The 144,179-nt window shown below is 37.6% G+C and overlaps 6 protein-coding genes across 7 annotated transcripts; 5 read left to right on the top strand and 1 right to left on the bottom strand.

The window, feature by feature from the left end:
• The first annotated feature begins 66,140 nt into the window (after positions 1–66,140).
• On the top strand, positions 66,141–79,540 carry LOC149014961 (polyadenylate-binding protein RBP47-like). Its single transcript, XM_089154941.1, has 6 exons — positions 66,141–66,613; positions 72,149–72,629; positions 78,407–78,462; positions 78,543–78,673; positions 78,777–78,873; positions 79,050–79,540. Exons 1-6 carry the CDS (start codon positions 66,308–66,310, stop codon positions 79,218–79,220), a joined length of 1,242 nt encoding a protein of 413 aa, XP_089011067.1. The 5' UTR covers positions 66,141–66,307; the 3' UTR covers positions 79,221–79,540.
• A 1,807-nt stretch (positions 79,541–81,347) lies between these two features.
• On the top strand, positions 81,348–95,379 carry HEMD (uroporphyrinogen-III synthase family protein). The gene is made up of 10 exons (XM_089155044.1): positions 81,348–81,602; positions 84,100–84,187; positions 84,354–84,420; positions 85,639–85,757; positions 87,913–88,008; positions 89,331–89,386; positions 90,785–90,870; positions 91,324–91,458; positions 95,174–95,231; positions 95,343–95,379. Exons 1-10 carry the CDS (start codon positions 81,378–81,380, stop codon positions 95,355–95,357), a joined length of 945 nt encoding a protein of 314 aa, XP_089011170.1. The 5' UTR covers positions 81,348–81,377; the 3' UTR covers positions 95,358–95,379.
• An 822-nt stretch (positions 95,380–96,201) lies between these two features.
• LOC149014959 (exopolygalacturonase-like) lies at positions 96,202–102,686 on the top strand. The gene is made up of 8 exons (XM_089155387.1): positions 96,202–96,225; positions 98,437–98,528; positions 101,037–101,163; positions 101,262–101,402; positions 101,491–101,667; positions 101,760–102,049; positions 102,130–102,358; positions 102,465–102,686. The coding sequence occupies exons 1-8, from the start codon at positions 96,202–96,204 to the stop codon at positions 102,684–102,686; spliced, it is 1,302 nt and encodes a 433-aa protein (XP_089011513.1).
• A 5,626-nt stretch (positions 102,687–108,312) lies between these two features.
• Positions 108,313–121,377, top strand: LOC149014958 (uncharacterized). Its single transcript, XM_089155167.1, has 3 exons — positions 108,313–108,528; positions 109,484–111,353; positions 117,209–121,377. The coding sequence occupies exons 1-3, from the start codon at positions 108,473–108,475 to the stop codon at positions 119,282–119,284; spliced, it is 4,002 nt and encodes a 1,333-aa protein (XP_089011293.1). The 5' UTR covers positions 108,313–108,472; the 3' UTR covers positions 119,285–121,377.
• A 9,538-nt stretch (positions 121,378–130,915) lies between these two features.
• Positions 130,916–136,791, top strand: LOC149014957 (uncharacterized). 2 transcript variants are annotated; one of them, XM_089156097.1, is made up of 11 exons: positions 130,916–131,294; positions 131,437–131,523; positions 131,950–132,054; positions 132,144–132,260; positions 132,508–133,041; positions 133,143–133,510; positions 133,611–133,710; positions 133,955–134,014; positions 134,659–134,742; positions 134,893–135,018; positions 135,160–136,791. In XM_089156097.1, the coding sequence occupies exons 2-11, from the start codon at positions 131,464–131,466 to the stop codon at positions 135,460–135,462; spliced, it is 1,857 nt and encodes a 618-aa protein (XP_089012223.1). In that variant the 5' UTR covers positions 130,916–131,294; positions 131,437–131,463; the 3' UTR covers positions 135,463–136,791. The 2 variants fall into 2 exon arrangements, with proteins under 2 accessions (XP_089012223.1, XP_089012224.1); XM_089156098.1 differs by having other exon boundaries at positions 130,916–131,523.
• A 1,359-nt stretch (positions 136,792–138,150) lies between these two features.
• Positions 138,151–142,789, bottom strand: PEPR1 (PEP1 receptor 1). The gene is made up of 2 exons (XM_089156935.1): positions 139,062–142,789; positions 138,151–138,909 (listed from the first exon to the last, which is right to left on the bottom strand). Exons 1-2 carry the CDS (start codon positions 142,033–142,035, stop codon positions 138,524–138,526), a joined length of 3,360 nt encoding a protein of 1,119 aa, XP_089013061.1. The 5' UTR covers positions 142,036–142,789; the 3' UTR covers positions 138,151–138,523.
• Positions 142,790–144,179: the final 1,390 nt, after the last annotated feature.

Here is a 144,179-nt window from a genome sequence, read left to right as displayed (position 1 = left end):
CCATTACCTATAGAGGAGATGATGCCCATTTGAAGAACTTCTCTACCTTTGAGAATGCTCTGCCAGGCCCAGGAAGCTGTAGAACCTTTACGGGCCTCTAAGAAGGTGCAGTTGGGGTAATAAATGGATTTTATAAATCTAGCCCAATTGGAATCCGGCTGTGACCATAACCTCCACGCCACTTTAGCAAGAAGAGCCCAATTCCGCAAAATCGGGTCACGAAAACCCAGCCCCCTTTTTCCTTAGATTTGCACAATCTTGACCAAGACATCCAGTGCAATTTATGTTCCTCCCCTTTTTGCCCCCAATAGAAATTGGAAATAATGCTTCTTGTATCATTATGAACTGATGTTGGAAGAAGGAAGTGGGAGCCCGAATATGATGATATGGTAGAAGCAACTGACTTTATAAGAACTTCGCGTCCCGCTTGAGAAAGTAGCTTTTCCTTCCAACCTTGAGTTCTTTTGCCAACTTTTTCTCCTAACTCCTTGAAGATTTCAGATTTCTTGATTCCAAAATCAGAAGGTAATCCGAGATACTTCGAAGGCCCTTCACCATATTTAATTTTTAGAACTCTAGAAAACCATCTTCGAAAACGAATAGGCGTGTTAGGACTAAAAGTGAATGAAGATTTACCTTCATTAATAGTTTGTCCACTCGTTTGACAATATAACTCCATACATGCTTTGAGTTGGCAAATCTGATGAAGGTTGACTTCTGAGAACATTAGGCAGTCATCCGCAAATAAAAGATGTGATATCCGAGGAGCTCTGTTTTTCACACTGATTCCTTTAATTAATTCTTGGCCTTCTGCATCATTCACAATGGCACTTAGAACCTGAGAACCCAGAATAAATATAAAAGGAGAAAGAGGGTCGCCTTGGCGAATGCCTCGAGTTGGACAAAAGGAGCCTTTTTCTACCCCATTAACCAACAAGGAGTAAGAAACTGATGTAGTGCACTCCATGACCATATCCACCCATTTATTTGAAAACCCCAATTTGAGAAGTGTGGCTTTGATAAAAGGCCATTCCAATCGATCATATGCTTTTTGCATATCTAATTTCATCACAAGAAATTTTTTTTTCCCTTTCTTCCTATGCTTCACATAATGAAATATTTCATGGGCCATAAAGACATTATCTCAAATAAGTCTATCAGAATGAAAGCCGATTGTGAGGGAGAAATAATACCGCTAAAGAATCCTTTAGTCTATCAAAGCAAAGATTTTTGATATGAGCTTGACCACCACCCCACGAGAGACTAATCGGCTCGAATCTGTCCCGGGAGACTCCGGATTAGCACATTTTGGAATTAGGCAGATATAGGTTCTATTCAGCTCCCTTGGCATAATACCCGAAGTGAAGAAATCTTTAACAAAGCTACAAATTTCTTCTTTCGTGATATCCCAAAATTTCTGGTAAAAGAGAGGGGGGAACCCATCAGGACCCGGGGATTTAAGAGGGCCCATTGCTTTCAGTGCCGAAAGGATTTCCTCATCACTTGGAATGCTACATAGAAGCCCATTTAGCTCACTATTTACCAATGGTTGTACTTTCTCTAATGCAAGGTCCATTGCAGTTTGGGAGATGCCCTCTGATGTGACAGCACCACTAAAGTGATTCAATAATAGCTCCTCCAATTGGTTTTCATTTGCTGTCCAACTACCATCAGATTTCTTCAACTTTAAAATTCTGTTATTTCTTCTTCTTTGAACAGTAGAAGCATGAAAAAAGGCCGAGTTTTGATCACCATGTTTGATCCATTCTACTCTTGATTTTTGATGCCATAAGATCTCCTCCCTCTTAAGCTCTTCATCAAGTAGTTCCTTCAAATGCTCCTCTTCATCAATCAACTCTTTGTAATTCGGCTTACTTTGAATGATCTCAATCTGATTTTTTAGATCTTTGATTTTGTCTTGCACAATACCAAAATCCAGCTTGTTCCATTTCTTAAGAGCTCTTTTACAATTTTCAGATTTCTGAAAGAGTGGGTGTTTTTCACTTCTGCTGCTAGGTACTCTCCAGCCCTGAATAACCACTTCTTTACATCTTGGGTGTCTCAACCACATAGCTTCGAAACGGAACGGACGAAAACCATTCACTTTGCCTCCAGCCGAATCCAACAGAATTGGATTATGGTCCGAATAGAATGCAGGTTTAATGAAGACAGCCGAATCTTCAAAGAGGTAGTTCCAATTCGCATTTGCTAGCACACGGTCCAATTTTATGCGGATATTGGCCCCACCTCTACGCCTATTATTCCACGTAAAGCACGGCCCATTTGAACCTAGGTCCATTAAGGCACATTGTGAAATCATATTTTGGAATTGGCTAATGTCTTTGCTCCCTTTTTTGTTGCCCCCTGCTTTTTCCTGCCAACTAAGAAAGCTGTTAAAATCACCCATACATATCCAGGCACCCACCCTTTGCCTACTGATATTAATGAGCTGGTCCCATACTTTTTGACGCTGATTTCTAATGGGATCGCCATAAACACAAGATAGATAGAATTTTTTTCCTTCAACAGTAATTTCAAAATCCATCAATCTGTTATTTGCAAAGAAAGTGGTTACCTGGATTCCATGCTTCCAAAATAGAGCAAGCCCGCCAGCTGATCCCACTGCATCTACTGTAAAGCAGCCCTCAAATTTGATTTTTTTCTTTATCTCTAACATTCTTTTGGTCTCAGCCAAAAATAACAAGTCTAGAAGTTCCGATTTAGAGAGATTCTTTAATGCACGAATTGCCCTGGTACTCCCTAACCCCTGGCAATTCCAACTTAGGATTTTCATAATTCCCCGTGGGACTGATACCCAGTCTCCACGGGTCCACCTCCTAAAAAATGACCGACATCATCATTGAGAAGAATATTAGCTTGAATGGTACCAACTGATTTTTTTTTCGGCCGACCTCTTCTGCCTTTAGAGAGAATCCTAGATGGTTCAACAATGTTCAAGGAGTTCCTTTTTCTAGAAGTGGGCTGGGCTTTTGGAACATCAGCTATCAGTAAAGGTGGAGGCCTAGGAATTTCAATAGTATCCTGATTGGGCTTTGAAGTTAAAGCATCAGCAGGCCCTTTGTTCATCAAAGTCTCCAATGGTAACATGATTGAGTTTAGATGGGCTTGGGTAGAAGGAGGCCCATTATATAATGGATTGTGATTTTTCAAGAGAGCTTCATTCTGGGTAGAGGTGGATGTTAGCTGGCCACTACTTGTGAAATTCTGATTTGGCAGAAGTGGGATAAGCATTGACTTAGTAGTCTCCAGACTACCTTTATCTTTAGAAGTCAGATTAAAACTAGCCATATGGTTTAGGAGAGAGACAATGGCAGGGGAGTGGTCAGGGCACATACGCAGGTATTCCTGAATGGGAGAGGGCAGCTGTTCATGGCAGCTGAAATTTGAAGCCTCTGGAAGGATTTCTTCAGGTGGATTGATTGATGGATGAACAGAGCTGGTTTGGGTTTTATTGAAATTGCAATCAACAAAAGTGTTTTCATACCTTTCACCAGAAAGGAAGTTCTGCAGGTGTGTATTGACAACGTCTGCATCTTCTGCCATTCTCTTTCCAGGGTTGCTCACAGCCGTAGACAGGCTGACCATCTGCTCTTTCCCTGCTTTTCTTTTTGACTTAGCATCCTCAAAGCTTGAGCCCTGATTTTCCGAGCTAACTCCGGTGGCCTAAGCTCCTCTTTCCGGTGTAGTTTCAGAGGTGACACTTTCATTCTCTACCGAGTAAAGCTTAGTAAAAATCACCTTCGCATTCTTGATCAGCCTTGATTCAGTTACAGCCCCTCTAATTTCTGAAACACATTTAGGTTTGGGTCTCTCCCCGCAAATGTTCTCGTTCACTGCACCCATGGCTGTCACGGTGTAGTTTCATCTCTTCAAATCTTCTTATACATCTTCCTTCTTCATGGCCTATTCTTCCGCAGAAACAACAATAAGTTGGTAATCTTTCATACTTAACTGGAGCTTCAATACCTGATCCTTGGGGACTGTTAATCTTGATACACGTTCGAAGAGGTTTTGCAAACATTGATACACACCCTGGCTCTCACATATGAAACTTTTGTACCAAACTGCATACCTTCAATCACCATAACAGAGTTTGTTTCCCCTAATTTCCGTATTATCTTCATTACAATAACAGGATCCAAAAACTCAATCGGAAGTGAGTGTACCTGAATCCAAAAATCGCAGTACTTGAACTCCCAGTTCTTCTTTTCATTCCAAGGTTCTAGAATGAGTAGGTTTCCAGCCACTGTCCAGGGACCTTCTTTCATCACGTTCTCTTTATCTAGCTGATGTTGGAATTGAAATAGGAACTTCCTGTCCTCCAAGTTTATGACTTCAACTTTGTGACAAGTATTCCATGCACTAAGTAAGCCTTCTGTAACAGCTTGTCTTCTGAATACCTTACCTTCCATCACAAACCCAGCTAAGGTATTTTCCCATGACTTAATCACCCGCAGTTCATCAGCAGCATCTAAGGATACCTCATTATCAGAGTCATCCGAGTTCCATTCTGTTCTTGGAGATTCATTGTGGGATGAGGGTGGGTAAGAAGAGGATGAAGATCCATGTTCAGGAATTTTGATGGGGATCAGAGTTCCTGAGTTTAACAAGGTATGATCCAGATGAGACATTTGGGCTTCGAAGGAGATAATCACAGTGAGAGATATTTAAGAAGAGGAAATAAAGTAACAAGAGACAGAGCAAACAATTCTAAGAAACTGAAACTGAGACTAAGTGGATTCAGAGAGTTTCACGCCGGAGGACGGAGAGAGGACACGCCGGAGGGCGGAGACATGAAATCGATATCTTCATTCTCTCTTTTGGCAAATTAAAATTTTCAAAAAGACAAAATAATCTTGATTACTACTTTTCTTTTCAGAACATGCTATCTTAGGTTTGTTCTTTAATATTTGCACCATCTTCCCATTGGCTAGCCGTCCCACTAACTGATTACTTTTCTCTTTCCATAAAATAATAAAAAATGTTTTCATTTTTATAGAAAATAATAAATAAATATATCTCTCTTTTCTAGGTAGAACAGCGACCCTAGTAACCTCCATATATACCCCATGGAGTACTGTTGAGGTATCTCTCACCATCTAACCTTGAGTAGTTTTTTTGGTATCTCTATTCTCTCTCTCTCTCTCTGGTCTTGTTTGCTACGTGTTTTCTTGGTTCGTGGTAACAAGTTCCTGATTCATTAAACTTCAACATAACTCGAGTTAATGGCGAACATCAATCACTTCATCTTTGCTTCTGTGCTTCTTCTTATCTTAGCTGTCTCTCAGGAAATGAACTCTGTTGAGGGAAGGCATATAAAGATTGCAAAGACAAAGGAGTCTAACAAGAAACCTGTAACTTTCAGAGACAAGAGTGAGACTGCATCAAGAAAAGTTGGTGAAAACACTGGTACCCTGCATGCTGGCCATGCAAGTAAAACCACTGCATACGTAGCAAACAGGTTTCATCAACAAGCAGCCATTGTTCGTACCCAAGGCATTGAAGCTACAAATCCTGCAGGTCCAATAATTAATTCAGCTTCACCTCCAGCAGGTCATGTAGAAGACTTCCGACCAACGGCCCCTGGCCACAGTCCGGGCATCGGACATACCGTTCACAACTAGTGCACGTTGTATTAATTCTTGTCTCTCAGTTGGTTCATGGTTTCTTTTGTGGCTCCCTTGCATTGTTGTATAGTCTTTTTTTTCCCATTGTATTTAATGTTGAAACTGTTGATATTCACCATTTCCATCCAAATTTTTTTTTTCTCAATATGAAGTTTTTTTTTTTTTTTTCCTTCCCCTCTTCTTCCCCTTGTTTTGTTGCTACACTACTGTGATCTTAGAGAAGCAGGTCACTCTATGCAGCTCTGCACTGTAAGGTAATGCAAGAGAACTAGCTATGTCCACTGGAGCATGAGATCTGTGGGAGCCAATCCCAGTAAGGAATAAGTAACTTAATTGCCCAATCCTATAAAAACTCTGCCATAAGAGAGGTGGAACCAACTTGCTGACCCTGTTAAACATACTAAAGCCATAACAGAGAACTGTGATCAAGTTGGTGAACTAAAAATTAAAAAAATGTATTACATAGATGTGAAAATTTCTTAAACGTAGCACCTAACATATAAAACCAAAATAGGTTCCCATCAAGGTAGTATCACTCATTATGTTGTCGAAGCACAAAGTGGTGTCTAGCACCTGAAATTTGGAAGATCCACACCCCCACCTCTCTCCTTAAAATCTTTCTTTCTCTGTTTGTTGATTAAGATATTGACCAATGAGTTTGGACCCTGGACTTTTTGCTCATGGAAGTTAACCTTTTAATACCATTCAGTGCATGATGGACCATTACTATATTCTTGGCTTGCTCCACTTTAGATAAAATACTGGAAAGTGATTGTATAAGATAATACTGAATTTTGTTTCATTCTTATTGCCTTAGTGCACAACAACAAAAAGGTTTGACTAATTAAGCTCTTAATTATTCTTTATGATTCTAGGTAATAGGTACTCTTTTCTATTAGAAAATATTTCTTTAACTAATTTCACCTATCCTGTATTAGAAACCTAACCCTATACTAGGTTTGAACTTCCTCTGATGAGCACTTAAAGAGGGTGATTTTCCTAATCATTATCACAATCTTAGGGGCTAGTGTTAAGTAGAAAGTATTTTCAGATATTTGCCCAAGTGGCTCTCCTGCATGTCATATGTTCACATAAATTATTCAGAGTTAGTGACTAATAGCATGATGACATGATGAAGACATGAATTTGGTAGTAACATATTAAGAAAAAAGAAAAAAGAAACCCAGGAAGGATTATAGAGTACTAGATCACAATGGCAAGGATTATTGAGTATTGGGTTACAGATACTGCAATAGGATTAGAGGTTATTTAGTTATATAAATAGCAGGTCCGGTTGATGGTGTCTTTTTCTTTTTCTAGGGTTCATGGTTCTTAATCTCGGTAAGAATTGGGCTACAAGTCGTGTTACAGTCATGTTCTTGCTGCGCCCTATCATATGCTTTGATTAGGAACATAATTTCACTTTCCAGAGCAGTGCGGTCACTTTGGGGGCGGGGGTTACCTACTGTAGAGTGTGAGCTACCTAAAGTGAGAGTCGTCAAGGACAACAACTGCAGAAGCGTGGTTGTATGTTATGTGTTTAATATGACCCATTTAGTGTATGCATACTAGATCAGGCCAGTCTAGTACATGATATGTTTAAAGGTTTGACTTAGTTTGTTCTATCAATTTCAAAACTTTTGGCACATTGGTCAAATACCTAACATTTGGTATCAGGACTAGCACCATGTTAAGGGTGTAAATTCCTGAAAAGGTTAAACTAGGTCTGAACTGTTGCCTCTTCCTTAGAATGGCCTAAGTAAGATATAAACCATGTCTTCTCCGTTTGCCTCTTTTCTTTATGGTGGCCCTCCCTACCTATCAGTTCATTTGAAAACCAATGGGCTTGAAAACATTTAATTACTGTTTCCATTGTGGTCAGTGGGATGCACACGGTGAGGGTTCCCGACTCCCGAGAACTTTGGCATGCAAAATGGAAAGATTAGAAAATGAAACAGAGAAAACCATAGCAAACATGGAGGGGGGTGAAGGTGGGGAAGAAGAGAGGGGGTGGGGGGGGGGGTGGGCAACAGAGGATATCATATAAAATTCTATGTCAGCCACACAACTATTTTGGTTAAATTATCCCATTGCCTTTTTTTAGCAGCAACTTGAACAAAATAAGTCTCAGAAAACAGAAACTTTCAGCTTTCTGAAGCTGTAAATTTATAAGCAAATGCAGAAGGGCCGGTGGTTTAGATTCAGAGTTAGCTTAGTGGTTTCCTTGTGCTGTTGGAAAGCACTGCTCGTGGACAGGAAATAAACTCCATATATTAGAAGCTCAGTGGCAGGGGTGAGACAAAGAGAGGGTGGAGGAAAATGGGGGTAGGAGGGGGACCATTGGAATCTGATATGTCCTCGTAACATGTGATCAGTGGGGCCCGCCAACTGCAATAATACAAACAAGCCCATTAGTATAAATAGTTGGATGCAACTATGACCCAACACCCGAGGCATGGAATAAAGCTCTCAACCAACGGCTGGAAAGTATTGAAACATAATTAAAGCAGTCCCCAGAATGTTGGAGGCGGCACAAAGCAAGAAAAGTGAAAAAGGTAAAAGCACTTCCAAATTTCCAATGCATGGGCCATGCAATGTTAAATTTTCTTCTAGTTTGTATGGCACATTCAAGGTAAGTTTTTTTTTTTTTTTTTTTTTTTTTTTTTTTTCAGTCTGAATCTTCTATTTGTCCAGTTAAAAGTTTGTACTTTTCTCACACTTTTTTATCACATGTTAAAGCTAAATATTTTTTAAATATTTATTTTAATTAGAGATGAAACTCAAATGAACCTCTTGACCGAGGACTGGACTCCCTTCACTTCTATTCAAATTTTTTCATGTCCATCAACCAATATATAGTACTCAACTTTCTCTATATTATTCTTTTTCCTTTATAAAAAGTGATAATAAACAACTCTCTCTCTCCGGACTCTAGGTTCCACTATATATAGAGGAAATGTTGAGGTATCTCTCGCCTCTAATCTTGAGTAGTTTCAAAGTCTCCCCTTTTAACTCTCTTTTCCCTGAACTTGTTTGCAGTTGTTGGTGGTAAGGTTCTGATTCAGGAATTTAAATATTAGAGTTATGGCAAATGCCAACTTCATCTTTGGTTATGTGCTTCTTCTTATCTTATTTTTCTCTCATTCAATTCACTCTGTTGAGGGAAGGCACTTAAAGATCGGGAAGACAAAGGAGTCCAGCAGGAAACTTGGTGAAATGACCACTGGTACCTTGCAAGGTGACCATGCAAGTAAAACCAACGCTGATGTAGAAAACCAGAGTCATCAACAAGCAGACATTCAAGGCAGAGAAGATTCAAGTCCTACAGTTCCATTAAACGATTCATCATCACCTCCACCAGCAGGTCATGCAGAAGTAGAAAACGAGACTCATCAACAACCAGCCACTCAAGGCAGTGAAGATTCAAGTCCTGAAGTTCCATTAAACGATCCATCATCACCTCCAGGAGCAGGTCATGCAGAAGACTTCCGACCAACAGCCCCTGGCCACAGTCCAGGCATCGGGCACAATATTCACACCTAGTCGACTTTGTATCAGTTATTAGGGTTTCTAACCTTGTGGTTCCTGTTGCTTCCATCTCTAAACAGTGGCATAAATGTATATAGGGATCCACATCCTCTGTAATTTCTTTCCCTACAATTCCCTCATAGGATTGTGCCATGTGGCATTTAAGTAATCCAATGGTCACCCAACAAACTAGAGTTTAAATAAAATTCAAATTTAGTTTGAATTGGGTAACCGTTGGTTACTTAAATGCCACATGGCACAATCTAGGAGGGAATTGTAAGAAATTGTATAAAAAAGAATTACAGTTAAGGATGTGAATCCAACAATAGTCTTTTGTTTTTTCATTCTACTTTATTCAGAATGTTGATATTTGATCTCATCAATCCAAAGAAACAGTTTCTGAAGCTGTAATCAACTTGCCGAACCCTATTAAGAAAAGAAAAGAAAAAAGAAAAAAAAAAACCCCTCAGCCTTAAAGCTAGAGCTGCTGGAACCAGATGTATTAACCAAGTTGGTTAAGTCTCAGCTGACCTTTTTGGTCAAGTAAACTTAAGATTGGGTCAATTAGAAAGTCAATTCTAACTCTTACAATCCTTAGCTGTGATAACCATTCAGGGAGGGGAAAGAAAAAAAATCCATTCAGGAAGCAGTTTCAAAACAACATTCGTTTGTGCTTCTCTTGAATTCTGAAATGCCTTCAACATGATTTTACCGTACTTCAAAACACTCATCCAACCACAAGAACACCGAGAATGAAGGAAAACATGGTCATTTACTTGCAACTACTGAAATAAAAATTATGCATACAGTCATTTCATAGTAGTCTTAAAAGTTTGAGAGAAATTTTTAAGTGATTTGAAAGTTGATTTATCATACATTTGCACGCAAGTATTTGTATGAATGAAAAATCCTCCTTCCCCCACTTCCCCCCCCCCCCCCCAAAAAAAAACCTTAGAACTCACAAAGTTTAAAAAGGTCTGGTATATTCTTTAATATACTCCTCGATATTTTCTCATACGTATCTCTGAACTCCCTTTATATTCTCATCATTGTATCAAACAAAATTAATATGTTTTTTATTACATAGTAAGATGTGTAGAGTCTAGTTCTACTACCCTTGAAGGTAGTGTATAATACCATTCTCTATTTCCACCACCTTATCAGCTTCTAGAGATAGGTTGATTAGTTCACCTAATTATGTGGTGGAGAAGATTGGATAGTAAGAAGATGATCCCAACTCAAATCTACAAAATTTCTTTATGATAAAGAAAGTGCAAATTCCTCTAATATATAATCTAAAATATAAAATCTGAGAATAGGTTTCTATCAGCTTTAGTATCACTCAATTTGTTGGTGAAGCACCTGGACCTTGGAAGACTTATTCTCCCCTTAAGATCTCTCTGTCTTTGTGTGTTGATTAAGATATTTTACCAATGCGGTTGAACCAAGACCTTGTTGCTCATGGATAGTAACTATCTAATACCTTTAGTGCTTAATAGGGAAAAAATATTTCTTCGCATATTTACTTCACTGTAGGCTTAGATGCTGGAAACTGATTCTTCTTGCCTTAGTGCACTATAATAAAATGGTTTGACAAAGAAAGACATAGACCCAAAATGAGACTAAAGTGTGTTGGGTCCTTCTTCTATGTGATTCTTGGTAATAAGTACTCTCTTTGATTATAAAATATTACTAGAACTAATTTCACCTGTCCTCTATTCTATTAGAAACCTAATCGATCTACTAGTAGTTTCAACTTTCCCAATTATAATTATCACAACCTTAGGTGCCAGGGTTAAAGTACTCTCAGATATTCGCAAAGTGGCTCTCCTGCATGTTACCTTCATAGTCAGTGATTAATGGCATGATAACATGATGAAGACATAATTAATAATATACTAATGGGGATGGTAATAGACCAAAAACTAGTATACTTGGTTGATGGTGTATCTTCCTGGTCTTGAGGGTTCATGGTTCGTGTTATGACAACATTGTTCAACCACCAGTCTAGTCGACAAATCAGTATTGAGTTGTAGGATTAGATGCTTCAACCCAACTTTGGACAGACTAGACCATGGCTGCCTAATGCATGCTATGACACTTGACAGTAGATCTGGCTGAGATCATGTGTTTGGTGCATGCCTGAATCCTTTTTGCTACCAATGTTACTTTATCCAACTGGACGAGTGAATGATAATTAACAAGTCTGACTAGGCCACATTTCATGAAGGTTAACTTAGCAATCTCACTAAAAACCCTAAACCCTAAATCTTCACAGTGAGTATAAATATCTAGGTCAAACAATGGTATGCACTTCAACCCTCAAAACATATTATTATTCACTGTGATTCCACGGTTTCTGGTGTTGCTCATTGCCTGACTTTGCCGACAGAGGTGGCCCGTCGATCATCTCAGTAAGCTTGCTCTGACTTTTGTTTGTGGGTAGATTACAATCAATTACAAGGTTAATCCAATCGTATGGAATGAAATCCAATCAGCCGCAGGGTTTGGCCGAAGATCCAACCATTCTGTTAGTTTCAGCAGCAACAGGTCGTAATGTCAGTATCACTCCCTTGGCTGTACAAGTAAGATCACAAACAGTAGGAATCCATTGGAGAAGAGTTCCCAAGAACACTGGCATGCAAAATAAAGAAGAAAAAAATTTAAATCAAATGGTTTTTTTTCTTTTGGAGGAGGGCGGGGAGGTTGAGGAGGAGAAAAGATGCTCACCTGCACTATAGAATATCCTTCATAAAACCCGCAAAGCTACTTTGATTAACTAATTGCCTAGCTTTTGATCAAAGGCTTCAACTTGAATTAATCTCATTCATTCACCGATTACCATTCCCAGAAAGTCTTTTGATCGACAACTAGAATCTCTCTGAAACTCTAAATTTATAATCACATGCAGACAAGGGCGGCTGTTTGGTTTGAGAGTGTTTTTTTTTTTTTGGGTGGTTTTCTTTGTTTTCACGGGTATATCTAGATTCGCATCTTCTGGTTCTGAAACACTTAGCTTGTGTACTGCAAATAGACTTGAAATTTTATGAATAAAGTGATGCCTTTCTCGTACCAACTTGTCTTCACAATACTTGTTTTAATACTACCACGCTCACAGTATTAAATTTTGAGAATCGAACCCTAAAAATATATAAAGGAAGTCGACCAAACACTGAAAACAACTTGGAACCAACGGCCTCGAATAGTGGAACTAGACTGAGCTTTTACCTTTTGGGTAAAAGAAATCCCCAAAACATAGGAGGCAACACATGCATGCGACATGCAAACAAGCACTGCTGTAATATAAATTTCTTCTTTGTAGTTTGTAGTTTGTAGTTTGTATTTGTATACATTTGCACTTCTGTATCCCACTCAAAGTAACCTTCTCACAATTAAAATAAAACAATCTTACTTGTAAGATCCTCGTACCACTATAAATAGCCTATGGAGTATTCCAGTTGAAGCATCCCTCTCCTAGCTCTAACCTTGAGTTATTCTTCAGTCTAGATCTCTCCCTGTTAGTTTCTGCTTTTCGATCTAATTCAGAGTTATGGGGAAGGTGAAGTTCATCCTTGCTTTTGTGCTTCTTCTTGCCATTGTTTTCTCTAATGTGATCAACTCTGTTGAGGGAAGGCATTTAAAGATTGGAAAGACAAAAGAGTTGAACAAGAAAACTGTACTTCCCTCAGAGAAGGGTGAAACTGCATCGAGAAATGTTGGAGTAAACACCAGCACCTTGATTGGTTCTTATGCAAGTAGTGCAATGGGTCACATATCAAAGGTCTCTGTTCGTGTCAAAGACATTGAAGTAGAAAACCATGCAGCTCCAACGAAAGATTCACCACCTCCACCAGGTCACACAGAGGGTTTCCGACCAACAGCCCCTGGTCACAGTCCTGGAATCGGGCATTCCTTTCACAACTAACGCACCATGCATGCTTTAGGAATTGGTAACAGATTGTATCGGTAGAGACTAAAGAGCAATTTATGACTGATATGGTACCAATTCAAGGTAAAAAGGTCATTATAAATCTGGGGTAAACCGAAACCCCAGCCGATACTATTTCCAAAAACCCTCTAGTTTACGTGTATTATTATTTATATATTTCCATTCAATGATGCAACGTTGTATAATGCAATGTAGTTGACTAGTCTCAGCGAAACTTTGGTCTAGTTAACTTAAGATTGGGTCAAAATGTGGTCAAATTCTAACCCTTAAACTCATTTTTTTCTAAAAATATATTTCAATCAGGTAGCAATTTTGAAACAACACGTTTGTGTTTTTCTTGAACTGCGAAATGCCTTCTACATGTAGATTTCAAAACTCTCATCCAATTACACGAACACATGGAATTAAGAAAACTCAATTACTTCCAACTACTGAAAACAAATATTATGCATGAAATCATTTTATAATAAGTCTTAAAAGTTTTTAAGTCAATAATAAAAGAGAAATTTCTAATTGATTTGAAATTCGAGTTATCATACATTTTTAAGAGTAATCATTATAATGCACTCCAAGTATATGTATGAAATGAGAAATTCTCCACTCTCAAAAAGGGGGAAATTTTCTTTTCATCCACTTGGCAAATAGGGTTTGCCAAACAACCTAAGGATTCAGGGTAAAAGTTTGAATTCTTTGAGGGCCAAGAGTAAAGTCCCACCTTTATTAATTATATAAAAGTTTTCTAGATAAGTCGAGGATGCAGTGAAGGCGCGCATAAAGCTGGCTTGGATGAGCCTCATATCCAACAAAAAGTATAAAAGGGTTGAGGTATGTTCTTTAAAGCATAAAAGGGTTGAGGTATGTTCTTAGGGTTGGAGGAACACTTGAATCAAGGCGAAGTAATATGTTAGTCTAAGGTGTAAACACTTTTTTCTTTCATTTTTTCTTTTTATTTTTAATAAGAAAAGAAAATGAATTGAATAAAAAGAAGAATCAGGTGGAAGAAGTTCCACCTGAAATGCTCAGAGCACAATGACTATTTGACAACATGTTACATAAGTTCATTGGAATGCTACCAAACTTAATACGAACTAAATTCTTAGCTATTAAAAGCAAAATTGGGACTAACTCAATAGGCCAAGTTAGTCTAGAGTGCTTAAGAATGAGAGTTAATAAGTCATCATAGAATGTGCAGAGTATGGTGTAAACACATTTTTATTTAGTACGATGTGTAGAGCCTGATTATGCTCCCCCTTGAAAGCAGTGTATAAGAGCACCTCTCACTTTCACCACCATACAATTAAGGTCTTTCCTTGTCAGCTTCTAAAGGTAAGAGCCTCATTTGATTATGTGGTGGAGAAGGTTAAAAGTAGTGTATAAGGATAGTAAGAAGAGATGACCCCAACTCAAATCTACAAGTTCTTTTTATACATGATGCAAAAAGTGCAAATTCCTTTAAGCTTAGAATGGGTTTCTCTCAACTGTAGTAACACTCAATTTTTTGGTGAATCATGAGATTGCATGAAGAAGCACTTGGACTGTTGAAGAGCGCCCCCCCCCCCCCCCCCATAAAAAGAAAAAAGAAAAGAAAAGAAAAGATCACTCTGTCACCGTATGTTGATTAAGATACTTGACCAATATGGTTGAAGCCTAGATCTTGTTCCTCATAAATAGTAACCTTTTAATACCTTCAATGCATAATAGGGAAAAAAATATATCTTCCTTGGCATATTTGCTCCACTCTAGGCTTAAATGCTAAGAAAGTGATTCTTCTTCCCTTAATGCACTATGTCAAATTTTTTTGACATTGAGAAATAATAGACTCAAAATGGGATTAAAGTGTGTTGAGTTCTTATTCTTTGGTTCTCAATACTCACCGTAATTATAAAATATTTCTTAAACTAATTACACATCCTCTGTTCCATTAGAAACCTAACCGATCTACTGGTAGTGTGAACTTTCCCTTAATTGTTATCAAAATCATAGGGGCTACAGATAACTGGAAAGTATTCTCAGATAGTTGCTAAAGTGGCTCTCCTACATGTCATTTTAATTGTCCATGGTTAATGGCATTGTTAAATGTTAATGCACAGATGAGTTCAACATCATGTACCTTAATGAATTCAAACACAATGGATTTAGACACGGAAGGTGTCTCTTTGCATTATTGTTTCCTTTATTTACCCTCTTGTGTTCTTTCAATCCACGTTCTAAATTGGCAAACCACAATAATAGAGGTTAAGGATCAACTTCTTTCCCAAAGAAAAGTTACGGAGAGAGAATTTGAAGCTTCAAGGTTTTCTTTTTCCGTATTTCTTCCTCTATTTATTATAATTTTTTCCTCAATCCTAACTGTTTAATTTTAATCCATGCTAAACTCAACATAGCTAGTGAGCGAAAACAACGTAGGAGTCTCATTTGGACTCAGCCAAATAGAGGGGTAGTTATTTAGGAATACCTAACTGTTTGCCGCTGCCTTGAAACGTAAAGTACAGTGGGTCCCACACCCACTACCATTAACATGCATGATAACATGATGAAGACATAATGAATACCATATTGATGCAGATGGTAATAGATTTAAAGCCAGCAAAGCTGGTGTATGGTATATCTTCCCTGTTCTGGAGGGTTCATGGTTCATAAAATCTCACTGTCAGTCCCTGTGCTGGAATACATAATGTTGTGGCTTTTCAAGTCTTAATAGGTCTATTAGGAATCTGTTAGTTGATTGAGTCCAAGCTGTTTACTGTTTTTTTTAGGAATAGTTGGAGTAATGAGTTGATTCTATTTACTGATTTTTAGGGAGTGACTGGGGTAACAAATCTGAGAAATTTCTGGGTAAATTTGTTACTGTTTCTTGCATATTTAAGGGGATAAACGTATTGAATAAAAGTGCAGCATTTTGAGGTTCTTTACAATACTGTGTTTTCTGTTATTCTGCTGGTATTTCCTGCTTAACATCTTTGGCTGTACAAGTAAGATCACAAACAGTGGGAATCCACACGGAGAAGCTCGAGTTCCCAAGAAATCTGGCATGCCAAATAAAGAATAGAAAATTAATCAAATGGGGAAGAGGGAAGGAAAGATGCTGCATAGGCACTGTAGAATATCCTTCATAAAAGCCGCAAGGCTACTTTGATTAACTTATTGCCTAGCTGTTGTTCAGAGGCTTCAACTTTGAACTAAACTAATCTCATTCAGTAGCTAGAGACTTCACTGATTAGCATTCCCAGAAAGTCTTCGATCGACAACCAGAATATCTCGAAACCTCTAAATTTATAATCACATGCAGACAAGGGTCGGCAGTTTAGTTTCAGAGTTAGTTTTTTTGTGGTGTTCTTTGCTTTTTATGGTATGAAGATTCGCATCTTTCTGGTCCTGGAGAACTTAGCTTAGGTACAGCAAATAAACTTAGGTTTTTATGAATCATCAAAGTGATGTGTTTCTTGCACAATGTAATCAGTGGACTAGTCCGCCAACTTGCCTCCGAAATTGTTTTAATACTAACACGCTCAAAGTATTAAATTGTGGGAATAAAAAACCCTAGAAACATATAAGGAAGTCGACCCAACAATCGAAACAGCTTTGAACCAACGGTTGTGAATAGTGGAAATTAAGCTTTTGAAGTACCGCTAGTGGAACTAGACTGAGCTTTTTCTTTTCTGGGGTAAAAGAAATCCCCAAAACATAGGAAGTGACACATTCATGGGACATGCAAACCAGCACTATAATATACATTTCCTTTTAATTAGTTTGTATTTGTATAGTGAATTCAAGCTAAGCGGGTTTTCTGTTTCAAATTTTGTCTTGTCCCAGGGTTTTTAAATTTGAAACCAGTAACGTAAAGAGAACTAGTAACTACTGACGTAAATTTTTTGGTTCGGAATCAATTCAAGAAAACCCTAGAATCTGTAGGTTCCAATATTCTAGGATTCTTTTTCTCCGATGGCCTTATTGGGTTGCCAAAATGGGGATTGATATCAGCCAATGTGAGATTATATGAATTGATTATTGAGCGGTTGGTTTTGTTTGGTGTAGATGAGTGGCTTGGTACCCTTAAAAAAAACCCTACATTTTTTTCTCTATACCTTAGCACTTCTGCATCCAACTGAAAGTGACCTTCTCATAATTAAAATAAAACAATCTCACTTGTAAGATCCTCGCACCACTATAAATAGCCCATGGAGTATTCCAGTAGAAGCATCCTCTCCTAGCTCTAACCTTGAGTTATTCTTAAGTCTTGATCTCTCCTTGCTTGTTTCTGCTTTTCGATCTAATTCAGAGTTATGGCAAAGGTGAAATTCATCTTTGTTTCTGTGCTTCTTCTTCTTATTTTCTCTAATGTGATCAACTCTGTTGAGGGAAGGCATTTAAAGATTGGAAAGACAAAAGAGTTGAACAAGAAAACTATACCTCCCACAGAGAAGGGTGAAACTGCATCGAGAAATGTTGGTGAACACACCGGCACCTTGACTGGTTTGTATGCAAGTAAAGCAATGGCTCATGTATCAGAGGTTGAAGCAGAAAATCCTGCAGTTCCAATAGAAGATTCACCACCTCCACCAGGTCACACAGAGGGCTTCCGACCAACAACCCCCGGTCACAGTCCAGGGATCGGGCATTCCATTCACAACTAATGCACCATGCTTTAGGAATTGGTAACGGATTGTATCAGTAGAGACTAGAAAGTGATTAATGGCCGATATGGTACCAATTCAGGGTAAAAGGTCACTTTTTATAAACTGATTTTTATTTGAAAATCTGGGGTAAACCGAAACCCTAGCAGATATCAATTCCAAAAACCCTAACAGTGTACCTGTATTATTATTTCTGTACTTTAATAGAGTAACCTTTTTAAATGTAGTTTATTCCATTCAGTTATGCAATGTTGTAAAATGCATTGTGCCTCAGAGACCCACATTTTCCCCTTCCTTTGGAAAGCTTTGATTACTGAAGGTAGAAGTCGAAGCTTCAGAAAAACAACAATGTGAAGCCAGGTGGTGGAAATAGGCTAATATGTCCTTCCTTCAATGGACAAGGCCTTCCTAACTAGAGCATTTACCACTATGAATGTTGGCAGCTCTAGATAGTAGATACTAAGAAAACTTACACTTCTGAGAAGGGCTAGCCTCAGAGCCTTTGTCTAGATAAGAAAGAAATTATGCATGCGGATTTCTGTATCAATAATATCCCCAGATACGGCTGATTAGAAATGGAAGGCATTTTACATCAAAAGAGAGGAAGTAGTTGGTTTCAGAGTTAGCTTTTTGCAGTCTACTATGCTTTTCATGGCATGATGATTTGCATATTCTGGTTCTGGAAAACTTAGCTTGCGTACAACAATTAAACTTAAAGAGTCTTTTTTTGTTTTCAATTCTCATCTCATTTTTCGAATGTGTTTGGTATCCATTTAATTTAAATCATACTTATGTTTAAAATAATAGAAAAACACTTATAAGAAAACATGCATTCTTTTTATAAAAACCTTGTTTCTTCATTTTTTTAAAAATGTGTTTGGTATTCATTTATATTAAATCATATTTTTGTTTTAAAGAATAGAAAAACATCTATAGTAAACATGCATTCTTTTATGAAATCTCTATAGTTTATGTATTTTCTGAAATTCCAAACAAAACAATTTGTATCATTATCATTTTTTTAATATAAATTCTGTATTTAGACAAATTATCAAACCATTTTTCATTTTTGAACAAAAACACAATACGGATTCTTATATTCATTTATTTGATAGACAAAATAGATAATGAGAATTGATACCAAAGGCCCTTAGATTTTATAAACCTCAAGGGGTTGGCTCAGTTGGCGAAAGACCAATATCTCTTAGTATGAGGTCAATGCTTCGATTCTCTTTGGCGATGCTCTATCGTAAATTTGAATTATATTTAGAAGTACGCTACCCAGAGGATGCAATCGAAGCGGTGAAAATTCACTTAGAAGGTGCCATTTCAAATCATGCATGGCATACCTGATTTCTGATGCTGCTATATATTATTAAACCTCCAATTGGATTGGATCATCTCTTCTAGTACTCCATACTATTATTGGTAATTTTTAAGGAAGACATCCTTTCCGATTTCAGTGTATGTGGTTTAGGCACCGTCAATGCAAGTCACTAAGATCCAACAAATTACCCTTGTGCAGAGGATCTTATAAGCATTGGAATCGTGAAACCTTTGTACATGTTCCTTCTATGATCCTCCAACAAATTTCAGATTTGGAACCCTAAACCAAAATAGATTCTGTAGGTGGTTCCATCCACTCTCTTTGTACCACTTCGGTAGAACTTCTTGATCATGAAGAGGTCATTGGTTGCAAAAAGTAGGCGGAGGGAGATTGCTTTTGAAGCAATGACAAATTTGATTGACTCTTGTTGGAGAGAGAAAACATTGGGATGAATAACCAAACTTAGATCATTGGCTCTTTCATCTCCAACTGTTGTAACTAACCAAGGCAATCCTAATCTCAAGAATTCTATCTCACGTATGACACCTCAGCAATGGGACTTCTACACAAAACCAATCTCACACCCTAGGCGTGTGAACCTAAAAGAGTTGTAAACTGATTAACACTCTTAAGCTTCTCTATTTATACACATCTTGTACATATCATTCATCATCAATAATAAATCGCAGCTGCAGCCCTTTCATCATGGACGTAGGTTGATCTCAACAACTGAACCACATCAAATCTCTTCTTCTTTACATAAAATATCAGTTCTTAATATGATGAACCTCAGGACGAACTAACCTTTGCTCTGCAATCACAAGCATAAATCCATAGGCAATGAGTAGATCGGAGTGATCGGCGATCCTTCTCCGACGATCAAGTTAAAGTTAGATCAAGAAGATGCCTCAAGTTGCAGAGCTCCCAAGCTCACAATCGCAGAGGAGGTGGGACAATCAATTCAAGCTCAGTAGTGACTGATGAGTCTTACCTCCTCTCCTGCATTTGCACTATTTTTGCTCTCTAGTGCTTGAACTGGATCTCTCTCAGTTGTTGGGTTTCTTGTTATGATGTAGGTCGAGATTAGCTCCCTGGTTTGATTGTCAAGTTATGTCTAACCAATACTTGTCAATGGTGGGTTAGTAAACTGGTTAAAGGCCCAACTTCCCATGGGGAGGTCTTGGGTTCACACTTATTCGGAGGCATTAATATTCTCATTCCCATCCCGGTATATAGGAAGTTCCTATTCAAAATAAAAATAAAAAGAGCCTGACCAATACTTGGTTCAATGGTTAAGCCGGCCTGGACCAGCAGTTGGGTCAACAGTATTGAATAATAGTGCAGCAATAGTGCAGCATTTTGAGGTTCATTACGATACTCTATTTTCTGTTATTCTGCCGTTTTTTCCCCTTCCCGCTGCACAAGTAAGATCACCCACAGTGGGAATCCACACCGAGAAGCTCGAGTTCCAAGAACACTGGCATGCAAAATAAAGAATAGAAAATTAATCAAATGTTGAAGAGGGAAGGTAAGATGCTGCACCATCACTAGAGAATATTCTTCATAAAAGCCGCAAAGTTACCTTGATTAACTTATTGCCTAGCTTTTGTTCAGAGGCTTCAACTTGAACTAAACTAATCTCATTCAGTGGACTTCACTGATTAGCATTCCCAGAAAGTTTTCGATCGACAACCTGAATCTCTCTGAACCTCTAAATTTATAATCACATGCAGACAAGGGTCGGCAATTTGGTTTCAGAGTTGGTTTTTTGTGTGGTGTTCTTTGCTTTTTATGGTATGAAGATTCGCATCTTTCTGGTCCTGGAAAACTTAGCTTAGGTACAGCAAATAAACGTAGGTTTTTATGAATCAAAGTAATATGTTTCCTGAACAATGTAATCAGTGGACTAGTCCGCCAACTTATCTTCGAAATTGTTTTAATACTAACACGCTCAAAGTATTAAATTGTGAGAATCAAAAACCCTAGAAACATATAAAGGAAGTCGACCAAACAATCGAAACAGCTTTGAACCAACGGTTGTGAATAGTGGAAATTAAGCTTTTGAAGTACCGCTAGTGGAACTAGACTGAGCTTTTTCTTTTCTAGGGTAAAAGAAATCCCCAAAACACAGGAAGCAACACATGCATGGGACATGCAAACCAGCACCGTAATATACATTTGTTATTAGTTTGTGTTTGTATTTGTATAGTTAATTCTATCTAAGCGGGCTTGCAGTCTCAAAATTTGTCTTGCCCAGGCTTTTAAAACCGGTAGATAGTGACGTAACAGAAGTGGTAATCAAGACGTAAAGGGTCAATTTTGGTTCAGAATCAATTCAAGAAAACCCTAGAATCTGTAGGTTCCAAGGTTCGAGGATTTCTTTTCTCGATGGCCTTATTGTATTGTCAACATGGGGATTGATATTAGCCAATGTGAGATTACATTATCGAATTTAGGTCAAAGCAAATCGGCCCAAATCTTTCTCCACTGAATGTCCACTGACGAAAGGCACTCACCTTGAAGATCTTCCACCACTGAGTCGCCGACTGTGCGTTGGAGGGTCTGGTTCTAATTGATTATTGATGATATGAATTGTAAAGGTGCTGAACGGTTGGTTTTGTTTGGTGTAGAGAGGTAAATTGGTGCCCTTTTGAAAAATAAACTTAACATTTTGTCTCTGTACATTAGCACTTCTGCATCCCACTCAAAGTACCCTTCTCACAATTAAAGTAAAACAATCTCACTTGTAAGATCCTCGTACCACTATAAATCGCCCATTGAGTATTCCACTTGAAGCATCCCTCTCCTAGCTCTAACTTTGAGTTATTCTTAAGTCTAGGCTCTTCCAGTTTATTTCTGCTTTTTGATCTAATTCAGAGTCATGGCGAAGGTCAAGTTCATCTTTGCTTCTGTGCTTCTTCTTGTCATTGTTTTCTCTAATGTGATCAACTCTGTTGAGGGAAGGCATTTAAAGATTGGAAAGACAAAATAGTCCAACAAGAAAACTGTAATTTCCTCAAAGAAGGATGAAACTGCATCGAGAAATGTTGGTGAAAACACCAGCACCTTGACTGGTTCGTATGCAAGTAAAGCAATGACTCACGTTCATGTCAAAGATACTGAAGCAGAAAACCCTGCAATTCCAATGAATGATTCACCACCTCCACCAGGTCACACAGAGGGCTTCCGACCAACAGCCCCCGGTCACAGTCCTGGGATCGGGCATTCCTTTCACAACTAATGCACCATGCATGCTTTTGGAATTGGTAGCAGATTGTATCACTTTTTATAAACTGATTTTTATTTGAAAATCAGATCTAAACCGAAACCAATTCCATAAACCCTGTAGTTTACTTGTATCATTATTTGCATATTTCAATAGAGTATCATTTTTAAAAGTAGTTTATTCCATTCAATTAAATCATATTTTCCTTTTAAAAAATAGAAAAACACATATAGTAACTTGCATTCTTTTGATGAAAACTTGTTTCTCAATTCTTTTATACATTGAACTGAAAATGAGTACAAAAACACACCAAAGAAAAAGGCACAAAAAAAAAAAATTACAGAAAAATAGATGCATGAAAACACAAGGATCAAATAGAAACGTCCGAACAACACAAGGATCAAATAGAAACGTCCGAACCAAGGAGAAGATTTTGACCGAACTTTTAGACATGCAATTGACAGGGTTGTTCAGGCTAAGGTATGGGCAAAACCTAATAAAACCTTAGAGGCAATAGCAGCAAATAAGCTCCAACGACTCGAAAATCGCATCTTCCATCACAAACACCCAAAGAGGCGAAAACACGCCATAAAGGCGGAGACTAACATGCCACAAGGGCGGAGAGATACGACTCCACTAGAGCGGAGAAGCTACAACATGAACATCTACTAGAACAAGTTGGAAGGAAGAGGGGCATTTGTAATTGATTTTTTTTCCAAAGGTAGTTTGATGTAATTAATTCAAAATTCAGGGGGTTTATATGTGATTTATCCTTTAAAGAGCACTAGAAGAAAGAAGGGTTAATTAATATGTTGGATAACCAATGAATTATCATTTAACCCCAACACTTAATAGTAGGGAGCATTTGTAATTGATTTTTTTTTCCAGTGGTAATAGATATATTTGATTTGAAATCCAGGGGGTTTATATGTATTTGGCCTATTTTTTTCCTTTAATTTTAACTACTTAATTATAATCCCTGCTACAATATTCAACCTAATGATCAGGGAAAACAACATGAAAATCTCATTTAAACTCAACCAAATAGAGGGGTAGTTATTTAAGAATACTAAACAGTTTTGCTGCCACATTAGATCGTGGCAGAAGTCCAATACACCCACTACCATTGGAAGGGGGGGGGGGGAAAAAAAGGGGGGGGGGGGGGGGGGGGGGGGGGGGGGGGGGGGGGGTTTTACCCGTCAATAGGTATGATAACATGATGAAGACATAATGAATAATATATTGGTGAAGATGGCAGCAGATTAAAAACTAGTAAAGCAGGTTGATGGTATATCTTCCATATTCTCAAGGGTTTATGGTTCATAATCTCAGTAAACCATAATGTTGTGGCTTGCCTTTCAAGTTTCAATGTCTTTTAAGAATCTGTTAGATGACTGAGTCCAAGCTGTTTATATTTTTTAAGAATAGTTGGAGTAATTATGAGTAAATTCTATTTGATGATTTTTAAGGAGTTATTGGGTAACAAATCTGAAACTTTTTGGGTAAATTTATTATTATTTTTTACATATTTAGGTGGCTAAGCGTATCGAATAGAAGTGCAGCATTTTGAGGTTCTTTACTTTTCCTTTTTTTTGGTAAACATTTTGAGGTTCTTTACATGACTCTGTTTTCTGTTATTCCGCTGTTTTTTTTTCCTGCTTAACACCCTTAGCTGAGGAAATCCACACGGAGAAGCTCGAGTTCCCATGAACACTGGCATGCAGAATAAAGAATAGAAAAATAATCAAATGGAGAAGGGGGAAGGAAAGATGCTGCACCAGCACTATAGAATATCCTTCATAAAAACCGCAAAGCTACTTTGATTAACTTATTGCCTAGCTTTTCTTTCAGAGGCTTCAACTTGAATTAAACTAATCTCATTCAGTAGACTTCACTGATTACCATTCGCAGGAAGTTCTTCGATCGACAACCAGAATCTCTCTGAACCTCTAAATTTATAATCACATGCAGACAAGGATATGCAATTTAGTTGTTTGTGGTCTTCTTTGGTTTTATGGTATTGAATATTCGCATCTTTCTGGTTCTGAAAAACTTGGCTTGGGCACAGCAAATGAACTTAGAGTGATGCCATTCTCGTACTTGTTTTAATACTACCACGCTCACAGTATTAAATTTTGAGAATCAAACCCTAAAGATATGTAAAGGAAGTCGACCAAACACTGAAAACAACTTTGAACCAACGGTCGTCAATGGTGGAACTAGACTGAGCTTTTTCCTTTTGGGCAAAAGAAATCCCCGAAACATAGGAGGCGACACATGCATGCGACATGCAAACCAGCACTGCTGTAATATTCATTTCTTTGTAGTTTTTATTTGTATAGTGAATTCAAGCTAAGCTGGCTTCCTGTTTCAAATTTTGTCTTATCTCAGGGTTTTAAAACTGGTAGCTAGTGACGTAAAGAGAACGAGTAATCAATGACGTATAAATCGATTTTGATTTCAGAATCAATTCAAGAAAACCCTAGAATCTGTAGGTTCCAAGGTTCTAGGATTCTTTTACTCTGACGGCCTTATTGGATTGCCAAAGTGGGGATTGATATCAGCCAATGTGAGATTATATATAGCTCAAGCAAATCGACCCAAATCTTCTCTGTTAAACGTCCACCGACGAAAGGCACTTACCTTGAAGATCTTCCACCACTGAGTCACTGACTCTGCGTTGGAGGGTCTGGTTTGTTAGAAAGGATCTGTTTTTGAGAAAAAAATTTATTGATTGTTGATATGAATTGTTAGGTGTAGATAAGTGAATTGGTACCCTTTTAAAAAATTTTAAAAAAATTAAAAAAAAAAAAGTTTACATTTTCTCTCCATACATTACCGATCCACATCCCCTCAAAGTAATCATCTCACAAAATAAAACAATTATCTCTTGTAAGATCCTAGTACCACTATAATTAAATAGCCCATGGAGTATTCCACTTGAAGCATCCCTCCCCTAGCTATAACCTTGAGTTAAGTCTAGATCCCTCCCTACTTGTTTCTGCTTTTCGATAAAATTTAGAGTAATGGCAAAGGTGAAGTTCATCTTTGTTGCTGTGCTTCTTGTAATTGTTTTCTCTAATGTAATCAACTTTGTTGAGGGGAGGCATTTAAAGATTGGAAAGACAAAAGGGTTGAATTAGAAAACTGCACGTCCCTCAGAGAAGGGTGAAACTGCATTGAGAAACGTTAGTGAGAACACTAGCACCTTGAGTGGTTCCTATGCAAGTAGATCAATAGGTTACGTATCAGAGGTCTCTGCTCATGTCAAAGACACTGAAGCAGCAAACTCCGCAGTTCCAATGGAAGATTCACCACCTCCACCAAGTCATGAAGAGGCCTTCCGACCAACAGCCCCTAGACATAGTCCAGGGATCGGCCATTCCTTTCACAAAGGAATTGGTAACGGATTGAATGGGTAGAGACTAGAGAGTGATTAATGACCGATATGGAACCAAATCTGGGGTAAACCGAAACCCTAGCTGATACCAATTTCAGAAACCCAGTTGTTTGCTTGTATTAGTATTTTCTATTTAGTCTCTTTTTACCTTGTTTTGTTGCTTCACCAATGTTGTTCTAAACGTAGTTTATTCCATGCAGTTTTGTAGTGTTGTATAATACAATGTGCATGCTTTTCAGTCCCTGTACATCAAGTTAAGAAATAAACAATGCATGTGGATTTCTGTATCCATATTGTCTCTAGCTAGGGCTGATAAGAAATGGAATGCATTTTACATTAAAAGAGAGGGAAGGAGTTGGGATATTCCATGGTTCAAACGGCATATGTAATAGGTAGATTCTTCCATATATATTCCAGCCAAAAACTAACAATCATTCAACCCGTACCTCCTTCCCCTCAATATTATACATAATGTGTGCACCCAAAGCCTAGTACTATCCCAAACCCAATCCCACCCTTCCCACCCCTGGCAATTCCAGTTAGCACTGGGACCATAACTTGCTGACTAGCACCCTTTTTAGGCAGTTTCACGCTACTCCAAATAGCCCTTCTCTTAAATAGCATTTTCTCAAGTGCAAATAGTCTTTCTCCTAAGTAGTAGTTTAATTTATTTATTAGAAATTTGAATCCTTGACATAGTACCGGCCCTAATACCAAATGTTAGGTATTTGATTAGTGTGCCTAATGCCTTGAAGATAATGGAAAAAGTTGAATCAAGTCTTTTAACTTATCCCATATTAGACTGACCCCATGTAACATTCACACACTAAATTAGGTCTCATTAAGTACATAATAGAGACAATGCCCCTACGCAGCACTATCGAGCCCCAAGCAACCATTTGATCGATGGTGGAGATCCTCTCTACCCAATCTACCCATGCCCCATTCTCCCCCTCTCACATAAGGTTTGACACAAAGCCTACATATCATTACAATCTTGGGGGCTAGGGTTAACTAGAAAGTATTCTTAGATATTTTTGGAAGTGGATCTCATGCATGTCATTTTAATAGTCAATGGTTAATGGCATTGTTAAACATTCAAATATGAGTTCAATATCATGTACCAAATGAATTTGAAAGCAATAGATTTAGACATGGGAGGTGTCTCTTTGCATTCTTTTTTCTTTTATCTACATTCTAGTATTCTTTCAATCCACATTTCAAATTGGTGAACCACAATAATAAAGGTTGAGGATCGATTTTTTTTCCAAAGAAAAGTCATGGAGAGAGAATTCAAATCTTCAGGGTTTTCTTTTTCCATATTTCTTCCTCTATTTATTATAATATTTTCCTCAATCCTAACTGCTTAATTGTAATCCATGCTAGACTCAACCTAGCTAGTGAGGGAAAACAACATAGGAGTTTCATTTGGACTCAATCAAATAAAGAGATAGTTATTTAGGAATACTTAACTATTTTGTCGCCGCTTTGAATATAAAATATAGTGGATTCCACACCCACTACCATTAACAGGCATGATAACATGATGAAGACATAATGAATACTATATTGATGAGGTTAATGGTAGTAGATTAAAGAGCTGGTTGTTGATGGTATATCTTCCCTGTTCTCTAGGGTTCATGGTTCATATTCTCACTATCAGTCCCTTTGTTGGAATACCATAATGTTGGGGCTGGCGTTTCAAGTTTCAATGTCTTTTTGTTGATAAAGCTGATGAAGCTGTTTATTGTTTTTTAGGAATAGTTGGAGTAATGAGTCCATTCGATTTACTGATTTTTAAAGAGCTCTTGGGGTAACAAATCTGAGAAAATTTTCTGGGTAAATTTGCTACTATTTCTCGCCTATTTAAGGGTCTAAGCGTATTTAATAAAAGTACAGCATTTTGAGGTTCTTTACAGTACTCTATTTTCTGTTATTCTGCTGTTTTTTTTTCCTGCTTAACACCCTTGGCTGCACAAGTAGGTCACAAACAGTGGGAATCCACACGAAATAAAAGATGCAGCATCAGCACTGTAGAATATCCAATGTGAGATTACACAATTGAATTTAGGTCAAAGTGAATCGACCCAAATCTCCTCCGTTCCACTAACAAAAAATAATTAGGGCACTCACCTTGAAGATCTTCAACCACTGAGTGTGCGTTGGAGGGGCTGGTTCCCTGGAGTGAATATTTTTTTGAATTCTGATTGATTAGTAATATGAACTCCAAGAGTTTGAGCGGTGTTTCTTTTTTTCTTTTTTCAATCGGGTGACAAAGGGGGCCACGAGCCTCTTGGCCCTGAGATATAGCTGCCCTTGAAGCAAAATCGTGACAACACATGGCAGAGGTTCCAGTGGATCCAAAAGAACATAAAAAAAAAAAAAAACACGCCCTACCCTACGATCAACTCTACATTTTAATCTCTTTACATTAGCACTCCCGCATCCTCTCATAAAATAAAACAATCACTCTTGTAAGCTCTTGTAAGAACCCTAGTACCACTATAAATAATCCTTGGAGTATTCCACTTCAAGCACCCCTCGCCTCTAACCTTGAGTTATTCTTGAGTCTAGATCTCTCCAGCAGGCTTGTTTCTACTTTTCTTATTCAGACTAATGGCAAAGTTCAAGTTCATCTTTGCTTCTGTGCTTCTTCTTGTCTTTGTTTTTTCTAATGCTTGTAACCTTGTTGAGGGAAGGCATTTAAAGATTGGTAAGGCAAAAGAGTTGAACACGAAAGCCCTAATTCCCTCAGAGAAAGGTGAAACTGCATCGAGAAATGTTGGTGAAAACACCAGCACCTTGAGTGATTCTTATGCAAGTAGAGCAATGGCTCACTTATCAGACGAGTTTCATGTCAAAGACACTAAAGCAGAAAACCCTGCAGTTCCATTGGAAGATTCACCACCTCCACCAGGTCATACAGAGGGCTTCCGACCAACAGCCCCCGGTCACAGTCCAGGGATTGGCCATCCCAGCTTTCCCAAAGGGGTCAGTAACGGATTGAATGGGTAGAGACTAAAGAGTGATGAATGAACGATATGGTACCAAATACCAATTCTAGAAACCCTGTAGTTTGCTTGTATTACTATGTCCTATTTAAAGTCTCTTTTTACCTTGTTTTGTTGCTTCACCAGTGTTGTTTGTTGCTTCGCCAATGTTGTTCTAAATGTAGTTTATTCCATGCAGTTCTGCAGTGTTGTATAATAAAATGTGCTTTAGTCCCTGTACGTCTAGTTAAGAAAGAAACAATGCATGTGGATTTCTGTATCTATACTGTCTCTAGCTAGGGCTGATAAGAAATGGAACGCATTTTACATTAAAAGAGAGAGAAGGAGTTGGGATATTCCATGGTTCAAACGGGATATGTCATAGATAGATTCTTCCACATTCCAGCCAAAAACTCACAATCATCCAATCCATACCTCCTTCCCCTTAATATTATACATAATGTTTGCACCCAATGCCTAAGTACTCTCCCAAACCCTATCCCACCCTTCCCACCCCTGGTAGCGGGTTAGCACTGAGACCATAACCTGTTGAGACTATTCAATACTTGACTAGCTAGTGCCCTTTTTTTAGGCGGTAAGTAGCTCTTTCTTTCCTGGTAGTTTTCACTCTATTCCAAATAGCCCTTTCTCTTAAATAGTATTTTTCAATATTCAAGCCCAAATAGCCCTTCTCTTAAGTAGGTTTATTTTTTTTTTTTAGATTTGAATCTAGCTTTAATACCAAATATTAGGTATTTGTTATCCCATATTAGACTGGTCTCGTGTAACATGCATACACTAAAGTGGGTCATATTAAGCACATAACAGAGATAGTGACCCAATGCCCCTCTATCAAGCCCCAAGCGACCACGTGATCAATAGTGGAGATCCTCTCCACCCAACCTGTCCATGCTCCCATCCTCCTCTCACATTAGTCCTACTCGTGCCCTGCCTTTGTGAAAGAAAGAAGATGGGGCACAGGCAGGTTGGGTGAAAAGACTCTGGACTCCCTGATCGAAAGACCTGCATCAGCTTCACTTCCTTCTAGCTACTGAATCCATCTTCAAACTCTTCAATCCCTAGTCATGCAAGAGCTTGTCCTCCCAACCTAGTTGGTAGTTCGGAGTTTGAACCGCGTACCACTGGCTGCCAAACCTCGCATGCATGAGAGGCCAACGTTGTTAAAATATTATTGTTAAAATATTAATAATAAAATCTTGCTATTTTACCTTTGGCGAAGGCGAATTCATACTTTTCTTTTCTTTTTTCCCCTTTTCGTGAAGATGAAGTCCATAGGCGTATGAACCCTTTTTTAAGTACATAGATAGAAAAAGAAAATGTCACTGAGACATCACCAAAGCTCCCTAGGCCCTGGAGCCAATGAAAAGTGGTAGATGGTTGTATTTTTATTTGATGATTATCTTCTTATTTTATTCCTATTTTAAACGGCACACCTACCTTTTAAATCAAAACTGAAATTTCCAAATGGGTCTTCACCCACCATCAAATTGTGCACCACCATCACAGAAAATCTAGAATATTCAGCCGCATGTATATTTTGCTTAATTTAATTGCATGGCTTTTCATAAGAGGCTTCAACTTCAAGGATCTCATTCAGTGGACTTCAGTACTTCCTGCCATTCCAAGCCTTTAATGGACAGCCAGAAGCTCTCTGTACCTCTAAATTTTTAACCAAATGCAGACAAGGTCGGCATGGTTTCTGTTGCTTCTTTCCTACCTTCTAGTTCTTGAAAGCTCAGCTTGTGGACAGCAAAGAGACGTAAATTTAATGACAACTTGTCTCCCAAATATCTCTTTTTATTCTATTCTGCACTCGTTAATATAAAAGTGCGATAACACTAACACGCTCACAGTAATAAATTGTGAGAAAATCAAACCCTTGAGATGCAAAAGAAGTGGACCAAAGTACACTCGAAACATGGGACATGCAAACCTGTACCATATTATTTCTTTGTAATTTGTATATATAATGCCGTTCAACCTAGGGTGGTAAAACTTAAAGGTTACGGTTTCATGATTCCAGCTTTCATGTCTAGGGTTTTAAAATTAAAAAGCAAGTTCGATTCGAATTCGGTTTGTATTCGCTACCAAAAACCCGGTATAGATCATAAATCCTAAGAATTTCTAATCAAAAAGGCTATTGAGGCAACTGGAATTGGATTTAGAATTCAAATCCTCTACCTCAAGAATAAAAGATAATATTATTCTCACGCCCTTTCGGATATTCAGGAGAAAGAATCATCTTTGAACACTAACAAGGTTAACCTCTAAGGTTTAAAACATTCAATTTTATCTTATCCAGGAGGTTTAAAGTTTTGGCTGGGGCCCTTGTTCAAGATGAAAGGCAAGTCTAGACCAGAAGGGATCAAACTATTATCCCTACTTAATTACAAGAGGTGTTGGATCGGTTAGGTTTCATCAATTTTGAAATGCTTTATAGAGAAATCGACAAATTATTAGAAACAATTGGACTTTGTTTGGATTTGGTTCGGTTTCTATATATGCTTAATGGATTTATAACAATTTGGGTTCAACTTGGTATCCGTTTCTTGTTATGTTCGAATTTGGTTTGTATCCATTTCAATTCATGAGATAGAAAATATTTCCTAAAACACCAATTATATCATTGAAGTATGACCACACAAAAACATCACCATTACCAACCGGGATTGGTCTAAGTGGTAAGCAGCTTGGTCCGCTTAAGCAAGGTTTCGGTATTGAAACCTTGTGAATGCAAAAAATTCTCGCTGGGAGACTCACTCACCACAACCAGGTGTGCGACCCGGGTTGAACACCGGATTAGGCAAGGCAAAGCCTTGGAAACCGGGGTTGGCAAACCAAAAAAAAAAAAAAAACTCACATTTAGTTTAGATCATTTGCCCAAAAAAAAAAAACCTTATTTCAAGGACAAGGACCATAACCTGTAAGACTATTAGATACTTGACTAGTGCCTTTTTTTAAGGCAGTACGTAGCTCTTCCTCGGTAGTTTTCACACCACTTCAAGTAACCCTTCTCTCTAAATAGCCTCATTTCAAAATTCAAATGCAATTAGTCCTTCTCCTAAGTAGTAGTTTTATTTATTTATTTGAGATTTGTATCCTTGACATAGTACCGGCTCTAATACCAAATGTTAGGTATTTGATTAGTGTGCCAAATGCCTTGAAGATAATAGAATTAGTTGAATCAAGTCTTTAACTTATTCCATATTAGACTGGCCTCATGTAACATTCACACACTAAAGTAGGCCTCATTAAGCACATAACAAAGATAGTGCCCCTACACACCTCTATTGAACCCAAGCAACCAATTGATTGATAATGGAGATCCTCTCCACCCAACTTACCTATGCCCTCATTCTCCCCTCTCACGTAAGGTATGACACAAGGCTTAATGTCATTACAATCTTAGGGACTAGGGCTAACTAGAAAGTATTCTCAGATATTTGTGGAAGGGGCTCTCTTGCATGTCATATTAATGGTCAATGGTTAATGGCATTGTTAAACATTAATGCAAAGGTGAGTTCAATATCATGTACCAAATGAATTCGAATGCAATGGATTTAGACATGGGAGGTGTCTCTATGAATTCTTGTTTCTTTTATCTACCCTCTCATATTCTTTCAATCCACATTTCAAATTAGCGACCCTCAATAATAGAGGTTGAGGATCAATTTTTTCCAAAAGAAAAATCACAAAGAGAGAATTCGAACTTCATAGTTTTTCCCTCAATCCTAGCTGCTTAATTATAATCCCTAATAGACTCAACCTAGCAAGGGAAAACAAGTGTGAGTCTCATTTGGACTCAACATAGAGGGGTAGTTTTTTAGTGTTATTCCCAAGCTGACACTGAGGAGGGGTGAATCAGTGTCTTCTAAAATTATTTTCAATATGATGCGTCATTAATCTCAAGACAAGGTTGATCAAGATAATCATGTAGTTATCAATTACACAAGGACACGTCCACCACACACCATAGTGTATCTGGGTCTATCAGATATATAGTGTACCACCACTCTGCAATCAAAGCATGCTCTAATATATACAATGCAAAAATAAACTAGAGAAACAAAACACCAAATTTATATGATTCGGCTAAACTGCCTACATCCACAAAGTAATGCCCTAAATAGGACTTCGTATTTTACTCAATACCTTCCAACTAAAATCTTGATCAATACAATTATCAAATAGCACCCACTTCAGTTTGAACTCTTGCACCCACAAAAGTATAAGGCTACAACCTCAAAAAACTCAACCCTAACAAATAACTACTTGAAAGGTGAAAATTTTCAAATGAGTGAGATTACAATATATTACTCATCTTCTTCTTCAATGTTAAATACACATTAAGGCTAGCTTGTTCTCCATACCAATCTTGCTATTTGGCTTCTCCTCCTTGTTTTTCTTGGTCTCTACAACCTCAAAAACCCACTGTTGTTTTGCTCGAATTCGGGCTTTAAAGAAAATGAACATTGATGTACATGAACCGTTGGATATCCACTTTAAAATGGTAGGTGGGATTTACGCCGTTGGATTTTTCAAGTTATATGAGACTCCACAAGATTTTTTTTTTTATTCTATCTTGAACATGCAACACACTGGATCATTTTAATCACTATACTTCGCAGTGTACCATATTGTTACGCTCCCAACCAACCAAACACCTCGCAATAGAATCTTTTCCATCTTAGACGCTTGAAAATCAAGCACATCAATCTCGGCCCTTAAAATTGGATCTTCACAATGTCCTTCTAATAACCATTAGATTTGCATCATTCAATCCTTCAAAATTACACATTTCTCCCTAAAACATAAAACTTCTGTCAAAAAGACCCCAGAATCTTTAAAATTTATTTTTAAACCTCTGAATATAGATATCACAGAGAGAAAATTTCATCAGATGTCTACACAGCTCAAATTTGCTTCTGTATTGCACACTCTAATGAGAAACATCATAACTTCCTCGTTTGATATCGGAATCAAAATTCAAAAAGTGTGTTGGAAATAAAACTTCATGAACTACGTTTCCTCAGTTGAAGGTAAACCCAGACAACAATTGCATGGCTATCTAAAATTCATCCAAGATGATCCTTGTGTAGTGACCTATGAAATCCACTATCCTAAGGAATCTTTGCTTCATCCAAAAAAGTATTCTCATAAGCACTAAAAACCATTGTAATAGTGTTAATTACCCTCTAAAAAGATAGCAAATACCCAAAGCCTTCTATGGGACATTCACGTCAGTACAAGCCATGCACTCTTAGAACACACTACATTTGGTTGCCAACATGACAAAACATGCAATCTCAGCCAATGAAACAACATTTAGGAATACTTAACTGTTTTGCAGTCATCTTGGACATAAAATGTAGTGAGTCCCCCACCCACAACCATTAATAGGCATGATAACATGATGAAGACATAATGAATAATGAATAATATTGATGAAGACATGATGAAGACATAATGAATAAGATTGATGAGAATGGTAGTATATTAAAACTAGCAAAGTTGGTTGACGGTATATTTGCCCTGTTCTCTAGGTTTCATGGTTCATAATCTCAGTATCAGTCCCTTTGTTGGAATCCCATAATATTGTGGCGTTTCAAGTTTCAATCTCTTTTAGTTGATCAAGTCCAAGCTGTTTATTGTTTTTCAGGAATAGTTGGAGTAATAAGTACTCCATTCTATTCGCTGATTTTTAAGGATTTATTGGGATAACAAATTTGAGAATTTTCTGGGTAAATTTGTTACTATTTCTCTCCTATTTAAGGAATTAAGGGGCTAAGCGTATTGAATAAAAGTGCAGCATTGTGAGGTTCTTTACAATACTCTATTTTCTGTTATTCTGCTGTTTTTATTTTTTCCTGCTCAACACCCTTGGCTGTAAAAGTAGGTCACAAACAGTGGGAAAATCCACACGGAATGAAAGATGCTGCATCAGCACTATAGAATATCCTTCATGAAAGCCGCAAAGCTACTTTTATTAACTTATCGCCTAGCTTTTGTTCAGAGGCCGGCTTCAACTTGAACTAAACTAATCTCAGTCAGTAGACTTCACTGATTACCATTCCCAGAAAATCTTCGATCGACAACCACAATATCTCTGGACCTCTAAATTTATAATCACACGCAGACAAGGGTCGGCAGTTTAGTTTCAGAGATAGTTTTTTGTGGTTTTCTTGATTGCCTTTTATGGTATGAATATTCGCATCTTCCTGGTTCTGGAAAACTTGGCATGGGTACAGCAAATGAACTTGGGTTTTATGAACCAAATTGATGCGTTTCTCGTACAATGCAATCAGTGGGGTTCGCCAACTTGTTTTCGAAATTGTTTTAATACTAAGATGCTCAAAGTATTAAATTGTGAGAACAAAAACCCTAAAAATATATGAAGGAAGTGGACCCAAAAATCAAAATAGCTTTGAAGCAACGGTTGTGAATAGTGGAAATTAAGCTTTTGAATTAAGTACTGCGTGCTAGTGGAACTAGACTGAGCTTTTCTCTTTTCTGGGGTAAAAGAAATCCCCAAAACATAGGAGCGACACGTGCATGGGACATGCAAACCAGCACTGTAATATACATTTCTTTTTAGTTTGTGTTTGTATAGTTAATTCAAGCTACGCGGGCATGCCGTTTCAAATTTTGTCTTGTCCAGGGTTTTAAAACTGGTAGCTAGTGACGTAACAGAAGTCGGAAAAACAATGACGTAAACGGTCAATTTTGGTTCAGAATCATTTCAAGAAAACCCCTAGAATCTGTAGGTTCCAAGAAAACCCTAGAATCTGTAGGTTCCAAGGTTCGAGGATTTCTTTTCTCCGATGGCCTTATTGGATTGTCAAAATGGGGATTGATATTAGCCAATGTGAGATTACATGATTGAATTTAGGTCAAAGTGAATCGACCCAAATCTCCTCCGTTAAACGTCCATTAACATAAATAATTAGGGCAGGCACTCACCTTGAAGATCTTCAACCATGCACTGAGTGTGCGTTGGAGGGGCTGGTACCCTGGAGTGGATATTTTTTTGAATTCTGATGGATTATTCTTATGAACACTAAGAGTTTGAGCGGTTGTTTTTATTTTATTTAAATTTTTTTTTTAAAAAACCGGGTGAAAGGGGGGCCACGACTCTCTTGGCCCTAAGATATAGCTGCCCTAGTAAAACAGTCTCTCTTGTAAGCGCTTGTAAGGACCCTTGTACCACTATAAATAGCCCATGGAGTATCCCACCTCAAGCATCCCTCGCCTCTAACCTTGAGTTATTGTTTATTCTAGATCTCTCCAGGCTTGTTTCTGCTTTTCTTATTCAGACTAATGGCAAAGTTCAAGTTCATCTTTGCTTCTGTGCTTCTTCTTGTCTTTGTTTTTTCTAATGCTTGTAACCTTGTTGAGGGAAGGCATTTAAAGATTGGTAAGGCAAAAGAGTTGAACACGAAAGCCCTAATTCCCTCAGAGAAAGGTGAAACTGCATCGAGAAATGTTGGTGAAAACACCAGCACCTTGAGTGATTCTTATGCAAGTAGAGCAATGGCTCACCTATCAGACGAGTTTCATGTCAAAGACACTAAAGCAGAAAACCCTGCAGTTCCATTGGAAGATTCACCACCTCCACCAGGTCATACAGAGGGCTTCCGACCAACAGCCCCCGGTCACAGTCCAGGGATTGGCCACTGATTGAATGGGTAGAGACTAGAGAGTGATTAATGACCGATATGGTACCAAATCTGGGGTAAACTGAAACCCTAGCTGATACCAATTCTAGAAACCCTGTAGTTTGCTTGTATTAGTATGTCCTACTTAAAGTCTCTTTTTACCTTGTTTTGTTGCTTCACCAGTGTTGTTTGTTGCTTCACCAATGTTGTTCTAAATGTAGTTTATTCCATGCAGTTTGCAGTGTTGTATAATACAATGTGCTTCAAAGTCCCTGTACGTCGAGTTAAGAAAGAAACAATGCATGTGGATTTCTGTATCTATACAGCTATACTGTCCCTAGCTAGGACTAAGAAATGGAATGCATTTTACAATAAAAGAGAGGGAAGGAGTTGGGATATTCCATGGTTCAAACGGAATATGTCATAGTAGATTCTTCCACATTCCAGCCAAAACTTACAATCATCCAACCCGTACCTCCTTCCCCTTAATACTATACATAATGTGCGCACCCAAAGCCTAGCACTCTCCCAAACCCTATCCCACACTTCTCAACCCCCTAGCCAGTTAGCACTGGGACCACAACCTGCTAGACTGTTAGATACTTGACTAGTGCCCTTTTATTTGGCGGTACGTAGCTCTTTCATGGTAGTTTTTACTCTACTCCAAATAACCCTTCTCCTAAATAGTCTTTTTCAATATTTCAGTCCAAATAGCCCTTCTCTTAAGTAGTTAGTTAGTGTTTTCTTTTTTTTTTCTTTTTTTTTTTAAGATTCAAAGCCTTGACGTAGTGCCGGCTTTGATATACAAATGTTAGGTATTTGATTAGTGTGTCAAACGCCCTGAAGATGATGGATACGTTGAAACAAGTCTTTTAACATATCACATATTAGATTGGCCCAATGTAACATTCATACACTAAAGTGGGTCTCTTTAAGCACAAAACATAGATAGTGCCTCAATGCACCTCTATAAAGCCCCAAGTGACCACGATAGTGGAGATCCTCTCCACCCAACCTGTCCATGCTGCCATCATCCTTCTCTCACATTAGTCCTACTCATGTCAAGCCTTCATTGAAGGAAGAGGTGGGGGAACAAGCAGGTTGGGTGAAAAGATCTGCACTCCTGATCGAAAGACCTGTGTCAGCTTCACTTCCTTCTGGCTACTGAACCCATCTTCAAATCTTTCAACCCTAGTCATGCAAGAGCTTGTCCTCCCAAGCTAGTTGGTTGTTCGGAGTTTGAACCGCCTACCACTGGCTGCCAAACCTCGCATGCATGAGAGGCGAACGTTGTTTAAATACTAATAATAAAATCTTATTATTTTTTCTTTGGCGAAGACGAATTCATACTTTTCCTTTGTTTCTTTTTTTCCCCCATTTTAGGTGAAGATGAAGTCACACATTCTAAGGAGGCGTAGGAACCCTTTTTTAAGAGGAAGATGATTATATTTTTAAATGTCACTGAGACATCACCAAAGCTCCCCAGGCCCCGGAGCCAATGAAAAGAGGAAGATGATTATATTTTTATTTTATTCCCATTCCAAATCAAAACTGAAATGATCATCGTTCCAAATGGGTCTTGGCCCACCATCAAATGGTGCACCGGCATTACAGGAACTCTAGAATATTCAATTGATCATAGCAGCCGTATGTATATTTTGCTTAATTTAATTGCATGGTTTTTCATAAGAGGCTTCAACTTGAAGTATCTCATTCAGTGGACTTCAGTACTACCTGCCATTCCAAGCCTTTGATGGACAGCCAGAAGCTCTCTGTACCTCTAAATTTTTAACCAAATGCAGACAAGGTCGGCATGATATCTGTTGCTTCTTTCCTACCTTCTAGTTCTGGAAAGCTCAGCTTGTGGACAACAAAGAAACGTAAATTTAATGGCAACTTGTCTACCAAATATCTCTTTTTATTCTATTCTGCACTCGTTAATATAAAAGTGCTATAACACTAACACGCTCACAGTATTAAATTGTGAGAAAATCAAACCCTTGAGATGCAAAAAAAGTGGACTTAAGTACACTCGAAACATGGGACATGTAAACCTGTACCATATTATTTCTTTGTAATTTGTATATATAGTGCCGTTCAAGCTAGGATGGTAACAAGTTTACGGTTTCATGATTCCAGCTTTCATGTCTAGGGTTTTAAAATTAAAAAGTAAGTTCGATTCGAATTCGTTTGAATTCTCTACTAAAAACCCGGTACATATAGATCATAAATCCTGAGAATTTCTAATCAAACAGGCTATTGAGGCTACCTAAAGTATACATTGATTCTGAACTTTGATTTGGAATCCAGATCCTCTACCTCTAGAGTAAAAGAAAATATTATTCTCACGTTTCTTCAGATATTCAGGTGAAGAATCTTCTTTGAACACTGATATGGTGAACCCTTAAAAGCTTAATTTTATCCTACCACAAGGTTTAAAGTTTTGGCAAGGAAAAAGGCAAGTTTAGGCCAAATGGGACCAAACTATTACCCCTACTTAATTATAAGAGGTGTTGAATCGGTTAGGTTTCATCAATTTTGAAATGCTTTATAAGGAAGTCGACAAATTATCAGAAAGAATTGGACTTTGTTTGGATTTGGTTCGGTTTCTACTAATGGATTTATAACAATTTGGGTTCAACTTGGTATCTGTTTCTTGCTATGACGTCGAATTTGGTTTTTGTCTATTTCAAATCATTATATTGAAAATGCTCCCTAAACCACCAATTATATCATCGTAGCATGACCACACATAAACACCACCATTATATGATCTAGAACACCCAATAATTTAATGGGTTTCAGGCTAGTATCATTTATAGACAGGTTTGATTTGGGTTTTAATTTCTATTTCAGTTAGAATTTTTTTCGATTTTCGATTGTATCTGGGGTTGTATTAATTCGAAGTCCAAACCAATCCAATAAAACCTCCCATGTAGTTTAGATCATTTGCCCAAAAAAAAAAAAATCCACCGACTCTGAACTTTAGAGAATCAATTCTTAGAGTCTCAGACGTAAGAAACATCCCGGCAATCTAAGTCCCTCGAATCTTCTTCTCATCAGCACCTACACATCCAGCTTCCACTCAAGTAATCTCTCTCTCTCTAAGAATATGATATGCCTATAAATAGTAGAAGTATCCATCGCCTCTAACCTTGAGTTGTCTCCAGTTGTTCGTGGGTTCTTTTCTACTTTTCTGATTCAGTGAGCTTCAAACGTCACCCAGAATCATGGTACAGTTGAAGTTCGCTGTTGCTGTTCTGCTTCTTCTTGTCTTTGTATTCTCTCATGCAATTAACTTTGTTGACGGAAGGCATTTAAAGATTGGAAACACAAAGAAGTCTACCAAGAAATCTATAACTCGGAGAGAAATTCCAGAAACTGCATCTAGACAAGTTGGTGAACACACCATCAGTGCCTTACATAAAGATGATCATTTAAGTAAAAAGATAGCACGAGAAGCAGAAGAGTTTCAGCCAGCTGCAGCCCTTGTTCATACGGTAGAGAATGAAGCTGCAAACCCTGCAGTTCCATTACAAGATTCGACACCACCTCCATCAGGTCATATAGATGCCTTCCGTCCAACTGCCCCCGGTCACAGTCCAGGGATCGGGCATTCCGTTCACAATTAGTCGACCATGTTCCAACCATAGCTTTGCATTGTGTAAAGGATAATGATTAGAGTTCTACTCAAATTTGATCTTCACAAATGAAGGAAGAAGAAGAAGAGCGTCGCCGCATGCTTCTTTCTATTTATTTTATTTTATTTTATTTTGTCGATGATTAGAGGCTCTCATACCATGAAAGAGAAAATTTGTATTGGCAATGAGCTCTATGTGAATTAGATCGGATTTATTTATCGCATTTGTATTACAAGATTTGTGCTTCTTTGAGTTTGAGTCTGAGTAGAAACCTGATAATATGTCTACACACTATAATACATTAATGCAGTATTCATGCTAGTTTCAACGTTGCTATCTATGTAAGATGGAAACAATGTATGTCTTATTTGTTTGTATATATCAAATTAAAAGAACGTGTTTGGTAATAGTCATTTCATCTTCTAGACTTTCTCAGTTCACCCCGAAAATCTCTTTGATTTGCTGTAACTCCAGGCGAGTGTGTGATCAACTGATCATTGGCTTCCATATTTTCTCTGCTCATACTAAAATCTCACTTCAGCAATTTCTTTCCTAACGTTGTAATAGATTATATTCTCCCAAAAAGAAAGGAAAGTGGAAGTGCCATTACAAAAGGTTGAGATGAGGTAGTGATCAGAATCTTTGGATGAATGATAAATTTTCATCATTAGGAAGGTAGAATCTTTGATGAGTAGAAGTCTATTATGGAAAGTTACCTCATTTAATAAATTATTACTCTCTAGCTGTCGAATAGGTTCCTTCATAATGTCGAATGGTATCCATTAAATGTCAATCTTGTTAGGTATGATTCGACATCAAAATCTGTTTTTCACATGCTTTCACTGCGGGAATTCCAATTCTGAATGTGGAACCATGCCGATTTGACATCGAATTCTAGGGTTTTCATAAAGCATGGATATTCTTTTTGGGACTCATCTCTTGATTAGGAGAGGAATCTCCCATGGAGGATTTGGAATTCATTCTAATTCATATTTCAAATGTTAATCTGGATGATAATGAATTACAAACATACAAATATATAAACGATCACGAAGTAAGAGGTCGCACTAGCAACTTAAGCATGGTTATAGGGTATTAGGTTACAGATAATAACAAAAATATAAAGCATTAAGTTAAAAATGGTGTCTTAGGTAGGAGGTTTTTCAAACTTCATTGGTGTATTATGATCCTATATTAGCACTATTTTTTATTTTGTTTTTGAATACAAATTTTATTTTTACCAAACAAAATAAATGGTCATAAGATATAATTTTCAAGTTTTGTAGCAATAACTAGCATAGGGACACTATCACAAGGTTGCTCGGTTTTTGGTAAGTTTGGGTAACACTCTTAATGGTATATATACTAACCCCTTCCCGTATATATAAAAAAGCGCCATAACAAAATTAAATAAATAAACCACAACGGCCATGGACTAATAAGAGCATTCATAAAACATCCCAAAGACTAATTGGATGGACTTTGACAAAATTGGAGCTAACAGGACCTGCTGCACTAATGTGATGTGGCGTAAAATCTTCTAAATATATGTGGCCCAGATCAGATCAACTGAAGATTATAAAAGATCCCAATTATACTTCTTTAAGGATCTGAAATTTTGCAATGTTGAAGGCTTCTTCAAGATGTTAATGATCAACACCTTTTGTATAATACCAAAATGGTAGAACGTCCCAAACTTGGTGGTTTGGAATTCGATTCTTGCATGTACTGCACCTGTAGTGAGGAAGCGTACCAGTGGACTTATCGCGATGCATGAACGAGATATATATATGAGGAAATAAAATAAAATAAAAAAAATAAAACAAAATTTCCTTATAATGAAAAAAAAGAAATCACAATTCGGGATTCCTCTGGAGTACTTGAATAAAGAAAGAATAAATAAGTTTCCGCAAAACCCTGTATTCAAGGAGAGAGAAGACAAACTAAAACCCAATGAAAGCAAAAGAGCGAGAGGGAGAGCAACAAGAATCTATGGGATACCGTGAATCAATCCAATGTCAACTGTGATAGCCTATAACTGGAAAATTATTATTCTCCGCCCCCAAAGTATGAAGGGAAAACAGAAAGTGAAGAAGAGGAGAAACCAGCAAAGCAAAACCAGAGGCATTTATTAATTGTAATTCAGTGGGAGTGCACACGGTGAGGAGTTCCCAAGAACTTTGGCATGCAAAAGGGAGATTCGAAAATGGAACTCAAAAGATTCTCTCTGGATGAAAGTAACGAGAGATGAACATGGGAAAGAGAGTAAGGAATAGACCCAGATGAGAAATAGTGCACCAGCACTATATTGATGTTAACTTATTCCATGGACTTCGATCAATGGCTTCAACTTGAACTTAAAGAAGTTCTCTGGAACTTCAAATTTAAAATAAAATGCAGACAAGTTGGCTTGTGGACCATAGGAATCTGTATGTACCATGGCATGTGACCAGTGGTTTGCCAACTACTTGTGTCCCAAATTTATCTCAATTTCTTAATCAATCATATTCAATGTGAAAGTGTAAGTATACAAACCCTTTGAGAGTCCCGAGGCATAAAGAGAGTCGACCTAACACAAGAAACATGGAGAGAAGCTTTGAACCAACGGCTGAGAAACACAGAAAGCTTATTAATTAAAAGTAGTACCCAAAACCTAGGAGACGACAAACCAGAATACAGTTCCATTTCTAATGCATGGGACATGCAAAATTTGTACTAACACATTCTAATTTGTATAGTGCATTCAAGCTAAGCTGGCGTACTATTTTTCGTAATTAAGAAAAACACGATCTTATTATTGCAACGATTGCCTTGTATACACCTTCCATATAAAACGGAAAAAAAAATCCTCTGATGTGCACCGTTCTATGCTGTGCACAGTAGTGCACATAGATGCCAAATGATAGGCTGATATTTAAAATTTAATTTCAATATAATCTTGGTTATTATGTTTAGGCCCTTAAACGAGTCTTGGTATATTTCACATCTAATGAAAATTGCTTGTCACCACAACAACTTCAAGAGTCAGAATTATTCACTTGGATCTAATTTTGTCTTGTCCGCGCACCAACCAGTAAACTAAGAGAGGTTGAAAATGAGAGCTCCTTAATGAGATGTATATAGACAGTCTCATGTATAAGAGATCCAAGATTCTTGTAAACTATCCCGGCAGATTTTGCTTGGGAGCAGCACTGCTCCAAGCAATCCACATCTAGGCCATTTAACATTCATTCACTTATTTGAATTAAAGCCAGAGCTGACTTAGACTGGGATATGCATGATAGGGATAAACTTGAACCCACCTTGAGACTAAATAGCATTTGGGCAGGATTTTATCTCTCTCCCAAGTGCACAAAGTGAATTAAGTAAACTGAACATATCTTCTGTTCCCTAATACTCTCTTGATCTATAAATACCCACGGGGTGCTCCTGTTGAAGTATCCCTCCAGTCTAAACATAAGTTGTTTTCATCTCTCTCTCTCTCTCTCTCTCTCTCTCTCTCTCTCTCTCTCTCTCTCTCTCTCTCTCTCTCTCTCTCTCTCTCTCTCTCTCTCTCTCTCTTGTTTTGATTAATAGAACCAACATCCTCAGGAGTTATGGCAGCAAAGATCAAATTTATGTTTGCATTTGTGCTTCTTTCGGTCCTTGCTTTCTCTCATGCAATTAACTCTGTTGAGGGAAGGCATTTACCGATTGGAAAGACAAAGGACTCTAACTACAAAACTATAACTCTCAAGGAGAAGAGTGAAACTGCATCAAGAAAAGTTGGTGAAAACACCAGCACCCAGCATGGATTGCATACAAGTAGAGCAATGGCTCATGTATCAAACGAGTTTCAGCCAGAAGCCCTTGTTCATACGGCAGACAATGAAGCTGCAAAGCTGGCAGTTCCATCAGATTATTCAGCATCACCTCCACCACATCATGTGGAGGACTTCCGGCCAACATCTCCTGGTCACAGTCCAGGCATCGGGCATTCTGTACACAGCTAATGGATTTGTCTAGGGTTTCTCGATTGGATGCTGTATTGGTCTAGGGTTTCTAAATTGCATTTTCCTTTTTTGCCTAGTTTAGTTGCTTCATTAGTAGACTTGGAAGTATGATGTTCGTGTCTTGTATTTCTGCACTGTAATATAATGTTCTCCATTTCACCCATGAAAGTGTTAAGCTCGTAAAAAATATAGTAACTTCACTCTTGATTTCTAAATATTGTTGTTAACTGTTAGAGATGGAATATGACTCAATCTTAGCAAGTCAAGCACACCATTTCCACTGAATTTGAATTTCTCAAGACTCCTGTTTCCACATGAAATATCAACTTATGAACATAAGAATCGGCTACTTCCAAATCCTAATAGAGATGCTATTGCAAAGGGTGTAAATTTGTATGGGTTGGGTCATAAGTGTTTAATTGTATGGGTTGGGTCATAACCTGTATCAGATAGAGAGGTGAGGCGGTGTTTACTTACTGGATTTTCTAAGCATATATTGTTGTTAATTGAGAAACCTTATTATTAGAATAAAAATAATAAAAAAAAACTAATAGCTTTTTTTCTCAAGTGGACGTAGACCTCTGGCCAAACCAAGTTACTTTCTCTTCTTCTTCTTTGGTTTAATGCCAATTCCTGGATCAATATGCCAAATGTCTACGTCCACCTGGTCGAGCTATTAGATTTTCTCATTCTACTAAGATTCCTCAATGTAGAGTATGGCTCATGCTTCACATTGTGTTGCCAATGGACATAGGGTCCCACTTCGGATCCATGATTCTTTGAGCCTCAAGGTTTCTTTACAGTTTTGACTTAGGCCCATGAATAGTTGTGGCATAGGGTTTCTAAGCGCATATATATTCTCTTGTAACAAAACATCTGACATAGTTGTTTTGAAAAGAATATAATGAAAAACCTAATTTTGGGTGTAGCCTCACATTGAGGTGAACCAGGGTAAAATCTGTGTCTCTTTCTTTCTTCTTTTCTATTCGATTGTGTGTGATTGATCGCTCTAATCCTAACACTCAATTAACAACGAACAATCTACATAAATAATCACCGTCAATTCCCACTTTACCTCTCTTCCTGGGTATAAGTTATGACCTGACCCAACACAATTTAACAAAAAAGAGAAATACACCCACTACATACTGAAAAGGGATTAACATTACCAAATCAAACCTCTTATTTTGGTTCTAGGTAGGTATTGTACTCTTTTTGATTGGTATGTATTTATTTTTAACTTACCCTTTCTACCTTTCTGCCTTTCTACAGAAACCTAACCCTCCTACTAATACTCATAGGTATTGCTTCCCTTTTTTATTGAATAGAGAACGTAAAGATGGTGCTCTGCTCGTAATTTCTTCTAAATTGAAATTTCCACCGAAGCAAACCCCATGCTCTGGGAGTGCTTTGAAGAACCTTAATAAAGAAAGAAAAAGTGGAAAACTAATAGATCAAAAAAAGGCTCCTCAGGCCCCGGAGCCAATCTACGTATGAGAGGGAAAGGCTATAAAGAAAGTTTCTTAAACCTAGAATAAGCCAGTCCATACCTCTTATAGCATGTAGAAAATGCGATTTCTATTAAATACGTTACAATATTTATAGACTTCTGTACAGCTATGCAAATACAATACCTAAATGTATGAATTCAATAATATACAAGACTACGTATTCATAACAATTGGATCTTTACAGTTATGATATTATTTATTATTTTTTTTTTTTTGGGGGGGAGGGGGGTTGTGGGGAGTGGCTAAAAAGTCAATTATTTATGTTGAGGTTACAAGGAACCTAAAACACTCACTTCGGCAACATCAGTTGCCGATACACCATCCTCGCTGGTTCGTTTTCGATTTTAAATGAAAAGCACACGAAGCATACATCCTATGAATATTAGTTAAATCTATATCTCATTGTTCTTACCGTGTCTCTTTCCATTTCCATTCTCGACGTTATCGGCCATTCCTCCAACAGGATTGAGGTTGGAAAATTTTCATTCAATTTTGTTTAGAAAAGGTAGTGGGGAATTCCATATTTGCAATGCAAACCATGGATTCTTCCTTCTTTGAATTGAAATATGCCGTAATTCCCTTGTCTTTTCTAGACTCGTTAGAATTCCTGAAACTTCTGCCTCATAGCTTGTACATATTCACAAATAAACCCAGAATGAAACCACCACACTACCTTTCTCATCTCGATTTACTCCTCCCCCCCCCCCCCCCCCCCAATTTCCTGGGTTACCCATAGAACTTCCATCAGAATTCACTTTGTACCACTCCATTAGAGTTCAAAGTTGTGCCTTAACTATCATAAATTACTCTTCACTCGTTTCATAGTTTCGGGGGGTCCTTTGAGATGGTCTTCAAAATTAGGTTTCTCACCAAACAACTAACTTTTTTTTTTTTTTTTAAGTAACATCACTGAAAAACTAACTTATATCCTTCTCGCATTGCAGCATATACTAAATTAATATCCTTTCAAAACAGATTCCTTTCTTTTGAAGGACAGAATAAGCAATGAATATTCTCCAAAAGCAATCCAACAAAAATTGTTTAACGTATTTAATTAGTGGGTAGTACACACAAGTTGTAGGATTTTCGAGAACTTCGAGGAATATTACAAAAAATATGGACAGAAAACCCAGAAGGTCCAAAAGACAAAAAAAAAAAACCATGGCGAGGGGGCAGACGGGGAAGGAGAGAAGATGCACCAGGCACCAGCACTTAGAGGATACTATATAAAATTCTAGGTCATAGCCGCCAAGCTATTTTAATTAACTTATTTCATGGAATATGATCATTGGCTTCAACTTGAAACTGGTTACAACTTGTGTTCGTAGACTTTTAAGTACCAACCATTACTTTTACCTAGAAAAAGAAAAGAAAAATGATTAACCCTTCATTCCCAGAAAGTTCAGAACGAAATCCAGGAGCTGGCTTTCTGAAACTGTGAATTTATAAACCAATGCAGACAATATATAGCCGGTGGTTTAGATTCAGAGTTTCACTTTTCTTTTATTGGTATAATGATTCACAGCTTGCGGCATGAATTCAAAAGCTCTGGCAGTGGACAGGAAATAAGCTTTGTATACTGAAGCTTTGAGAAGCTTTGAACCATTTTTAAAACTTCTATGAAACTCGGTGGGAGGAGGGGTAGGGGGACCATGGGAATCTGATATGTCTTTTATACCATGTGATCAGTGGGGTCCGCCATCAGCTTCTCCCCCAAATATAGAAGTCCAAAAATACAAACACACCATACTATTAAACTGTGAGAACTTGGTTTGAGAAGGAAGAAAAAAAAAATTATAACGGACCTCTAATCTAGAATAAAGCTGGTTATCCTCACCATTTTTCACCACATATTAGGAAGGCGTCCACTGAGAACGTACCTTTTATTTTTTTATTTAGTCAGAGATAGACCCTCCGGATATAGATCCTCAGTGCATTCGGGCATCCAATGCGACTGTGCTCAAGGCATTCAATGCGTTCGGACACTGGGTACCATGCCCTACCCGTGGGACCAAGCAACTAACGCAGGTACCGTGGGTAGGGCATCCAATGGCTAAACGCACTGATGCACTGGATACCCGAATGCAAAGGATCTGTATGCAAACTTTTCTCCTCCTAATGAATGATAGAAAAGTGTGAAGAGAATACAAACTTCTACCTTGGTAGTTAGAAGATCCCAACTCAAATATCAGTCACAATGCATTGGGCATGCAAACTAGTATACATTCATCCATTTCTATGTTGTTCGTATAGTGCATTCAATCTAAGCTGGCTTGCTGTTTCTAAGAATCGGCTCTCTGACTCAACTCAAACTCTTGCTGTTTCAAGAATCGGATCTCTGACTCCAGCAACTCTATAAATACCCCATGAAGTGCACCAGTGGAAGTATCCCTCTCCTGAATCTCCTCTAACCGTAATTTGTTTTCGAGCCTCCCTCTCTCTCTCCTCTTTTCCCGCGCTTTTTTCTGAGTAACAGATTTCTGATTCAGTATATGGCGAAGGTGAAGTTCATCCTTGCTTCTGTGCTTCTTCTTGTCCTTGCATTTTCTCATGCAATTAACAGTGTTGAAGGAAGGCATTTAAAGATTAGAAAGACGAAGGAATCTACCCAGCAACCTATAACTCCTACTGAGAAAAGTGATATTGCATCAGTCAGAGTTGGTGAGAAGACCACCATTACCAGCTCGCATGGTGACAATGTAGCTTCCGACGACGATTCACTAACACCTCCACCACATCATACAGAAGATTTCCGGCCAACAGCTCCTGGTCACAGTCCAGGCATCGGGCATTCGATTCACAGCTAGTGGGCTTGTAGTATTTATTAGAGTTTCTCAATAGGAGTTCTTGATTTGGAGTTTACCTTTTTCCACTTGTTTAGTTGTTTCATTAGTTAAGCTGCTAGAAGGAGTACGAAGGTCATTTCTTGCATTTCTGAACTGTAATGTCTGATTTATTTTGTATATAAATGAATTTTATTGTTCGCGTTACATCAGCTTCATTTTCTCTGTTTCATTCTCAAAATCCCAGTTTTTTTTTAAACGAATCCATAAAAGATGTTATATTCGCAGTCTTAAACGCTACAAGACTATTTGAGAAATGCAAACGGCCAAGAAAGTGATATGGAGAGCGAGAGAAGGAGAGATGATACTTCTCTTCCTTGGATTGTGGAAAGATTTAGGTGCTTCATATGCCCTTTTGTTATGTTTTGATTGGAATTCTTAGAACGATTTTGAAGATATAGACCAACACATTTCAGTGGGTGACCCAAATGATCCATGGGACTACCCATTTATCGGATTAAAATCTATAGACATGTCCTTTATGTTCTCCGATGAAGTCGTCATGAGATTTGAGATTTTTCACCTTAAGATCTTTGGTGAGAGTTTTGTAACATTGTTTCAGCTAATTGTTGAGAGATCTCAATTATTTTCTCCTTTTTACATAGTAGAAAGTTCTTCTTTAATTTGTAAACAATGTTAGATCTCAGCATCCTTTTTGTTTTGTTTCTATTTCTGATCATGACTTTTTAGTGTTCGTTCTAACACCTCTTTTTTTGTCTAATGGTGCACAACCCACTTACCTTTGCCTGCTTCGGAAGATATATTTTCCCTCAAGAGATCTCTCTGTTGATTAAAGATTTTTAACCTATCTTATGTACTTGCAACCAGACTGAAACACCAATATGGTAGTTTTGGCATACTTCCACCTTTGTTTAGAATGCTAGAAAGCGAATGAACAACATAAAATAACAAATTCCCGAAAAAAGATAAGACAACTCACAATGAAGACATTGTTCTTTCTAGAGATATGCACCCATTGATAAATTAATATAAAGATGGTAATCTCCCGTGATTATGGTCATAATCTTAGGGTAGGATCAGCAACAAAAGTACTTTCAGATATTTACGAACTCAAAGTGCTCTCCAACTGAGTCATTTTCAAAGAACGTTTCGTTAGCATGACAACATAATGAAGGCATAACTAATAATATTAATAAATAGCTAGGTCTCATACATTGTATCCAGGCTAGAAAGAAGGATGAGACATATTATATTTTGAGCTCAAAAGAAAGAGGAAGGGACACATTAAACCGTTGGGGTTCTAGTTTCAAACAGGGATGCCATGGTATATCCTTTCACTTTCCGGCCAAGTACTCATAATCGTCCAACTCTTGATCTTTCTCATATTATAAGTTCACAGTAACATGGGTTAACATGGGCTTGATATCCTCAGTGCTTTCCATTTTCGTTGCTCAAGTTGTTGCTGATGCTGCTCTCATCAAAACTTTCTCAATTCCCTGGGAATAAGAAAGGAACAACATAAGGACAAAAACAAAATGCACAAAGCAACTTGGCCTTTGCCATACTTGAAGGGGTAGAAGAAGAGAAAGAAGTAAATGGAATCAGAAATTGTTGAAACACCTGAAAATTAATCAAAGTTCCAGCTGCAAAAGAGGTAAAAGATGGAAAACCAAAATGGGGGAGAGATAACATGGTTCAGTTGAAACTCTCAACCTATGTCCAAGATTATTTGGAATTTGAGATGTACAAGTACTCTTATAGGCCAGGGCCCAAGAGTGTGTTACATTGTTACAACTCTAATTTTGAATTCTGAATTTAAGTTAATTCGGTTGCTACATTGGCTAATGCCCTATATTCGGATTAGAAGGCTTCTTAATTACCATATTGAAGCTTTTAAAGTGAGAAAAAGAGAGACCGTGCAATTACTGAAGAAGCCAACAGTATGATTGATCACAACCAGTTCTCTTCATGGGTTTCTTCTTCTTCTTTTTTTTTTTTTTTTTTTTTTTTTAAATGAAACTCTTCATGGGCATTTAAAGGTGATACATAGTGCTGCCTAAATCCTAGCTCACCTTGTGTCACAGACTCATAGCCTGGGTGTGTCGGTTTTGTGCATATATATCAAATTCTAAATTATTTTGAGGAAATATTTTATAAATTTATCATAAAAGGTTTGACTCTTCTTGGTAGTATATATATTAATACCCTACAATGGAATATATATAAAATCATCAATTTAAAAAAAATTCAAAAAAAAAAATCTATAAAACTTCAAATGCGTTATTAATTTGGATGGTTGGCAAGGAAGCCCAACTATTGAATATCTTAGCTTGATATAGGGGGCATGAAGGGCTGGGGAGACTCTTACCACCACCCCACCTTCTTCTTCATCAGTCTCTTGTTTTCTATACATTTTAGGTTAAATTGCATTTTCCTTTTTCTGTTGACCACAGGACAACCTTTGAAAGTGCTCAAAGTTTGGTGTCGATAGTTAAATTTTTGCATAATAATCCAGCTTTAGAATTTAGCTCCTCTCAAGGCTTCTATCACCCTCCATTGTTTAAGAAAAAGGTTGAAGATTTCAAGCCCACTTGAGACATTTGATGTTATTTTAAATGGATGGTTCTTGAGCCATGCTTCATATGGTTTCCAATTGTTGAAATCAGTTAATAATTTGAATTGGAAACAGGCGACCCGATGGTGATTGAGATCTCTATCAATAGATCTTCCAATTGACATGACAATATTCCTAGATCATCTACTGATGGCTTGCTTTGAAAATGTGCATTCAAAGAAGATATGGTCCCTACTCTTGAGATCACCTACCTATCTAATGTGGAATAGAAAAGGAGAGACTATATAGGATACCACTTCACTCTTTCCGACCTGATTTTTAGTAGAAAAGGCATCCACTAAGCATCTCCAAGCTATGATGGGTCTGGAATAGACAACTAATGCCACACACTTCATATATATTGAGGTAGCAAATGTGTCCGACCTGAATTTGATTCAGTGGAACACACATGAACAAGGTCCACAAGGAAGAAGGCCTCAGACTCTGACCTTCACTCTCTAATATTAGTTAGCTAGCATTGTCTCCATCTTTACTTGAAAGCTTCAGTATTAATATATAGAATGCTTATTCCCAATGAGAAAGCAGAATAAAGAAGTTTCACATAAGACCTATACTTCAAATCTTTCTCTAAACCCAAAAGTAATCAAAGTTGAACTGTCCAAATAGAATCAAATTAATGTTTGTGTATATATATATATAATGATGTTATCTCACAATTACATGAATATGTCATCGAAGAACTAGCTAGTATTTGATTAATTTGTCACCCATCATAAAGAATCTTTATAATACACCACCCACCATAAATACTTTAGAATGCCAATTGTTTCATTTACTATTTATGTTTATAGATGTACTGTTGGTCCAAAAATCTGTTTGTCAGGGCAAGCGATCTAATTTACAAAACACATACTCAACCACGTTAATTGAGGAACTTCTCCGACAATCAGGTCAGTGGATACTCAGAGTTTAAGAAGTAGAACACATTGCAAAGCTCAAATTACTCAGTTGAACACTAGAAGTGTGTGTACCTGATTATGGGAACGTGCTAGGTTTATATAGGTCTTAAATCATTACCTCAGCCGTATGATCTGTTTCCCCAAGCACTTTTTGATCGTCTGATTTAGGGCATTTTAAGGATAGCAGTAATTGAGTCCAACCTAGACTCTAAGATCGATCATATATAACTCCCTAATTCAATCAAGAGTCTTATCCTGGATGTAAAGGAATGTTAGTTTGAGTTCTACCACTTAATGCACGCATCAGGTCTTGGTTTGTCAATGGTTCAACCAACTGAAACCCTCATTCCTGGTCGGTCTTGGTTTGTCCGGTTCAATTATGGTCAACCGTATCTTGTACACATATACTAACTAAAGTAGCTTCTTTCTCCTGTTTCTTTTTTTACACTAGGCTGCTGGAAGTCGAAAGAATATTCTTCCCAGCTTTGAGGGGAATGTTCTTTCACAAATACTATTATTTAACACTGAAATGGCAAATTGTAGGGTCTGTTTGATTTCAACCTTTGAATCTGTGGGCTCTCTTTCTATGAGCTGCCAGCCACTACAGTCTTAACCACCATCCCCCCCCCCCCCAAACAAAGGAGAAAAGAGAGAGAGAGTCTAAAAGGCAACTCCTCAAGCTAAGGAACCAATAAAATGGAAGAGGAGACCATGAGAGGGCCAACTGGAAAAGGAAAGGAGATCTGCGAGTATGAATTGTAATCTCTGTGAGTCCCTCCACTGAGAACTGATCTAGGGTCACCAGTAACAGTTTTATTTGTAAAAAGACAAATCACTTTGCTAAATTTTAATGGAGAGTCAGCCTAAACAATGATTGGAATCTATGGGTTTGAATTATAAAAATTTATGTGATCATGAAATGCACTCACTTTTATGTCTCCAGATCTTTAAAGAGAAAAGTTTACTAAGCAAGTGGGGGTACCCTACACCTTTTTTCTTTTCCTTACCAGTCTCACATGAAGAAAAAAGTATATGTTTTTATTTCTTAATAATTCGCCACACAATAAGGGTAGAATTTAGGTAAAATTTACTAAAAGTTTTATTTCTAATTCACTTTGTCAATATTCAAATGTGCACTCCACTCCATCTCTATTTTGTCATGGAAAAAATATTAGGGGAGCACATACTTCTCCCTTGACAAGGAGGTAATCCGAACTCTATAGACACTGGGGTCTAAAGGCCCAAGTGAATTTTTTTTTTTTAGGGTAGGGTGAGATGCAAAAGGATGAAAGTAAGTTCAATTCATAAATCTCTTTTGTTTTACTATCTCTACATAAAAGGTAACATCTTTCTTTCTCTCTATCCTTCGTTTTACTTCTTTCTCATGTTTTGAAAGACTGTTTGTACAAGATAAAAGATGGTGAGACACTTAAAAGCGTATTACAAATAAATTATTTGAATCACCGGTAAAAAAAATATTTAATCTTAGGTCATTACACCAAAGAGCCACCCAAACTTTTTATTAATTAGCTTCTAAACAATTAAAATAAAACCCAAAAGAAAAACAGTAACTGGTCGATCTTATTTTCCAAATCAATCGTACAAAGCAGCTAGTAATAGATTTACTAATAATTTTGTCTCTAAAAAATGGATTTACTAATAATATTCCTTTTGTCCAATTGGGATATTCCTTCTCTTACCGAAAAAGGAAAAAAAATATTGGGATATTCCCTCCAGAATTTAACCAAACTTTTATCATGTTACTTACTAGCTGGAAGCCTGGAAGCTGTGTTTAAATAAGATCCGACCAACCAAGCCTGGCAAAAAGAATCTCATTTAGGTTTTGAACTGCGTGTTTTGATTGTTCCCACGCCATTAACATCTACACAAAAGAGACGAATATCTAAACAGTAAACAAATCAGCATGGAAGTTTGGGGAAGAGAATCTCCCCTGTGGAGATCCACTTCCAATGGTTGGAGTTTTGTTTTGTTTGCCAGAAACTCTAAAATAAATTTTGAACTCTGATGAGGGCCGTTCAGATAGAATTATATATTTGACTTAGTGGACCAAAGGAATCTGCTACTGTAGCTATAGAAACATGTGTAGACCTTAATTATTTATACTATGAAAACCAACTTGAGCGCTTTTCTGGGTTCTGTTTAATTAAGAGAAGAGAGCACTTTGGAGATCCCACTAAGTACAAACTTTTGTCTCCTCGGAATTTGGAGAGTTCTGATTCCTTTTCTTCACTTGAAAAATCTGAGAAACTGACATTAACATGGGACATGCAGAAGAACAAGGAGGTACTCTTGCAAGCTAATCACTGCTGAAATTGTCTGAACGGTTGGATCGCTAGCTGGTCTAATCTTGGGTTGATCGGATTCCACTGATATGAGACTGAATCGAACTGGAACTGAACTTCTAATCTACCAAGAACTACAGAACTACAGAGGAGAGTCAAAGCAGGCCGGTCATGGGATCGATAGGTCACTTCCGTTGGTAAAGTCAGGCAATGAACAATTCTAAAATCGCGAGTGAGCAATAAGATACATTGAGGGTTTGAAGTGTGTAGCATTACTTGATATTAATCTTAGGAATTTATACTCATATTAGGGTTTAGGGTTTAGGGTTTAGGTTTTGGGAGAGGTTGCCAAGACAACATTCTTTAGACATGGCTAAGTCCAACTGCCATTCATGCATAGGATGCATGACCTCAGCCAGATCTACTGTTAGGCATTGTGATCTACACACTTAGGTGGCTCATAACCTATTCGATCTTAAACCAGATCATAGTTATTCATTTCGGATTTGGGAATTACTTGGATGGAGAATTATTCGAAATAATTTGAAGAGTTAATTTAGCAGTTTGGTCAAAAGAGCGGACAAATTAAAATTTGGATTCAGATTCGAGAATTTATTTTTACTAGAAAGAAAATCAGTATAAAGAAATCGGATGTTTGAATCGAACAAATTTGTATCTTAAAACTAAAATACACTCAATAGAGAGATTAATTTTTTTTATATATATGATTTTGGATTTTATAGGTTTAAAAAGCGATGAAGTAACAGAGGACTCAACTTCTCACTTTCTCAGCCTCATCGGTCGTTCTCAAGTTGAGAATCTCAATCAATTGGAAAGAAAAAATTGAAGAGGAATATGCAGAAATCTTTTGTAGAAAAAATAATGGAAGAATCACGTAAAAATTTAAACTTTACCATTTGTAATGTCAAACAAATGAATTGCAGCCCAAGCCACCAAGAGATCCCAGGGCCTAGGATAGGATTGTGCAAAAATTGTTTGTAGAATGATCGTATGGAGAAAATTCGTAGAAGAATTAAGAAGAAGAAAGATTAACCCTAATGTATTTGTAGGTAAAAATTGACGTTTTTTACCTTTTATTATGTTGTTATTAATTAGGCCGAATCATTCGCATATAAGCGCTTCGACCAGAATTAATCATGATTTCATTTATATGGGTAAATTTTGAAAAAAATTTACTGAATCAATTAAAAAATGCTGATTCAGGAGAATAAATCGTATTATTTGGATTCGATTCGGAGAATATAATTTAAATAACCATGAACCGGACCAAATCCCCAGCTGACACACCGGTTGATACCTGATCTGTCGGCTGGACCGATGATGGACCAGATTTGTCCTAACATGGTCTTCGTGCATGACTTTTCCTCTTGGGACTCTTCCCTAGAGACAGGAGCTAACTAGTGGTGTTGCACATGTAGCTGCCCGATCTTGCCTTCTTCTGTTTTTAAAATGCAGGCCAGTGATGGCTTCTTAGTTTCGTACACCAAAAGCTTAGAAATCACATGCCATGCCACCCTATATATGCCCCAGCAAGTGAAGCTTTCTAAGTATCCTTCAGGCTCTTTGCTTCCTCTTCTTCCTCTTCTTCTTCTTCTGTTTCTTCTTCTTACCTGTAGCTTCCGAATTCCTTTGTGCTTCAGTTTCTAATATTTCCTTCTTGCCATGGAGAAAGTCAGGTTGACCTGGGCTTGCTTGTTTCTTCTGATATTGCTTTGCTCCAATGAAGTTCTCTCGGTGGAAGGAAGACGTCTGAGATCTCAGAAGAAAATGAAGTGCTTGGAATGCGTGAATGCTGGTAGGAGAAACACTGTAAGAAAGATGAGAGGAAGTGATGGAAATGCTAGGAAATCAAAAGATGATGTTAAAGCCATGGAGGATAACATAGATTCTTTTCGACCAACTTCCCCAGGTCATAGTCCTGGAATTGGTCATTCCATTCAACATTAGCCAGCTAGTTAGTGGAAACATTAATGTCCATCAACCCAAGTTGTTAGTATGATGGGATTGGATCTCTTTACTGTTTTAGTTCCTTCTTAATGTAGCCCTAAAATAGGATTATTTGCGTTTTTTTCTCCTCTATTTTATTATGTAATTAATCAATTTTCTTAATCAGTATTTCCGTATACACGCACCTTTTCTTTTCTTTTTTTTTTTGGGGAAACCCGAAAGAAAATATATAAATAAATATGAAACTGAAAAATACAAAGATAATACAGAGCAAACTATGAATACTCTCCCTATAGCCTTCTCAACCACGATGACCTTGAGGCAGTCAGGGAACCCACCCGGATCAAAGATCACCTCTGTAATATCACTTATTAGGCTCGCCAAGAAATCAGCTCCCCTGTTTGCCTCTCTAACCTAGTGAACCACCTCACATTGTTGTATCTTCCCTATGGAATCTCAGACCTCTTCAAGTAAACAAAGTGCGTTCTAGTGTGCATGCACCTCCTTCTTGACCATGTCGACACAATAATTGAATCTGAACAAAGGACCACCCTAGTATATCCTTGAGAAACACCCAACTTGAGGCCCCTCGCCATCCCCATGAGCTCATAAGAAATGATATCTTGAACCTCAACGCCACCCGCTATAGCAAAGACGCCCTCTCCTGCATGGTTGCTGCAAAGCACACCGTAGTTCCCCCTTTGATTTTTAACCAATCCATCAATATTGAGGACCACCCAGCCACTGTGCGGCTGTCACCAATGATGAAACGATGGTGATTGAAGGGCATAGGAAACCGGTATACCCTACTTACCAAAGAAATCATGTTGTGACGGGGTATCACCGACCAAAAGAGCTTCATTGGTGAACCTATACCTCACCATACAAGTAACTTTGCAAAATATCTGAGTAACATTATATTGTCCCCTCCCACACACACAAACACTACTCTCTCTCTCTCTCTCTACCATATGAGTCACAGATGCTAAAGATAATGGTAAAGCTAGCAAAGTGGAAAGAAGGTGTAGTCTATTGCCTATAAAGTGAAATGCTTAATAGTTGGCAAATGTGCCCCATTCACATCTTTTCACTACAATTTAGGAGGGGGTCTACTAGCTAAGAGTCCTACTTTTGATTTATCTTGTCAAAATTCAGAGATAGGCTCATCCTCCTAATATGTGGTGGAAAAATATGTGCTAATGGGTAGAGGTTTAAGCCCCCTTCACACATTTTCACCACACATTAGGAGTGATTTCACTAGGAGTTCCACTTCTGGTTCATCTTGTCAAAATTCAAAAGTGAGCCTCCTCCGAGTATGTGGTGGAGAGATGTAAGGGTAACACAGACCTCTACCCAAACGAATAGAAGATCCCAACTCAATGCTAAAGGATGTCATAAATTCGTAATAGTAGAAAAGCTAAAATGACAATAAAATGAAGTCTACTAGCTCATAAGTGGGTAGTGGAGATTCCGGTTCTTGCTTTGGTGCTATGTACTTAATGTGCAGTACCATGTAACGGACAATGAGATGGGATTTAAATGGTTGAGATTTAAGCAAAAACACTTAATCCCATCTCACCGCCCCCTACACGATGTTGTAGCACTGAAAGCAAAATCCAAAGATCCTCTCCACCCAACATGTTCTTTTACTCATTCGTTCACACTCACATGAGCTAGAAATGAGAATTTGTACAATGGAGAGAAAGCCTTTTTGTAATTGGTATTATCTTATAAAGCTGTCTTTTTCTGCTCCCCTGGTCTTCATTTTAAAAAAGTTAGCCCATCTGGTCCCACATGTTGTCCAGCCTGGCTGACAACAAACCTTCAAAGGTTCCAACTAGGCCTACCATTACCTACACAGAGATGCTCGGGTTGTTTCTAATTGGGCCTGATTTATCAAGCCCACGAACTGGCTTGGTATCTCTAAAGAATATGCCTTACTTTGAACAGTGGTCCCCCACTCTCCCCAACCTCATGATTGTTGGATTAGAATAAATGGAACACTCAGTCCATCAATTTAATTATTCCAATTTAACTGTAATCAAGAGCGGTAATAGCGGTCCCAAATCAGGGGAGACCACTTATCAGGGCCCACCAACAACTTTATTCCAATTTAACTGTAATCAATAGCATTCTCAAATTAGAGGAGACCACTTCTCAATGATTACAAATATAAATTTAAATAAAAGTTTTTTTACGTCTCAATCTCTTTAGTGGATCATAAACAAATGTTGGTTCCCCTTAATACAATATATTACGTATAGGTCTTAAGCAGACTAACACCGTTAGTCCCCGTTAAATATATTTAAATTTCATAAGTGAAAAGACTAAAGTGCCCTTCAAATTATTTAATACATTGTCTTAATATATTATTTTAAAAAGAGATAATTGGTCATTAACAGCGACTAACAATGTTAAGCTAGTTATAACCTACACGTAATATATTGCACTAAGAAAACCCAACATTGCATTAATTTGTGGTTCACTAAAGGGACTCATACGTAAAAACAACTCTTTAAATAATTTAAAAAATATGGCAGAAAATTTTTCAAATAAATTACATTTAATAGGAAAATAAGCTAAGCAAATATAAGCCCGACAATATATGACAAATATATTCCCTAATGTATGGGAAGTGCTTTTTGCTGTATCTTATGTTCCTAGCTCTGTTTCTAAACAGAAATTAGTACTAATCTCATGCTTTTTTGAGGTTAAATAAATAACACCACTACATGGGTCATGCTTACTTTGAAAAGAATAATTAATTAATTACTTTATTATGTTATGATTGCATTTCTTAATTAGGTATCAAAGGTTCAAAATATCATATAACCATTCATTTTACGAGTCAAACTTGAGAGGTTGTACACCTTTAGAAACTACTTTTGTCGCAAAGAGAACCACAAAGGCACTGCTTGTAGTAGCTAGATAGGTTTTTTTATGCACTCCCAATATTTAACAAATTAACAATGGAAAGTAGAAAAGGAGTTTTGATGGATGTCAATTCATCCTCTCTTTTTTTTTTTCTTCTTCTTTTTTAAATGTCAATTCATTTAAAAAATGACCATATCATATATGAAAAGAGAGTAGTGAGAGATTGTGAGAGACATGTTGTATTGAGGGTTTAGTATTCAATTGTTTCCAGTCATGTGGGTTGGTTCCAGTAGGCAGTTAAGAAGCTAGAAAGGCGTTAATTGCGTTAATTGCTCAACAACATTGCCAGTTCCATTGACTAGGCCACCTCTGATATCATTTTCGAGTGCTTTCATCATTTTTCTGAATAGAAATTCAAGTACTTAAGCTCATTTCTTAGTTACAAGTTATCTAAAACACAAGTTGTCCGAGGTCTGGTGGGCTAATCTGTCCTTCTTGAAGGGTTTCACTCATTGAGTACCTTCTCTTGATGAATCTCATCTTAATTTTCTAACAAAAAAAAAAAGAAAAAAGCCAAAAAAAAATATTTTAAATTTCACTAAACATGTCATAGAAGTAAATACATATCAGTTATGGTTAGATTGGAAATGCCAAAATATGGAAATTAATACTTAAGATCCTATGTGAGGGAAGGCCAGGGCGGGGTGGGGTGCCAAGAAAACACTTTCAGCGAAGGCCCAATGTGGGCAACCGTAACATACCCCTACAAGACGAGCCTCGTGCAGTCAGGGTAGGATTTTCCCCACCCGGTCAACCCTTCCAGGGCCCCCCCGAGAAGCCATCACAGGGCCATGGCCACACTCCGGAAAACCAGCTACCAAGTGGGGGTTTGTTAAGGTATATTAGCCCACATGTTTCAGTTTGTAAGCTCCAATGTGGAACTAACCGTAACACACGCAAATCATGTTTTAGTGGGAAGCTTATGTAAAAAGGTCGAAATCTACTTGGATCCATATAAGAAAAATCTAAAAGGAGGTTTCTTATTAAGAACTAATGGAGCCTAAAAACATCATGGGTTTTGAAGGACAAATCATAATCTGGGATTTTCGAAGAGATGCAGGATGTGCAATGGAAGAAAATAGAATAGAGATCTGTCAACAACACCAATTGCAAAAATTCTCCTTGAGAACCCTAAACTCAAAAAACCCAGATTTTTTCAGGTTTACAAGACAAGGTTTTCAGCTATAGTAAAATTTGCAACTTACTCAGAGCTAGCTGGTATCTGACCTCCACTCACCCCAACCCTCTCCCTTCCCTTTTGTGTCCGCCATTATAGTCTGTTTTCAGGTCACTAAAGGTTTTCCAGTGCCAAAACCACTGTATCTGATAAAATATTTTAAGGAATCTTCCGAATGCTTTGGACCCTCATAATTTTCTTCCTCTCTCTCTCTCTCTCTCTCTCTCTCTCTCTCTCTCTCTCTCTCTGTGGTGCAGGCTATAAATACTCATGTGGAGGCTCTTCAGTTGAAGCACCCCTCGCCTCTAAACCTCAAGTAATTTTCCTCTCTCTCTCTCTCTCTCTCTCTCTCTCTCTCTCTCTCTCTCTCTCTCTCTAGATCTCTGTGACTTCTTCTTTATCCTCCTCATTATGGCACAGACCAAGATCCTGGCTACTTGTGTCTTTCTTCTTATATTGATGTTCTCCAGTGAAATTCTCTCTGTTGAAGGAAGGCGTTTAAAGACTGGAAAACTTGATGACTGCAAGGAATGCTTCCTGCAAGGCAAGAACAACTTGAAAGCAATGGCTACAGGTGATGAACCTTCTACCAGCTTCTTCCCCCAGGAGGGTAGAAGTGTGGCAGAGGTGCAGGTTGATGACTTCCGTCCCACCGATCCAGGTCACAGTCCAGGTGTTGGCAATTAATTCCATCAAAAGCTGGGGAAACACTGGTGGGAATCAAGAACAAAAACCATCCATGGCAATTGTATATAGGTTAATTCTTGAAAATTAGCTCATCAAGGAACTCTACCTGTGTTAATTATAATTAGGGTACCTCAGTTTGAATTCCTGCGACATTTGTATGTAAGTGCTTAATTTTAACTGGACAGTTCTTCAAGTTGTAAAGTTATGGTCTTTGTAATAAGAATCATATTAGATTTGTAAAGCAATAGTCTTTCTAATGATCTTTGTGTTTTCATGATGATCGAATACAATAAGCTAGATCACTGTATATATATGAAGAACATAAGCATTATCAATTGCTAATGTCAAGCACTGCTAGCTCCACCAAATGCATTAAGCAGGTTTTTGAAATTAAAACAGTGCAAACCTATTTAAAAATGCTTCTCTCATCAAAGGTTCAGTGAATTAAATGCTCTGGCTATCAGCCATCTTGGGCATTTCGGCATCCTAGAGAGCATTTCTCCATGAACGAAAAATACTCAGTGGGTAAGTTTGGTGTGTCGGTTCTAGCACCAGAGCTGTGGTTCCTCCAATTTTTTGAAATTTTCTTAGAAAGATCGCTCTACTCTCTTTCTATTCGTGAAATATCAGCATTTATCTATTTCCATATTTTAAAATTTTGTCAATGCAAGGTTGGTAAAGTAGTAAGATCCATACTTCTCAGTGGAGAGATGTCTCTGATCCTCTTTTTATGTATGAAATATCAGTATTTGGCCATCCAAATACAAGAATTTGTAAAATAATCTCCATATCCCCATGGAAATGTAAAATTCCTAAGTGTATGAAAGTCATTTCATTAACCCTTATGTCTAAGCATAGAGATAAGGATAATACAGCGCACCACACTCACCATGCTTATGTTCTCGATAACATAATGATGCTATGAAGAACATCTCAATCCATTGAATGTTAATTGCAGGTCAACTATATCGGCCACATAAACCCACTTAGTATATATTCCATGAGATCAACTGTAGGATTAAGCCATGACATATTCTTCATGTCATCATGCATTGATTAATAGACTTAAGCAATATTCGCAGATCACAGTCTATTTTTCTTAAAATAAACAAAAGGAATTCAAAAGTATCTTCATAAAGGTAAAGCCAACAAAGAAAAGGAAGGAATGAGAGTGAGGCCAGATCTATATATATCTATATCTATATAATTGCTCAAAACCCCATGAACCACTGAATCCTAAGCTTAGTTAAATTCATGCGCCCACCACTTAATGGCCATAATTTTGTAGTTTAATTCGTTAAACCAAAAGGGTCTGATTAAGTACTGTATGGATTTGAATCCTCTGCAACACAGAACTCAACTGAAGCTAGCATCTGTGTAAGGCGTACACTATGCCTGCCCAACCCTTCAGGGCCTTCACCATTTTTTTGGGGGTTATTTTCTCCAAAAGATCCCAGACAAATCCTTGTGGGTCGGCAAAAGGATTTTCATGTTGAAGCTGCTTTCCTCCATGGTTAGTGCTCCGTTGAAGCTTTCAATTACTATCATTATTTAGATCTTAGATTCAACCAGGTGTAGCAGTGCTGCACAGCCCTCATCACAACTGCAATTTGGAATCAATTCAGCATATGCCCTTCCAGCACTCCCACTAGCTAAGTCCTTGGTAGTACTAGCTACTATATAGACCTTCCATGATGTGCTTGTGCAGGTGTCAATAAAATCCTATTGACCCAAACCGGCTCAAACCCACTGACTAACCGAGCCTAGCCTGATTGAAGGGTGGGTTTGAGTTACAAAATAACTTTAAGAAAAAGAGCCTAAGTGATAAAGAACTCAATTTTTCGTGATGCCACCTACCATGCATTTTGTTTTGTTTTCAGGGTTAAAATCAAGCTTAAGTCAAGATAAAATAGGACTAACCTGATTCTCTTAGGGTAAATTAGGGTGTTTCGGGGCTTAGAAGAACTCTGACAGGGTTTGAGTTACAAAATAACTAAAAATAAAATATCGAGCCAAGTAATCAAGAGTTCAATTTTCGTGGTGTCACCCGCCCATGCATTTTGTTTTGTTTTCAAGGTTAAAATCAGGCCTAAGTCAAGATGAAAGAGGGCTAACCTCATCTAATCAGGGTAAATCAAGGTGTGTCGGAGCTTAGAATAACCCTGATAGGATTGGGTAGGATTTGGATTTAGGGTTTAGGTCCCTAGTGTAGATTTGGTTTTAAGCTAACCAGACCCAACCGACCCCGTTGACACCCCCACTCATGTAATAATGGCTAAGTGGGCTTTTTGTTTCCTTCACTGACTGCACCTTGATTGTGTTCCACGACTCACAAGGACTCAGTGGAAGGTGTTCATAGATGAGCTTCGACATCCCGTGTGAGAGCCAGGAAGAAAGGCACTAACATGTTGCATGATGTTGTAGCAGTAATCATTCTCTCTGTGACCATCTAGTTCATGGACCTTAGATACTTAACAATGGCCCACGTATGACAATGTTTGGATCTGAACAAAGAGTTCATCTCAGACCAAACAGTCTTCTCATAAGCTCACCTGATTCTGGGCCCAAGTTGGTGTTGGCTTAGAATGGTGCAGATGGGCTCACTTTAATTTGGGTATTAATCTTACCCCTTGGAACCACCTAAGTGAGGCTTCACAATTTACATGGGCTTTGTCTTCCTTGTCCATGCTGTTTGCAAGATATTAATGGGCCCAAGAGTTTTGCTAGGTCCACCTGAATCAAGGGTTGTACTGAGGGAGAGAAATAAACCGAATAAGGTAAAGTTCAGCCGGGGAACAGTCGTGGGTTGGGCTGGGCTAATATGGGCTCAGCTTAAGAGCTCAACTCAGGCCCAGACAGTACAGGGCCAAGAAAGACGTAAACCAAGCCCACCGTGCGGGCTGAGAAAAAACCAGGCCATGGCCCTATCCCCTGGGTGGGTCATACTAATAGGACCTATGGTTGCGTTAGGGTTTAATATTATGATTAATTTTAGTAGAAAATTTAATATTTACAATTACGAAGTCTAGGCCCAAGTGCCCAACCTTGCATATGTACTTATTAAATGTTCATTTTCCTTCTACCCAAAAAAAAAAAAAGTTCATTTTCCGAACCATTAAGAAAGAAATAAAAAAAAACAAGTAGATGATCCCAAAGTTCCGTTGTCATGAGCATGTCATCTTTCAAATATGTTTGAACATGCATGCATATGTCACTACATCTATGTGTATGCCACTTTTGAGGCATAGATATATCTTACAAACATGGTTAGAAGTGTCAGCAATACATACAAATCCCCCTCCGACACGAGGTTAACAATAAGTCGATGATATATAGCTGATATGTTGTTGATATGTCGTAAATGTCGCTTATGTATTATATTTATTGCATTTAACCCTATTTTGCTTCGATTTTCAACATTTACGAGTATACATTGCTTCGTTATCGCCTGCTTTTACATTATTTGTGTCAATTAAGCGAGATTTCATACAAATCTGCAAGTTGTTAAAACTTTCGATTTTGCCCGCATACAATTGGATATGTGTTGATTAGGAACATTTGTTTCGGTGGTGTTTTTTGTCAAAATAACACTCCTAGTATGTTTATTGATTTTAAGATATGCTATAAAACAAAATTTAGACTAAAATGACCCCAAATACCCTTTGAAATTAAATGTCGATTTTTCATCAACTAACATATCACAATATGATGCCCATCGATACGACAACACAAAGCGATTTTTTGAACGTTGCTTACAAGTAGACTTGTAAATGGATAGCCAAAATCTACCTCCGAATTCACATTCATATTCGTTTAAAGGTATCGGTATCCAAAAATTTGATTACCGGAAAATATCCGTATCCGTTCGCTAAGCAACCAGATTCTTATTTGGATAATTGCTAATCGAATCGGATAATATCCTTATAAGTTTTTATCTAGATAGAGTAAAGTATTTAACATTTTTTCTTTAAAAATAATTGATAATCGGATTCAGATAGCGGTATTCGAAAATTAGAAATTTATAATAAAAAATGAAAAAAATTTGACATTATCAATCAATAATCGGATATTTTATCGGATTGGATTATTATCGGACATCCGATAAAGTTTCGGATTCAAATTCAGATGCCTTCTCTAAATTTTTGTCGGATTCAGATTCGAATAGCGGATTTGAATCCGGTCTGGTTACAGTTCTACTTACAAGCAATGTTCTAATTTTCCACATAACTATATGATGATGATGCATTGATGTATCATTGGCAGCCTTAGTACCATTCGAACATAAATGTCACCTACGATGCACCGTTGTACGGTCCAGAACCTCAACATTAATTGGGGAAAGAGATTCCCTCGTAAGTCGTTACTAACAACCACTGTACTTGACTTTCTTTTAATAGAGAAAGGTTGAAATTCCATCCTCTCAATTGCTTATCAGTTTATTTTGCGGGAGGACAGGGGCCTTCCACTGTGGGCTTGTTCAGATAAGTTGAGTTCCTCTTCGGTCGGTAGGGGTGGGCCGGGGGGTCTTCTTGAGCTATAAAGCGGGCATGCGTTATTCTCGAGTCCGTTGGGGATGCCGCCTCTTCCTTGGGCTTGCGGTTTTTCTGCGGGCCTCGTTTGCGGCGCCGTGGTGCTCTGCTAGGAAGGCTCACGGCGCTGTGTTTGGCCTCCCCGGCCTGTCTTGTGGGGCGCTTGCTTTCTTGCCTGTTTCATGAAAGTCTTTCCTTGCTTATCAGTTACAAGTTACGAGACCACACCTCAGAAATAAAGTCAACACTTCCAATAATCAAGTCCCTGTAAAAACCGTTAGATTGGGATGTTTTACATGGAAGTTCACTATATGTTATCTGATAAGTTCCGTAGATTCTGATCTAATGGTTGATTAGTCAAAGACTATGGTATTTAACTATGAAACTTGCTGTCTTAAATCAGTTACTCTAATTACCAAAAAAATAAAAAAAATCAGTTACTCTAACATACAAGTCCCTAACGCTATCCTAAAATTGACGACCGAAATTAGAAGAGCAGCTGGCACGAGATCCTTCAAAGCGACCGAAATCGCAGCCCCTGGGTCTCCGAGTCTATCAAATCGAACGGTTGAAATCTCATTCCGTATTTTCAATTTCAGCCGTTCAAAACGAATCTTATATCTCACGAGGGCGACCTCAGCGTTCCACCGCTTCCTATTAATTCTCTTTGTAACACGGAGGTTAGACTTCTTTCCAACCCTGGTTCTGCTCCTACCAGGCCAGGTTATCTGCTTCTCTCTCTCTTCTTTCTCTCCTTTTTTTTGTTTTTCTGTGGAAGATTTGTGCCCTAGTTTCTCGATCAATTATTTAGTTCTCTGTGGAAGAGGAAAATCCAGAAGAGTAGAAGAGATGATGCAATCAAGTAACGGAGCTGATCCGCAGCACCAGCAACCACAACAGCCACAACAACATCACCAGCAACAACAATGGATGGCGATGCAATATCCGGCGGCGACAATGGTGATGCAACACCAGATGATGCCGGCGCCTTACCCGCAGCACTACATGCCTTACCATCACCAACAACAACCTGCGCAACAGCAGCAGCAACAACAACATGGATCTACGGATGAGAACAAGACGCTCTGGGTTGGAGATCTTCATTATTGGATGGACGAGAATTACCTCAATAATTGCTTCGGTCACACCGGCGAGGTTAGTTCCTTTTTTTTTTTTTTTTTTTTTAATTTTTCTAGTTTTCTCTTCCTCAAATTCATATCTTTCCTTCGTTATTCTTGATTATAATTATTAAGAGTTACTTTGTTATTGCTTCCGTAATGGGAATGATTTTGTTGAATTTATCATAAACATTCACACACAAAAATTCAAGAATTAACGTGTTTTGAAGTCTAACAAAAAAAAAAACCCAATCTAACTTATTTTTGGGTGAGTGAGGTTTAGTTATTTTATAAGAGTTCTACAAGAAGTTTGTGCATGTCTTCTGAGCACTTGTAAGAATTTGATTTACTGTTCATGCTTGTTGGAGTAGAATGATGTTGTTTAATCACAGAGGCCGCACGAAATTTTTTTTTTTGGCGCCAGACGTTTGATCTCTGACGTGGAGTGGGCAGGGAATACCTGCGAGTCAATTCTTTTATGGATGGACATGACATTGGCACTGAGGAATTGATAGTATCATCAAAATTTATCCTCTATGTCCGTACCTTCACGATATTGAATAAGAAAGATCTCGTGAACCTTATTTGTAGCTTTCTTTTTATTAATGGCTTTTTCATTCGTTCTGCAATCTTTATTTGGTGGATGAATTTGTCACCGATTTTGCTTGAAATCACAATTGATCTATTTCATACATTGTACATTGTGCATCAAATTTACTTGATCTAGTTGTCATTTTTAATTTGAGTTGTTTATAATGGAACCACACATTGAGTGGTTTAAGATGCTGATCTACTACAGCGCAACCTGTGGTTTTGGTTGTCTATCACTTCAAGCAGCCAGGTGAAAATTTAATGCGAAAGCAACTTGCATTGTTCAACACAGGGAAGTGGAGGACAAGAATTCCTTCAAACACCCATCCTTGGGCATTTATTGCTCTAGGGGATTCTATACTTTCTAATTCCAACACGTAGGTATTTAGAGGCCTAGAATTCTCTAATGTTTTTACTTCTATTATTTGTTGTCTCTATTTTATTTCCCCACTGCAATCAGTACTTGATCTGCTTTATGGTCATTGCCCCTGCTTCTTGGTGTTTACTAATTGTCACGTATTGAGTTCATTTACTCTTGAATGATGCTTCACTATTGTAACTCAGTAATATTCATATGCGTTGATAATTAAATGGGGCTCGACTCTTCTACCTCCCCTTTTTATGATTTTTTCAACTTTTTCTTCATTTTATTAATTATTAAGCTTACACTTTTTTCTCCAGGGTTGCAATGAACTATAATAGTCATGTACATAATTGTTCGATTAGCCTTGTTGCTTGATTGCTTCATTATTTTATTAAGAATTTACCAGACTACAATTGTATAAGTATTTTATTTTAACCATTCATTTGATTTGTGTATAATGGAACCACATAAAGTATGATATAGTCATTTAGCCCAAACGAAAAAAAGCACAATGCAGTACTGTATTGGAAAGAGTGCAACTAGGAGCCATTGTCCACATAAAGTATGTTGATGTAGGGGACTCTTTCGACATACGTTTTTGTTTCATTGACGGTGTGTTATTGGTTCTGTTTCTGGTTTTCAAAAATGATGAATGAGTCTAGTAGTTTTCAAGGTCAGAATGAGATGCTGCCAGGACTGAGTTCTCCTAGGGCTGTGACGGTGATTTGATCCGAATATATTAGTATTCTGATGGTTGGAATTTCTTGTGAGCTCTTATGTTTTGTGAATAGTTTCCAAAGATGGACAAAAAGCTATGGGTTATGGTTTAGAGGTTAGAAGAAAAAAATTGGGGTTGGGGATTGTTGTGTCCAAATCTGACTTGATCACCCTGAGATTGCTGAGAACCCGTAGAAGGAAGAAAATGTCAGTACAGGCTGACCTTGGTTGGTTGGGAGGCCGCCTCTGACGATCAAGTTAGTACTTACACAGCACTAAAGAGGCTTTGAGAATTTGCAGAGCCTGAGACTGAATTAAAAGATTTTGTATTACCTCAGTTGAACGAATTAAGGGTTTATATGGTTTAGCCTGATCAATCTTGCTTGTCGGATGGAGGCGGCTTGCTTTCTCCTAGATTGTTCATTTTAGGGTAGTTGGAAGTTTTCTTAGCGGTCCCCACGTTTGTATCCCACTCATATAACGAAGGTTGCCACTCAACCCTCAAGCCCCGATTTTTAAGGGATAGGATTCGGATTATAGAAGATCTTCGCTGAATATGTCTCTCTAGGTGGATATGGTGCGCAACTAATAGTCCTTACCATAACCGTCTCTTTTCTCGTGATAATGTCATCTTTCCTGACCTTATCATTCCCGAGCGCATGTATTCTTCCCGAGCTTGGCAGGTCAGATCCACAGCTTAGTACTCTTGAATCTGGCTGCTTCTGATGGTCGACCTTGGTTCAAATCAATCGGTCAAAATGTACAAAACAGGGATGATTCAACATACTGTTGTTGATGACCTTCTTGAATGTCAGCTTGATTTGTTGATGATATTTTTGGGAAGAAGAAAAGACAAAAGAGAAGAACAGACCAGGATTGTGCTGTAAATCCCATTTGCATTGCTCAACACATACCAAATCTCCTTCGAAAAAAGCCATATTCTTTACTCAAATTGTCTTCAGTAGATGCAGTTATTATACATAAATATGTGTATAGGGAAAGGATTAACATAAGACTGTAATTCCATGGGTAACAGTCCTCAGATGTTGGTCAATCTCCAGTAAATCAGTGGGAAAACTCAGGCATAAACCAAGTTTGACCATCTCTGAAGAATGTTATGATTCTAAGAAAATCAGATTGTTGAAGTTGCTAAAATTCAAAGTGAATGATGTTAGGCTGTAGATAATGCACAGCTAGGTGTTGCTTTTAACTTCCGGAGAAAGATATAGCAGCAGTTTTCAAATTAGAAACCAGGATTTTGCATGGGACTCAAACTTGGATTGACTGGAGATCTGATGGAAAAGGTGTAAATATGATGGGTAGAACAAAAGAAAAGTGGATGGAATGGAATTAAAAGATAGGGTCCAGAAATAGAAGATTGTAGTACTAACTGGCGCAGTCCAGCCAATGTAATGGGCATGGATTTGGATCAGGTGAGGTGGCTAATGGGATGGATCTATGGTGCAAAAGAGTAGGGTTCTGAAGCTATCACGCACCGGTGGTTGCAGCAGAAAAGAACTTGTAGGAGTGGCAGCAGGGTCACTCAAAAAGTGGCGGCAGTTGCAAGTTGCAACAGCAGTTCTGATGATGGATGAAAGCAGCAGCAGCAGCATTTGATGGCCTTTCACAGTGGTTCAGTAGCTTGAATAATAAATCAGAAGTAATCCGTTTGTGAAGAGAGGAAATAAGAGAAGATAGAGGAGGGGGGCAGGGGATGGGCTATCTCAGCCCTGATTCTGTCATCTGCAGTTATAACAGCTGTTGGGCGTTGATTACTCAATTACTCAGTAAGCAATAGCGACTTGACCTGCAGATTCAAGTTCTCAAAGTTTATTTTTCTATTGCAATGAAAGGGCCTATTGTAGGATTTCTAGCATGGACAAGAGCTTTACAAGAAAAGCTTTCAGAGCTGAAAAATATAAACTATTAACCTGGCAACTAGTGACAATAGAATCTTAAGAAAATAAAAACTAACTAGATTTAGAGACTACGAGGCTTTATAATTCGGCCACAAACAATAATAACTCTAGTAGAAACTAATAATTATCAAAATACAAACCAAACTAAGCTTCTACATACCAAGGATAAAGCCTCCATGTGATCTGAATCATCTGATCTTAGACCCCACAGATCTTCTGAAAAAGCAATCCCAAACAAAACAAAAATTGGCCCTGACACTGTCCATGTGAACAGTATCATGAACAGTGTTTTGGCTTTTCTAGAAGACCTTCTGTGCTGGCCTGACCTGGTCCACTTCTGGTCCTCTGAAGCTGGTGCGGGTATGGCCTGGTTCTAACATTGTCCCCCCTTCATGGGCTGATATATTTGTCCCATTACAACACTAAACCCCAAATAAAAACCCTTAGGCCCATAGAACCCAATCATGAGCCAAATTTAAGCCTTTGACCCAATGAGATTATGGGACAATCCTTACTGCATAACTGCACATATCTGTCATCCAGGCGAAGGTTAGTTTTTCTAAATCCTCAGTTTGTACTATAATAGAGTCTAAATATAAAAATTAATTAATTTTTGAAGATTCTGTTAACTGTTTAGATGAGAAGAATGGCAGAGATTGAGAAAAGTATTCAATGGAAATGATGGAGACATCAGACCAGAACATGGTTGAGTTCTGTGCATGACAGGCGTATGCAGTTTGTCACCTGATGAGGGGTTCTAGTAGCCATATTTATGGTCCAATTCCATTTGAGTCCCATGCTTGAATTTCCCCACCCACTGCTGCAAATCTCTTGACAGGACTGACATGAATATATGGGAAGCATTAAGTCAAATCTACTTGAAGTAGTAGGATATGGGAATAAGAAGGGTTACTGGATGATCATGTTTTGCAAGTGGCAAAATTTAGTGCTTAATATGGATATTCCAAGGCCATATTTTTCCATGGTGTTGATTAATTCTCAATATTCTTAAGTGTTATGGACTAGTAATTTATGCTGTAGATCGGATGAAGTGTCTAAAAAGTTTCAGAAGTTGCATAACTTCCGAGTTGCTTTGTACCTTTTCTGATGTCCTCTAGGAGTTTTAGGAACTCTGCTTGCTTAGGTTAAAAGTATTATTGTGTCTGGGTTTTACTGCTGATCCAGATGCCAAATTTTTAGAACTTCACTTTGTTATGCTCCTATTATGCTCCTAAACACCAGCTTAACGATGGTTGTCTCTCTTGCTCTTCACTCAATGTTCCGACACACAAACACATAGCAACATAGAGTAACAATAGGATGTAGCTGAGCAGGATAAGGAAAACTTCATTAACCTTCAGTCAAAACGGAACAACAGAATGTCTTAGATCAGCAACAAAACTAGAATGAACTGTATTGATTCAGTAAAACTCTTCTCCTATTATCTACCCGAGAGCAGCAGCTCTCCCCTGCAAATCCACCTTGCAAAAGCCCTTACAATATTCAACCTACCTTTCTTTGCCTCACAACTCTCAATATAACAAACTCCCTAACGATTTCCCACACTCCCCCAGTCCCTTCTTCCCACGTGGACTACATTCCCTGCTCCATATCAGACATGTACCTCAATGCATGGTGTGGCTGCCCCCAATCAGCCTGTGCCACCTTGTCCACCGTCTCTAGCTGGTTTTCTCATGGTCCCCCTCCCTTGCTGGAGTAGCTGATCCCCTGGTGTACGCTTGAGACACTAGGGGCCCATCACACTTTTAAGAATGGCTAGACTGGCTGCTGCTTTATGATAGAGAGCGAATTGGATAGAGATTTTATTATTTTCTTGTCAAGCAAGTGTTCCAGTTATTCATTTTCACTTTTATCTGCATACTTATCAGTTGCTTTGTATGTATGTCCTTGGGTGCTTTTGTTTCCTTTAAGCAGCCAGATTGTGCATTTGATTTCTGACCTTTTGGCATCAAATTTCCAGGTAATATCTATAAAGGTTATCCGCAATAAGCAGAGTGGTCAGTCAGAGGGCTATGGTTTCGTGGAATTTATTTCAAGGGCAGCAGCTGAAAAGGTACTACAGAGCTATGGTAGCACTACAATGCCCAACACAGATCAACCCTTCCGCCTAAATTGGGCATCATTTAGCTCGGGTGAGAGGCGTTCAGATGCTGGGTCTGATTGTTCAATATTTGTTGGAGATTTGGCATCAGATGTTACTGATACCATGTTGCAAGATACTTTTGCGAGTAGATATCCATCCGTTAAAGGTGCCAAAGTTGTAATTGATGCAAATACTGGACGCACAAAAGGTTATGGTTTTGTGAGGTTTGGTGATGAAAGTGAGAGATCACGAGCTATTTCTGAAATGAATGGTATATATTGTTCAAGTAGGCCCATGCGTGTAGGCGTTGCAACCCCAAGGAAGTCATCTGCATATCAACAACAATATTCTTCTCAAGGTAGGGGATTCAAAGTATTCGTGCTTCTAAAATGTGGTTATAATTACAATATTTTTCTTTTCTTTCACCAGTCTGCTCTTGTTAGTCTAGAATTAAAATTAAGGTCAGTTCTTCAACCTGTCCATGATGTTGTCTTGAGTGTATCACTGCTACTTTTCTCTAATATTTTGAAATAATCTGTTACTCCTGTTACTTTGGAACTACATCTTCTTTAAAGCATTTTCTCCAGAGAATCTGGTTTGTTCTTTTTGTTTCCGGTAGTTAACAAACTCATTATATGCAATTAAGAATTGTTAAGAGTTTCAGTGTGCAACCTAGCTTTGTTGGATTTTTCTGTTCTTTACCATAACTAGTCCATGGTTTATAATTTGACACAATGTGTGCTGATGTCACCATGAGTCTTATCCCTGGCCAAAACCTTAAGTGGGTTCCACTAGATGGCTCCAAGAAGCCCCCCAGGCTGGCTGAACCCCCTAGGAGGGGTATTTTAGACATTACAGCCCTATTTTATTGCTGGAATTATTTCTAGATTTAGTCTAAAGTCCAACTTGGTTAATACTTCTTAACTTGAGTTGGTTGTTGAGTTAGTATAAGTGTCCTAAGGAGTTCTTTTTCAAGTGAACTTCTTTAGATTAGAGTTCTAAGTTATTTAATCTTTTATTTTCAGCATTTGACTATTATGGATAATTAGATGCTTTGATTTTATTTGACGGGTTGAGTGAATGTGGTGGTATCCCAATCTATAAAGGAATCCCACTTAGTCTGAAGTGTCTTTTAGTAGGCTATAAGTAGAGCTTATTCTTTCTTTGTAACTTAAGTCTGATTATTGAATAAAATTGAGTTTGAGTTAAGGATCATTGTTCCTTGTTGAGGGGGCCATGGTTGAGTAACTAAGAGTTTTGTTCAAGGATCAGCACCTTTATTAGTATTTCCAGCACCTACAAGCATTCAAAGTAATCTTCTTCAAGAGTTCCAGCATCTGCCATCCCCTTCCTCTTCCTTCTCTCTCACCCGCAGCCCCCCACCCAAAAAAATTCTTATAATAATCCAAATTTGGGTTTTTTTGGTCTTCCGGCCCTCTTCCAGTGTGAAAGATCAACGCTTGCCCCCCCCCCCCCCACAATGTTGATCCTGGCTCCACCCTTGCCCCACCCTTGCCCCACCCCTTCTCTTCCTTGCACAACCCTAAGGACCTTGGTATAAAGTCTAATATCCAGTTAGCCTTGGGGGTCATAGACATAGGGGATCTGAGTGACCTATTTGATAAGACCCTCCGTGCAAAGAGTCCTTCTTGGTGCAAAAGAAGCAGGGCAGTTAAGACCATTGAAGAGACCCACCCACCACCAAACCCTATAGTCCCACTACAGTTGTAACCATGGTTGTCAAAGCGTCTACCTAGGCGGTAAAGCGGTTGAAAAACCGCTTTGTTTTGAACCGCTTAATTGATGCCCAATTTAGAACCTAATTTTTGCTCCGGGGGCCTCCCCAGACCCCCGGTGAGCACAACAAAATGTGAAACATAAGCCATACTCAACATCAAGAATCAATGAATTAGTAAATGCCTAGGCAGATGCTTTGACAACCATGGTTTGATGAGATGAACTTATTTTTTTTTTCTTTTTTTGAATAATTTTTCATAATTATAATTCTTGAATGCTTGCTTTTTTGGGATGAATGTGACTATTGAATACTTGTTTAGCTTATTATAGAAAGTAGTTGTATTGAAAAATTTTAACCCAACCGTTTTGGTCACCTTATTGCCACCTAGGCTCCGCTTTGTCGCCTAATTGCCTAGACGGAGCCCCAATCGCTTGGGTTGCCTTGACAACCATGGTTGTAACACCAAAGGTGACCAATCTTATCAAAACAAAAAATTGTGGGCCAGTCTACGATAACAGCCCAAGTGAGTGTTTTTCACTGCCATGAAAGAAGACACTTAGCTAGAGAGTGTCCTAAGGGGAGGGGACTTGCAGCTCTAGAGGAACCCCAGTTTAATCCATCTTTTGAAGAGAGTTTGAGGAGGAAGAGTATAGTGCAGATAAGATAGATTCAGAAGCCCATCTCAATTTGGTCTCCAAAATCTGAATGGATACTATTGAAGAGGAAGACTGGAATAGGAACTCTATCTTCCACACAAGACTTAGAGTCAGAGGACTTATTGCGCTAGCTATCATGGACAGTGGCAGTAGCATCAATGCAGTATCAGAATTCATACAAAAGGTAGGACTCTAACCTGAGAAGCATCCCAAACCCTACAAGGTAGCATTACTCAACGATTCCAGGTTGGATGTGGTTACTAGATGTATCCCAGTCACTCTACACTCCCTACTATGATGAAATTTGGTGTGATGATCCCCATGAAGACAACTAACATCATCCTAGGCAGGCCATGGCTCTATGATAAAAACGTAAATATCCCTTGCCGGGTGAACAAATGCATCTTCAAGCATGAAGGGCAAAACATCATACTTTCTACTCCTGAATCTAGCTGAAGAGGCCAAGAAGAGATAGGCCATGTGCACCAGCCAGCAAAGTCCTATCAGATCCAATTAATCATGATGACCCAGTCCAGCAGAGCTCCATAGAGGCCTCGTGTGAAGACAGTCCCAGCAACATCCAAAGTCCTAGCAGCAAGCAACCATTCATCGGGGATGAATGTTTTCAAGAGAGGCAGAACTGATGTGACCAGGAGTCTTACCCCTGGCCGAAACCCTAAGTGGGGTCCACTATATGGCTCCAAGAAGCACTCTAGGCTGGCCAAACCCCCTAGGAGGGGTATTTTGGGCATTTACGGCCCTATGTATTGCTAGAATTAATTCCCAATTTTGTCCTAGAGTCCAGGTTGTTTAATACTTCTTGAGTGAGTTTTTGAGTTAGTAGTCGAGTGTCCTAAGGAGTTCTTTTTCAAGTGAACTTCCTTGGATTAGAGTTCTAAGTTATTTAAACTTTTATTTTTAGCATTGACTATTACGGACCATTAGATGTTTTGATTTTATTTCAAGGGTTGAGATTATGTGGTGGGATCCTAATCTATTAGGGAATCGCACTTAGTCTTAGAATCTTTTAGTAGGCTATAAATTAGAACCTATTCTTTCTTTGTAACTTAAGTCTGACTATGAATAAAATTGAGTTTAAGGATTATGGTTCCTTGATGAGGGGCCTACAAGCATTCAAAGTAATCTTCTTCAAGAGTTCCAGCATTAAACATGTAAGCCCACATGCCCCCATCCCCTTCCTCTCTCACCTGCAGCCTTCCCCATCCCTTCTCTTCCTTACGCAACCCTAGGAACCCCCCCCCCCCCCCCCCCCCAAAAAAATAAAAATCGTAGCCCCCCTTGGCTACTTCCCCATCCCTGACAGCAACCTAAACCACCTCTTCTAACCCCTACGATATCTCCCAGCCCCTCCATCACCTCTCTCCTAGTGCCCGCAAGCTTCCCCACCACCCCTTCTTCTTCCCTGCGGCAGCACCAAACCCCACCCCTGCAATTCCCTATTTCCCAGCCCCTTAACCCCCCTTTGTCTCCCTATAGGATCGCACCAAAACATAGGCCTCAGTCCTGCTGTTGGTTTTCCTAAATAAACCATATTTCCCAAGGTCTGAAAATTCCTGCATTTCATCTTTTACAAAAAAAAATTCCTGCATTTCATCTTTTACAAAAAAAAATTCTGCCATTCATCTTCAACATCTTGACCTAAGCCCTAGTTCATCGTGGACTTCTACAATCTAAAACCCTTAACAAGTTCTGAAATTACAAAACAGCATTGACTATCCACCCTCCCACCTAGCTGAAACCCTAAAACCCTAGTTTTCAATCCCTTCCTGTTAAAAATCAGAGCTAAGGTTTTAAGTGCCTAGAACCACCTGCACCCCTAGAATAATCATTATCTTTGCTGGAAGATTCTCGGAGCCCTTAGTTTTAGGGAAAATTCTCAAAACCCTAGCCCTAAAACTGGGTTCACATCAGTACCCTCAATATAATACAAGTTTTTTCTCTCTCATGTTTTGGGCCGAGATTAGTTCAGAGTTGGTTCTCATCTATCAAGCTTCAAAGAAGTTAAGTGTAGTTCTAGAACTAGTGAAGGCCATTTCAAGATTCGAACATTTTGAAGTGGATGTGGCGAATGCAATATGAGTACAAATTAAGAGTATGACTGAGTGGACGCGAGTGTTGGTTAAGTTTGTTTTTCAAGATTCATAAAGTGTATCCCCTCTTTTCCCACTGTAGTTTGTTTACCCAGAATTATGTTGGGTAAGTCTGGCTCTAAAGTGCGATGTTATCTGTTGAACACTTGAACTCAGTTGACGGGGAAGTTTCAGTAATAGGATTGGCAAGACTAGGCATGATTTAAGAAAAAAGGTTGAACTACATTGGAAAACAATATGTTGGTGAAATGCTGTTTGCTTGATTAACAGGGCTCCAGAAGTTAAAATAAAAATGAAATATTTAAAAAATAAAATAAATATAATAATAATATAATATATATATATATATATATATATATATATATATATATATATATATATATATATGTGAGGTTGTAAGTCTCACTCAAGCAACTTAAAGGCACTAAAAGGAGTGTCGCTGGACTTGCATGTCTAGAAGTTATGAAGAATCATCTCTAGATTTTGTCAATCACTTCCCTTGTGCTGTTTGATTTTACATCAGCATGTTGTTTTGACCCAATTTTGGTGTATTAGAAGAACCTGAGTTATGCAACATAGAATAGAGATTTGGGTCATCGTTGCACTTAATCTTGATTCCTGAGAATGCGTTGGCATCACTGAGAATAGCATCTTTATCTTTACTTTGGCTGTTTAGGCGTTGCTGTATTTTTTTTCTTCCTTTTTTTCTTTTTTAATGAAATATCAATACTGAAATGCAATGAGTAGTTGGTTACAATGATCTAACTCTCATGGTATATAGAAGAGCAAATAAGAGAGATGAATAAGACTGTAGAGATTGGGAGGGGGGGGGGAGCATTTGTAGGGGAGAGGGGTGGGAGGTGTTGTTTAGCCTACAAGACCACGAGGGTGAGTGAGAAAGTGGAGGGAAGTACCATTTAGCTAAGAATGGAAGAATGGAAATAAAATATGGAAGTGCTTTTCGAAAGATGGACATGACCCTAGAGAGAAAATAGGAGTAAAGTGGTGATAATTAATAAAATAAGTAAAATATGTTAAAATTTTATTTGGCAGTGCTGGTAAGTAGTGATTTGTAGTAGTAGCATATCCGCAGTTGTAGCTGTGGTAAGTTCCTGTCCCATATTCACTTAGGCTGCGTTTGTTTGCAAAGGTGGGATGGGAAAAAAGGGGTGAAAAAAAAACATGTGGGCCCCATGTGTAGTGGGGTGAGGGAGAAGGGAAGGAAAGAAAAGGGTTTTGTGAAAAAGTGATAGTAGTGGGTCCCACCTTTTACTTTTCCATACCTTACCACAAAATCCCACCAAATTTGTGGGGTTTTAAAAAGCCTTGGGGTGGGGAAGTTGGGCTGCCACCTCACCAAACAAGTTTCCTTGATTCAAGGAAGCTTGTCTCTCACTTTCCCACCCCAAGCAACCAAACAATATACACACTTTTAGGAAAAGTAGAAAAAGTTTGTTTTTTTCAAGAATTTTCCCACCTCACCTCTATTCCAGTAAACAAACACAGCCTTATTCTTGCTGGTTGAAGTCATCGCACCTAAGGTATTGACTTGAAAACTTGTTTTTTCAAAAGCATTTCTTACTCAATTTATTTATTTTTTATTTTCTTTAATTAGCTTTGGTATTGGTAGGTGGGTATGCATCAGCTGGTGCTGTGCAGTCTGATAGCGATTCTGGTAACACAACAGTGAGTCTTGCTCGCTCTAATGCATTATCCCTCAAGAGTAGCAACATATTTCTCTTCCTTTAACCCATGTTTTATTGTAGATATTTGTTGGAGGTCTTGATGCCAGTGTCACTGATGAGGACTTAAGGCAGGCCTTTTCGCAGTATGGAGATATAGCCTCTGTCAAAATACCAGTCGGAAAAGGATGTGGTTTTGTACAGTTTGCTAACAGGTATATCTGGGTTAATAAGAACGTTTCGTGGGATTTCAGATTTAAGTAGCTGCACTTTCTTATCATTAATTTAAAGGAACCCCCCCCCCCTCTTTCTCTGCAGAAGCAATGCTGAGGAGGCATTAAATAGGTTGAATGGGACAGTCATTGGCAAGCAAACTGTTCGTCTATCTTGGGGTCGTAATCCAGGAAACAAGCAGGTAAATGTGCATTTTAGATACCAAGAACTGAGTTTCCGTTTGGTTCCCTGCTTAGTGCCTCATTCCTATTGTCTTAGAATCCAATTCGCCAAATATAAATCTATGGTTGTCACTTTTATTTTGATTGCAATCTGCAAGTTTTCCCTCACTAACAGGATGCATTCTGTACTGGACAGATGAGAGTGGATCCTAGTACCCAGTGGAATGGGGCATACTATGGTGGTCAGATGTATGATGGATATGGTTATGCAATGCCTCCTCAGGACCCGACCATGTACGCTGCTGCCGCTACTGCTGCTGCATATGGGGCTTATCCAGTGTATGGAAACCAACCACAAGTTAGCTGAGTATCTCAATGAGCTCTAGTTGTAGTCAATGGACATCCGCACTAGGATGTCAAGCTTCATTATCTATCTGTAGTTTTATGGGTTGTGTTGAATCATCATGAGACTCTCATGGTGGCCCAGAATTGAATTTTGGCAAACCAAATTGTTCTTAGGATTTTATTTAACATTTGTTTGAAATTTTGAGAGGTTGCGACAAGAAAGTTTACAATCATGCGGGCATTTGGATTGCTTCATTAGTAGAAATTTGATTGATCTGGATGCGGGATGCCCTGATCTGATTTTGAGGGAGTCTTGTTTCTGGCCAGTTTGGATGCTTGCGTTTTTTAGGATGCAACATAGTATTGTGTTGCAGATGGTTGGCCTCCTAACGTATAGATGATTTTATGCTCATTGCATAGCTCAATTTAGGCCATTAAGGAAGCTAAAGGGAATGCTAAGCTTTTAATCTTCTAGCCCATTTCACATTAAAGGGGTTTCCTGGTAATCCGATCACCACCCGAACTTCACTTCCAGCACTTCCTCTCTTGTTTGAGATTGAACTTAACTGAAATGGATGTTGAGTTCTCAGTTGAACTGGGGTATGCTGGAAGCTTGAGAATGCTTATTCAGAAGTATGCTAAATCAAGGAACATCCAGAACAATTTACAGTCTGGTCTCCCTTGCACTAATCGCAGGTTATGTTGTTTCATGACTTCTAATCGGATCTACAGGGAAGAGACTGTTAATCTGGTTAATGCAATCTTGACAAACAACGATGACTTAAGTATTTGTGTTTGCATTGGAGAATACAAAGCTCATGAGAGCAGGTTCTCAATATCACTGGAGTGTGGTTCCAACTGCCAGAGGGCTGCCCAAATTCTCTCTGCTTGTATGGTTTTATGTTGAAGGGATTTGACAAGATTCCACTCACTCTTGCTCCAAGATGACCCAATTAAATTTTGATCTATTAATATTTACACGATGGTTTACAAAAAAATTTTTAATTACATAGTCAGTAACGTCTTGCCTACGTTGTATTTGTGTTATGTCGCTGGTTTCAGAACCTTTGTTCCATTAGAGCTTGGGAAATCTTAAGGGCCACTCTTGACTAATCCCAAAACTTAATTTCACCCCTTGAGTTACCTAATTTATCAGTCACATTCTTTATAAACGAAAAATATATCGATGACACCCCTTGCCATTAAGAAGTCACAATCAAGTGTTGATGTTAGCAAGTTAACTTTTTCAAAAAGACAATAATGTCTCCAAACAAAATACCTCACGCTCACTCATCTTCTTTTACTGTCTTTCATTCTTGCATTTTTTTTATATGATTCCTATTCTGTTATATAATTTTTTCCCCTATGTTCTTCCCTTATGATGTGAGCGTAATATTGAAGATAGATAAACAAAAAATAATTGAAACTAACTATATTTGTAATAGGGGTTTTGACTGATATATTGAAGAACTTAAGAAGTAACGTTAATATTATGAAATTTTCCCTTACCAGGCTTTCTCAACTAAGCCATATTTCTAATAAAATTTTGTCCCACATAAAACCCCTACCAAATTTTTTTTTTTTTTTTTGTAAACAACACTTCATTCATTAAAGAAAAAAAAATACAGACACACTAAGTTAAAGAAATAAAAGTACAAACACATTAAGATAAAGAAAAATACAGACACACGAACACTAAGACACAAGATTCAAACCGATCCAAGTAGCGGAATACTTGACAAAAGTGCTAGTGACAAAAGTGCCAGTGAGCAATATCTAAACTTAACCCCAATAACATATTTGGAGAAAAACAAATGTTGTTTCCTCTTGTACCCTCAAACTTTAGCAAAATGATTACTTGCCCCTCAAAATTTCCGTTGAGAGCAGTTAATGTCAACTTTATAGTATTCCACACGTGTCGCACTAAAAATTTTTCCCATTCTTTGGCGGAAAACTGATTCTACGTGGCGCTGTTCGTTCGACCCTAAGAGTGAAGAACAATTATCACTAAAAGATCTTTACTTTTTTCTATTATTTTATTATTTTTCTTTAAAATTAAATATTTAAATCCAAATCATAATTGAGGCAGTGTTGACGTGTTACTGGCAGGTGGCGTTTGACGCCGTTTAAAGAAAATCAAGTGGATCGAAGATGAGCTCTCGCTACCCAACACGTTTCGATGGAAGGAATCTCTCTCCTCTCTTCTTCTTCGTCTTCGTCTTCTCTTCTTCCTTCTTCTTCCTCCGTTTCGTGTCTCTTACAACCTAACCGTAGACATCTCTGTCCTCGTTCCTTCAGAGCTCAAGCTGTTTCTTCTTCTTCGTTTTCTGTTACCTTTACAGAGAAGCCGAAGGTTGTCGTTACTAGAGAACGCGGCAAGAATGGGAAACTCATTAACGCTCTGGTAAGTGATAACTTCTCAGTATTTGAATCGCTTGTCCTAATTCCAGTACATGTTGCTCCTTGGCATTTCTTCTATGGTATTTTCACAAATTTTCTGGATCGAATTGCTGCTTTGATGTTTGAACTACTACTTTTAATTAACACAAATATTTCTGTTTAATTATCTTCCGGATGCATTATAAGGGACAATCGTCTTAGAGACTAGAGAAGTACTGAACACTCTTGGTTTGAGCTTTCTTCCTTCTCGCAGTCCAGTGGAGTATTACTTACGATTTAACCCAAAAAAGTAAAGAGTATTAGTTACCGAGTAGAATATTAAAATATTATCCAAAATTCTGCTTGTGGAGAACTCGAAATGCACTGATCGATGGGCCTTAGGTTTTTACAAAAGCAAGTTTTGTTGGAAAGAAAATTTTAAGACTCTAAACCAAATTGAGTAAAATTTTGGCACTTTAAATCCGAAAAAAGATCCTATTCGTTCGGCTGAAGATATAAATTTCCACTTGTATCTGATGCAGTTCCTAACCTGTGGTCCTGTTATTCTTCTTTTGGATTTAATCCGGTTGGAAGTTTTGAACCCCATTACTGATTTCCTTGAAGGTCTTAAGTTCAAGGTTTTGGTTTTCAAAATTAAACAAGTTTATCAGTTTTAGGCTCCCGGCATAGCTCTGTTCTTGGGTGCTGGATCCAATCGTATCATATGTTGTGAGAAGCATGAGCAATTGGGAAGCTACTAACAATTGATGGAGCCCACTTCAGCAAGCTAAACAGATCCAAACTGGTCAGTTATATAGACTATGAATGCAGCACTAAGAGTTTGTAGAAACAGAGAAAATCTGAAGCCATCTAATTAGTGCGTTGATGCCTTGCTCCATTACTGCTATTCATTCATGTTGGTGCTTATTCTTCTGAACCTGAAACCCCGGCCAGTTGACAAGCTTGTATAGGTAATGGGAATGTCTAAAGGGATAGTGACTAATGTAAGCCCAGATTACAGTTAAGCTAACCCCAATTTTACCCTTAATAGTGTCAAATAATCTCAGCAATCTTTGTTTGCAACCAGCAGTTAAAAACCGTGCCACTGCAAATCAGTAACAGGGTATACGATTATAAGAATTAAAAAGGGTGCTGTGGTCTCAGATAAGACTAGAATCCCTATCAGGAATAACTCTACTTCAGGCAAAAGGTTGCTGAAAATTCTGAAAGTCTCAGGTCCAATCAACTTCTAAGTTTAGAGATATGAACAGTTAAAGAAAATAAAAATACAAATGAAAATAGAAAATCAATGTTGTGGACCAATCAGCAATCATAACAAGTCCAAACTAGAAACCTTAGTGATGGTTGAGGTATGGCTGCTTCCAAGTTGTAGCTACAGCAGGCTTCTAGCAGCCCCAACTGAAAGCACAGAACAGAAGGAAAAAAGTGTAATGGTTCAGTTCTAACTTTAAAGTTTCAATGCAAGCAATGTTTTGAACTATTCATCAGACCTGGTACTGAAAATAGATTCTGATATGATTTAGATCACTAATATGTTATACAATTCAGAAGCTCATCAAATAGGACCAAAATAAATCGTAAACCAATAAAAGATCAAGAAATTTTGAAACAGAGAGAAAATTTTGAAGTATCTGAGATAACAGGATGTAGTTCTTCAATGTTTAGGCTGCTGAGTTTAGGTGATTCCAAGTGTAAAACAGTGTCTCTTGATGTATAGAAATTAGAATAATATTCAAGACATGCTTAGATCTCAGTAAGCTCTATAGGCCACTAAACCTCAGTCAACTTTTGTAAGACCATCAGAAATTTTGATTCAAACAATGAGGCAATCATAGAAACCCACTTCTTGTCAATGATTATCGCAATACAATAAGGGAAAAAGAGAAAAGATTATTTACCCATAGCATCCAAGTCTGACCATCACATTCTGGGAAGAGAACCATTCTCAACCCATGCCCTAAAACCATATCCTTTTCAATATCTGTTCTTCTTCTTCTTCTTCTTCTGATTTCTTTAAAGAAAAGTCTGTTACATACAGTTGCTTACATCCGATCCTCGTATTGCTATTTGTACTGCAAACCAATATCCTATTGCTACTCTTATTGAAACAATTGATTCTTTAAAAAAAAGCAAGGAACTAGATCCTACTTTTGCTCAGCCTTAAACTCTTAATATTTAGATTGGATTAACCCAAGCACAGACATGACTAAAATCAACTCCTAAACTTAGCATATTTTCAATTCTTAAATTAACTAGGCCCCTCTTGTAAGGAGGCCCAAACTAAGTACAAGAAAAGAGAAGGCTGGCCCATGTGTAAGAACAATATTTCAGCCACTGGCTGGAACTTGAATCTCTGTTGTTATCACTGTGAAGTTGTTTTGATCTGTTCCTGCCCTTCCCAAAGATGAAAGAGAGTACTAATGCAAAAAAAGGGAAAGCACTACATAATGATTGCTTCTGTTAGATCGAGTGACATCCACTAATACTTATCCATTTTACAGGCAAAATATAGTGTCAGCTGCTTGGAACTTCCTCTCATCCAGCATACAGAAGGGCCTGATTTTGATAGACTTTCTACCGTCTTAAGTGGTGGGTTTCAATGCAAGGGGAAAACTACCCTGTCCTGCTGGTTTCTTTTCTTTTTGATCACCTTAATAATCTTCACGAGTTAAACTTATTATCTGTTCATTTTCTGCCCTGAAAATGTGAACAAAAAACCCACAATTGTTTCTTTTTTTGTTTCTTTTGCTACCAGACAAAGCATTCGACTGGATTGTCATAACTTCTCCAGAAGCAGGTTTAGTGTTCCTTGAAGCTTGGAAGTAAGCATTACAATTTGCTTTATGTAGCACAATATTTTTCTGTACTTGATATGATGGGTGCTGCTGTTTGCTAGAAGCTTTTTTAGGGTTAAATATCATAATGTAATTGTTATAATTTTTATCATGATATCTATGCACTGGAAATAAGCCAGCTGTGAATTCTACAACTTAAAAGCATTATACTGTTACCAAATTCAAGGATGATCTTATCCCAACTTGAGTCGAGCTTCTCTCATGTTTCTCTATTTTGGTTTCCTATGAGATTATTGGACCTATTTTGTTACACACATCTTCATCTTATTGATAATCTTAAAGAAGTTCTGTTGCTAGTTCTCTTTTGTCTACACAAGTTCTTAAATATATTTTCTTTAGCTTCGACTGCTAATGTTCTTGTTTTCAATGCCTTCTTACTATCTTGGCTTTAGCATGTTTGAGTTTCTGATATGTTCTTATACAGCATTTAGTAATCCCTGAATAAAAGAGACATTTGTTTGATGAGCCTTGTTGAATCTGACTGGATTATTATATTTTGGGCTGTATCTTCTGTAACTGACTATTATATTTTGGGCTGTATCTTCTGTACCACTGACTTTGGAAGGCCCTTGACATGTTAAATATCTGCAAGCTGGCAGGTTTAAGGCCCAAATTTTGTTGTGCAGCAGGGCCCAAGTTTCCCATTTCATATGTAGGGGTTGCCATGTGACAAATAAATACTTGGAAATAGATCAAGTAATTAAAACTTTTGAAAAGTGGTCGAAAACAAATGGATGGCTGAAAATACAAGGAAAAAATCCTAACACATGGAAGGATACTGGATACATGACTAAATTTAGATAAAACACATGGCCAGTCTGGATCATGCTCATCATTCCAATGATTTGGATTGTTTCATGGAGCGATTAAGTCAATCACATAGAAAAGCCTTCCTCTGTGGATCATGCAAAAATGTTCTTTTGTTTAGAATAATTTTCCTCTTTTTTGATATCTTCCCAAATCTCCATGTATTTCTCTTGAGGGTTATTCTTGCTCCCTGCAATTCAAAGCGTACCTAGTTGGTTTATATTCTACTAGAACTGTACGTCTGTACGTCCAGTTCACCCCAAGATGGATAACTGAACAGGAAATCACTTTTCTAGTAATGTATTTGAGTTCATGCTCATCTTGTGAATCATTAAGCTACAATTGATATCAGACATTTACAGTAAATGTTATCTTTAGGGCTGCTGGGACGCCAAAAGTTCGGGTAGGTGCTGTTGGAGCTGGTACAGCAAGCATCTTCAAGGAAGTAATGCATTCCAATCAGCAATCTCTCACTGTTGACTTTTCACCATCAAAAGGTGGTTATCTTTCCTGTAGATGTCTTGGTTTACTCATTACATATGGGGGCTGTAAATTTGTTTGGATGGTGGAAAGGTATCAGTAGTTGCCTGTTTACTCTTAATGGTTGTGTTTCATCCAATGAACCTCCTATATTGGAAAACTACAATTTGAGTAAATTTGAGTTATCTAACCCAATATGGAGATTTTATGGACTTATTATGTTCCACAAATGTGCCTAGCAGGGTTTCATTTCCATTCCTGTTTCCTTCTAGTCAATTTCATTTGCATTGAAAGGATGACAATGGCTACCATTTCTGGGATTATTTGAAAAGCATGATACCCTCTTAACTTCTGTATGGATGCTGCATATAAAAGTCTCAGTTATATTCAATCTGTTCATTCTTAATGTGTTGGTCCCTAGCTGCAATCAATGTACCACTGGTCTCCCAGTTCAAGATCAACCTCTTGCATTGGGGAGGTTCATATTTGTTTAGCTTCTCCCCATGTAGTTGTCATACTGCAAACTCGACCTCAAGCTAGCAAAACCAACAGAGAGATTGATTGCAATAGGATCATTACAACAGACTGAAATTCTTTTTTTTTTTATTGATGTTATTCTGTTATATATTAAAGGAGAACAAAAGGAAAAAGGAAAAGGAAAAGAAGAAAAGGGTGATAGAATCTGCTCTCTTGGACCATCATCCTCTCACCCAAGAACTCTCACAATTGCTGCATCTCATAGCTCCTTTCTTTTCTTTTCTTTTTTGTGGTTGAATCTCTGCACTCTGGTCAGCCTCATACTCCAATTTTTAATAACCCAATTACAAAGCACCCTGTTCGAAGCTTAAGTAACTAGAGAGTCCTAAAAACATAAACTATAATTTATAAGACTGATAACATAGAAACTCGGTATTTGTCTAAAGGAAGCTAACTAGGTCTTAAGTCTTCAAGAAGCTGTCCCGTCGATCCTAGAGTTGCTTGCCGTCTAAGGCTTCCAGAGTAGAAGCACAAATAATCCAAGCTGGGACCACAACACTGTTTATGTGCACAGTGCCTTGGATGGTATTCATTCGAACAGAAATGTAAGCACATGTGGTGTGGAACACATTGTACAAATGTAATAGGTCATAACATCATTTTGAGTATGTGCATGCATGTTTTTGAGTGAATGAACCCAGTACTGTGGCCTTATCAACAGGATTTAGTGTTGGCTAAGTCCTATGGGATTGGTTCACTGAGATGATGTATGAGTCAGCTATCCTGAAGTATGTTGTTGAGTTCTACGAGAAACGTGTGGAGCTTGTCAAGGAGTCAGCTGAAGGGCAATAGTTCAGAGAGTCATATAGGAAGTTATCAGGTCCAAACCCAGATTGCTTCTAAGGCAACTAGGGTTGATCTGCGGATACCCAATCTGCAACTGGCACTAAGGTCATCCGTCATCCTAATCTGTTCTAAGTTATTTATTTATTTATTTTTTTTTTTTGGGGGGGGGGGGAGATGGTAAGCCGGTAATAAATAATCTGTTGCAAGTATTACCTAATCCAATTTAGACTTATGATGGATTGTTAGGCATTTTTTTTCTCTAATTAAATTAAAAGTATGTATATTCATGGACTGTGTAGTTTTGTTTAGTTGCTTATTCACATGTTTATTCTTCCCTGTGATTTATTCTTGCATAAGTGAGGAGCTAGAGCTGCAATGCAAGTTTTCTCCTCTCCTGAAGCTTGCATTGGAAAGCTTTCTGGTTCGGCAGTATTTCTTTTTAGATGCTGGTGACACAGTTGGAATGTCCAAGAATTTGAGGCCCACGACTTTGGATGCATGTTTGATGTCTGTGCTTTTTTATATTAGAGAGTTCTTCACCAACTTGCTTTAGCTACTTATCAGTTTAGATCCCCACACTGGTATAGTGGAGACCTCCCAACTATTGGAGGAGGGCCACTATACTGCTGGGTTACAGCTATGTGGACCATTTCATGCATTCAATGTTCATTGTGGTGGTAACCCCTGTTTGATGAGCAGGGTCACTGGGGAATCTTTTTCAAGTAACTTGGGCAGGGAAATGAAGGAACTGTAATCAGGATTTTGTGCTGATTGTATGATAAGCCAATATTTCTTTCGGCCTTTATAATGGGGATGACAACTCTAAGATTGTATGATTTGATTTTCCAGCAACAGGGAAGGTTTTGGCTTTGGAGCTTCCCAAGCAAGGGAATGGCACATGCACCGTCCTGTACCCTGCTTCATTGAAGGCTGGGCATGAGATTGGTATGTATAGAGAAATCAGTGCATTTTTTATGATTTTGTCCATCCAATGCTCAGATTGTCCTAGTGTCCCTAGTTGATATATAACTCTATGTAATGTAGCAATGATAGTATAATTGCCTACTATGCAACTTAGAAGCCATATCAAATATCAATGTAATTCGATATGGTTAACATAGTAATGTCCAAATATAAGAAAATGAAGCCACAGGGGTTGGGGGGGGGTAATAAACATTAATTAGCTTAAAATCATGTAGTGTCAACAAGGAACTGAGGCTCCATGCAATTCCATAGATATGCAAACAGAGTAGCATCCCCAGCATCCAGTCTTTATGATTATATTGTGCAGCATCTACAGATGGTGCAAAAGACACTGGCTATTCTAATTTACACTTGGCTTTAGTGTATACCATCACAGTGTGTGCCTGTAGCAAATAATTCGATGCACCATTCAACTTGATGAAAGTCATTTGGACACTAATGTTAACCATAGAAGGTTCAGTGTCATCCTTTGTATAGAAGGGGATATAAACAACTAAGAACAAGCATACACTCATGAGAGATACGAAGGAGATCAACTACAATGTTGTTACGTGTGGTAGGATAGAATCTCCCAAGTACTGTCTTGATCCAATAATCACACAACCAAAATTTTTCCATAGATCGGTTGCCCAAAAAACCTGGGCAGGACTCACCGGATTTGCCTTCAATTGGGATTCAAGTTTGGCCATGATCATGAACAAAATCTCAAAATTGACATCAATTCAGTGGTTCGATGGGGTTACTGTTGAGGCAATTTCAGAAACAACTCGCTTTTCTAGTGATACTTCCAACAACTACGGCTTCTGTATGCTGTTGCTGTCAAGCCTGTCATCCACAGTGACAAATTATTCCTTACCATGACAATAAATACCAAAGTACCCTACCTGAAAAGCACCCTATTGCGAACATCTGTCATGATGGATCCTGTTTCTTCACATTCTTCTCTGCAAGTATCTTTGAATAGTTTGTGTATGGAAACAGTAATCAGTTACTTCTGTTTTTTTTATGGTTAGTCCTGCATACCATTGCTGGGAAAATTGAACTGATTATACCATAAGGATCAATATTTACAGAGGAATGTCCAAATATTCAGATATTTTGCAACCTAATAGATCTTGCTTATACTTAATATCTTATCACTGAAGAAGGAGATCAATAGTCTTTTATTCTTTATGTAAAGTGAAAAATTCCAACAACCTATAGTTTGCATGATTTTGATGTTGGTAAAGCTTCTATTTGTAGAGAAAAACTAATGTGCCCGAGTAATGTGGTATGCATTGCAGAGGAAGGTCTATCAAATCGTGGTTTTGTAGTAACAAGGCTCAATACATACTCTACGGTAACAACAACTTGATCTTGTTGTTTATGAACAGGATAATTCATGTTTTCTTCGTTAAGTGCTTTCTTGGTGTTTTCTGCTGAATTTTATTCTTCCAACTGATGTTATTCAGGTTCTAACATTAGAACCAGTATCAAATACATGCTAATGTTCAATACAGACATTAATTAATCATTAGTAAACATCATCCCCCCCCCCCCACCAAAAAAAAAAAAAGAGGGGGGGGGGGGACCAAAAAACATTTTCAACCTTTCCTGCTGTACCTGCTACCCTGTGTGTTAATTTTTATGTTCAAGATAAAGCAGTTTTCTGCCCATTTGAGAAATTGCTGAATTATGTTCGTCTCATAGAAATCATTTCTACCATGAAGCTATTTGTATCCTTAACTTTGTTTCTGTTTCTGTGCATGTCCATGTCCTTCTATCTTTTAATAGTTACTAGGTATTCATCCATTCTTTTCTCTTCCCTTGCTATTGGCTTACATGTTTTTGTGACCTTACTTTTGGTGTTATGAATTATTGTACCTCATTTAATTCCCTCATAAACCTACTTTTGTGGTTTATTTCCTATTCTGGTTAAAATATTATGTTACAATGCATGCTCTATCCCTGTTATCACTTAACTTACATGTACAGAACTTTTATAGCCATGATACTCCTTAGCTTTCTCCATGATGTGATCTTTGGAAAAGGAAAACGGTGAACTATGACAGGATTCAGTAGCATTCTATCATGTTCACTACCAACATTTGTAACAAAGGTTATTGACTCTTAGTAGGAGACCTATCAAAGAGTATTGCAGTTGCAATGAAAGAAACAACTGCACAGAATTTAAACACAATTCTACAGCTAAACATATTACACGATAGGGACACAACCCCTATAGTTAGTTTATCTTTAACATGATGTAATAGTTAACAGGTGCATCCTGGAATTAGTGTAGGTTGCTTGATTAGGATTAGTAATCAATGTGGGAGTGAATCTGTTCAAAATCTCTATTTGTGGGAATCATACTTCAGGTTTTGATAGATTTTCTTTTCAGATGTCTTACTACAACAGTTTATCAGCTTAGTCATGTATTTTCCCTTTGTGTAAAAGCCTGATAATTATCACAGTTTTGTCAGCTTAATCATGTATCTTCCTGGTGCCTAAGACCTGATTGGGGGCATCTGTGTGTGTGGTCTGTGTCTAGTATAGATAACCTCCCAATCCCATGCCTGTAAAAGGCTTGAATTCTTAGCTTTCTTTTATGAGGGGAGACTTCTTTGAATTTCTTCAAGATGATCCCTAAACTAGACCATTCGGTTGTTTTGCAAATTCCTTTGAGGTAGGAATATTGTGTTGAATTAAATGAGTTTCCTTCATTGAACTCCAGAACCCTCTGAAACGTTGCATGCAGGCACCTGTTAATGATGTTGACCGAACAATATTGGCGCAAGCACTTTCTTCTCCAGTTGTCACAGTAGCTTCTCCTTCAGCAGTTCAGTAAGTGTTTGATTCTGTGTCTGTTATCTAGTGTTTATTAGATAGCCTCAGTCATACACTTGGGGCATATGCACATTTATGCTGTGATCTTTCTGTAAAAGGTGAAGGTTGGGCATGCTGGCTACTTCATGTAATCGAGTTGCATTGCCCAGTGAGAGGGGTGGATGGGAGTAGCAGGGTAGCCCTTTTCCATCGGGAGGAGAGAGAGGTGTGGACGAAGAGGGGGGACAGTGGGCACACTGACCGCATGCTCACCCTTTCCCTTCTTTAAACCACGCCTCACAGCTGTTGAACTAGTCTCTTAAACCAAACTTGAACGACATCCTTGGTGTCCCCCTCTCTCTTCCTTGCTCACTGACATTTTATTTTTCTTTTTCTGTTGGTGACTGGGGAGAAGGGTCTTCTGTTGAGTTATTTGCTACGATTCACCTGAAATCATGTCTATTGCAACAGGGCTTGGGTGAATCTTATTCCAGAACCGGTCAAGTGGAATAATTCTGTCGCTTGCATTGGTGAAACTACTGCTTTGGCCTCAAAACGTTTAGGCTTGAAAAATGTGTACTACCCTACAAATCCCGGTCTTGATGGGTAACCTCTCTCTTTGAAGCCTAACAACTCCAGACCCACACACATGCACATTGGTAAACATGCACACAGTTATGCAATGTGTTTCTTATTTACTTTCCTCTTCATTGCTTATGTTAAGAAAAAACCTAAAATTCCCTGTCCTGGCTGCTGTGGTGCAAGTAGGGAGGCTTTGCCTGACTTTTGAAACCCACGCTCCCCCAGAGGCCAGTTTTGCCAGTTGGGCGTCCCTAGCTCAGCCGATCTGGATTCAACATAAACTCAATTGGCCGAGTCTCCTTATAGTAAATGGGTATATTTATAAGAAAAATGAGGAGAGGATTCAAACTTAGGTCTAAGTGATGGCAGGCTGATGTAACCTCAACTGAATGAGGACCAAGCACAGATGGGATGGAAATTTATTATTTCTAGTCACTTCAGCTAGAGTTTATTGGGTACCTATGGGATGATCTCAAATGGGGTTATGTGGTTTGGGTTTAGGCTGAAGCTGTGACATGATGGGATTAAGGCTTTGGGGAATCAAGAAGGAATCCCAATGGGTTTACTATGGGATCACAAGTAATGAGAAACAAAAGGCTTTCTGTTTCTTGAGAGGTTGATGTGGGGCAATATGGGTTAAATCCTTGACAGGGAAATTAGAGTATAAAGATGGGACAGGGCTCTAACGTGGGTTGAATCTATTATGGTAGGTGTAGGGGATATCCCTTAGTTTGGTTGAATTTGGATGGGTAGTTCAGGAGTTGCTCAATATCTTAATTTTATGGGTTTACAAGATCTCAGATTCAAGGACTTGCTTGTTTTTAGGGTTTGAAGGGACAAAGGCAGGGGTATGGATCAAAGGTTTTTTTTTTTTTTTTTTTTTTTTTTTTTGGGTGGGGGGGGGGGGGGTGTTGTGGAGGTTGAATATATCTTGATGCAATTCTGATGGTGGAAATGGAGAAATAAGGTTTCTCAAACTCTGGGGTTTAGGGGATTCAATGGAGGGTTTAGGATTAAAGAAAAAAGGACATAAAGAGGGAAGAAAGGGTGAGTTAATGACTATAGCTGACTGAATCCAGAGTCAAAGCTAGGATCCTTGGGTTTTATGCACCCAAGAATCCCAGGCTTCTTTGACTATAATCACCAAGCAACCGGAATTAATTTTCGCACACTTGGATTAGAAACCTCAGAGAGAACAGCAAACTTTTAAGCAATTTGTGTATCCTCACATCACATAGGGCTTAAACTAGAGGATATAGGTCTGTCCAATTACAACTAGAACTTGGAAAACTTGAATAAAATTAGACCCTAGTCGTGATTCCTTACAACTTAAATTGGACCAGAATTATATGAAAATGAACAAATTAGACAAGTTCCAACCGAGCTATGCTAAAAGACTTCAAAAAAAAAGGAAAATAGAGTGTAGGAGCCATACAATCACCACTTGTACTATATTGCTGGGCAGCAGGCTAGGGAGACTTATTTGGCCTTCTTCTTGCACATGCAGGTCCTCAGACCTTCACCGCATACCATCACTGTTACTATCATGACTAACTTCGAGGCCTCATCCCTAACTCAGCATGGTGGCTGGGATTTTTCTACCTAGCTCAGCACATAAGCTGAACATTCCAGCCCAAGCAAGTAAAAAATTTGGTGGCTGATCACCCCTGGTTTTTTTTAAGTGCAAGTTGCACCCATGTATGCCAATACGCCTAGTGATAGTTTAGAGTTCATAACTATCACCTGGCCACAACTGCCTCAGTTCATGTGATAGAGGAGGCTACACCCCACCTCACTGATGAAATTCCATCCTGGCTCAAAGTCGAGGTGAATTACCTCAAATATGTGACATTAATATCTTGTAGCTACCGTCTAGTGCCATTTCCATAACTTTATTTGGAACTGCGAACTAAACTAGAGCCACTCTTCGTGATTGTTCCAGCTTGTTATGGGTGCTAAGTGCTAACTGAGCAGCTCATGTGGGTTCAGCTAGGCTGTTGGTGAACTTGCACAGACCCAACTCACTAAAGTGATGAAATTATTAAGGGATAATTACTATTGCCCCCTTATACTTTGGTTTTATTACTAATCAAACCCTATTCTTTGTGAAATTACTATTGCCCCCCTCATTTCTAACGGTGTTAAGTGGCTGTTAACATCAAATATGAAATGTCTATTTTGCCCTTAGAATTAAGAAGTCAAAAATATTGCATTACCCTCATTTATAGAAACTATATTGAATGTCAATTATATCCTAAAATCTTATATTTTAGAATTAGTTTTGGATTTGGTGGGACCACATACTTATGGTTGTTGAAACTTTCACATTCCACTTAAATTTTTCATTATCACCATGATGGAAATTTTACAAACAAATTAGCATATAAGATGCTAATTGATAGAAAATTTGGTAATATATATTATGGTCAACATATATTAGGTGATTTTCAATTTCCAACTTTGAATTAAATTTGATATTTCTTAATATTTTAGTTTCATTTTAAGTTTTATTTAATTACATTTCTTTATTTGGTGATTTCTTTTTAGAGAAGAAAAATCACATCTTTCCTTTATTCGGTGGTTTATTTTTAAAAAGAAAAGTGAATTTAAAGTTAATTTTTTTTCCCATAGTTAATTAAGGGTAGTATTATAACTTGACAAAAGAGTAAATAAGTAAAAAGATAATTGCGGGGTTATTTTTGGGATTTTGAATAAATATATAGATGCCACATCATCAGTAAACTAACGGAGTTTAACGGTAGGGGGGCATTAGTAATTGTAGACAAAGTTAAAGGTTGGATTAGCAATTTTAAAAAGTACAGGGGATAAAGTAGTAATAAAATCAAAGTACAAGGGGGCAACAGTAATTATCCCAATTATTAAATATTTTGGTGGAGGTCAACCAAAGTCGGACCAATACCCTTATGCAGTCCAGTTAATTAATTAATCATGAATTGTTTTTTGGCTGACCCAATCATGGCCTGCTTATTGATAGTGTCAGCCAGATTAGCAGTTGCCTCACCAAAAATTCGTACAAATGAGATAGTTGTAGTCTTTTAATCACATGGACAACCTTAATACTGTGATTTGACAGTTAAACCACCTAAACTGGTCATACCCATCTATTAGTTGAATTTGATGTTGGAGACTGCACTTTATGGTCCAATAGGTGCACTTGTCTTTATCTTATCACTTCCTTCCATGAAATTTATGGATCCCATTCATTTCCTACTGGGGATATTTGCACTTCTGGTTTTTTGAAGACTGAGGAGAACAATATATTAACAGTTTGTTCTCATGCATCCCTCAAATCTCTTTGCTGAATTCCTGCATGCATTGTACTCAAGTAACCCCATTGTCTGGTGCACTATCTTAATTATGTCTAAGGTGGCCCTGAAAATTCTTTAATGAATGAAAGTGTGATGATGGCAATTAGCGGCCACCACTTTGAGGGCAAACAGTTGTGCAGACAGAAAAAATGGGGTGACACTAAGAACTCTAGGAACCTATGACGAAGAACTTGCTCCTTTTTCTCTTGAATGATGACAATTAATTATTGTGCTTTCTTCATGACCTTTATCATGGTACTAATGTATGACTAAATGACCAACCACTTAATCCTCTTGTTCTACATGATTGATTTGTTTTTAAAATGGCTGCATTCATAAATAGCATATTCAATTTTTTTTTTTTTTTAATGAAAAACCTTATGACTCAAATGTTATCTGTGTCATCACAGGTGGGTTGATAGCATCCTAGACGCCATGAGAGTTCATGAGCAACTCAAAAAGGTTAAGGTAAGACGAACTGGGAACCCAATATTCTACTTCAGTCATTGCTTTTTATGGTTTGTTTCGCATAGAGATGAATCAAGTTAAGTCTTTTTCTTTCTTCTTTTCCTATCTCAGGCTGTGGCTTGTTGACAAGAAACAAACAAGTGCAGAACTAACGTAACTAACTTTTGACTTTACCAATGCTCCTGAGGATCAAGTATCTATGTAAAACCCGAACAATGCAGAGTGTGATGTTCCAAGTTGGGGGTGAGAACTGAAGCATCAATTGCTTGACTTTAGGATCCGCTTGATGCTTAAGTTGGCAGTAAGCCAGGAAGCATTTATTTCAATGATCAAGAAGCCATCAAGTTGATACCCCATGGTGAGGTTACTGTATTAAATTTTATTGTGAATACTCCAAAAATGTAAATAGTTTCATTTTCAAGCTTAATCAAATGCAAACATGCAAGGCTGGAAGTCATTCTTGTATTACTAGCTGAGCTCGCAGTGGTTTGTCTCCAAATTCTTGTTACCTTGTACGATTATAGACAATGTTTGTTTATTATTTCCATTTTATATTGAGCAAATTTGAGCACAATTTGCCTTTTTTATGTTAACTTGAAAATATGCTTTTAAGTATTTTCTAGGCACTGGAATGTACATTTTGTCATACATTCGTCAAAGGGGAAGAGAATGTTACCTGGGCTCATCTGCTGCTGCCCCTAAGTTCATGCATGGTTCTAGCTGGTCAGTGTTACTCTTTTCCATTGTATCCACTTATTGCTTGTCTATGAAGATATAGAGGAGATGCTCTTCTCTTGCTAGTGTATGACTGGAAAACAAAGGAAGACAACTGAGATGATATATGCTCTTTGTGTTCTAAAGTATTGGTGCTTGAGACATTGCTTTCTTAGAATTCTCATTTCTTTCAGAGTGTAGATTTCTCAAGCCATGTTTGCAATTCATAAAGGTTCTGGTTAAAACAAAGGACTTTATGAGAATCCTAGGTATTTGTCTTGTGCATAAAAGAATCAATTTGGCTCTTGGTAGAGAGGATGGAAAGGAATAACTCTGCATGCATGGGTTGTCACTAGACTTCCCAGCTCAGGATCAAGAACCCAACAACTCGACTTCTCATCTCCCTTTATTATCATTATTTTTTCTAATGAATTTCTGTTTCAATATACTCATCAATGAATAAATAATTGGATAAAATATTATTTTAATTTAATTTAATTTTTTGGAAAGAAGCTTTGTTTTATGACTTAATTAGAATGGTTTTTGGTTTTGAATCTCTCTTCTTCCATACCTTCCCAATCGTTTCCTCCTTTTTCTCATCTTTCGGGCCTATGGACCCCATTCCTTATGACTTTTTTTTTTTTTTAATTTAAATGGAACCTGTGACTGGTTTGATGATTACCTTAAAAAAAGATAGAATGATATTTTCATTGTTAATAATGGTACTGTATACAAACCCATAAGGAGAGGATTCGAAGTTCACTTTTACCAAATTGCTCTCCCTTGGGAGTGAAGGCATTTAACATTTAAATAATTTTAATAGAATTGTGAATTAGAGTTTAAGCTAATTTCCTTATCCATGCAAGGCAATCCATTTCCAAGTGATGAATTATATAAAGCATAATACCTCGCATGTTAACCCTTAATTCAACCCAAAATAAAATAGGATAGAAGTAAAATAATTCATGACCATATGTGTGTTATCCTACTTCCAAAGATGAGAACATAGAAAGATGCGAGATGATATACACTTGATAGATTTGGATGGTTTGTATAGACAAGCTTTGACCAGAATTCAGATTCTCTACCCAATAGAGGAATATGCTCTTTTTAAATTTCTCTATCACACATTTAGTCATTTTTGAACACTAATAAAATGAGTCAAAGATGAATTTCTCCATTAAATCCGCATGAAGAAATGCAAAGGGTAAAGCCTCTTTACCTTCTATCGCAGATATAAGATGCTTTATTTTTTTTGTATTTTCTATCAAATTTCTAAGAACAAAATGTAAACCTTAAAATCTAGGGAGAGAGAAATATAGCAACTCTTTCAAAAATTCCCATCTCTGCAAACCTGATCGTCGCCCTCAGCTTTCGAGTCGTCTGAGAGGCGGAGAGGCTCGCCCTGTAGCCTCTCCGCCTCCCCTGCTTTTGCCTCCCGTGCTCGCCGTGCTGCGTTCCCATCTCTGCCTCATCTCTCCCATCTCCGGCCCATCTCCCCGCCTCGCCGTCCCCTGCTGCTTCGCCTGCTCTCCGTCCTGCTCTTCTTCCTGCTCTCCACCTCCTCTGCCTTTCCATCTCTGCCTCGTCTCTCCCCTCTCCGGCCCGCTTCCATTTTTCCCATCTCTCCCTCTCGACTACTTTCATCTCCTCCCCTGGCTCAGATCTGCTCATCTCTCCTGCTCCCAGCTTTCCCCTCTATCACTCGTCTCTCAGATCTCTTCTCTCCAACAGGTTCGCTTTCCTCTATTCCACCTCTGCAGTCTCCACCTCCCACCTCTCCGGTCTCCACCTTCCGGTCCCCGGTCGGACACCCAGATCTGTAGTTGGTTTGGCTTTGATCTGCTTGTTTTTCCGGAGATCTCCTCTCTGGTTGCAGTATCTCTCTTTTTTTCCTTTTCTTTAGTTTTAAATAACACATAAATTATTTGGTTGCAGCGATCGTTGGTACACACCGCAGATTAACTCCATATCTGGATCCAAGTTCTTCTGCGGGAAGCTTGAACGCCTCTACGGCAGAGCCGGATGGCAGGTCCGACCTCCCTCCGCACTTTTGATGTTACCACTGCGACAACCGAACGACTTTTATCTCCGCCCTGGTGGCGTGTATTTTGTCCCCCTATGTGGGTGTTTATGTTTATCTGGTGCTGTATGTGTTGCAGCTTTCTTTCTAAGGGTATACTGGACTTGATCTTGTCCGGTGGGCTTGACCCATCCTTTACTCTGGAGGACCCTATCTATTGCATGTATGACAGTTTAGTCATATTCCGTTACTTGGTTCGGTTTGAACCTTGTGTCTTCATGCTCACGTGTCTGTATTTTTCTTTTCTTCGTGTGTCTGTACTTTTCTTTCTTCAATGAATGAAATGCTGCTTTACTAAAAAAAAAAAAAAAAAAAAATTTCAGTGTTGCACATTAAATAGAAAACATTCGTCACAGGCGTTAAAATCTGTCGTCACTAAAGAATAAAATTACGAAAAACCCAATTCAGATAAGGCTCCACATTTTTATTTTACCCCACTTGCACCGTACTACGTATGCAATTGAATGTCAGAGACAAAAGGTTAACTGTCGCCATGCAAAGTGGGGCCCACGTTTCCAGACCACCAAAGAAGTAATTAATTAAGTAAACGACCATGGCATGACGACGATGAACCTCACCCCACTTGACCCGCCCAGTTGAAGAAGAGAAAAAGGAGAATCCATGACGGCCACTGGCGGCTAAAGTTGCCGGCGCCACCTTCAACAGATTCTCTCCTCCACCTTCAAAAGGAATATTTCATATTTGCGTTCTTTAGATTCCAAGTTTTCTCCGAGAAAGTCAGACAACGACAACAGCGGTCTGCTTGTCTTGTCTCGGCGGGTGGTTGACGGCATTCGTTCACAAAGAAGAGAGCCGTTAGTCAGGAGAAAGGGAAACAGTGGCCGGCCGTTGTAGGACCCACTTGTTGACACTTTGACCACAGCTGCAATTCAAAGGTTGAATTGAGGGGTGGTGGTTGATGCTGATTTTTTTTTTTTTTTTGGTCAAATAGAAATTTCATTGAAATGCCTCTAGATTAAATCTAGAAGAGATAATAGAAGGATTTACAATACACAAAGGAGTCAAATCATTCCAAACTCTACTTAACTTGAGAACCCTAGCCCCTTTGGGAAAAAAGTCAGCATGATGATTTATAGATGATGATCTCTTCATGTCTTTACATTCTTCTATTGTACATTTAAGAGGAAAATCTATTCCTAAGGAATGACTAATAACATAGATTAAATGTAGATTCTTTGAAGAATTTGGATCCTATTTTTGACAGGGTTTTTTCATTGAGTGCTCAATGAGTTATAGAATTAGTCATGTGACATATTTTAAGAGCTTTTTTACGTGTGGATCCCCTTAGTAGATCATAAAATAATATTGGATCCCTTTAGTGTAATATATTACGTGTGGGTCTTAATCAGACTAACAACGTTAGCCACCGTTAAGTATATTCAAATTTCAAACCTAGACGACCAAAGTACCCCTCAGATTGTTTAATACAATGCATTAAAATTCGTACTCCCCTCCCACTTCTAAGTACTAATAAAATAAATAAATGGTGGAATTTTCGGTGGGTCCCACCTTTAATATGTGTGGTAGCGAGGTGCAAGGGGAGTACAAACAGATCCGCTCATTTACATTTTTTCTTCATACATTTAAGAGGAAAATCTGTCTCTTCAGCACTAAATTACAAGACAAACTAATGTAGATCTTTTGAAGAATTTGGATCATATCCTTGTAGGGGCTCTCTTAACGAGTGCCTAATGAGTTATAGAATTTAGTCATGTAACATTTTATTAATCCAAATAGTAGGATTACACTTGTCAGAATCTTATAATTTATTGAGTACTCACCGAAGATTTCCCTCGAATGAGATGAGCTAAACACCTAAGTATATAATGGAGGGGTATGAAAGAAGCATAATCCTCTGCCTTAATTCCAACTTTAAATGCATATGGACGTAGATATATCCCTTCCTTCATTTTTTTGTTAACTTATTATGGACACTCTTTCTATATCAATTTTCATTCTCAGTTTTGGAAAAAGACGCATACCTAATCAAGAAATGAGTTGGTAGGTAATAGGTATCCATAACAGAATTTGCGTTTAAAATAATGAATAAAAAAATAGAAATTGTTTATATAGAAAACCATATTCACAATGACCTTTGGTATGCGTTTCCCAATCTAACGCTATTTTTTGTATCAATTCTCATTTTCTATTATGCCTATTTAAAAGAAATAAGTACAAGAATTCATTATTGGTCAAGAATGAAAAATGGTTTGGTGATTTTGGTATCAATTATCATTCTTAATTATTAGGTTTTTTTCATTATTTTAAATTATTTGACATCTATTATCAATTTTATTTTTATTTAAAATAATAGAAAAACTTATAAAATCCATAATGAACTTTTCCAGCTAAGTCTTTAAAGAGGTGAACTCTCTAGTTTAAAACCATTGCTCTAAGAGATTTCAAGAGATCAAACCAACACAAAAGAAATCACATGCAACAGAACCAAAAGGTTCCAGTCGACTAATTGGAGCAAAACCATGCATTAGAAGGTTGTTAGCTGAAAAGATGCATGCAATAATGCAGGAAATATATGTTGTTTGATTTAGCGATTTAAGGATTTTTTTTTTTAAAGTTAAAAATAAAAATTTATGCATTTGATTTGCTTTGTGAAGATGTCACCAAGGTATAGAGCTTACATCCGCAGAAGTAGAAGGAAGGAAGGAAGAGAGGGATAATAGGTAGCTCATTCCCGATTTCTGGTGGATATTTTAACTGACGATTGTGGCTACAGAAAAAAGTATATATTCTTGGAAGAAGTTAGTTATGGCCGTTGGTATCTAAACCAAGTATCACAATGTTGAATTTCATATAAATTCGAATCTCTTATTGAGAGGAAAATGGGAAAGATCATCCTGAAAACAAATTAAATTCCATTCAGGAAAAAGAAAAAGAAAAAGCCAAATAAAAAAGGGAAGAATTATGCAAGGTGCTATTCTCTTCTGGCTTTTCTTAACTTCTTTTACCTGGATGGTTAATGGAGAAAGAATCCTTGGAGAAAAAGCAGTTGCAACGACCCCTAAAAAGACAGCAGCTGCACCAGGAGGCTCCGGCGGCACTTTCGACGTTATGCGTTATGGCGCTAAAGGAGATGGACGAAGCGACGATACCAACGTAATCAATCCTCAATTCTTAATTCTCATTCTTATTATTATTATTATTTTTTTCTTTTATGGTTTGCAGAGAGAGATTATGAACCCTAAATTTTACAGGCTTTCATGGCGGCTTGGAAAGAAACATGTCAATCTTCAGGTTCAGCGACACTTTCCATACCAAAAGGAAGCTTCTTAGTTGGTCCCCTTAAATTCAAGGGGCCCTGCAAAAACACTGGTTCCCTTACTGTCCAGATGCAGGTGTATTTCTATAGCAAAAAAACCATTTCTTTCTTCTCAAAACAGATTGGATTGTCCCCTAACATGAGGTTTTCGATTATTTGTATAGGGTGACTTGAAGGCAATCACGGATTTGGGCAAGTATGATTCGGATGATTGGGTCGAGTTTGGATGGGTGACCGGATTGACATTGACCGGAGGTGGGACTTTTGATGGCCAAGGCGCCGTATCATGGCCTGCCAATAAATGCCCTAAAAGTCTCACCAATTGTAAAGTTCTTCCAACAGTAAGTGGATATGGATTCAACTATTTTACTTGCTGGTTTTGTGTAATCTATCGTTAGGGTTTCATTAACAAAGGTAACTTATTTTGTTGCAGAGTGTGAAGTTTGTTAGCATGACCAAAACAGTAGTGAAGGGGATAAAGTCTTTAAATAGCAAGTTTTTCCACATTGCTTTGCTTAGCTGCACAGACTTCCAAGGGAGCGATATCACAATCACTGCACCAGGAGACAGCCCTAACACAGATGGAATCCACATAGAACGAAGCAGTGGTGTTAGCATCTCTAATTCTGTAATTGGTACCGGCGATGATTGCATCTCCATCGGACAAGCCAATTCCAATGTCCACATCAATGGTATCACTTGCGGACCTGGTCACGGCATCAGGTTGGTGCATGAATCGATCTTGATCTTAAATCTTGCTACAAAACCTCAAATTCATTCACGAATTTTGTTGATACTTGTAGTGTTGGAAGCTTGGGGAAATACCCGAAGGAAGGTGATGTGAGAGGGCTTACTGTTGAAAATTATAAATTAAGTGGAACAACAAATGGAATTAGGATCAAGACATGGCAAAACTCACCTGACGCCAGTGCGGCTTCTAACATGACCTTTGAACACATTGAAATGAAAAGTGTTACTAATCCAATCATCATCGACCAGACATATTGTCCTTACGCCAAATGTGATGAAAAGGTTAGTAGCTAGAAACCACCAAATTCATTCATTGCTGCAACTTTTTTGCTTCGTTGAGGCGTTTTAACAAACACTTTGGAACATGACAAATGGATTAATATTGCAGGCACCATCAAAAGTTGCGTTGAGTGACGTGTCCTTCAGGCACATTACAGGAACTTCAGCTTCTCCAGTGGCGGTGATATTGGAGTGTAGCCAAGGGGTGCCATGTAAGAATGTGAATCTTGAAGATATTCACTTGGAACCTGCAACAGGAGGAACCGCAACTACGTCATCGTGTCAGCATGTCAATGCCAAATATATTGGAACCCGATTCCTCCAGCTGTAAATCCACCCTGTAAACATAGGGTTTGGCTCCTCTTCAGAGGGTGAATATCTCCCCCGGGGGGCCCACTAAAATCTAACATCTTGCCAGGTGGAATATACCGATTCAAGGATTTTTTTTTTTACCATAATTTTAATCTATGCCCCCTTAGCATGGCCAGGAACCTGACTTCTCTCGAAAGTGAGAGGTTGTGGGTTCAACCCTGCCGGCGGCATATGTAATATCTCCATCCCCTAATTTCCCTATGTATAACCAACTAAGAACACTCAGTTGGTTAACAGTTAATTCAATAAATTTTATGATGAAAATACCTTTATGTCCTTTTGGATTTTGTTTATTTCTTTACTAATGTTGGGTCCCCTTAATGTAATATATTATGTGTGGGTCCCAGTCAGACTAACAGTATTTTTCGTTATTAAGTATATTCAAATTTCAAACGTGAAGGGACCAAAATGCCCCTTAGGTTTTTTAATACATTGTGTTAATATATGGTTTTTTTTTTTTTTGGGAAAAAATTATTATATGGTTTTAAAAAGAGATAATTGGTCATTAAGCGTTAATTATATGGTTAATATATATAACAACTCAATGTATTAAATAATATGAGGGCATTTTGGTCCTTCTCCGTTTGAAATTTGAATATACTTAACGGCGGCTAACAATGTTAGTCTAGTTGGGACCCACACGTAATGTATTACGCTAAGGGGACCCAACATTAGTTTGTGATCCACTGAGGGAACCCACATGTATGAAACATTTTTTTTTTAACCTACCAAAATAAATACTACCAAATCAAAATAAAATACGAGGAAAAAAATAACTTACCAAACTAAACAGAATCACATCTTTCATTCGTTCTGATTTCTTTTATTTTGTCTTTATCCTTATTTTTTGGCAAGGGTTCTTACTTTTATTCGATCTGCCAAACAAATTTACAAAAAGAACAAAAAATAAGAACTTATCAAAAAATTCCCTCACAAAAACGCAAGTGCAAGTGCATGTACAGTTTGAAGCTTCAAACCTCTGCAACTTAAGGCGGAAGGCCAAGAATCTACTTCAAATCCATTGCTTTAGTTCTTCATGTTTTGGTATTAAAGTCTTGGTTTTCAACTTGATCAAAGGTTTTGATCCTCTTCTTGAATCCTTTGTTGAGTTCTAAAGTTCGATTTGGGAGCAATGGTGGCAGCAAGAGCTGTGATCACCATGAAAGAGAATATGTTATGGGCGACGGTAGAGGCCTAAGTCATTATGGAGATTATTGTCAGAACTAACACCGCGAAATAGCGAATCGGAAAAGAAACAAAAATGAAAACATAATAGGGATTTAACGTGGTTCACACACCGATGTGGTATACTATGTCCACGGGCGAAGAATGAGAGTTTTTCCACCTTGTAAATGAAAGACAAAATGAGATCTTACAACCAATCGCTAAGAATTTCACAAAATGGTATCTAACCCAAATATCACAATGTTGAATTTCATATAAATTCGAATCTCCTGTTGTGAGGAAAATGGGAAAGATCATCCTGAAAACAAATTTAATTCCATCCAAGAAAAAGAAAAAGAAAAAACCAAATAAAAAAGGGAAAAATTATGTGAGGTGCTATTCTCTTCTGGCTTTTCTTAACTTTTTTTACCTGGATTGTTAATGGAGAAAGAACCCCTGAAGAAACAGCAGTTGCACCAACCCCTAAAAAAACAACAGTTTCACCAGGTGGCTCCGGCGCCACCTTCGACGTTATGCGTTATGGCGCTAAAGGAGATGGACAATGAAGCAATAGGTCCATGATGCCCTTAGATAATAAGCCACTCCCCAAATCAAGTAATGGAGAACGGAATAAATCTCCATGAGTTCAGTTTTGGTTGAAACCCACGAGAATCGACCCCAATTATGTATATCAAGTGCGAATGAACCGGACAAAACCCGAACCAGCCGTACCGATCAGTTCAACCGGAATTGATTCTTAAAATTCTGATTCTTTCTCGATATGGCTATAAATAAGAGAGGATAACTGTCTTTTTCGCATCACTTTCCTTTATTTTTTATTTTTTTGGCTTTTGTTTTTTTTAGGTAAAGCATTTGCAACTGTTTTTTCTTTTCAACTGTTGGTTGTTAATTAAAGATGCAATGCATGCGGACACTTAAACATCATTTCTCGATTAATTAATGAAAAATTATGAGATAAAACAAATTATAAAGCTTCTAATTTCTAATTTAGTGCTTATCATTGAATAAATGAACACTCCTATTGTTTAGCCCTAATTGCATTGCTCAAGCGAGAGCCAACCTCTATTGACTGACTCGGCAATCGTTGATATCATTAATGATATTTCATCCTCCTCCTTTCATTTTCTTTGGTTTGTTTTTGATGGATTACTAATTCTATTTGCTAGTTTTGGCAAAGAAATTATAGATGTGAAATTCATATTTATATAATAATATAAAAGAATTTGGGAAAAACTTTTCTTAATCACAAATTGCATATTGTTAGGGGTGTCAACGGTGCGGTTTGGGTTCGGGCTAACTAACGGTTTGGGTTAACGGTTTAGACTCGAGTTGACTAACGGTTTATGATGTGTAAGAAAAAGAACAAAAATAAACAATTGAGCATCCTACAACTAAAGCGAAAATTATATGAAAAACAAAGTTACTATTGGTCAATTTCCATTAAAAAAAGTCCATCCATTTAATAGAAATCAAGAACCAAATATTAAGTAGTAAAATAACTATTTGATCTTTGAATTCATGCTTAATTTTTTAATTGTCTATGTCAACTATCTAATGATAATATAACAATTCAAATATTATTTAATTTAAAATTACAAAACGGGTTATAACGGGTTGCAATTCGGTTACGGGTTGGTGCGGGCTCCACCACCCTCAGCCCAATTACGACCCATTAAGATTCGGTTCGGGCCTTTTTGGGCTATAACGGGCCAGTGTGATTCGGTTTTAACGGTTCGGGCTATAAATTGACACCCTTATATATTGTAAAGTGTAAACTACATCCAAACACAAAAATACAAGAAACGACCACCGTAACTCTCAGGAGCCATTAAAATGATCAGGTTGTCTAATTGTCATTTTATGCAAAACTCTATATCAATGAATAGGATTTTGGTATTAACTATTATCTCTTATCAATAAAAGCTTACAACAATTACTACTTTTTTTCTTTTTTTATCAAGAAACTGAGAACTTAATTATAAAAAAGAGTTAAAGCCAGGAGACCTGGACAATACAGACGGATCAATCATAAACATTGGTGGAATAGTCCACCAAGACCTAGATAAAGAGAGACAATTACCACTTTCATGACTAGTGGATCTCATCTCATGCCTGTTTGTTTATGTTTATTATTATTATTATTATTATTATTATTATTATTATTATTATTATTTATTTATTTATTTTTTTACAAAAGAAGAATTCATACATGTTAAAATGTCACATACTTTATTTGTGAAAAAAAATTTAAGACATCTAATATTTTTGAGATGTGGATAATATATTCTAGACTTAAGACCAAAATTAACCTTATTTATGTATTTACAATACTGAACATCCAAACTCGTTATTTATATAGTTTATATATTTTTTTCACCTTCCTCTACCCTAACCCCCCAAATTTTTATTTATTTATTTATGTTTTTATAGTCAAAATTTGTGGGTTTTGGACATCTCACCTTGAAAATTAAATATACAATTTCGAAAGAACTTGGAATTCAACATTAAATGTATATAGTGTCTTCGAATTTATACTAAATACAACTTTGAAATTTTCATATATATAAACTGTCTTTAGCCTCCCATTTCTAAAAAAAAAATTTGGCCAAATTTTTTCTTCTAACAATTTATGAAATTGAACAAAAGGAAAGGAATTTACATTTTTACCCATCAATTGACTTAAAAGATTTCTAATAATCTAAGAAATTCAAATATTACAAAATATATAAGAAAAATAGACCAAAAATGGAGCAACAAAATTGATGGGGACCTATAGTTTCCTTGCTTTCCTACTCTATATAACCCCTCCACATATTGGTAGTTTAAAAATTAGGTCAACCTACCATTTAGTATGCTATTAATGACTTAGCCTATGTAATGCGTGCATCGTGGTGTATGATTACCTTGAAAATATAAATATAATAAAAGATTCACTAGCATAAAATATTATAAAATACAGAAAGAATATAGAATCATCATTAAAATAATTAATATACTTCATTCATTGCACATCACGGGCCCAAGTTTGTTATTAAAAAGTTATTCATTAAAAAGATTTTTATCTTATTAAATATTTATTTATTTATTATTTAATTGCATAAATTGATGTGCTTGATAGAAAAAATAATTTTCAAATCACCTAACGAAATTATTAGTTAATAGTTGTGAAGTTCATTGGTTGATGAGGCCTAGAAGAAAGTTTGTTTCCTCCAATGGTTGCAATGCTGATTTATATTCTCTTATAAGTTAGAATCTCGTATACTCTTTCTCTTTTTCTTCTCATGAGTAACTATAAGGGTCTCCTTGTATTATATAATTTGACATTCTTAAAAACGTACTTTCGAGGTTCACCTATTGACCTGGCATGTAAAATGTCGTATCTTACTTGTATATCTATTCATCGGGAAAACATTCTCTACTGTGCATAGCAGTGCACATAATTACCAAATAATAGGTTGAAAAAGCAAAAAATTACAAATTTATTTTGAACTTTTTAAATTTGAGCCTAATGTTTGGCATACTTTAGAGTGATGTGCACATCAGAGGTGATTTTTTCCCCTATTCATCTAGCTCTCTTCTTCTTTAATTTGATCAAAAAAGGAAAAACTTTCTTTAGGTTAAAGAATGCAATTTCCCTCCCACGTTAGCTTTTCGTTTTTCTTTTCTTTTTGTATTGCTTTATATACGAGGGGTTCTAATTGAATGACACTTCTTTATGACATTGATTAATGCCACGTTTGGATTCTTCCTTCAATCGGCATAGTGAGAATCTTCAACACTCTTATTATAAAGGCAAGAGATTGGTTTCGTGTGGGTTTCAAAAGCCTACACATGCATAAATTACTAACATAATTATCTTAGATACTCAAAAGTGGGAGTTAGGCGAGTAAAGGACTCTGCACTTCTTATACCTCTCCGTCATATATTTTGGAGATGGCTTAATTTTGAACACTGACAAAATAGATCAGACATGGACTTCCTCTATCCTCTCGAGTACAGGATCTCAACTCAGACATGGGTTCTTTCTAATTCATGGTGAAAAGATGTGAAGAGAGCACAATCGGCTACCCTAAGAATAGAGAATCTCGGCTTCATAGAATATACTAACATGAGCCACCTCATTAGGCAGCATTTTTGTTTTTTTTTATTAAATTAAATATTTATTTTAGTGTGCAAACAATTAGTGGAGATTTCTTTTTTCCCTCTCTCTGTGGGTGGTCAAGAATTATTTTTATTTTTCTAAAACACTAAAATAATTGAGTAAATTTTAAGAATGTTATGGATAATTAGGTAAATTCACCGATGTACACGTATACGGAATAGAGCACGGAGCATCTATGTCTTTTTTTTTTTTTTTTTTTAAATTTTTATCTTCTACCTTTTCTCTCTCTCTCTCTTTCTCGACTCGATCGTTCTCCATAGCCTTCCGTTTTTTCAGGTGACTCGTGTTTTCTTTTCTGCTGCTCTCGCTGTTCTATGTCAATTGCTCTCACTTAAGGCCGAAAACGAAGCAAAAAAACCCTAATCCGTAGAGCCAGATGGTGGCTTTATTGTCCAGATATGGAAAATCTTTACCTAACAGACAGAGCTAAACAACAGATGGCCATGTTCTATCGGTAATCTTCGATCTTTTTCTTTCTCACTCTTTGCGGTTTCAGTGTTCGTGTCATCGATTCTTTTTGGCTCGTAAACTTTTTATCTCATCGATTTTTATTCTTTTTTACAAGTTTGATTAGTTTTTGCTACTCTACTTGCTATTTCGGGATAGTTTTGTTTTTTGTTTTCCTCTTTTCCAGTTTTGCTTCGATTATCTGGTTTTTCTTCATTTAGTTATTAATAGACGATGTTGAGTAGTTGCCGATTAGGAACCTCTACGTTTGAGGTGATTTTTACTTCGTTTTAGGATTTTTGACTAGCTTCTACTTGTAGAAATGAACTTGTGGTTTCTGTTTTCATGTTTCTGTTTTATTCTTTTTTGGTCTTCTGAAGCTTTCTATACTTGTACAGCATAGTTTGGTATGAGACTGAGAGTGAGCATTTAATGATACGATCAGAAGCAAAAAAAAGATTGGAAAAGTGCGATATATTTCTGTTTATACTTTCTTTGTCCCACATTTACTGAAGCATCGACGTTAGAATTACTTATTATAGTCATCGATCGAGTCGTTTTGTGATTTTCTGATATAAGTAACTTACGTATGAGCTTTCTTTCACTGCGTAATGAAAGGTAGAGATGATGTTATGCAGCAGTGATGCAAAAAAGGAAGCAAATTAATTGGTTGTCTGTTTACCTTTTACTTCCTGTAACTGCTAATGTTTCTTAATTTCAGAAAATTTTTCATGCAACTCATTATACCAAACCAAACTGTTGATTTTGCATATTTTTCTGTACTTAATGACAGTCTGGAAATAGTATGCAGTATTTATATTACCCTATTTTGGTAATCTTAATGCCTTGCTTTTTTGTTTTCACGTTTCTGTCAGGGAAATGAGTCTGTGGACTCGTTTATACCAATCAAACTATTTTTTTTTCAGTAACTGTATATTAATTTTTTGTTAATTCATTTACAGGAGATTTCTTCGTCCATTCAGTGGTTTTCATCTTGTTCTGGTTCTTTCCTGTATCTTTTTCTGCCATGCTTTATGTGGGGCATCTACTGAGAGAAAGCATCTAGCAGCAAAAGTGAATGGGATTAGGGGCCACATCGATAATGGATGCAGATCCAATGTTGTTGATCATGATGCAGGTCTTACAGGCATTTTTGGTTCTGATGTTAATGCAAACTATGCTTGTGCCAATTGTCCAACATTCTCTGGTTTTAAGAATGTCTGTACAAGTTCTGAATTCTTTTGCTTTCCTTCAACGTTGCCTGATTTTATCCCCAAAGAAGATAATTTTAAAGCATCTCTCCTAGAAGTTCCTCAGAAAAAGATGGACGCTAAATTACCTGATGGGCCAGCTACTCATGCTATGTTGGATGGTAACTCAAGTCAGTTTCCTGATCATCAGATGTTTAAGTTATTAAATGGAAGCATAGTTTCATGTTCTCTGAATTCTGGAAGGGAATTCCAGGACGTGTTGTTCATGCAGAACAGTAGTGTTGGTTGGAATTATTATTCTTCTTGTAAAGGATGCAATCCGAGTAAGAACCCAGATAAGAGTTCTGAGGCAATTAGGTCAGGTTTTAGCGACGGTTCTTCTTCATTCAATGTGGAGATAAAACCTCCTTTACTTGATTGGGGGCAAAACTATTTATCCTTCCCTTCATTAGCTTTCTTGACTGTAGAAAATACTTGCAATGATAGCCTCTTACATGTGTACGAACCATTCAGCACCGACAGTCAGTTCTACCCTTGCAATTTTGATGATTTGTTTCTTGGTCCTGGTGAAGTTGCTTCAATTTGTTTTGTCTTCTTACCAAGAATATTGGGATCCTCCTCAGCTCACCTGGTCTTACAGACAAGCTCTGGGGGTTTCTTGGTTCAAGCAACAGGTTTTGCACAAGAATCTCCTTTTGGCATACAGCCTTTGATAGGCCTGGATGTTTCGTCAGAGGGATCATTTGGCAAGAATTTATCGATACACAATCCATTCAATGAGACTCTCATTGTAAAGGAAGTTACTGGGTGGGTGTCATTTTCATCAGGAAGCACATCATACTCTGCAGAAGCTGTTTGCACAATGGATACCCTTCAGGACTTTGATGAATTTAGTGATATCCCGAGTGATATGAAGGGGTTGAACTTAGGGATAGGTGCAGCCGGTTTGCCATTAATGGGGATTAAGCCTACTGGAAGTTGGAATCTTGGTCCTCACAGCACTGGAACTATCCTAGAGATGGACTTCTCCTCTTGCAGTGAAGGAAAATTGGTTGGTGCTTTTTGCGTGCAATTGCAGAGTTCTTCACAAGGCACGACTGATACAATTATGGTTCCTCTTGAAGCAGAAGTGCAGTGTAAGGCGGCATATGGTGAAGATAAAGGTTTGGTTTCTGTTTCTCTTGAGGCTTGTGTGCCATGTGATGGTGGGGAAACAGTAGATATTGCAGTTTCTCTCAGAAACGGGGGTCCAAACCTGTTAAGTGTTGTCAAGATTAGTGAAATTGCTGATGGAACTAGGATTTTCCAGATCAAATACATGGAAGGTTTATTACTTTTCCCTGGTACTGCTACACGAATTGCGGTTGTAACTTATACTCGTGCAGTTGCTGATAGTCAGTATCATGTCTCTGAGGTTTCAGACATAAATTTAAGCTGTAATTTACTTTTAGTGACAAATGATTCAAGCAGTCCACAAATTGAGATTCCTTGTGAAGATGTAGTGCAAACTTGTTCGAGACATCAACCAAGTTCATATATCGGATACCACCATCATCATGAGGACAAGTTTGACTATGCAACAACACGACTTTTAAATGGAGGCATTCAGTCATCAATGCAGGTAAAGCTATGTTGATTCTGGTACTTGCTTTTATGTTTCTACTGTTCCATGATGGTTGTAGGGTTGAGTGGTTCATTTGTTTGCTTTACCATGACGAAAATACGAATTAAGTGACACTTGAAAGATGGTGCAGAGGTTTGTTGAGCTGAGTGTTTGCTCAAGCATGCGAAGAAAGTGGGAGTGCACGTCATGCATTTTCACTTCACTGGCTTCTCCCCCCTCTCTGCTTTTAGATAACAAAAAGTGTCCACCCCGTGGGTCGCCAAACTATGTCGGATGTTTTGCCTTGAATGCAGTAGCTTTCTGAAGCTGTGACATGCTTACACTGAAGATTCTTGGCACCATTGTGAACCCGCCTAATGATATATAAATTTTGCATAAATCATAATATGATCATAGTCTTACATTATTCTCTAAATGTTGGAGATATATAAGCTGTATTTCTGAAAGAAAAAAAATGTCAAGCTTTGTTAAGCTAAGCTGAACAGAATAAACTAATTGAGCACATTGCCAAAGAGAACTTACAGATCCATCCTGAACTGACAGGGAAAGGCCTGGTATAGAAAACCTAAAGCCACGTAGGTGCAATATAGTAAGCAAGAATGACAACTCAGCCTTATGCCAACTAAAAGAGTTAGCTGCATGGATTGCTTTGCCTTCTGATCAGCTCTTGCCCCATCACTTCTCTAAGGGATATTTTAGGTCTGCCCTGGACTATATAGTTTGTTTTATCTTGATTAAATCACTTCTCCATATTTGGGAATCTGAAGGCCTCTGCTGAACATTGCTGTGGCACCTTGAATGAGTTTCTCTTAGATTATTAGGTATCAGAGCTATGCTCATATCAATTATAGCGTGATCATTCCTTACTTTATCCTCTCTAGTTTTGCCACACATCCATCCCATCATCGTCATCTCAGCTATGTCGAGCTTATCTACATAAGGCTTCTTAATTGCTCAACAGTTTGCACCATGCATCATAGCTAGTGTTATTGGCTGCCCTATTTCATTTTAAGTTTTATAGGAATAAGTTGATCACATCATCCTCCACGTCACCTCTTTTATTTGTCATTGTATCAAGATAGATAAAATAATACTTTCTGGACCACCCCTCTCAAAATGGCATGGTAAATATAAACATAATAAACGCCTTGCCAATCTTCATTTTACTCACAGGGTCAGGCTCGATGCAGACAAATTCTCTGTCCGCCTTATGTCTTGGGAATGAATCCACAATTTCATTGCAAGATCTTTAAATTATCAAATTCATTGATTCTGAGAGTTTTCAATGCTCTTTAAGTTTCCTGTGCTGATTTAGAGCACCTAACTAGCTTCCCCCTCCTTCCTGTGTTTCCCACAGCTTCTTCCTTCAGGCAAAATAAATTGTTAGTGGGATTGTATAGGTGCAAACCTGCTTGGTTACAGTTGGCCAGTGGATATGGCCAACATGGTGGATGCATGTGGTAGCAGACTCCACTCCTATCTTAATTACAAAATCCTAGCACACAAAAAGCATGGGAACTAGTTTAGTCTAAGATTGAAATTCTATTGAGTAACAAGAATGCCATTTTAAATAAATGGTGTCCAGTACTCCTGTAGAATTTTCTAATTTTGGCTCTTTATACTCATTTTTAGGCATTTTCCATATTTGGGGATGAAATTTGGTCACTGAGATGGATGTCGATCCTCAATCAAATTTATGGCAGGAATTTTGATGGTGACACCTGAGCTTCACTCTTGATCTTGGTAGATAATGAAAAGTTTTCCTGTACTTTCTAAACAAAATTTAGTGATGTACCTTCCACTGAGTTACAGCATACAGAAGCATAAAGTTGTAAAGAATTAGTGCATGTAACCTATAAGTCTTGTTGCTAAATCAGCACTTGTAAGTTGTAGCCTAAGCCAACAGTGGGCATATATAGGTAACTGTGACACTGGTCTGTGTGGAAGATGTGTTAATCTTGAGAAAGTTGGATATTTCGTAAGTGATAAATGGCACAAAAAACCACAAAACTACACTGTGCAGTGTAGCTGTTGTATACTAGCTTGTTGAATTCTGTTATTATTTACAAATTTCCTTGTTTTTGTCCTTCTTTTGCACTGATAAAATAATTGCAGATAATCCACGTTTTGAAAGTTAGATTTGGGGTTCATTATGAGAAGGCCAAGTATTTAAGGCTCTTTATTGATATAGATTAGTTAAAGTTATTCATACTCTGAAGATTCTCTCGCTGACTCCATCAAATAAGGGATGCAGGGGGGGGTGTGTTTATGTCATTTCAAGTTGGAATTTATGTCTATCTGGTTGCATTTAATGCAGGTAGTGCACTTCAAACCTGTGCATGAATATTTTTACCTTATGTATAATACATAATACATTATAGTAAAACAAGAAGAATAAGAAGAAAGCATTGTCCCAACTAAATGGGATCAGCTACATGGATTCTTGCCTTCCCGTCAGTTTTGTTTGAGGCCATGCTAGATACAAGGCCTAAGCTATGTATATCCTTTCTCACCACTTCTCTTAAGGTTATCTTAGGTTTGCCCCTAGCTCTTCTAGTTCCTTCAATTTGGATTATATTATTTTTACGGACATGGGCATTTATAAGTCTCCGTTGATCGTGGCCTTGCCATCTCAAACAACTTTCTCGTAGCTTTTCACTTATGATAGCAACTTTTAGACCAACTCTAATATGATCATTTTTTATCTTATCCTCCCTAGTTTTTCCACTCATCCATTTAAGCATCCTCATTTCTGCTACATGGAGTTTATATGTATGATTCTTTTTAATAGTCCAACACTTTGCACCGTACGTCATAGTTGGTCGAACAATGGTCCTATAGAATTTTCATTTAAGTTTTAATGGAATACGCCGATCACACAAGACCGAGGATGCTCCTCTCCACTTCATCCACCCTATTTTGATTCTTTAGGAAACATCATCTTCTATATCACCTCTTTTATTAATGATTGAACCAAAGTACCTAAAACAATCACTCTGAGGAATTTCCTTGTTGTCAAGTTTCACTACCTTATTGTATTCCCGATCATGACGAAAGTTACAAACTAGATATTTTGTCTGCATTCTTCTTAGTTTAAACTTTAAAGCCTCTTGATTCCAAAGCTACTCTCCATGATTCTAACTTGGTATTAATTCCTATTTGAGTCTCATCTATCAACATAATATCATCAGCAAGAAACATACACCAAGGAACCTGGTCGTGAATGTCTTTGGTTAATTCATCCATTATAAGTGCAAATAGATATGGGCTTAAAGTGGATCCTTGATGTAGTCCAGCTGTAATTGGGAATTCATTACTTTGTTCCCCCATTGTTCTTACAATTGTCACTGAACCATCATACATATCCTTAAACTATGTCCATGTATTTACTTGTGACCCTTATTTCTCTAGTACTTGCCAAATTAACGCCCTAGAAACTCTATTATAAGCTTTTTCTAGGTCAATAAATACCATATGAAGGAAGGTCTTTGTTACCTATATTATATTATTTATTTCGAATAATTTAATGCAGAGAATCTTAGCAAGACACTTCATGTGTTTATCTTATCTTCAGTTCTACATTATCTTTTGTATTTATCTTGTAGGCTGTATATTTCCTTAATGTAGGATTTGAAATAGGACTTTACAAAACGCAAGAAAAAGAAAAAAGAAAAAGAAAAAAAAAAAAGATAAGGAAAGGGAATAGAAATAGGAAACTCTATATGTATAAATCATCCATCAAGGATTCAATACTAATATATCTTCTCATTCATTCTTTTATCAATTCTATTATACTATATTATTATATTACTAATGTAATATAACATAAGAGGCAGATGGTTGAAGGGGAACCCCATTGCCCACCAATTAAAATTATTCATGCATAGGTAGTTACCAAACAATTTTTCATTCTATACTTTATTTATGATGGTTACCAACCAGATTTCTTTTTCTTTAAAAATGGTCTAAATACTCCATGAATGAAAACATAAATGAGCCAAAGAGAGCCCCAAGTTGCTATTGTTATGTATCCTAAAAAACTCAAGCTTCCGTGTTTATACTTGTTTTAGATTCCTAAATTTTCCATGATTGAGTTTTTGAAGAATTAGATAGATGACTGATCTGCTGAATCTGGAGACAGTTCAAGGAATAATGAGACAATCGGGATTTCTTAGATGAGACATCGTGCAGAAATTTTTTATATTTTGATAATCCAAATTAATAATTAATAGAACCTTCTCTAGTTAAGAGTTGAGACATTCTTTGTATGATCACAACTTTATCAAGTGGACTTTCCCTGTGAGAACCATATATGAGAGTCTCAACTTTGTGCAACTCAAGTGAACACACTCCCGTATTGGTTGTGACTGATATGTACTTATGTAGTAGAAAGTTTTCTACTTCTTAGTGTCTGATTCAATCTTCCCTGAAGATACGAAGGAACAAGAATCTAGTAGTTCGTTCCTTCTATCTGTGATGATACTGGAAGAAATTTCAAGGGCAGCTTTAGGGTCAAGGTGCCATTAAACTTCATTCTTATTTTTAGTGCATTTTTTTAAGCTTCTGATAATTGCTTTTCTATTTTTTTTATTTTTCTATTGAGGCTCCTAAAGATTGGTTCAATTGTCCTAATCAGGAATGAAGAGTCTGCATGTTGATTGCTCATAGCGTAAAAGCATTGTATCTGTGTAATGAATTCACTCCAATTTCTCTCTAGTTATATTAGAGCAACTGACTTTTCTTTCTTGAAAATAGAAGTGCAAAAGCCTGCAGGCAATGATGGGCTTACATAGGTGGGTGAATGATCTAGATTTGATATGGCTAATAATGCAAAATATAGCAGCGCTATTCACGATTATCAAAATGTTTGGACATTGATCCATACAAGCAATCAGACCAGTTTCCTTTCCTGTCTAATTTTTTATTTTCAATTAGTAAGTAAGAAACAGTAATGGCTCTGAGATATTATAGTTAAAATTGAGCTCTAAATTCCAGAAAATCCAATGAACAACTTCATAAAGCAAACCATGAGTAAAACTGGTTTCTCCCTGGAGATCTTCCAGTAAAACACTATACTATCATACCATGGAGGTTGATGTAGTAGAAAGGATGATCAGTCCTTGTTCCAAATAAGCACACCATTTGAGGAATACCAACAACCAGCCCCTATGGTTTTTGGTTCCTTCAATCATTTAGTGGGAAGGAGATTTGCTACAAAACCTAGTAATTCCCGTCCAAAGAAAATAAGGGAGCACTCTGTCAGAACTGTAGCACTATTATCCAGTACCCTTCTATTGTATCCCATACTTATGATTAGCAGGGTAAACTGTTGGATAAATGAAGGACCCCCTTGCTGTGTTTCATATTGAAGTGGCCTGTTTCAGTCATGTTATCATTGGTATAATGGGGATTTCATCTTGGTCTCCATTGGCCCTTGAACTGAGTTCCCTTTTTTATTCATGCAATTTTTAACAGAATGCAATGATACATTGACATATCAGATTTGACTGTAATAGGGAAGATAATAGAGCTGACTTATCCTATTTTGATAACAGACTTAAATGAATGATTCAGAAGTTCAACTTCAAAGTTAACTAGAACTTTGAGTATGACCCAAAAGAGAGAAGGGGGAAGAAAGAAAAAGAGAAAAAAAGGACGACGCAACATGGAGCTAATTCCTGCTTTTCAGGGTCCCAGGAGGGATGGATCAGAATTGCTCTTGAAATTTGGCTGCTAGGGCTTTAGTGTATAAATTTTAATTGTTTCTTACCTGCTTGTGCTTAACAGTTTCTGCTATAAGAGATTTATTTCCGTCTTCTAATGGTCATTGTTGGGTTTTTGTAAACTTGCAGTTGAAGTTAGTGGAGACTGTAGAAGCAGATGAGTTTGTATTGGAAAATTGGAGGTCTCAGGGCACAACTACTGGATTGTCTGTGCTTGATGATGATGAGATATTGTTCCCGATGGTTCCAGTTGGAATGCATTATTCAAAGTGGATCACTGTGAAAAATCCTAGTGAGCAACCAGTCATAATGCAGCTTGTATTGAATTCGGGAGCAATCATTGACCAGTGCAGAGCAGCTGATGACTTTCTGCAACCTGTTTTATCGAGTAGTTTATTTCATAATGAGTCAGTGGCGATGTACGGTTTTTCGATAGCAGAAGCTGCAGTAACCGAGGCCTATGTCCATTCTTATGGTATCGCCTATTTTGGGCCTATTGTTTTTCACCCTTCAAATCGATGTAGGTGGAGAAGTTCAGCCCTGATACGGAATAATCTTTCAGGTGTAGAATGGTTGCCTCTAGGGGGACTTGGAGGCTCACTTTCCTTGGTTCTTCTTGATGGGACTGAACCCATCCAAAGCTTAGAATTCAACCTCGAAATGCCGATTCCTCCCAAAATGTCAGGTGCGGAATTTTTGTCTCATATCAAAGACACTAGCTCTATATGTTCTCAGCCATTAGTGAAAGAACTATATGCAAAAAACACTGGGGACCTTCCGCTGGAGGTGAATAGTATTGAAGTTTCTGGAACTGAATGTCAGTTGGATGGGTTTATTGTACATACTTGTACAGGTTTTGCTCTTGAACCGGGGGAATCAACAAGGCTTCTGATCTCATACCAGACTGACTTTTCTGCTGTTGTGATTCAAAGAGATCTTGAGCTGGCGCTGGCTACTGGTATTTTCATTATCCCTATGAAGGCTACTCTTCCTGCATACATGGTCAATCTCTGTAAGAAATCATTCTTCCGGATGTTCCTGATGAAATTTTCTACTGTGGTCCTTGCTGCTGCTTTTGTACTATCCTTCGTATTCTGCTGTTGCATTCCCCAACCAGTGACCCTGGTTGCGTTTGATTACTTATCTAAGGCTGAGAGAAGTCCCATTGCTAGTGTTAGCACTGCTGGGTTATCTTCTCGTAAGCATCGACACCAGAGGAATAACGGATGTTCAATTTGTAGTGTGGATGATATGTTAAGGTCTGTCAGGGAAGGTGAAATCTCAAAAGTGGGTTTAGTTTGTAGGTCTGGTTGTCCTAATGGTCATCAGGGTCAAGAGGCTGCTGCTCAGGGTAGAAAGCTGATGCAGGATGATCAAGGACAAAGCATAAAAGTGTCAGACCTCCCAAAGGTAATGTCATTGGTACCCTCACCACCGGTACTGAAGTCTGTAGCAGCAGGTGATAGCTCTGGCCCAATAGAATCATCACATACTGGCAATCTCACAGTTAGGGTTGAAAAAGAAAAGGGAAGAAGGCGAAGGAAAAGAAGGGTCACTGGTGCAGGATTTACTGGGATGCTTGAAGTATCCAGTAGTCAGAGTGGGAACTCTACGCCTTCTTCACCTCTGTCCCCTGTCACATCGGTTACACACAAACAAACATGGCCTACATCTCCTGAAGTCCACCATGTTATTGATCCGAAGGACCTATCTGCTCGCATGAATGGTCGGAGCTATGAGAAGGGACAAATGCTCAAAGCTGCTGACCAGTCAATGTTGTTGGAGTCTGAGGTTTCTTCCAAATACCGCAGCAATAATTGGTTACATGCTCAGGAGAAGCCTTTTGTGGCAGGAGAAACTAGTAAACCTGTTCCATTGCCTTCTGCCACTACTGCATGCATTGGTTGGGATAATCCTCGTGATGTTGGTTCTCCAACGTCCTTAATTCCAACTTCTCCAATTGCTCCGCCAGCTCGGGCTTCTGGGTCCAAACTCTTGAAGGATACAAGTGCAAAGACAGGGGGAAAAATGGGGTTCAGGAATGAGTTCACATATGATATCTGGGGAAACCATTTTTCAGGGTTTCATTTAATGGGTAGGACTAAAGAGGTCTCCACAGTGATCTCCAATGCATCGGATGATGACTCTCAGAGCTTCTTCCTAAGAGGCCCGCAAATCCTCATGGAAGCTGCAGACAGTATTTAAGTCAGCTGCTTCGGAATTGCTCAGTTGCCCTGTAAGTTGTTTTCGCCAAAATGCTTAATCATAATTTTGAAGTAATTATTAGCTGTTGCTGCCAGCTCTCTCTCTAATTTGCACACTGTTATTACCATGATGAAGAAAAGAAGGAAATGATGGAGGGAAGGGCGGTTGCCTGGTTGGGGAGGGGGTTGGGAGAGAGACGAAGGGAAGACTTAGTTGAGTTGGACTTGGACTATGGCATAAAGGGTGTACTAAATGCACAAGGCTTGTGCCACTGTAGGGTTTGGAGAGTGTCCTAGTGCATGCAGACTTATCCCCACTTCTTGGAGAAGTTGCTTCCTGACTTGAACCCACAGCCTTATCCACGCTTGATGGAGAGCTTGTTTTGCGACTTGAACCTGCAACCACTACTTGGCAATGGAGCAACTTTACCGTTGCCCCAAAGTAGTTGGAGCAAGAGGCAGATTCGAGTGTTTCCAGTATTTTCAGTCAAGGGTTATTATTGAAATGTTTCGAAGTCCAGGCAAAAACCCAAAAACTAGGCTCTTCTAATGGTTCCTCACAATAGCAATTTGGTAATGAAGGGTGTTTCACTGGTTCATGTGTTTTCTGGGGTTCAGGTAGGTGCCCACTTGTATTATCGAATTGAGGAGGTGGCTTCTTAAAAACTGGAATATTCTTCAAACAGGAAAAACCAGGTTCTGGTCACTTGATTGTGACTAGTCAAACCATGATTTTAAGACCAGAAAGATGTAGAGAGAGCAGCAAATAAAACAGGATAGGAAGATAGTCTTTTTCTCGCCTCGCTCGGGTCAAGGAATTACTAATTGATGTGTTCCTGGGTTGGGGATACCTTCCCTTCAATTCGTGCCGCCAATGTTCCTTTCTGAAATCAAAACCATTCACTGGGAATATTCGAAGTGAAAAAAAGGTGTTCATTTTTTTTTTTTTTTTTTTGTGGACAAAAAAGGATACAGAGGCTCTCATATCCAGCCCATAAAGTTTCAAACTCTTTAATAGTGGATCTATCATTAAACAATGGAACAAGGTTAGGTTTACCAGGATATGGTATACTGTTAGCATGGAGGGGGAAGAGAGAAGAGAGAGGAATGGACATAAAGCTGCTTGTCTATGGCATGTTATTACCATACCTATCCTCTCATAAACAAAATAGCTTAAGTATCTCTTACAGTGATCACAAAGCAACTTTCATGGTTTCTGGTCTAAAATTAGACGCGCTGCAATCTTTCTTGAGTTCAGTTGACTGCAAAATCTCACACTGCTTTAGGGACACGAATAGACTTGCAGATTTTTTAGCAAATTCAATAGTGAAGCATCAAGTATCCACTTAGGCTTTGTATCTGTGCCTTTTTTTTTTTTTTCCTTCATTAATTTAATACAAATCGATTTTTATTGAAAAAAAAAAAAAAGAGATCTTGAACATGGTCGCATTTCATGTTATTTTGGAACTTGGAATTAATTAATCTACACATGCTAATCACTCAATCTACAAAACAGAAGCCATATGAACAGCTAACTGCCGAGGTCTTCTTCATGGATGGATTTTTCTCAAATGGAATTCCAAGTAGGCTTACTCAAAATCCTAATTGTTAAGTTGGGTGACACTCGAAGATGAAGACACATGCTGTACAGGTTCCTGTACGAAGGTTCTGGAAATCCGGAATCCATAAGCTGCACTCGTGCTCAAATACAGCTTAGACCTGTGGGAGCTTTAAGCCTTTTAACTCTTTTTTTAGTGTGGACAAGATCATCAGATGGTGGATAGCCATTATTAAAGGTTCTGGGCTGTTGAGGTGGTAAAACTTCCAATGGAGATTAGCATTACAGGCACTAATCGCTGTTTGTATATATCTTAAACCATGCATGTGCTGATAAGACCCATACCTAAAAGCCATTAAGCACCATTGTTAACCTTAATTATTCAATTGATCTCAAGTCCTATCACAGCTTTCACTCATAAACATTTCTGATTAAAAAGATTGAGGAGACCAGATGAGACATTACTCGCAAAGGTAAAATATATGGAGATCTTATCAAAGATATCCATTCTCATGTTGTGAGTTGTGAGTCTTGTGACTGAGATGGACCACTTACCAAAGCAAAAAAAAGACGGAGATAGACCATCTCTCCACATTCAGCACTGAAACAAATGATCTCTCTCTCTCTCATTCATGTATGCATGTGGCTGCTTTACTTTTCCACTTCTCCTTCTCTTCAACCGTCACCGTTTTATTTAATTTACATTTTCTGTATTAGCCTCGTGCACACAAAAAGTAATTGCAGAGGCCCCATAATTCATACTGTCAATTCCAGATTCTGAAAAAAAAAGAAGTATTAGCAGCTTTGGGAACCGGATCATCTCCCCGTCGGAGAAGCACAAAGTTCTCTCCCATGGCTTCTTGACCACAAAAACCAGTGGGTCCCACTGGTAAGGGAAAAAAAGTTTTTATTTTTTTTATTTTTTCCAAAAAGTATTTTTCACCGTGGGCCAGTTTTTGTGGTTAGGAAGGGGTCGCTGATCCGGACTCCAGCTTTGGACCTGACCACTTTTTCTTTCTTTCTTTTTTAAGCATGGGTTTCATATCCATATTACTATTTCCACTTTCTTTTAGATAAATCCCATCAATATCTTTTAGCAAAAGAATAATGCAATGTGATTCACCTTTCAATATCTTCATTCATTGATTGGTAGGTAAAACAGAACTATTTGGCTATACACGTTAAACTTTGGATCTTCCATGATTGGATTTTTACTTCTTGATTGTCATCATTCTTAATGAGTTTGATTGAGGAATTATAATCACTAATCAATAACCAGTTTTACATTTTAGTTAACCTGATTGATTTATAGAGTTGGTAGAAAAAGAAAGCAGGGAAAAATATTAGCTTTTTCAGAGAAGGTACAATCATTTTGTTGGTATGAGGCATGACCCCAATGTTCCTTATTATTGGCCCATGGTCATTCCAGAGCTGAGAAAAGTATGGATTTTTTCACTGTAGCCTTTTAAGATTATAGAAACAGTGGATGAACTTCATGTTCCTCCAGTCCCCACTAATGTTTTATGGGTAGATGATCACCACTTTTACCTATTGAACTGTCATTATAAGCTGGAGGACCCAAGGCCAAAATCTATTCATCTCCTAAGCACTATGGGTTTCAGGTGGAGATCACTACAAATAATATATGGTTCTATCTGTTTCTCTGGGGTCCTATCCACAGAGATAGAGGACAACTAACTTCTTTTTCTTAAAAACCAAAGTTCCCCAATCTCTGCTGTGTGAATGGAGAATCAGATGGGAAGCATGACATATAAGACGAACAACTTTTTGTGATTGTTATATGAATCCAAGTTGTGGATGGGAGATGGGTTTAAGGCCAATTAGTGATAAGGTTCAGTATTGTCTGAGATTTGGTTGGAATAGATTATAAGCTATGTTTGGTATGTATTCTGGGAATTTGTTCCAAGTATAGAATGCAAAGTTAGAAAACAGAGAAGGACCAACTTTCAGATTGTGTTGTAGACACAGAATCTGTTCCAGTAATGCATTCCAAAGACAACTATAACTGTTGAAGGTTGTGGATGAGAGTAAAGAATAATTGAGTCATTGAATGTCATTCACTCTTGTGCTTCTTCCATGGAATAATGGGTATCTATTGGGCCTAGTGGACTCACTCATGGACATGGGTCCCAAGTAGCATTTTCACTCTAACTTCTATTATGACCTTCAAGATATACTTGGAAAAAAGCCTAGCCGGACCATCCATTGCTTCAAGTTTAAGCAGCATTTGTATTCTCCCTCATGGCCTCATCAGTTGATATAGTAAAGCTATGTTTCTTTATTGTTTTTTGGGGCTGAGTAGAACTTACAGTAAACAATTTAAAAAAAAAAAATGAAAAATTGAAGAATCATTTACATTTACTTTCCCTTCAATGTTATTTGCTGGGGCAAGCAATAATGGTGCCAACTTGTCTTTTACTCACATTACACTATGCATGTGGTTCTAGTAAACCCTACAGGAATGCAGGATTACCTTCCCTATACATCTCTGTTTCATTATTGGTAACAGTATTGAAGAAAATAGTGAGGGCCTAAAGACTAGAATAGCTTGGAGAATGGGTTTCAATGAAATAGTAAGGTTGCTTTTTTTTTTTTTTTTGGCCAAAACAAAAAAGCAGCAATAATATTAAACAAAAGAGTTTAGGTCATAGGACCGATACAAACGAGAGGAATCCACAATAAACAAAGGTGGTATACCCCATCAGGATCTATCTAGAGATAACCTGCAAGCACCCTTGGCAAGGAAATCAGCAAAGCCATTGCCAGTTCTAGGAATATAATTAAAAGAAACCCTAGGAAAGAAAGAGCAGCGCTTCAAAATATCTACAACTAAACTGAGACACATCCAATTTAAAGATGATTGGAGACCTTAGGCACTAACAACAGGTAAACAGTCTGAATAATATGCAAATCAACCGCTCCTAAAGAGGAGCCCAAAATGATGCCATCTCTAATGGCTTCAAGTTCAACTAAGGTTGCTTCATTGTCACTTGCTGGTCACTGTTTCAAATCGGGTACATTCTTGCTACAAAGTATGATAAGGCTATATTTCATCATGACTCTACAAAATTAAATAGAAGGGGGGGGGACCTTGCTTAAGTCTACTGTCATGCAGTACATCTCTGGCCGTCAGATCAAAATCTTGAACGAAATTTCACTTGACCGTCATGTGCATGACAGAAGCAATTTTGGGGAGGGGGGTACTTGTTAAGAATTTCATTTAATGGAAGTCAACGACAAATCTAAGGTCATCATGTGGATGTATTTCTGGGACAGTGGTGGTAATCTTCTATTTAGAAGTAAGGTCCATGGAGGTCTTGGTTTCGAACCACCATCCCTCCACAATGCCCCCTCCCCCAACACACACCCAACCAAAAAAAAAAAAAAAAAACTGGGCCTCTATGTCGCCCAATCCGATCCGAAGTTGCTTGGGTCATGCGCATTTAATCGTCAAGCCAAGATTTCAGACCGTCAGACCCGAAATCTCGGTCAAAATTGAATCTTGACCGTTGAATTTCAATGCTCGAGATCGAAATTTTGATCTGACGGCCCATAATGTATGGCTTGATGGTCTTGCGTAGGACCCAAGTAAGACCCCGCCCAATCCTTGTGACTGGTTTGATGATGACCCAAAAAGGTCATCATTACTTCCCAAATGTAGCAAAGAAATGGCAAACTTGGTTCGGGACAAGTGGAGTCCAGTGGAGCAGTTTGCCTACACAACCTTATCTCAGCAATTTTTTCTTGGGATGTAATTCCTTGCTTGGATTGAGAGAGAGTATCTTGGACCTTCAACAATGAAGATGGGAGTTCAATCAAAGAGTCAAATCACCATACATGAAAGATGAAAACTTTCCCAAAAGAAAAATGTGTATTTTGAGATTTCATCAGTACTAACTGGTTGTAGGACCATGGTACTAGTATACAGTGAACCAGCTAGGAACTCCATGGTTTTCAAAGCTGTTGAAGGATTAATTCTTTCCTTTATAAACTTTCTAATCATCTCTCTCTCTCTCTCTCAAAAGGTAATAGTGTTAGTGGTCCAACATCCAACACATTAAGCTAAACATTGTATAATGTCTTCCTTGTGCAGAGGCAGGTGCTCCCTATTTCCCCTAATTTATCCATGGTTTTACATTAACTGTTGCAACCAGTAGTGTGGTCCAGTGACTGTAGCCCAGCAAAGATGATCACAGCTATACAGCCAAATCGAAGACTATGAACACAGGCAGACAAAGTTCATTTCCTTTGTCCATCTCTTAGCTCTCTATAGGGTCAGTACATGCACTCCATATCATTAGTTCAAAAACCCTTTTCACATTTTTCTTTTTCTTCCCTTTCTGGTGATGAGTTGGTATGGCCTTATTTAACTGCTCTCTTAATATATAGGGTTGTCAACCGACACTAGTCCAATGAATTGTTGATCAAATAAGAGTTGGAAAACCCAGACAGCAATCTTGGACCAGTGTTTTAAGCAAAATTATAGAGCAAAAACTACTCACAACTAGTATGAACTCTTGAATTAGAAGACAACAGGGTTTAAAGCTTCGAGGTTTAGATTGGATAATCTGATTAACAGTTTCAGAAAACGTTTACTTTTCCATTAAGTAAGATAAGATAAGAGAGAATCCTCTTATCTTGTATTATTCAGACTTTATTGCTTTTCTTTTAAGTTTTCTGGGGAACATTTTCTTGAGTTGGACTCAAGGGGTTTAAGGCTGGCAGATTTGTCCCATGCAGAACAACCAAGCAATGCCCTCATAAATCTTTTCTGATCTTCTGTCATCCCTTCATGGTTTTAGACATAAAATGAATCCAAACTTACATTTTTGTGTTGGGTTTACTATTCTAACAGGACTTCAAAATTCTAATGCATGAAACACTGTAAGAGATGAGGGAAGCATGTAGCTCCACGTCCACTCTAATGCTTAAAATAATGTTTAAGGAATAGAAAACTGCATTTTTTTAGAGTGGGAAGAGAGAGAATATATAGGGAGGAGGAAATGAGTGTCTTCTATCATCTCATAAATTAGTAAGTAAAAATAAGTTACACCAAAGAGTATATTGTTCAATATTTCTGCTTTAAACATGTAAAAGATTTATGATTTGTTAACCCATTTTTGGCAGAGAAAATGACAGAAACTAAGATGATTCGATGAACCAACTATCTGTAAACCTACTAGTTTGGAAGCATCAAGGAGACTATTCTTTCCTATAGTGTCTCCTTGTCTTGTATGTTACTTCTAATTATCATTTTAGTAAAATCTAATCTATGGTCAGAGCTTCTAACCATGATAATAAGGACAAATTAATCTTGTTCATCTTTTAAGAAATCATACAATGTTATGATAAAACTAACTAACTTCCAAAGTTTTGGAGGATAAAAAAAATGGAACATGGGTTTCTTCTTGATTGAATCCAAAAAACTTGAATTAGATTTATGTTAAATAGAATCAAGGTTAGGGTCTCAGTTTGGTGAGCCATCCTTATTGGAATCAACCATTTTGATGAAATTGCATTTGGATTTTTGAAGCAATGTGAGACTAAAAAACAGAAAACCCCAACCAGATTAGTGGTCCATCATTTTTTTGTAAACCCTAAAATCCAAAACATGTTTATTGGTGGCTACTTCACATGTTATATTGACCCCATGGTTTGGCACAAGTGGTGTGGATCTCATTCACTTGCTCTCTTAGAAATACACTTTTTTATAAAATTCTTAGCACAAATATATATGTACTAGCTTGGTGGTTGGAGTGGTTCATTTTGATCTTTTCATCCTATGTCTTATTTGAAGCTTCCTAGGGTTGAAGTAGCTGAAGTTTAGATTAGAGACCCACATAGATATAGGTGAGAACAAATTATCATTGTCATAAAGATATGGAATCCATGATGTATGGAAGGCATAGATCATTTTACACCCCTACCCTTATGGGTTGCAAGTCTTAGCGTCCCAGGGCTCAACCCTGACTTGGTTTTGGTCAAGTTGAGACGTTTCATCCTAGGTCGTGCCCCATAAATATGATCAGTTTAATAGTAACCAACATCTCATATTAGGAAATCTATACTTTCCTTCTTGGATTAAGGTATAATTTCACTATTTTCATAAGTTTATATTAATTATATATTTCTTTTCCGTTCTCAATGGTATTTAAATGTCATTTGACTTACTGCAAGAGGAGATTCGTGTAATTACCCCGAATTTTATCATCTTAGGTTCTATATAATACCTTCTTGCTCGCATCCAAGATCTACAATCTAGGTATTCTCCAATGATAACTTAAAGAAGACTCAATCCGTATACAAATATTAAAAAAATTAAAAATTAAATACTTATATTATAATATGAAGAAGCTACATAGAGATCAAATAGTAATAAATGAAGTTTATTTAAGCTCCACTTTCATGATGAAACCCATCTTAGTTTCTCTAGTTTTCTTGTTTTCAATCATATATTAATTCTTCTACCCAAAAAAAAAAAAATTTCTTACATTAATTCCCTTCCCTCCCAAATCCCACCAACTATGTCTTATTTTTCCTTGAAAAGTAGATCATGAACACATAAATTATTAATAAAATTTTAAGAAAGAGATTAGAACCAAACAGTACTTAAAAAGGTGATAATAAGAAAATGCTTTTCAAGTAAATAACTTTCCGTGCACGGAGACAAAACCAAAGTTCAATGTGGAATCCAATGATGAAACCAAACCATTCACTTTCTTGTCATTAGCTTAAGAAACCATCAACCTTATGCATGCACATCCACATAATTAAGCACTTAAACAAACTAAACCCTTCTTAATTCCTCTCTAAATTGCTAAATTAACTAATAATTTCCCTAGTAAATCCATTTTCTTAATCAAGATTAAGGTAGAAAGAGATGTAGCATATGACCCAACACATGTCATCCATTTACCATCTCTTCATCATCAATCATGATAGCTCCCTCTCCTTTGTCTCTCTACATAAATTTGATATGAGAAAGTTAAAAAAGAGAGCAGAACAAATCATAAAAGGGGTAAAAAATTAAAGAGGATAAGTGGGCCCAACTTGTCTTGTGCATTTACAATTTTACCCTTCTCCCCCTTGTCCAACTTTTGTTTTTGATTTCTTCAAGGAGGAAAAGCAAGAATGTCAGAGCTTGCATTGATATCTAGTATGAACAAGGCTTTTCTTTCATTTAAGAATATTGATTAGTTCCTATTTCTTTCACAAAAACAGATGAGTTTCCATTTTTCTTTGGTAAAGAAGATCTGAGGGAGTAGCTGATTGGGTTATTTGGTGTCAGCAAAAATAAAGTCTTTTTAATTCTCTGCAACTAATGCATGTGGGTGATGGGGATGTGTTCTTCATTTTATTACTAAAACATCTTTGATCTCTCCCATTCCCTACTCCTGCATACCCTTTTTCTAGTTTTTGTTATACTATGTGAAGTATCTCTCTCATTAAAGTCAACTTTCACAATTTAGGAAATAAAAACACTTAAAATCCTTCCTCTGATGCTTTCTTCTTATATGAAGGAATGGTTGGAATGTTAGGTTTTTGAATTAAATCACAATACTCTTCCAACTCATCATTCTGAATTGCCACTTATTTAAATTTGCAGGTCCACTCAGAATCAACTCATATTAAATCATCTGATCAAATTTATCTTTGACTTTATTGACTCAAACTTGTGATCTTGTTATCAGGGCAATTTGGATTCAATGTTCTTTGCAACATATCTTAAAACTTAGAATGACTTAAGGGTATCAATGGGTATGATTGGACCTTAGGGTCGTCGCTTGACGAATAGAAGTTACTTTAGTGACAACAGATTGATTTTCCAGAGTTCACATCGACGGAAAAATCTAACACTCTTGATCTCGATTCTTTGTGGACTATTTGTCTTTCGTAGTTGTACGTGAGCTGGGTTTAGAACGTTGTGAGGCAGTTCTAACCCTAGTGGCTTAAGTCAAAATCAAACCTAGAGGGCCAAGAAAAACCAAATTGATAAATCAAAACTATGATTTAAATTAGATTGAAGCGGTTTTAGATTGGTATTTGACATTTTGACCATAAAAGAAAAGGTTTAATTTTAATTCAATCAATGAGGGTTTTTTAGATTCAAATTTGACAAGTGATTTTGATTGATTCAATGGATTTGGACTAATATTTGGAGATCCCTTAATAAGTAGTAGAAATTCAATTAAATCTTCTCAATAGAGGAGTCATGCAGGGTTGGTAGAGTGGTAAAATCCATATTTTTTAGTGAAGAGGACATGGATTCAACCCTTATGAACGACAAAGCTCTCTCGAGAATGTAATCTCAGGTGTTAGTAAGCTTAACAAAAAAAATAAATAATAAATTAAAAAATTAAAACTTAATAAAATTGTTAAAATTCATGTATTTATTTTAAAAAGATTTTTTTTCCTAATATTAATAAATATTTTTAAATTAACAATTAATTTAAACCACGAGATTCTTTTCCTTCCATAACCCGACATACGCTCATGAGTAACGCTTTTCCACGTGATTTCCTGTTTATCAACACTGTGTAAGTGGTAAGTACTAAGTACCCCAACACCTTTTACATAATTACCAAATTATCCTCTGATAATACTTATAATCATTTCCTTTAATAAAAGAAAATTATCCTTAATTATTTCCTTCTTATACTATAATTATCCCCTAAATACGAAGTTAGTAGCCCATGTGGCCATGTGATTTGTGCAGCTTTTGAGATATGCCACAAGTGAAACAGCTCACGGTTTTCTTTCTTTAATTATTTTCTTAATTAAATATTTTTTTTCGGTTAATGCAAATAATTCTCTAAAATCATGTTATCCTCTCATCCATCATCAATACTGTATTAGGTTATATTAGTCATTTTCTCATAGTATATATATATACCATTACAACAAAAAATTGTCTTGGGTTTAGTTTTGTAATAGTCACAATTTAAAGCAAGTTTAGATTCTCTATTGGATAGGGTAGAAGTCTGTATTTTTTTCATATTTTTTTACTACACATTAGGAGAAGAGTCCATTTATGATTTGTTGAATTTAGAGATGGGTCCCCTTTTAATGTGTGGTGGAGAGATATGAACGGAGCATAGACCTCTGTCTGTCGAGAGGGACAGACTTGAATGCTGCACGTTAAATGCGCAGCACCTGCTGCCAACGATCGAGATTTTGATTTAGACCGTTGGCATCACAGTGTTGCGCATTAAATGTGCAGCACTAAAGTTGAACCCCTATCAGGATCCCAACTCTTTTAGGGTCTGTTTGATTATGTGAGTCTGGATATTTCAAATATTTAAAGATTTCAAATCTATGGAGTTATAATTCATAAAATTAATTGTTCTGTTAACCTGAATTTGTGGAATGAAACTTATGGATTTACTCTTTGGTCAACGTGATTTTTGTGAATGCATAAATATTTAGCACTTTTATGGTAGGGGTAAAATCCATACCTATAAATCTACATAATCATATTTTTAATGTAAAAAGATGAATCTCTAGATTTCATGAATCCAAGAATTTTCACAACGAAACAAGTATAATTCTTGCATTCATGTATCTAGAAATTTGAAATCTCTGAATTCATGTATACTCAACATGGGAAGTAAATGCAATAAATCTTGGATTTATTATAGGGGTGGATCCCACATAGTAGATTTTATTTTAATGTTTCACATTCTTGATGCTCACATACGTGAAGATTCACCAACCAACGTACGAAACTGCCAAATTTCAAATGGAGGGTATTTTTGAATTTTTGTCATTTTTCAAAAGTTATTTTTACTATTTTGTCTGAAAGCATTTTCGACATTTCAAGAAATCAGGAGGGGTGTTATGGTCAAGTTGCCAACATAGAGATCAGAAGTGAAGTAAAAAGAGAGGCAAAGTAGAGGAGCTCATGGATTTTAAAGAACGAAGAAAAAAAAAAGAAAAGAGACGCGCATGTTAATTCATGATTGAGAGAGCGGGGCACATTCCACTAACATGCACTGGGAGCGCATCCTTTGTTTATTTCTTTGTGACAGTCCTACTGTCACTGTCTCCGTCTCTCTCTCTCTCTCTCTCTCTGTGTAAAACCGTTTATGGAGAGGAAGAATAGTAAGAGAGAATCTGTCACAGTGTATAGTGTTGTGGTTGTGGTTGCTGTCTCTCATGCACTTTTTGATTGTCACTTATAATTTATCGAATCTAGTTGGTTTAGGTCTTCATCTCATTACCATTTACCATTTATGAGTTCTGACTCTTCGAGCTTAGCTCTGCTTCACTGAAGCTGTTTGCTTCTGTTTCGCTTTCTTCGATGAAGTTAACCTCCAAATCTCGTCGTCTTCTTCAGTGGGTTTTCTTTATTTTTTAATTGCACACTTCGAGGAATTCAGAGATCAGTCTTTTCTTGTTTCCCGCTCTGAAAAACAATGAAAATTTTCTCAAGGTCTCGTCTCATCTCATCTTCTTCCGGCTAATGCCAACTGCAACTTTTGTTTAATTCTACCCATTCTCGTTTCTTCTGCAATTTGTATTGGTGTTACCTGAATATATTTCTTTCTTCCTTCCTTCCCGGGGTGGTGGTGCAGTGTTCTTTGGTTCCCGATAAAGTAAAGATGAATACGAGGGTCCGGACTACGTTGCAGAACATGAAATCTCCAATGAAGCATGACAAAGTAGGCACTTTTCTTGAATATCTGAATTGGGTTCTTGATTATTCATTTAGTTTCTGTTGGCAATTGGTTCTTGATATTGAGAGTTTTTTCCGATGAAAATCGAGGTGATTTGTCGGTTTTGATTCTAAATTGGCATTATTGTTTAGGAGCAGCTCCGAAATTTGGTAGATTTCAAAGAACATGACTAAGGTTTCTTCTGTGATTAGAATTTGATATGGGTTCTTAAAATTGCTTTAAAAAATTACTTCTTTTTCAAGATATGTTCTCTTCCCTGATTGTCTTGTAAAGATTTGCTCCAGATCTTTTTTCAGCTTTCAGTGACATTGCCTTGCATATTCGGTTTCAAGAACTCAAAATTCTGGATTGGATATTCGACTTCAAATAATCTCTTCTCTTCTTTTCTTTTCTTTCCTTTTCTTTTTGAAGAAGGATAAGATGGAGCAGCAGGGAAGCAAATTAGTAGATTGCGAGAAAGCGAGTCGAAATCGACGTAATTCAAGCAAAGAAAGAAAAATGGCTTTGCTTCAAGATGTAAATATTTTCCTCTATTTGCTGAGATGTAATTGATAGTTTCCTCCCCTTCTACTATTGATCACATTTTTCTTTACTTCTAATTTCAGGTAGATAAACTCAAGAAGAAACTTAGACACGAAGAGAATTTGCACAGAGCTTTGGAGAGAGCTTTCACCAGACCTTTAGGAGCTCTACCTCGTCTACCTCCGTATCTCCCTCCCCAAGTGGGTATTTTTTCACTTTTATCAAATTCTTTTTTGGTTTGAAGCAAATAAGCTATTACTTAGATGGACATTATTGATATATAGTTATTATAACTGCCATTAATGGAAAGCACCACATGGAAGGGTAAGGATGCTGAGTTAATCAAATATTTTTCACAGGCATATGCCTTCTGATTTTATCAATTCTCTGAGAATTCATTACTGTAATCAGCAAATCTCAATATGAAATTTGGTCTTCTCATTGCAGACACTGGAGCTTCTTGCAGAAGTGGCAGTCCTGGAAGAGGAAGTAGTGCGGCTTGAAGAACAAGTGGTGAATTTCAGACAAGGCCTCTATCAGGAAGCTGTCTATATCTCATCTTCCAAAAAGAACTTGGAAGGTATACCTGATTTGTACGAGACCCACCCATGTAAAAATTCCAAACAGGATCAAGGAAAGCGTCCACCTCAAGCTGAAAGCAATACAATGACATCCATTACTAGGCCTTCTCTGCCTGGCAATTCTTCAGGATTGACACAATTGGTTTCTGAAACTGTTTCTGATCAAGCTGGGAATTGTTCCAATCGGCCCACAAATGTGAAACAACCAGAGAAGAAACCTCAGGGCTCTTCGGTTTCTCCAGAAGACAAACGGGGAAAGGAAAATCAATCCTGTCCTAATTCTACTAAGAAGAATAAACAATCACCAAATCAGAAATCTCTAAAAATCCGAAATCCTGCAAGGCGACTTCTCGATAAGCCTATATCAGAAGAAAAGAAAATGGATCCTTCTAAGTTGCAGGTATGCAATTCCTTTTTGTTAATAATAGGTATACAATTCAGATCATAATTCCTAGATGTCAACTGGGATACTGAATTTGAAAATGGATTTCCAATGTCCAGCCAGAATGCAATGTGAGAGACCAAGATAGAGCAGAAGACAACACTTCGGCTATTCCAGAAGAATCAATATCAGCAGAAAGCAGTGTGCCAAATAAAATCTCAGAGGATATTCTAAACTGCCTGTTGAGCATTTTCCTGAGGATGAGCACAGCGAAGAAAAGGGTAGTGGAATCAGAGGCACTTCCTCCCTTATTGGCGCCAGCATCTCATGGAAGCTGTGAAGTAACAGAGTCCCAAGATCCTTACAATGCTTGTTTAGAATTTGGAAAGATAGACATTGGTCCATATAAGCATCTAGCCGTTATTGAGGCCAGTTCAATTGATCTAAGACAAAAATCAGATTCTTTTTATCTGCTCCGTAGACTGAAGTAAGTTTCAAATTTAGAATTCAACTGATCGCCTGTCACTATTCTGTATAGCATTGTTAACTGCTGCACTGATTTACTTATCATTTTTCTTAACTTTCAGGCTTCTCCTTGGGAAGCTTGCTTCTGTAGATTTACAGGGTCTCAATCATCAACAAAAGCTGGCTTTCTGGATCAACATCTACAATTCTTGCATGATGAATGTGAGTGGATCATCGCTTTGGCCTTGAAAATAGTGATGTAAATAGGAAAATAATGTAAATTCTTAGAGTTTGTTACATTTCTTTTTGTGAGTCTAATGATTTCATCAAGTAGAGTTAAATCATGTCGTCCTGTAAACTTTTTCTCTCTTGATCTTTTGGTTGTGATATTGTTTTGTGGCTTATCTTACCTTTGATATATGACTGGAAATAAAAATAACATTATAACTTTTCTGTACTGCTTCAGGCTTTCTTAGAGCACGGGATACCTGAGAGCCCCCATATGGTCATTGCACTGATGCAAAACGTAAGTTCTGTCAAACAATCTTTTGTGTTTCTGACTGCTTGTTTTGTCATAGTGACTATATCATGTTCTCTTTTACAAAAATTTTTTTAGCTATTTCTAATTTGAATTCTATACTTTAATGGCCTAAAAACTTAACTTTAAATTACTGGGAAATAATTTTATGCACTACATTATGAATGCTTTGGCAATATAATTCCCAGTTATTACTACTTACTCTGTTAGAGAAAAGAATGAGCATTGATTTGAAAGGCCTAGTCTCATGGATCATGCGATTTGTTATAAGTACCATATTTTATACCTATGGTCCATGAATGGGTTGCGCGTGACTCTCACTTGTTTTCTTGACAAGTCGAATCACAAAATTCAACTCAGTTGGAAGATCATCACTCTTCAAGCCATTAACATTTCATGTGATTAAGTAAACCTTACTTCTCAGTCCAACAGGATGCAAAAGCATTCCTGGTTATAGTAGTATGATGGATGAGCAACTTGAGAGATTTCTAATGTTTTCGCATCTTCTTCTTATGGGGTTCCCACTACTGTATTTCTCATGCTTCTGTAAGGTGCTTAAAAAATATTTCCTTCAGAGATCCTGTTAAAAGCATTCGAACTGCTCTAACTATGAAACTCTGGTTGTCTTTCAGGCGAAGATAAATGTTGGTGGTCATTTTCTGAATGCAATGACAATTGAACATTTCATTTTGAGATTACCGTACCACTCAAATTATGTAAGTTTCATTCATTCCATGGTATTATATTTTCTTTAATTGCAGATGACCTGTTGGGTTGCTTTTAAATGGAAATTTCTGATGTATGGAACTTCAAAGTAATGCGTTTTTCTTTTGTTTTTGTTTTTTTTCTTTTCTGGGTGGGGGTAGGTGTTTCAATCCCACACTAAAGGTGCAAAAAATGATGAGATGGCTGCCAGGAGTAACTTTGGACTAGAATGGTCTGAACCTTTAGTTACATTTGCCCTCTCCTGTGGTAGCTGGTCCTCTCCTGCTGTAAGTTCATTCTAAAAATATACATTGTTCAAGTTATAAATGTTATTCACAGCTTTGTTCTTGTCAAAATTTCTCTAGGAGATCTCGTGATTAAACTACATCTTCACTGGCTCTCTTTGATAAGTACTTGTATTAATGCAGGTAAGAGTATACACTGCATCTCAAGTCGAAAATGAGCTAGAAGCAGCAAAGAAAGACTATTTGCAAGCAGCAATTGGTATCTCAACAGAAAGAAAATTAGTTATCCCCAAGTTGTTGGACTGGTATCTACTAGACTTTGCAAAAGATTTGGAATCTTTTCTGGACTGGATCTGCCTGCAGTTAACTGATGAACTCAGGAAGGATGCTGTTAAGTGCATTGAGAGAGGGAAAAGGGAATCTCCTCTGCATTTGTTAAAAATAACACCATATGAATTCAGTTTCAGGTACCTTATACACCAGTAGAAGCTCTGTTTTTCTCTTCATAATATTTGGATCACATGCACTTGTAGGGAGGGGGTCTTGGGATGGAGATGTCCACCAGCAATAGAAAAAATGAATAGGAAAAAGTATATATAGAATCTATCCATTTGTATGTAATTAAGCAAGATTGCTTCTTTTCTTCCATGAAAGGTTTTGGCTGCTAGTCGAAGTATTCCTGACCCAATCAAATTAACCTGTATCTCCGTATTCTTAAAGAACCAATAGAGGGAACAATGGGAATACTCATTACAGATACCAGGTTCAGGATTTGAAAATAAGTCCATTAAGAAATAGAAAAAGCAACGAGCAGCTGGATTTTAGCAAGAATTATCAACAGAGGACCACCCATTGATGGATCAGGCAAAATACTCATTACAGATACCAAGTTCAGGTTTTGAAAATGAGTCCATTAAGAAAAAGAAATAGCAATGAGCAGCTGGATTTTGGCAAGAATTATCAACAGAGGACCACCCATTGATCGATCAGGCAAAATACTCATTACAGACATACCAGGTTCAGGATTTGAAAATGAGTCAAGAAATAGAAAAAGCAATGAGCAGCTGGATTTTAGCAAGAATTATCAACAGAGGACCACCCATTGATGGATCAGGCAAGAACCCAGTTACTGAATTGATTGGTATGGGGTCTTGACTTGCTCTGAGAATCTGGGTAAGATAACCAAGTGGTCAACGGAAAACAAGTCAGTGAAGCTACTTACTCCTGGTGCAAGCATGGATCACTTTTTTTTTTGGTTTTGTGGGGGGAGTTTAATACTGGTTTGCATTGCATTTTACAATTCCAAATGATTGTTTTTGCTATAGTTTGAGTGGTAGATCTACCATCATAGTCAAGTGTATCTTGAATATACCATGACAGATAGCCAGCGAAGCCAAAACTACCTTTGTAGTTTTTTGGTTGTCAATGGGTTGCCAATCTTATCGACTTGACCCAACTATTTTTCGAAGGTGGGAGGGGAGTGGGGACCCCCATGCGTGGCTCGCGTCATCTTGCTTTTTGGTGTTTTGCGCTAAGAGTAGTTGAGTCCAGACTACAATTCACACAAAAAGATTCATGGTGCTATCTACAAATCCATCAGATGGTCCCGTTTTTGTTTAACCAGTATAATAAGATCACCATGAGTGAACCCAGATCAATTGATTCGGATCTTCTAACAATTTGAGATTTTCTGTTTATTCCTTTCTCAGATCAATCATATTCAATCTCAGTAGGTTTTTCTGGAAAAAAAAAAAAAATTTGAGCGCTTGCTCTGTTGGCGAATGAAGACTTGGAATCTTCTTGAGGCAAAGTCCTACCTTATATTTATGTCATATGCACAAACTGACTATGTAGTCAAGGAGGGCAAAACCGCGTTAGCTGGTCTGAATGAACTTCAGTTCTTTAAAAAATGTTAAATATCCTCTTTCCAATTGCTATATGCCAAAATCATAAAAATCAACTGGATTACTGGCTTACTGCCCTACACTTTGACAGAAAAATTCAAATTGACGTTTGTTTCTTATATTCTATTCATGTTGGATCTTGTGAGGAAAACCATTTTCCAGTCCTTCATCAGTGGTGTACACAGATTCCTTCTTAAATTTTCCTGTAGAGGTGGATAGCATCTCAGACATTAACCACTGAAGCTAGGTACTCAATTGAACTAATGAAAAGGAGGCAGCTTTGCAAAAGTTGCAGAAGGCTTTACACGTCCAAGCAAAAGCTGCTTGATGCTTGGTGTCTGGCTTTGTCCCATGCTCAAGAAAGCTATACTGGCAAAAATTCAGTAGTGGTCCTCGTAAAGGCATCACTGTTGAAGATGTAGCGGAGAATGGGCTAAGCATTGACTTGTACATGACTGTCTCTTATGGCTCTTGTAAAGCAAAACTGTCACTGAATACTTAGATCACATGATTAGGATTGGTGATCCTTTTGCTGAGCTGAGATGACTCATAAGCTGGATTGGGTTGGGTTCTCAGTGAAATGTCTAGAAAAAACACAATTCCTGTAGTTTTAGCAAGTTTGTCAAGATCTGCAAAACCCTGTAGATTAGGATGTTTCACATCAATCTCAACTGCAGTTCAGAAGGCAAAAATTATTTCTATTGGCACTTAATCTTTGAGGAAAGAAGAAAGAAAGAAAGAAAGAACAAGAAGAAGAAAAAAATGGTTTTTCAGCTATAAAAGAACCAATACATTGTACAAGGAGAATGCCCTGTTGCAAGGATGAATTGATTTCCTTTTCCCTCTTCAATAGAAGATGATGTCCCTAAATTTAGGTGGAAGTTGATAGGTTGTGGTAAGAAGATAAATTATATGAGATTTCCATCTGAAAAGAAAGATGATAATTATTAATTATTAAAAAAGAAGCAAACAAACCATGAGAACACCAGAAAAGGGTGGAAGACTGCTGGTTGAATGCTACATACAATAGGAAAACTTGAGAGTACCAGAAAAGGGTGGAAGTCTTAATCTTGAGGAGAATCAACCCTTGTGGATAATCGCAACCTTAATGAATAGCCATCAACAGTTAATGGACATCTCACACACAAAAAATAAGAAAATAAAAACCCCCAATAGCAACTGAGAATATCAATGAGAAAAAGAAGAGAGGACTAGGAGGAGAGAAAGAAAGCAAGAAACTGCAAGAAGAAAAGCTTCTGATAGCAGCCTATCGGCCTCCAGCCAACAAAACTAATTAGCAAATTCATCTACAATCAGTTCATGTGGAAATAAGAGATCATATTTTACTAGTCTAACTCAAAGGAAATAAAGTATGCTAGATAGACTAACCAGGGAAGTTACAAGTAATGATTAACATACTAACATAAGCCACTTGGTATCTCAGCTTGCCTGGATTTTCCCCTCCACTAGGAAATAATATCTTCTACAGACTATACAGGACATGCTTTCTACAATCAAGTTACTGACAGACTTCAAACAAAATGTTTGTTCTTCCTACTCTGAATTGAGCCTTTGCTTCAAGCATTTACCTCACTACATATTATATGGTTGTATCTCTTCCCTCACATTCGTACTACCATCAATTATTCCTTAGATGATAGTTGGAGTTGTTTAGAGTGTTTGAATGAATCCCGACCACGAGGGGCTTTTACACCTATTAGCTGTTTCACCACATCTTTAATTGGCGGTCTGTCACTCGGCTGCTTCTCCGTACATTTCAAACCCACCAAAAGCACATCAATTACTTCATCCATGACAGTCGAATCCATGAGTTCTTCCATAAGTCTGGGATCTACAATTCCATGAATGGATTTAGTGCTGATCCAGGATGAGCGTACCCAAGTCACCAAGTCTATGACTTCTGGTAATGAAGCATCCACAGCCATTTTCCGGGTTATTAACTCAAGCAAGACGACCCCATAGCAGTACACATCTGCTTCCTTTCCCTTTTCCATTGCATATGTAATCTCTATTGATCCATAACAAAGAATATTTATGTCAGCAGGTAATAAGAAAAAGCCTTGGAGACATTTGCCAGTAGAATTCAGCAAGGGCAAAATAAGAATGAACATGGTTCAAAAGAAAAAATATAATGGGAAATGGAAATATAGACCAATATACCTGGTGCAAAATATCCAATGGTGCCTGCAACTGTGGCTGACAGATTAGAAGTGGAAGAGTTATCCATGAACTTGGCAATGCCAAAATCAGAGATATGAGGCTCCATATCTGAGTCCAAAAGTATGTTGCTTGGTTTGATATCTCTGTGCACAATAGGAGGATTACAGTCATCATGGAGATAAGCCAACCCTTGGGCTGTTCCCAGTGCAATTCTGTAACGAACATCCCACCCAAGGATTGGAGCTGGATTGAGCTCATGTAATACATCATGAAGACTTCTGTTCTCCAAGTACTTGTACAAGATCAATCCATACTTCTCTCTAAACCAGAACTCTTCAAATTTCACAAGATTCCGGTGCCGGATTTTCCCAATTGTCTCGATTTCTCTGATCATAGTTGCACGTGCTCCTTTCTGCCCTGCAAAAGTAAATTTTTTCACAGCATAAATCTTCTCCTGAGCCAACAATGCCTTGTAAACAGTCCCATGAGCTCCTTCCCCGATTATGAATCTCTCATTCAAATTATCCGTAGCCTCCATCACCTTGTTAAGTAACAGAGATGAACCTCCAGAGGTGGAGATATGAATGTCTGCTGATTCTCTTTTGCACCGGTAAAGCAAATATAACAATGAGAGAATCACCAGAACACAGGACAAAGATGATCCAAGGGATATCATTGCAATCTTTAGTGTACTAAGGCCTTTCTTGCTATCACCTTGGAGTTGCTGATTACATGGACTTAAAATGCCTTGACTGCAAAATTCAGCACTACTTGGATGACAATTAACACAAAGGCCAGGATTCCCAGAGAACGAAGATGGAGAAGAACTTAGCAACTCCATGAATGCATTTGGTATTGGACCAGTGAAATGATTATATGAGACATTCACCTCAGTTAAATGAAGTTGATTAAGTGTGGCTAAGCTTCCTGTCAGATTGTTGTAAGAAATATCCAATCTTTGTAGCACAATCAACTTCCCCATCTCTGACGGAATTTGCCCAATCAATCCATTACTGCTGAGATTCAAAGCAATGCTGAGACTCTGTAGTTCTCCAATTGATGGTGGAATATTTCCTCCTAGCAGATTTCCTCCAATTTGCAGCTCTACAAGCTTATCAAAATTTGACAAGAAATCTGGAATCCCCCCAGTAAACTGATTTTCTCCCAAAATAAGATTTGTTAATTCTGTTAGGTTCCTCATACTCTCCGGCATTGAACCATTCAAGAAGTTCGAACCGACATTCAGATAATACAGTCTGGCACAGTTTGAGATAACTGAAGGAAATGGTCCTTGCAAATGGTTATAGGAGAGGTTCAGCCGCTCCAAATTCACAAGATTTCCTAGGTCCTGTGGTATAGGTCCTGTCAACTTATTCTGAGACAAATCAATTGATGAAAGATTTGAACAATTCCCCAAGCTTGAAGGAATCTCCCCAGTTATACCATTTCCACTGATATCCATGAATACGAGGTTTGGATTTTCTATGAAATGTGGAAGAGATCCAGTGAGATTGTTTTCTTTAAGAATCAACCTTCTTAAGGTTGGACAGCTTCCAATATCTGCAGGTATGCTCCCATGCAGTAGATTGAGACCCATGACCAAGACTTCTATTTGTTTCCCAAAGCAAATGTTTGGTGGGATATTACCAGAGAACAAATTGTTAGTGAAATCCAACTCCAATAAGCTACTGTTTATCCCCAAGGTTGAGGGTATGACACCAGAAAACATATTGTTGTACAATGAAATGTTTTTTAGGTTTCGAAGTTCAGTCATCTGCAGTGGTAATTCCCCAGACAAAATGTTGTTATAAACATGCAAAACCTCAAGGGTTGGAATTGTCCAAATGCTTGTTGGAATCTCCCCTGTCAAACGGTTTGTGTACAACTGAAGCTGCATTAAGCTTTTCAACATCCCCAATTCACTTGGAATTTCTCCTTGCAGCTGGTTTTCCTTCAAGATTAACTCTTCCAAGGATTTACAATTCCCAAGCTCAGGTGGTACTCTCCCTGATAGTTTGTTTTCAGAAAGGTATAGAGTTGTAAGCTCAGTTAATAAACCAAGGGAAGATGGAATATGCCCGATCAAACCATCCCTAACAGCAGCAAAGGCCGTCAAGCGACTGCAATTGCCCAAACTTGAAGGGATTTCTCCACTAAACTGGTTGTAAGACAGAACCAGCTTACTTAAACTCTTGCAGCGACCCAAACCCAAAGGAATCCTACCAGTTAAATTGTTTTCACTCACATCCAAATTTACAAGGTTCTCTAGGTTGTTCAGGCTCTCAGGCAAAATGCCAACCAATTTGTTCTCACTCAGATAAAGATCTTCCAGTTTACTGCAATTCCCAATAGAGGGAGGTATAGTTCCTGATAACTGATTACCGTACAAAAACAAAGACACAAGCTCAGTTGCATTTCCTACATTCGATGGGATTGAACCATTGAAGACATTGTTGTTTAGGTAAACAGTTGCTAAATTTGGAAACTGGAACAAGAATTCAGGTATTTCTCCACTCAGAGAATTCTCGTAAAGGGAGAAATAAGACAAATTCCTCAACACCTCCCAGCTTCCTGGTATTTCTCCAGTGAACATATTCGATGAAAGTTCCAAATATTCAAGATATCTACAGCTCTCCAACTCTGCCGGTAGTGAACTTGAGAGGTTGTTGAGGCTGAAATCAATGGTCTTTAGGTACCCAAGACGGCCAATCTCAGGTCCAATTGAACCAGAAATTCCCACACTCGACAAGTTCAACGAGATTACATTGTGTGCATCATCACATTCTATACCGTACCAGTAACAGGGAGTGGAGTCAGATGAATTCCAACTCGATTTGATCAAAGAAGGGACTGACATGTTAATCAGTAGAGAAAGCAGAGCCTCTCCATCAGAACTCAAAGCAGAAACATAACACATACAAGTACAAGCAATAACAGACACGAACAAACAGAGAAACTTAGTAACTACTTCCATTGTTGCTTCTAATACAGACTGAAGCTTACTGGGAACTCAACTGAAACTAGAAATTTAAGATGGTTTCTAAACCAAATAGCTGAAACTTGAACAGAGCAACAAAAAGCAACTACACACCTGAGTTTCTAAGAAGCTGAAAGGCTGAAACTTATCATTTACCCATCAAGTAAAAGGTGACGGATTCGTACCAAAACAGCTGAAACTCGAACATGTAGAGCACAAAGCATCTGTGATGATACAAACTCTGTTTCTGGACTAGAAAACCAGGAAGCTAAGACTGGGGTTGGGAATCAATAAAACAGGTAATCCATGAAAACCCAGATGAAATAAAAGTAGAGACTTAGAGAGAGAATTAAATAATGGACGTGAGATCACTGATTACCCACCATCATAGGGGATTTCCAAGCATTCTCTCAAGCGTTCACACACGTTTGCAGAAAAAAACAAAGCCTTCACACCGCATGTCATGTACATATATTTATTGCTCTGCTACCCAACAAAAAAATATATATTTATTGCTCTTTAAGACATTTTCGGGGTCGGCAAAATGTGAATCCGATGGTTTCAGTGATCAAGAATTGCTTTTGACTACTGCAATTCAACTTGAAGTCTGAAAAGGTCAAAAGCCTGCTCTCGGCGCCCATTTTTTGTCTTTCCTGTTGTATTTCAATTTCACTTTCCGGTCTCCTGTAATTTATTTAATTTGTAAAACCTCCCTTCTTCTTCAAAACGCTTTAGTCTTTATCAGGGAAAATTAAAAGTTCCAATGTACAGATTTAGACTAAAATCAATTAAACAAAATAATTCCGGTAGTAAGTACACAGTTTCTTGGTGATCTAAACAAAATGAAACTGTTTTTTTTTTTGGTAGAAAAGTTGCATTTATTTTAATAAGAAGATTAAGTCATGTCAGAGGATATAGCATCCCACAGCCAAGGACAAACAAAATGAAACAGCACTCTAAATAAAAAATATTAAAATGTTTTACCAAATATATATATATATATATATATATATATATATATATATATATATATATATATTAAAAAGGGGATATGCAACTACCAACTTCTTGTTTTTTTTTGTTTGTTGTATTTTTTTTAAGCACTACAAACTATCAAAATATTAATAGGGAGAGTCACGTCGGGTTTAAATCCTCTACAATTCTCACCTTCTACAATTTTCTATAATTTCTATCTATGATTGTGACATGTGGTAACTAATTATACAAGGATTAAAATTAGAACCCAATGAGGAACTAAACCTAATAAACCCTTAAAATTGTGCCAATGCATAATTGATAGAGTGGTAGAGATTCATACTTCTTAGTGGAGAGGTCATGGGTTTGATCCTTGCAGACAACGTCTCCCCATGAGGATGTAATCAAAGTGCGCACAAATTGGCCGAGATGAACCTCAGTTTCCAAAAAAATAAAATAAAAAATAAACCCCTAAAATGAAATCTCAAGAAAAAATAAAATAAAATTGAGAGAAATTTTAATGATTGATTAGATTCAGTTCATAATTGGATTCTAATTCGGCTCTCAGATAATAAACTGTCACGTGTTACAATCCTAGATAGGAATTATAGAGAATTGCAAGTGGTGAGTTGAGTTGGATCATCTCTCTATGGAGGAGTAATACGTGTTCTCTTGATGCTTCTTTCATCACAAATATGAGTGGGACCCACTGAAAATTTTACTTTTAAATCTTTTATTATTATTATGGGATAATTATTATTGCCCCCCTGTACTTTGATTTTATTACTAATGTATCCCCTGTATTTTGCAAAATTACTAATCCAACCTTTAACTTTGTCTATAATTACTAATGCCCCCTCGTTAGTTCCATTAGTTCGTGATGTGGCATCTCCTATTTTTAAAATCCCATCCCTTTACTCTCTTTACTTTTTACCCTTTGTCGTTCCCCTTATTATTGTAGGAAATAATCTTCTGCTCTAAAAAACCAAATAAAGAATAATAATTGAATATTAAATAGAACCAGAGGAGGGAGTGTCACTCAATTTGGACCGATATCCCTCTTCGTTTCCTTCTCGCGTTTGTGGTTTCGCTGGTGGGTTAGTGCGTTGTCTAACTCCCTGGGGGGTGTTCGTTTGTTTCCATTTAAAGCCCGCCCCCCCCCCCCA

This window comes from Hakea prostrata, chromosome 5 (assembly GCF_041222555.1).
Source record: "Hakea prostrata isolate BN-2017 chromosome 5, UWA_Hpros_2, whole genome shotgun sequence".
NCBI classification, from domain to species: Eukaryota; Viridiplantae; Streptophyta; class Magnoliopsida; order Proteales; family Proteaceae; genus Hakea; species Hakea prostrata.
This window is presented reverse-complemented; position numbering and strand designations above follow the sequence as displayed.

Coding starts and splice junctions, on each gene's coding strand:
- LOC149014959 (XM_089155387.1), top strand. CDS start 96,202: ATGAGAATCCTAGGTATTTGTCTT. Junction 101,668..101,759: donor ATTGTAAAGTTCTTCCAACA/GTAAGTGGATAT, acceptor ATTTTGTTGCAG/AGTGTGAAGTTTGTTAGCAT. Junction 102,359..102,464: donor ACGCCAAATGTGATGAAAAG/GTTAGTAGCTAG, acceptor TTAATATTGCAG/GCACCATCAAAAGTTGCGTT.
- LOC149014957 (XM_089156097.1), top strand. CDS start 131,464: ATGAATACGAGGGTCCGGACTACGTTGCAGAACATGAAATCTCCAATG. Junction 133,511..133,610: donor TATCTGCTCCGTAGACTGAA/GTAAGTTTCAAA, acceptor CTTAACTTTCAG/GCTTCTCCTTGGGAAGCTTG. Junction 134,015..134,658: donor TCATTGCACTGATGCAAAAC/GTAAGTTCTGTC, acceptor GTTGTCTTTCAG/GCGAAGATAAATGTTGGTGG.
- HEMD (XM_089155044.1), top strand. CDS start 81,378: ATGGAAGGAATCTCTCTCCTCTCTTCTTCTTCGTCTTCGTCTTCTCTT. Junction 85,758..87,912: donor TGACTTTTCACCATCAAAAG/GTGGTTATCTTT, acceptor TTGATTTTCCAG/CAACAGGGAAGGTTTTGGCT. Junction 90,871..91,323: donor GCTTCTCCTTCAGCAGTTCA/GTAAGTGTTTGA, acceptor CTATTGCAACAG/GGCTTGGGTGAATCTTATTC.
- LOC149014958 (XM_089155167.1), top strand. CDS start 108,473: ATGGAAAATCTTTACCTAACAGACAGAGCTAAACAACAGATGGCCATG. Junction 108,529..109,483: donor CAGATGGCCATGTTCTATCG/GTAATCTTCGAT, acceptor ATTCATTTACAG/GAGATTTCTTCGTCCATTCA. Junction 111,354..117,208: donor GCATTCAGTCATCAATGCAG/GTAAAGCTATGT, acceptor GTAAACTTGCAG/TTGAAGTTAGTGGAGACTGT.
- PEPR1 (XM_089156935.1), bottom strand. CDS start 142,035: ATGGAAGTAGTTACTAAGTTTCTCTGTTTGTTCGTGTCTGTTATTGCT. Junction 138,910..139,061: donor CATTGGATATTTTGCACCAG/GTATATTGGTCT, acceptor ATGGATCAATAG/AGATTACATATGCAATGGAA.
- LOC149014961 (XM_089154941.1), top strand. CDS start 66,308: ATGATGCAATCAAGTAACGGAGCTGATCCGCAGCACCAGCAACCACAA. Junction 66,614..72,148: donor GCTTCGGTCACACCGGCGAG/GTTAGTTCCTTT, acceptor TCAAATTTCCAG/GTAATATCTATAAAGGTTAT. Junction 78,874..79,049: donor GTAATCCAGGAAACAAGCAG/GTAAATGTGCAT, acceptor TGTACTGGACAG/ATGAGAGTGGATCCTAGTAC.